At 36.5% G+C, this 143464-nt stretch overlaps 10 protein-coding genes, 1 long non-coding RNA gene, 1 other non-coding gene and 1 pseudogene across 18 annotated transcripts; 5 read left to right on the top strand and 8 right to left on the bottom strand.

The window, feature by feature from the left end:
• Window positions 1-8115: 8115 nt before the first annotated feature.
• LOC142638577 (RING-H2 finger protein ATL66-like) lies at window positions 8116-9186 on the top strand. Its single transcript, XM_075812612.1, has one exon. The coding sequence runs from the start codon at window positions 8505-8507 to the stop codon at window positions 9021-9023; it is 519 nt and encodes a 172-aa protein (XP_075668727.1). The 5' UTR covers window positions 8116-8504; the 3' UTR covers window positions 9024-9186.
• Window positions 9187-14260: 5074 nt separating this feature from the next.
• LOC142640780 (uncharacterized) lies at window positions 14261-14771 on the top strand. Its single transcript, XR_012845237.1, has 2 exons — window positions 14261-14386; window positions 14515-14771. It is a non-coding gene; the product is annotated as an uncharacterized LOC142640780 (long non-coding RNA).
• Window positions 14772-39697: 24926 nt separating this feature from the next.
• On the bottom strand, window positions 39698-40567 carry LOC142637973 (transcription factor MYB44-like). The gene has a single exon (XM_075811962.1). The coding sequence runs from the start codon at window positions 40534-40536 to the stop codon at window positions 39775-39777; it is 762 nt and encodes a 253-aa protein (XP_075668077.1). The 5' UTR covers window positions 40537-40567; the 3' UTR covers window positions 39698-39774.
• An 851-nt stretch (window positions 40568-41418) lies between these two features.
• LOC142640007 (uncharacterized) lies at window positions 41419-43801 on the bottom strand (annotated as a pseudogene).
• Window positions 43802-50959: 7158 nt separating this feature from the next.
• LOC142640006 (uncharacterized) lies at window positions 50960-51475 on the top strand. Its single transcript, XM_075814122.1, has one exon. The coding sequence runs from the start codon at window positions 50960-50962 to the stop codon at window positions 51473-51475; it is 516 nt and encodes a 171-aa protein (XP_075670237.1).
• Window positions 51476-57109: 5634 nt separating this feature from the next.
• Window positions 57110-58817, bottom strand: LOC142641462 (transcription factor bHLH51). The gene is made up of 2 exons (XM_075815904.1): window positions 58313-58817; window positions 57110-57817 (listed from the first exon to the last, which is right to left on the bottom strand). The coding sequence occupies exons 1-2, from the start codon at window positions 58613-58615 to the stop codon at window positions 57347-57349; spliced, it is 774 nt and encodes a 257-aa protein (XP_075672019.1). The 5' UTR covers window positions 58616-58817; the 3' UTR covers window positions 57110-57346.
• LOC142641863 (U6 spliceosomal RNA) lies at window positions 58007-58109 on the bottom strand. Its single transcript, XR_012845537.1, has one exon. It is a non-coding gene; the product is annotated as a U6 spliceosomal RNA (small nuclear RNA).
• A 3825-nt stretch (window positions 58818-62642) lies between the features above and the next one.
• LOC142641410 (uncharacterized) lies at window positions 62643-65798 on the bottom strand. Of its 2 annotated transcripts, none has more exons than XM_075815845.1 (2): window positions 65631-65798; window positions 62643-63523 (listed from the first exon to the last, which is right to left on the bottom strand). In XM_075815845.1, the coding sequence occupies exons 1-2, from the start codon at window positions 65670-65672 to the stop codon at window positions 62855-62857; spliced, it is 711 nt and encodes a 236-aa protein (XP_075671960.1). In that variant the 5' UTR covers window positions 65673-65798; the 3' UTR covers window positions 62643-62854. The 2 variants fall into 2 exon arrangements, with proteins under 2 accessions (XP_075671960.1, XP_075671959.1); XM_075815844.1 differs by having other exon boundaries at window positions 62643-63526; window positions 65631-65772.
• Window positions 65799-70699: 4901 nt separating this feature from the next.
• On the bottom strand, window positions 70700-84825 carry LOC142640502 (clathrin heavy chain 1). Its single transcript, XM_075814626.1, has 30 exons — window positions 84385-84825; window positions 83793-83997; window positions 83230-83318; window positions 83033-83111; window positions 82744-82871; window positions 80830-80928; window positions 80629-80737; window positions 79763-79842; window positions 79456-79683; window positions 79307-79372; window positions 78713-78829; window positions 77676-77873; window positions 77410-77526; window positions 77229-77288; window positions 76927-77013; window positions 76649-76732; window positions 76417-76551; window positions 76261-76323; window positions 76078-76182; window positions 75884-75996; window positions 75539-75791; window positions 75289-75425; window positions 74924-75202; window positions 73835-74837; window positions 73255-73740; window positions 72975-73145; window positions 72709-72894; window positions 72212-72334; window positions 71520-71630; window positions 70700-71244 (listed from the first exon to the last, which is right to left on the bottom strand). Exons 1-30 carry the CDS (start codon window positions 84427-84429, stop codon window positions 71083-71085), a joined length of 5118 nt encoding a protein of 1705 aa, XP_075670741.1. The 5' UTR covers window positions 84430-84825; the 3' UTR covers window positions 70700-71082.
• A 4770-nt stretch (window positions 84826-89595) lies between these two features.
• On the bottom strand, window positions 89596-92512 carry LOC142638314 (putative protein phosphatase 2C 53). Its single transcript, XM_075812332.1, has 4 exons — window positions 91988-92512; window positions 90580-90918; window positions 90164-90343; window positions 89596-90035 (listed from the first exon to the last, which is right to left on the bottom strand). Exons 1-4 carry the CDS (start codon window positions 92426-92428, stop codon window positions 89871-89873), a joined length of 1125 nt encoding a protein of 374 aa, XP_075668447.1. The 5' UTR covers window positions 92429-92512; the 3' UTR covers window positions 89596-89870.
• A 4288-nt stretch (window positions 92513-96800) lies between these two features.
• On the top strand, window positions 96801-97597 carry LOC142641510 (protein SLE2). The gene is made up of 2 exons (XM_075815944.1): window positions 96801-97014; window positions 97284-97597. The coding sequence occupies exons 1-2, from the start codon at window positions 96900-96902 to the stop codon at window positions 97445-97447; spliced, it is 279 nt and encodes a 92-aa protein (XP_075672059.1). The 5' UTR covers window positions 96801-96899; the 3' UTR covers window positions 97448-97597.
• Window positions 97598-111048: 13451 nt separating this feature from the next.
• LOC142640962 (anaphase-promoting complex subunit 1) lies at window positions 111049-137780 on the top strand. 4 transcript variants are annotated; one of them, XM_075815302.1, is made up of 37 exons: window positions 111049-111437; window positions 111691-111754; window positions 112888-112972; window positions 113782-114068; window positions 114261-114366; window positions 114481-114641; window positions 118147-118334; window positions 118434-118503; window positions 119132-119302; window positions 119553-120034; window positions 120530-120989; window positions 121369-121707; window positions 122434-122517; window positions 123939-124031; window positions 124164-124223; window positions 124672-124770; window positions 125085-125225; window positions 126458-126538; window positions 126629-126700; window positions 127059-127130; window positions 128076-128169; window positions 128254-128336; window positions 128502-128555; window positions 128696-128773; window positions 128907-129028; window positions 129118-129278; window positions 129808-129884; window positions 129970-130083; window positions 130257-130358; window positions 131673-131813; window positions 132174-132347; window positions 132765-132828; window positions 132914-133053; window positions 133133-133290; window positions 135511-135589; window positions 135934-136032; window positions 136905-137780. In XM_075815302.1, the coding sequence occupies exons 1-37, from the start codon at window positions 111211-111213 to the stop codon at window positions 137286-137288; spliced, it is 5466 nt and encodes a 1821-aa protein (XP_075671417.1). In that variant the 5' UTR covers window positions 111049-111210; the 3' UTR covers window positions 137289-137780. The 4 variants fall into 4 exon arrangements, with proteins under 4 accessions (XP_075671417.1, XP_075671418.1, XP_075671419.1 ...); XM_075815303.1 differs by lacking the exons at window positions 123939-124031; window positions 124164-124223; XM_075815304.1 differs by lacking the exons at window positions 126458-126538; window positions 126629-126700; window positions 127059-127130.
• Window positions 137781-139072: 1292 nt separating this feature from the next.
• LOC142638597 (xylan O-acetyltransferase 1) lies at window positions 139073-143228 on the bottom strand. Of its 3 annotated transcripts, none has more exons than XM_075812635.1 (6): window positions 142849-142983; window positions 142075-142650; window positions 141768-141939; window positions 140910-141109; window positions 140651-140809; window positions 139073-139814 (listed from the first exon to the last, which is right to left on the bottom strand). In XM_075812635.1, the coding sequence occupies exons 2-6, from the start codon at window positions 142626-142628 to the stop codon at window positions 139466-139468; spliced, it is 1434 nt and encodes a 477-aa protein (XP_075668750.1). In that variant the 5' UTR covers window positions 142629-142650; window positions 142849-142983; the 3' UTR covers window positions 139073-139465. The 3 variants fall into 3 exon arrangements, with proteins under 3 accessions (XP_075668750.1, XP_075668751.1, XP_075668749.1); XM_075812636.1 differs by having other exon boundaries at window positions 142075-142647; window positions 142849-142971; XM_075812634.1 differs by having other exon boundaries at window positions 142075-143228.
• Between the last annotated feature and the right edge of the window lie 236 nt (window positions 143229-143464).

The following is a 143464-nucleotide window of genomic DNA, read 5'->3' as shown; positions in this document are numbered from 1 at the left end:
ACTAGTGTCTTGGTAATTCAGAATCTCAGATTGATCTTTTTGTTTGATTATGGTTTCAAGGAAAAGGTTTTACAAGATTGAGTTGAAAGTTGAAACTATACCCTTGCTTTGGTTAGTGTTGTGGGACTACAATTCGGGTTTGAGATTAATGTTGAAGATGGAGTGTAATAAGACTTGCAAAAGTGGTTGTTGAGGTCAGAATCATATAAGAGATAGCTGGACCGCGACCAAGTGATTGAGGAGCCAATTATCATAGTCTATGTTGCTTGTGTTTTTCTTTGTGAGGAAGGAAGCGAACTAAAGGTATGGTTGCTTGTACCAGGTAAGGAAGATTTTATAATTTGGTGGAGTTTCTGGGTGAGAATTCTTCGTTCTCATTAAAGTTACAAGGCTACTCGGCATGAACTTTGTTGTTGAAGAAAAAGCATATTATTCAGTAAAATTATATCTATGTTAGTCAATATATTGCTAGAAGAAATTAAATTAAATTAGCACATCCTTTTATATCTAAAGTTTGCATGATGTGATTTTTTTTTTTTTTTTTTTCTGTGTGTAGAAAGCTTCCAGTGGAGGCATTTCAGTTTTAGATCTGTCATTGCTTTTTTTTTTTTTTTTTTCTGATTGCTTATTTTGAAGTGGAATTCAATTTTACCTACCAACAAAAGTATTTATATATTTTTCTTTTTATTTTGAGAAGGTTGTTCATCATATAGTTTCTAATGTATCATTAGGCATTTTTTGAATTTGACTTCAGAAATAAAGGTCGTGGGCAACATCAATTTAACAAAGTTTAAAATGCTTAAACCTGCCGTATTTGGTCACAGCTTTCCTAACAGGAACTTAAACGTTAAATATGATTTTTTTTTTTTACATTTTCCAGACAGAACGGAAATTAAATCATCGATCCTTTTATGTTTGGATGATGTTTGGATGGAGGGAGATGAGGGGAGAATAGAGGAAGAGAATGGAAAATGACTCAATTTTAGTACATTCTAATCATCTCCCCCCTTCTTTCCTCCACTCCAAACATATATACCACCTGAGTTTTCCATCTTGGGTTGGGAGGGTTTGGGGGCTACTAAGGATTGCACTTCAAAATGCCTTATGGAAAATTTTTATATTGTTGAATATGCTGGAGAAAGGGAAGCATTTTGGATATTGTGGGCCTTGTCTTGTTTTTCAATTTAGCCCTGCAATGGAATTGAATTTAAGATCTCTCACCAACATTTGCAGTTATATATTTGCTAGCTAATGACAAGTCTACTATATATAGCCCTGTTATATTTGTTTAAGAAATTTTATAAGAGGAAATTTGAGTAAACACCCATTGATTTTATTTGTAATAATGATTACCACAAAAGGTGGGCAATGAGAAGCATTTTTTAGGCTCTCAGGCCATTTGAAAAATGTTACTTCTCCTTTTCTGAACAACTTTGAAGTTACATAGGAATGATTTGACTGAGTATATGAATAAATTTTCAGAATTGAAGAAGTAGATATTTTGGATAGGATTTTTGAAACATAGGAATCCCCATAACTTTATATAAAACTTTCTGGTGCATATCTGATCATGATTAGGCTGAAGTTTAATGTCATGGAGACATGGACTTTTAAAAAAAATCCTAGAATTCTATCTTGTTTATAATGGCTATGTCTAGGGGTGGTAAAATTGGACATAATCCACGAATCCAATATGAAATTAGCAGATTATTGGTTGAGACTTAAGGGATTCATGTCATATTCGGATTGACACGACTGACCTGTTTAATATACAGGTTGACCCATGGAACCTGTTTAACCCGTTTAATTAGATAACATTTTACCAATATACCTTTCAAACTTTAGATATGTAGGTTTATTACTGTTTAATTAGATAATATTTTACCAATATACCTTTCAAACCTTAGATATATAAGTTTACTAATTGTTGTGGTTTATTCTCTTTAACATTTTATGATTGATTATTTTTAACATTTTATGATTGATTATTTGTGATATTGAGATATACTTTAGTTTTAAATGATTATTTGTGATATAGTTACTTGTTAGTTCTAAATTTTATATTAAAAATATTTATATATTTGTTTTTTCATAAATATTTTTTTTTTGTTTTGATAAAATCTGATAAACAAATCGACATAACTAACTCGTTTAATAAATGGGTCGTGTTGGAGTTGAAAAATCTTGATCCGTTTAATAAAAAATGTCGGGTTAGTGTTGACTCATATAATCAGATACGCATGAGTTAACACGACATGAACCCGACACGCGAACACAAATTGTCAGCCCTAGTTATTTGAATATTTCCTATCTTGATTTTTTGAGAAGCAATAAGAATGTGTTTAATGATGAGCCTCACTTATCTCCATAATCAGAAATGCATGTTTGTTGTTTCATGTTAGAGCCTTCCATTCCATTTGATATCTCATGCATGAACGCTTGTGGCTTGTGCATGATCATTTTATCAAAAATCCAGTATGGTAACTAATGAATATTGACAAATAGTTGGCCAGAATGGCCTTTCATGAAATTTGTTTAGATCCACTTTATTAAGTATGTCGCTTTATTAATATGTCAAAACGAAAAGGAATTTATGCTATTCATTAATGAAATAATTCATTTGAATTTTGTTACGCTTGTAAATTTAAGCAACACACCTTAACTGAACAAAGCCCTAAATTAGTAAAAGAAGATTGCATTAGAGTGACAATTAATGTATATAGAAAACATGAACCGTGTCCTGGTATTTAAATTAAGATTTTGTGGAGTTTTTTTTTTTTAACCAAATGAAATGTTACGTCTACGATTTTTTTATAACAAATTGTTATTGGTTGTTATGTGTGAGAAATTATTAATTGTATATTCAAATTAGAACCAATAATAACTTATTATCTATGATTTGTTTTGAAAATTTGTTTTGAAAATATTACGTACATATAACACTTATCTTTAACCAATATCAGGCTTAATTAGCCGGTTCCATCTTTGAGACTTTTCGTCTTTCTTCTTGTTGTTAAAGCCTAAGTTTGAATTATACTAGTTTACACTTTACAAGGAACTGGTAATGATGTGTAATGTTCCATTATCTTTGATGTTGTGTCTTGGAATATTGTATAACCTGTCGTAAATTGAGGTCTAGAAAGTGATATGCTTTCGATACCATGGATGAGTTTCAAGAACAAATTTATCTACGCAAATAATTAATATTGTTTCCTTTCAAGGCTATGGATGAAGCCTCTTGCTCAAGTGAACCTTTCGGCTCTCACTCAAGGATCGAAGAGAGCTTGGATTGGATAGAGGCTTGTCCCCATACTTAACTTCTAGCAAATAAGAGTCTTTAAGAAGTTTTTGATGTCATCCATGCTATTAGAAAAAAAGAAAAGGTGATTCCCAACTTTTTGTGGTCATCTCTAGATGTTGTTTTGAAACTTTAGCCATCTTCATAGCATTCACAATATTTTGATCTTTTTGTTGCAATACCTTTGACAACTCATTACTCATTCTAAATACATGTTTCATTCAATGTAAATGTAAATTAAACATGAATTCAGGTGTCTAGAATAGGGTAATTATAGTAATTATATAATACTCTCGGTATCTAGCTATAAAGAATTAATTAAGATATATGCTTCTATTCTCTAAATGGATTATAAATCATTTTCTCAATGGTTTTAATCACATTAATAACTATATATATATATATATATATGTGTGTGTGTGTGTGTGTGTGTGTGTGACTAGTGCTACCAAGTGCACCATAGTGCGAAAGAAGTCCAACTTGTATCTCTCTCTCTTCTAGATTCATTTCTTGATTCAAGCTATAATTTGTTGAAATTTCCTTATTTTGTAGTGCCTCTACAATTTTAACAGTACATTTTGTAATGAAAGCTTAATGATGTTTACACGATGCTCCAAAAAAATACAAATTGGGTGATATTTTTTGCAGCTATAAATAATGTTAATTGAAGCTAAGCAAAATAATGAACACAATAACTATATGGATTATCTCAAAATAAATGTTTCCTGCCATTTAACTCATTGTTTCTGCAATCTATTAATTCTTAAACATGCTTTTTAAGTTCGTTAAATGTTGCTTAAATCTACTAATTAGGGGTAACACTTCATGTTCACGTGTCGGGTTCGTGTCGTGTCAACTCATGAATATCCAACTATATAGGTCAACACTAACCCGACATGTTTATTAAACGGGTTAAGATTTCTCGACCCTAACACAACCTATTTATTAAACGGGTTAGTCGTGTCAACCTATTTATCATATTTTATCAAAAAGAAAAAAAAATTATGAAAAAATAAGCAAATAAATATTTTTAATATAAAATCTAGATCTAACAAGTAACTGCATCATAAATAATCATTCAAAATTAATGCATATCTTAGTATCACAAATAACCAATTACAATATGTCAAAGAAAATAAACCACAACAATTAATAAGTTTATATACTTAGAGTTTGAAGGATATATTAATAAAATATCATTTAATTAGACAGGTCAAACAGGTTACACAGGTTTCATATGTTGAACACTAACCCAACTCGTTTATTAAACAAGTTAGTTGTGTCAATCTGAATATGAAATGAATCCATTAAGATTCAACTCATAACCTGCTAATTTCGTGTCGTGTCATGTTAGATTCGCGGGTCATGTCCAATTTTGTTATCCTTACTACTAATCCACTAGTGCTCAATCACTCGCCACATTTATCTATATAACATAGCATTTGCCAATGTTATTTTGTAGATATATATCATATGCTTCATCAACTACAATATAGAGTCTCAAATATATATATATATATATAGCCAAAACTTAGAGAAAATTTAATTAGATTCTCAATTATGTGTCACATGTCTCATTTAATTCTTAATTTTGTGCCAAGTGAATTATTGAATGTAAAAATCGAAGAGTCCAAATTTAATTAGATTCTAAATTGGATTTCAATTGGAGTCCAATTTTTCGCCATATGTCTATCTAAGTTTTTAATTTTTGTAGCAAGTGAACTAGTGGGTGCAAAATTTGAATAGTCTAAAACCAATTAAATTATTTATATATATAATGAAAAACCATTACATATCTTCAAAATGTATGATGTTTAAAAGTGTATGCTAATACAATGTATAATTTGAACCGTATGATTGTGATTATTTTTTATTGTACCTGTGCATATACACGAGACTACACACTAAGATCTTTAATATTCGCATTTTTATAGTCTTAAATTCTTTATAGTAGCAATATTTGCTATTTGTTTGTAGATATGGATATCAAGTATGATTATTCATTATTCAACTTTAAATAGCATGTTTAGGATTACTGTTTCAATTTCCTTGTTGTATCAAGAAAAATTTATTGGTTTTTGGAGTCTTGAAATTCATTGCAGGCACAAAACGCTAATCCTTGTTGATCTAAAAATCGAATACAATCACGTTAGGCATTTCAAACAAGTTCAATATTCCATTTTCGCACAATCTTATTACTTGTCTGTAATCGTTTGAATGCTCTATTTTTTGTTTAACTATTTTTCTTTTCTTTTTTTTGGCTCGATTATGTGCACTATTATAACCCCACGCAATTTTGTAACTTCTCATTCTTATTGTCACTTACGAACATACTACTCTTTGTCTGGAAAAAAAAAAGAAAAAGAAAGAGCACATCTACTAGCATATATATCTATTTTATTTATTGGTTATGGATAACTAATTTTTAAAGCTTTGTGATTTCTTTTTTACCTTATCAAATTAATAAATCTATTGGTACAAAATATTTCACAATTATTAATGTGATGTGTTGTAATTAGTGGATTATAAAGTGATGATTTAAGAATAGATCAAGTGGTATTACTTCAATAACAATCACTCATTTTAGTACTTTAAAAAAATTATCATTTAATATGTTGTGAAATTTATATCTCTAACATAATTCTTTTTCTAGGACAATTATTGCATAAACCCGTGCACATGGCAATAATGCAACACTATATAGTATTAGTGGTATCAAGCTAGGCAATAGAATTGATGATTGGAAAGTTCACGGACTTGCATCAAGCCGCGCATCACTCACTCTTATCATCTTTGCTAAATTTTAACTATCACTATAAGAGATGTGAGTCTTTAAATGGACACCCAGGCCTGTTTTATTTCTTTTTTTTCCTTTTTCAATGCGAAAGATGTCGATAGATGCAAAAGTTCCATCAACCTCTGCCTAACTCCTGCAACGTGTTTCACTTTTAATCATGATTTGTGGTGAATGGGATAGAGTATTTTCTTCTTCTTCTTCTTCTTTTGGAGATAATAGACTGCTAATTCTACCGCTGGGTTTATTTCTCTCTAGACCTTTAAGCATTTTGTATATGAAGAAATGTTAATTTAGTTACAATGCTCTTGATAAAAATAAAAAAAATACTTAAATACTCTCAGAGTATAGCGAAATAATATTTTCTCTTCTCACATTTATAGTGATCACAACCATGAATTTAATGAATAAACTCCATTATAAATGTGAGATGAGAGAGTATCATTTCTTCATGCTTCAAAAATACTTAAAACTTTGTTGCCACAAGAGTAAAGTTACTCTTTTGCAAGACAAAGTATATATATCCTTTATTTTTATTTTTTTTTCCTGTTCTTGATAAGTACATAAAGACAGATATCATGTATTCTACCCAGGACATTTCTCAAAATAAGATTAAATTAAACCAGATAGGTCTTCCTAAAATAAAAATAGAATACTCCTATAGCTTTTTAACTCCACAATTAAGAGTCATGTAAATATATGGTTTGTCGGTAACGTGACATACAAATCCAGTAACGCAATGAATCCCACCCAATCTACTACTCGTATGGGCCGTATCTTTCTTCTTCTTCTTTTTTTTGATGGGAACGGGGAATCTTTCTTAGATAAACACAACATTCTAATTAAAATGGTTATAACTTGAAATTATTAGTAATAATTATTCCTCACTCCTAAACACATTCAGCATATCTAATCTTCACTCACTTCCAAGTAGATCGGACAAGGGTGGTTAAAGAAAAATAAAGTTCAAACCACCACGCCATATAAACCTTAAAATTATCTACTTATTATTACATGGTGAAATACTTATGAAAGAAGAGAATATTTATCATCATTTACATAAATAATAAAAAATTCTTAACGTGTTGTGACCAAATGAAGACACTTTACATAAAATGAAGACATTTTACATAAGAGTTTGATTAACTGCTAATGGAAAATTTTAGAAAAATTTTTAAATCATTTTTATGAAAAAAAAAAATAGTTACTTTTTTTTTTATATAATGTTTAAAAAAATATTTACTAAACCAATGTTGTTCAGATATTTGTTAACTTATCTATTTACATAATTGTTGACTTAACCTATTGTGAGGTAAGAAAGCGAGATCATCACATGGCCTAAGAAGTAAAGGAAGAATCAATGTTGACAGAGCTTGAAGCTGAAAGCAGTCGAAGCTTTCTACTTCTCTGTTCTTCTACAAACTAGCTTCCAATGTGGGGGCACATGCTGGATGTTATCATAGATCTTAGACTCTTGGATTATATGGCGAGTTGATGAAATCAATGTTAATAATATATTACATAAAAGTAATGTTGTTCCCAAAAAATAATGATGTGTCAAATTTTGAACAAAAAATTTAAAAAAAAAATATTTAAAATATTTATTTATGAATTAGGATGTTGTTGGTGTGGTACTAATTACAATCACTACTAAATCGGGTTTTATTAACAATTTAGAATTTTCCTTCGAATAAATTTAAATATATAAATAATAAAATAGTATTAGCCATGGATAGTAAGAAAATCAACGAAGGCTTGCCCCTTGTATAGGTTGTGACCCTTGTGAGGAAGTTATGAACATTATTAACATGATTTTCACTTGCTTATGCTAGAGTAGACGTCAATTTTGGTTTTAGCATGCACAGATTACAATAGATAATGTAAGATGTGAAAAATATTGTGTCGTGAGCTTATTGTATAGAAACTGGTGTGAAAAAACTGTATTTTATTTGCATTACTCTTATATATTACATAAATGCAGCATTTATAAATTACCCCCTCTGTGATTGTGATTTGTGATCCAGCTTCTTTTGCGAAAAACCAAAAAAAGTATCTGATCTGTCTCTCGCTAAGACACGCGCTCTATCTGGGAGTTGGAGTCACTACAGCTTTTTCTCTTGCAAATTACAATAAAATACTCCTAGTACTATATGCTACTGGACCAAGTCAATTATATATATCCACAACTATACAATCAACTCAAAGCACTGAACTCTCTAATTATCAATCTACCCTCTTAACACAGTAACTACCAGTTCATGCAGCTCTAAGCTCTTCACAATGTCAACATCGCCGCCACCAACTCAACCCTAAAAAAAAAACACAAAAAGCAGAAAACAAAACCCATTTGAGCTTAGGATTTTTGTGTTTTTTTTTTTTTTTTTTTACATATATATTCTTGTGTATGCACTAATGGCATCGTCTCAGGAACCTCAGCCATTTCGGTGGAGACTCACGGACCTTGACGACCGGAGCTTCGAGATCCGTGGCCGTACACTCTTTCTCATTGTGGTTCTTTTCTCTGTGATGCTCCTTTTCACGCTTCTCTTCCTCTACGCGCGCTGGGTCTGTCGCTACCATCACCCTTCTGGCCACGCGCCCCACGCGCCACCGCCTCCGGCGACACGGTCAGCTGGGCTTGACCCCTTGACCATTCGAAGCTTGCCCATGATCTTGTTTCGGTCTTTGGAGGCTCCGAAGTCAGGGGACCTAGAAGAACAAGAAGAGCAAGATGTAGAGTGTTGTATATGTCTCGGTGTTTTTGAGGATGGTGATAAAGTTAAGGTTTTGCCTTTGTGTAAGCATTGCTTTCACGCTGAGTGTGTGGATAAGTGGCTTTGTAGCCACTCGAGTTGTCCTTTGTGTAGAGCTTCTCTCCGAGATGAGTCTCAGGTTGATTCGGAAATTCCACAAATTGTAGTAGTACAATGAATGGATTGAACATGAACACCACCCATGAGTAAAATATAGCTTCCAAAAGTAGATGCTTTTTGTGGAGTAAATTACTTTTTGTAAATCGTGTTGTCAAGCTAGCATTGGCCTGTTTTTGTAGTTTATTTAATGTCAGTATTAAATCTTTCTTTCATGGGGTTTATCTTGTTCTTATATTGTTGTTTATGTGGATTATAGTTAGTTAAAAATTGAAAGGTAAAGACGAAGATATAGGAGAGAGATTTGATCATGCTTTTGTTCTAGAAAAATGGGTCTCGTTTTGTTAATGAGATAGGGGTTTGCTAATTAATTGGTAGTCACTCTCTGAGTCCACTCTGTTTGATCAATTTCCCAGAAGAACTTTTTGTTACTAGCCCATGCTTGCAGATCAGCTTGATTCTCAAAAAAATAAAATTTTAAGCTTGCAGATCAGCCTAGTGGTTACTTGAGCCATGTAGATCAGTTATGTCTGTTGAAGAGTGGTCGTTGTGGAGAACATTAAATAATTAGAGCATTTGTTATCGATTTGATCACGGACCTTATAGATTTGTATAACTGCTGGTGTCGGCGATGCAAAAAGTTAAAGAACGCTGCAAGGTTATCCAATTAGTTCCATTAAATTTTCTGAATCATACAGATCCCTGATGTGAATCTCAGTTGGCAATTAACAATATGTCGTAGCCAATATTTGTGCTTCATTTTTATGAACGAAAGGGGTAGTTGTGTATGTATATAATATATCTATCGGTGTACTGCATCAATTAATGTGTTGCTGGAGTTGTCATTGCAAGTAAGTTCTTGCTCAAGAATCAAAATTTGGTGAGAATCAGTGGGTGGTGGAGACTGGAGTAAATACAATGTCTAGATCCGAGAGTGATGCTCTTCTGATTCTAGAGCATGTGGTAGGTTGTCTTTTGTGAGGCAATACTTTGTGGCTTTACTTGATGCACGGATTGAGAAGGAATTTTTTTTTTTTTTTGGGTTGAATTGAGAAGGAAGATGGTGACACACTTTTTATCCATAGTATATAAATATGAACTGGAGCTTTCTGTGTCTCTTTTGTTCGATTCAGTTTCTCAATAATGTCCAAATTATAGGCATTTGACAATTGAAGTGCAGTGAAAGAGATTTTAGATTTGTTTAGTTTATTGTCTTACCCCTGGTTTTACTCTGGCAAGTCTTGGTTTGATGTTGAGCAAAGTAAGATCCTCCACTAAGTTTACCTTTGTTAACTGGTGAAAATATTTCAAGTGAATATGGTCTTCATTGCAAAATATTTCAAGTAAATAGAATTTTTGGCCACCTCTTTTTTTTGTTTGAGAAGGAATTTTTGGCCACCTAGATGGAGTATATTCACTACGAATATCCACTAACCAGAGTTTCCTCCAAATAATTATGTAATTAACTTATAAAATTATCAAATATTATTTAAATAAGTTATATGAGTCATCAAATAGATTACATGACTAAAAAGTATACCAGGATAATTTTAGCAATTGTCATGTAATTGGTTGGAAAAAATTTCCGTCAAACTAAGTTGGACTCAAATATGTATTTATTTTTATAATTGTTCATGATGTCAAACATAAAATATTAAATATACATTACATATAAAGAAAAGAAGCAACAAAGAAGTGTATGATACATAAATTACAATAATTTAAATCATTATCGTTAAGTATATTTTCCAACTTTTTTAGTACTTTATTGAGTTGCTATTGGAAAGTATAAAAGGACACTAGTTTGTGTTTTTCCGTATGCCAATCCACATAAGTGTAATTGTCTTTGTCTTCAATTGGATAAAATTGTCAATAAAAATATAAATTGCAGATAAGGTCATGACAAGGAAGTTACGCGTTACATACAATGGATGACTAATTTAAGTCATTCTCTTCTGTTATTATTTGTTCTTTTTATCTGTTTAGACTCAAAGTAATCTATAAACTTTGATAATTTTTTGCCCCTAATAGTATAGATACATAAATCATGGTCAAAAATAAAGACACGAAGTAGTCTGAGTGTTAGGAATATGTTTTAAAAAAAAGCTTACAAACATGAAATATCCCCACCTACGTCAGAAAAAGATTGAGGATCATATTGTTTTTTTAGCAAGCTTAGATTAATGGCATATATAAAGGTAACGTTTGCACCATATGTCATCAATATGCTTTATAGAGAATGCTAGGGACATAATAAGTATGTCGTGTACTAGATGTACGCTCTCTCATGGCCATGGGATAAAGCTTTTGTTTTGGTTCAATGAAATTCCACTTTTTCCCAAGCGATCTATTGGAAATACCAATTTAGCGAGAGGAGTGCAGGTGATATTAGAGATGGGCAAGGGGTGGATCTAATGTCACTGGAATTGTCGAGACGTCGACACTTGACAATTATTTAACACAAATCTAAATTGTAAGAGTATCACCATCAAGTATTGTATCTCAAATGTCATTTTCAAACATAAAAACTTACTTTTCCTATTTTAACACATTATTTTACAATACATCATTCATCAGATATTCTATTCTTCCCTTCAACATATTAAAATGATCTGTACAACATATTAAAATAATCTAAAATAACTGCTGCACATTAAAACCCCATTGCCCACAAATCACCCCACCACAGCCCACAACCAACAACCACTCCACAAAATCAACCACCGACCACCAATATCAACCACTACTATAACAACAACAACAAAAAACACCACAACAATAACCACCACAACCAATATCAGCCACCCCACAAGATCAACCAACCACTAATAGTAGCCACTGCTACAACAACAACAACAACAACAAAAAACACCACAACAACAATCACCACAATCAATATCAGCCACCCCACAAGATCAACCACCAATATTAGCCACTGCTACAACAACAACAAAATTTTAAAAAAAAAAAAAAAACACCACAATCACCACGACCAAGATCTTAAGGAGAGGAGGTTGGGCAGATCGATGGCTGCTAGAGGCAAGTTCAGAGGAGAGATTGGCGGTGAGATTGGAGGCGACATCGGACGTCGGTGGCAGCACAAGGCAAACTTTAGGGGACGCATAAGGAGGACAGTGGCAGAGAGACGAGCAAGAATGAGTCACGGGTGAATGATCTGGGTTGAGAGGCTAAGAGAGTGAATGAGCAAGATTGGCGAAGAGGAAGAGAGGCTGAGATGTCTGATTGGGAGGATCGGTGAAGAGGAAGAAAGGCTGAGAGAGGGACTGATATGGGTCGTAGGTGAAAGAAGAGAGAGAAAAGTAGAATAAACAAATATTAAAAAGTTTTAGCATTTTGATCTGTACAAGTGTATATTTAAAAGTGTATTGTTCATTCATGCCAAATTTTTAAGCATTTAAAACACCTTAGATGTTTTTTGGTGTTTGATATGTCAAATACCAAATATTTGGCATTTGACACACCTGATGGTGATGCTCTAATGGGTCTATTACTCTTGTGCATTGGGACCTATGCCCATTCTATTAGAGATTGTTATGGAAAATGGGTAAAAGGGGAATTGAGATCAGGTGCAATACCTAAGGTATTGCACCTGACGCAATTACTATATATAATTGAGATTGATAATTGTAAAAAATAACTTTCAATCTCAACCATTGATTAAAAAAAGTTATGAAAAGTAAAGAGTGAAAGTTAAAAATGTGAAAAGTGAAAAAATTTTATGAGAGAAAGGAGGGTGAACAATAATCCATAAAAGGGATACACGAATCACTAGAAATTGTGAGTAGCTAAATAGTATTTGCTTTAATAAACTCTTACAAAAAAAAAAAAAAATATATATATATATATATATATATATATATATATATATATATATATATATATATAGATAATTTCTTTAATCAAGGTAATAAATATATAAAAAGGCATTTAAAAAATGGATAAAAAGTATGCTGTACAAACCATTAGGAATTGTGAGTAGCCTAATAGTAATTGCTTTAATAAAATCTTGGCCAAAATGCAAAATTGACCTTCTAAGTTTCACATTTTGTATTTTCAGTCCTTTAAGTTTCAAGTATTGTCAATTCAATTCTCTATTAGTCTTTTGCTAGGTGTTGTAGTTAACTTACCAAAACTCTGTTTAGGATTTTTTTTTTTAATTTCAAAAAATTGAAAAGCGTTATTTAAATAAAAAAAAATAAAGGGCTTAGGGATCGACGTTCCCCTAGCCCACTGAATATGAAAAATCGTCTCCACCCCCACCATGCCCTAGCGGCACTTGACCTAAGAAACTTGAGGGAAAGGGGGAAAGAGAGAAAGAGAGAGATTGAGAGAGAGAAGAGAGCACGATTGTGCAGGCCATCCAAGCCATAGGAAACAGACGAGAAAATCTAGTCTCCAAAAAATAAAACTCAGTCAACATTCCACCGACTCTTTTTTCATCTGTATTGCTTTTTTTTTTTTTGATAATCTTCTATATTGCTTTTTTTTTTTGCTAAATCTTCTGTATTGCTTTGTTGTTCCTTCTTTTAGTTAGCATTATTATCAATGTATCAATTGAAGATGCTAGTTGTCTCTAGAAGCACTATGCTGCAAATTAATTTTCATGGGAAAGGATATTGCTGCTATATTTTAGGGCCTAGAAATAGATCAATATTGAAATTTGTGAAAACTATAGGGGGGGGGGGGGATGATTTTTATATTCAGTGGGCTAAGGGAATGACGGCGTTCCCATGAGCCATTTAGTTTTTTTTTTTAAATTAAAAATAACGTTTTTCAGTTTTTTGAAATTACAAAAAAAAAAAAAACCAAAATAGCGTCGTTTTGGTAAGTTAATAACAGCATTTAACAAAAAACTAACAAAAGACAGAATTGACTATACATGAAACTTAGATGATTGAAATGACAAAATATGAAGTTTAGATGGTCAATATATAATATTTTTTTAAATCTAGGTAATAAATATATAAAAAAAAATGTATTTGAAGTGAAAAAGAAAAAAGAAGAAGTTGAAATCCATTAATAAAAAATAATAATAAACAAAAAAAAAAAAAAAACGAATAAGAAACAGCAAAACATGTCCAAAATCCAAACATAACCCTATCTCATAAGCTCAAAATCTAAAGCCCAAATACTTTTCTAATGGGTATTATAATTGCGAGGCCTAGTTTATCAGTTACAAATTTGGGCCTGCATATCTGAAAGATCAGAAGACCAATACAGTTCTTAGGCCCAAATTCTCGCCGACCATACATTAGGGTTTCTTCTATACTCCCTATAAATACTCTCAACGCCTCTCACTTCTACTAACCTCTCTAGAAAATTGGTTTCTCGGCAGCCTTGTTTGGAAAACTAGGGTTTTGAAGCGAACTTAGCCACCGCATCACCATCACCATGAGAGCCAAGGTATGCTCGATCTCACTGAAACACACGCCCTTTCTTTTTTTTCAGAATGTGAAATTTAGCGATTAATTCTTCAAACATCGTTTTGATTTCATTGTTTTTGTTTTTGTTTTTGTTTTTTTTTTTTTCAGTGGAAGAAGAAGCGTATGAGGAGGTTGAAGAGGAAGCGCCGAAAGATGAGACAGAGATCCAAGTAGATTTATTATTATTATCATTATTACTATTAAGTCGGTGTCGTTTTGTTTTTCTAATCGGATGTTGATTAGAGCCGTTAGTGTCTTTTCCTTTCCTATGTTTGGATAAATTTCTAAGAAATGGATTTTTGTACTGTTTAATGAGATTTTCGTATTTTAACTTTAATGTTTTTATGGTTATAGTTATGTGGAAATTCGTGCTTTTATCTTTGAATGTCGTTTTGATTAGATGTTCCAAGTTTATTTATTTCCTTGAAAATTGCAAATTGGTTAATTCCAGTTATACCGGTTGTTAATTATGTGTTCAAAATGTGTTGATTGTGTTATTGAAAGGGATGTATGTTGGAGTTTGCCTATGTATTTTGGGTTAGGGTCTGTTTATAAAGTGCCTTGGGCAGCTCTCAGTTCTCCTCATGGGCATATAATAAGCTAGTTGTATATATAAACAATTGTATTATACATTCAATTTCTAGTTATAGTCAATCTAAGGAATAGATAGACTGATGTGTGTTATCCCCGACATTTAGATAATGGTTTGGCATGTGATCTAGAAAGATAGTCGATAGTTGGGATGTGTTAAGGTCATTGGATGGAACTCGCGACTTATTACTTGTTTGGCGTTAGATATACAGAGCTTGTCATGTACTTGAATGATTGAATTTTTTTTTTTCCAATAGTGAATGCCTAGGTACGGCTCTATTTAGTTTAGTTAATGAACATTGATTTTTCTTTCTCTTGCTTAAGATATCTCATAAGAATATAATCTTTCATCTCATCAAGAGCCTTGTAACTCAATTGAGTTGGCACATTCTGATTGTACTTTAGGTTTCTCAATTAAAATAAAAAATTAGTATGCAAGTTTTATCCTTAGTATTATTTATCTCTTTATTGATATATATATATATATATAAACTTAATTAGACAATTGGTATCTTATCACACTGCAGCTTTTTGAATGGGGTGGACATGGTTGGTCTTATATAAAGGTGTAATATACAGATGAATGTAGTTCATTCCTTAGTCCACTTTGACCTTTGAATATAGGTAATGGATTGTACGCACTTAGATTTTGAGAATTTTGCTCCCACGTTGGACTTTTCATAAATATTGATTTCCTAATTTTTCAAACACTTTGAATTCAATTTGTTTACATAATTCCCTTCTCGCTTTAGGATAGGATTCTGTATCCGAATTATAGTTATGAGATCAATTCGTTTGCATAATGCCATTGTGGCCGGTCTTGTATCGTGGCCTATGGCTGGTTTTGTATCGTGGCCTATTACGTTTCATAGGTTTCCAAACAACATCGTCATTAATTTGCAAATTCTTGTGTGTAAACAATCTCGTTAATCTTCAAATTCTTGTGTGAGCGCAGAGTTAATCAACAATTGTTGCGTTTCGTGCTTCAAATAAAAATGTTATTCCTTAAACGAGAATTTGCTATGTAACAACAAAACTGGGGTATTACTATTTAGCCAAAAGGAAGTTCATTACCAATTGGATTTCTTTTAGAATAAAATAGATGAAAACTAAAGTATGTTGATGCCCATTTTTTGAATCCTTTTCCAAAAGCCCATACGAAGGAAAGCCCATTAAAAAGTAAGGTCTAAAGACCCACGAAGAAGACCTAAGAGCAAGAAATATCCAAAGAAAGAAATACAAGGGAAAACGATCTATAGCAAAATGCAAATTTGCTACAGAATACAATTCTTTAGCAGAATGACTTTGACAAATTAAGGCGAATTAGGCCAAAGACCTTTTTGATCTAGTTAACATTATTTGGCATACAAATGCTCAAATCCTTTTGTATAAAAGGATAGGTGTAAAAACTAATATGAAGAAGCATGATGAAAAAAAAACAAGAAATAGTAGGAAGTGTCAATATTAGGACTTGTCAATAGCAGGAATTGCGTGAAGGAAAGAAAAGTCAAACTAAAGCAAATGACAAACACAACGGGAAATGCATGAAGAAATAAAACAGAGACACGCAACAGAACAAAACAAAGCTAATCTGCTACATCAGAAACAACGTGCGAACGAAAGAAGACAAAAACAGAAGATAGTGAAGTAAGCACACAAGGGCCAGAACACCACCAACATGTACCCAGTCAATACAAGGGAGGTAAACTCACAATCAAAAGGATTTAGAGGGTGTGGTTTGGTGGTAGGGAGAATATGGAGTCTATATTTGGTTTCTAATCGTGATTTCTTTTGGGAATATACCTTGCTGGAATGGTATCTTACCCAAAAGAAGTAATAGATGGTTGGAACCATCTGAAGCATGCCATAAAGCTAGGTAGTAAGGTAGCCCAATCCTTATCCATTTGAACCTAAAGGTAGAGGTATACAGCAAGAACAAACAAAAGGTAATTTTGTCGTGAAATGACAAATGAGTAGTGGTGCAGCAAACATGTACTGAGCAATGACAGTGGTCGAGGCAACCAATGGGTTGATGGGTAGTCCTAAAGGGATACCCACAACAAACCAAAAACAGTTGATAAAGCCCTAAGGGTAAAATGGAGAAATCTCATTGAATTAGCTCACTATAAAAGGAGGAGGTAGCCATGGATAAAAGGGGAGAGACCTAAGGGGAAAGCACTTGTAGGGGAACTCATGGTAAGAGAATAGTAAGCACCTAAGGGAGACACTTAGAGAGAAAGGGGCACCTAGAGAGAGGGACCTAAGAAAAGGAAAGACCAAAAAGGGGGAACAATCCACGGCAAGAGAGTAGTAAGAAACTAAGAGTAAAAAGAACGGAAAGAAAGGAAGAAAGAAAGTGGTAAAAAGAAGAAAGAAAACATGGCAAGAATAGGGGCATGCATAAATAGACCATCTTTTCCCTCCTTCTTGGCAAATCCACTCTTTGAAGTCCCCTAAAAGTAGTTGTCAATGGCCATTTAAGCCTATTCTCCAAAATGTACAATTTTGATGGCAAAAGCCTATAACAGAGTTGTTCAAGTTGGGGTTTGAGCTCCTTCTTGGTTTACTTATTCTATGGGAAGATTCAATATTTGATTTCACTCGTTAGAACTTATATTTGCTGTATTTAGTCATTCTAATGTGACACATTTTTATCATGTTTGCTGCATCAGTTGTCCTGCTGTGGTATCTTTACTTGCTGTACTAGTTATTCTGCTGTAGCACATTTTTATTATATTTACCATGTTAGCTATTATACTAGCTAAACCTTTTCTGGTGAAGCTTTCTTATTTCTTTGTTATTACGTGTTTTACTTTTAACACAAACTAATTATTATCCTGCCATAAGTACATACACATATACCTTGTCTCTCATGTTCTGTAAAATATATGTATGTATATATTTGAGAATATGCTAACCCATGCAAACTAACATTTTCTTGATTGATATTTTCTTTGGGTTTTGAATTTGTATATGTGTAGAAAGTAGAAAAGTATTCCTACAGTAAAAAATAAAAAAGTAGTCATTTAGTGGCCATTTAAGCCTATTCTCCAAAATGCACAACTTTGTTGGCAAAAACCTATGACAAGGTTGTTCAAGTTGGGGTTTGGGCTCCTTCTTGGTTTACTTATTCTATGGGAAGATTCAATATTTGATTTCAATTGAAAATATATTTGATTTCACTCATTAGAACTTATATCTGTTGTATTTAATTATTCTAATGTAGCACGTTTTTATCACGTTTGTTGTATCAGTTGTCCTGCTGTGGTATCTTTACTTGCTATACTAGTTATTCTACTGTAGCACATTTTTATTATATTTACCGTGTTAGCTATTATACTAGCTAAACCTTTTCTGGTAAAGCTTTCTTATTTCCTTGTTATTACGTGTTTTACTTTTGACTCAAACTAATTATTATCCTGCCATAAGTACATACACATATACCTTGTCTCTCATGTTCTGTAAAATATATTTTATATACGTACATATGTATACGTATAAGTACATATACAAATATATGTATGTATATATTTGAGAATATGCTAACCCATACAAACTAACATTTTCTTGATTGATATTTTCTTTGGGTTTTGAATTTGTATATGTGTAGAAAGTAGAAAAGTATTTCTACAGTAAAAAATGAAAAGTAGTCATTCACGTTGCAGAAACGTGCAGAAGGCTTTACTGCACAGCAGAATGTGTTACTACACAGTAGAAAGCTTTACTGCACAACACAAGGTTTTGCTGCACAGCAGAAAGTTTTGCTGCACAGCAGAAAAGTCAGACCTGTGGCAGAAACTGCAGAAAAGATCCTTCTGCAGCTGAAATAGAGGATAAGCCCACTTTGCAATGTCTTTCCTTGGACTTTGAACTCAATGTTTGTGCACAAACCGACAGCGGCAGAATGGTACTTTAGAGTCCATTCTGCGAAGCGCCAAACCCAACTTCCTTCTTAGAAAAAGCATAAACTAAGTGTTGTCAAATAATATCAAGACGCATGTCTAAGGTACAAGAAACGTAAAAAAAACACCTTGACATTTTTTGGCGACTTCACTAGGGGGTTGGGATCAAGATGGGGAGAATGAGATATTTCTCATCTACAAACATGTTTTCAAGTTCATACCAAAGTGATACGCGGATGTTCTTAAATTATCCAAGCTATACCCTTAGGAAAGTTTCCAAAACGTCACAACAGTACCATAGTGGAATTTTATGGTGGAGTATCACGACAACATTACAGCAAAACGGTGTTGTGGAATTTTATGGTAGAATATTACAGCAATGTTACAACAGGATAGTATTGTAGCAGAATTCCATGGCAGAATATTGCAGTAAGGTTACAATAGGACAGTATCGTAGCAGAAATCTGTAGCAGAACACAGCAACGTTAAAACAGAGCAGTATCATGAGCAAAATGCTATGGTAGAATATTGCAGCAAAATGTTGTGGCAGAATACCTCAATACCATAGTAGAGTTCAATGGCATTGCCTCAAAACGCAATAGCAAAATATCACTACAACACCATAGCGTTCTACAACAGAAATATCATGAGAACTCTATAATAGAAGGCCTTTACAATACTTGGTCCTAACCTTTAAATGCCACTTGTTCTCCTTGTCATGCATGTAAGACATGTGGCAAGAAACTTATTCAAACATGCAACTCTCCTAAAAGCTTTCTAAGCCACTTATCACCTTCTTGCTCTCATTTCTTTAAAGGAAACACTAAAAGCTTTCTAAACTCTTTCCATCTCCACCTTCGGGTCCAACACTTAGAGGAGAAAAATCTTTTCATTCCCTCACAAGGTTTCAATAATTTTTTTCATCATTACTAGAAACCAAAAGCTAGAAACAAAAAATGAAGCTATAGCAGCCAAAGGAAAATTTTCATCATTACTATACTGTTGCGAATAACTATTTCCTCCGTGAAGTATCCTTCAATAGACTTTTCCAGAAGTGCAAATGTCCCTCCGCAGAAATTTCGTAGCAGAAAGTATAGATCCTTCGGCAGACTGTTCACAGCAAAACCTGCTGAATTTCAAAGGTGTAGAATGTTCATCCGCAGAATATTTTATAGCAGAAAATTTCAGAAGCTAGAATGTAGATCTCTCTGCAGATTATTTACTGTAGAACTTGTTGAGTTCCAAAATGTTTATCGGCAAAATATTTTGCAATAGAATCCCCAGAATGCATAATGTTCATCGGCAGAGTATTTCATAGCAGAATCCTAGAAATGCAGAATGTTCATCGCTAGAATATTTCATAATGGAAAGTTTAAGAAGAAAAAGTGCTGATCCTTTGGCAAACTATTCACAGTAGAACCTACTAAGTTTCAAAAATGTAGAATGCTCACCTATTGAATATTTCGTAGCTGAAAATTTCAGAAGCCAAAATGCAAATATCTCAGCAAACTGTTCACAGCAGAATATTTTGTAGCAGAATTTTCTATTAAATTCGAGTAGGTCTTTTCACAAAATATCCTACCACAAAATTCAGTATTGAATTCTTGAACTTTCTAAGTGCAATCACAAATCCAACGTGATTTTCTTCTACAACAAAAGTGACCACTGCCCCATAAAGAATTCATGGAAACACCAACAGTGTGAGGATGTGTAAAAGGATAGTGGACGATTCTGCTATAGCAAGAAATTGAAGTTTAGATCTTATTCAACAAATTTGAAACTTGTTCTCAAAGCAAGAGAGATGCATACAAAGCCTTTCATGTTCAATTTTGCTGAATCAATCTTTTGCTACTACATTAGGAAATATATCAGTATCAATGAAGGGAGGAGGGACAAGTAATCGATTCGGTGATATCAAAACATCCGCTTTCAACCAAAGAATACATTGAAGGCATGTGATAGGGTGGTGAAGTGTCCAAATTAAATCCAGACCTTGGAATGAAGCCAACCACTCAGTTATTGCGTACTCTCCATAAAGAAGCCCAAATCTACAAGCTGCTTGCAAACTGTTCTTTGTCCATTATTGGGTCTAGCAAATTGATTCAACAACCTTGAAGAGTTGAGAAGTTTTCTTTGAAGCACCTCAGAGGATTTATGCCTAGAGTGGCATTAATGATCATAATCTTTATGATATTTCTGAGAAAGAATGTATCAGATTACTTGTTCTACAAACTAGGCAACTCCACCATCACTCTTCAAGTCATGAAGCTCATTGATGCCCATGTCTCATCCTAGAAGAACTTTGCAACAGTGACAACCTCAAAGCTCTTTCTTTTAGCTTGTGTACAAGAGGAAAATAGTAGAAACAATTGCTCACACACATTCTGCCGTGAATAGAGTTGCTTATCTTATTGCTGCAGAAAACTATTACGTGGTTTTTTTTGAAGGCGTTCTGCTGCAAGGGCATTCTACCACAGGAATAAAGAAGCATGCTGTCCAGGAAGATGTTGGTACGTCATGGGAAAATTCTACATTAAAAGCCTCTGCTCTTGGCTATTACTAGCCAACCATGAAGCAAGAGACGTAGCAAGCTCCATCTAAATATGCCCATACTCAAAGCAAACGAAGAAAAAATCCAAGGAATATGGGTATTAGTTGAAAAAGCCAACAAAAGGGTGGTGGTCATGAATTCTTGGCTAGAAGCCAGCAAAGGAAACATGGTTGTGAGTTCTTGGCAAAAGCCCATAATGGGGGCTACACTCAATCAAACCCGCAAATGAGTCATGATCACAAGTCTTTGGAAAGAATCTATAGAAAAGCTATAGCCACAATCATATGTAGCAGAAAATACATGGGAAGCAATCGTGCTTGCAGTGGAACGAAGCCAAAACATGCTTGGGAAGTAACTCTTTCCCAAATTCTCTAGCAACGAATAATTTCTACAATATGACAACTTGTAGATCCATGACATCTAATTTTTTTAACGAAGAATGTATGAACCACATGATGGAGCATCAACAGCAAGAGAAGGTGATATCAAGCTCACCCAGTTGTCTCACATGCTGGGGGCTAAAGCTCATTCTGCAGCAAAATTGGGAAGCCTTCTGCTGAAAGCTAAGGGCTTATTCTCATATAATAGGGACTGTCTCATTCTACAACAAAATTTGAAAAGCCTTCTACAGAAAGTTAAGGACTCATCCAGTTGTCTCACATGTTGGGGGCTAAAGCCCATTCTGCAGCAAATTCAGATAGGCTTCCACAAAGTGCTTAGAGTATCAATATGTAGCAGCAACATTACCCACTACGAAATGAGCATTGATTGTGGCATTTCAACAAGTATACATTCATCCGCCACTTGATCTACAGCAACTTCAAACTTTATGATATGGCATAGTGCAACATCCATGCAATTTGTTGCAACCTACCATGTGAATCCATGAGAAGAAATTATACCACCCTTGTTGCGGCAAATGTCAAAGAAGCAAAGAAAGGAAGCAAGAAGAGAAGGCCTACAAGCACTCTAGCAAAAACATATGTAAAGGTGAACCAACAAGCACTACAGCAGAAAATAAATGCTCTTTGAGAGACTTTAAGGCTTCAAGAGTGCTTTGCAAAAAAACTGAGTGACAAAGCAACTCATAGCAGAAACAAAAGGTGGAAATAAATGATGAAGTCCAAACATCCCTCTAGCAACGCATCTAGTGGCAGACCACCTTCCACAAGAATTGGAAAGAAATTGCCGAGCTTAGCAACATGAGAAAGAAGAATTGGGAGAAATAAGATCTGCAGAAGACTACAACAAAGTTAAGAGATTTAGTTCACAACAACATCTATGCCTTTTCATCAAAAAGGCAGTGATATCCTCACCAACAACGACTGTGACAGAATGACAAGAACAATATGTTAAAGAGAAAAAGGCAAACACGAAGGAATTGATAGTTGTTGTTGTAGAATGACAAAGAAAATGTTTAAAATGAAAAGAAAGTGAAGATTTCTCGTGAAAGCATCCTCATTGCCCCTTGAAAAAAAGAACATCTAAAGTGGCACCACTTGTAGGCGCCTTAAAATAAGTGGCAGACTCATTCACTTCTGCAGAAAGATCAATTTTGCAGCAAAACCAGAATTTATGGCAGAATCAGAAACAACCCGCAGTAGCCCAGCATCCTTCTCCATAAAAACTTCATCTCGGCAAAGAATATATGTGTTCTTCAACACAGCAGAAAGTATTTTCAGCAAATGAAAGAGTACTCTACTATGATGAAGGGCTTGCAATGTTAGCTCTACGCTTTATTTTGAGCAAAAGAAATAAAGATACATGAATGCAAAGAGAAGAAGAAGGCACAAGAAAAAGGAGCGAAGCCACCCTTTGATATACACACTTAGAGGAAGCTTTCCTCTTGTGAAAGAACTCTACTTAAAGAAAGTGATGTGGCAGAACTATTTTGATGAAACTCTTTTCAGTCGTCGACTTAGATGTGAAGGTAGTAGAAGACAACACGTTCTCCATTTTTAGAGAATGAATGAAGCCCAAAGTGAAGCAACCTTAGGTGGCTAAAAGAAAAGAAAAATGAAGATCGTAAGAAGGATCCTTGCTCCACAAAGTGCTATTCGCGAAGTTGGTAAGAGAAAGAAGAGTCAAAGAATCCAAAGAGCCAATTTTGAGCATTCTACAGAGATGTAGAACATCATAATGAAGAAGAACCCAACAAGGAAGGATTCCACAACATCTGTGTCTTCTAACCATTCTTAGAGATCAACTACACTTATGGAAGAATGAAGAGATGATACTAAGTGATATGGGATGAAAACACTCAAACCACTCAAACCGTCCATGGACGGTCATCACCTCGGCAGCCGTCCAGAAGTTATCCTCAGGATGAGGGTAACGAACAAGGGCGTCGAGAGGGTGATAGCGAACCTACATCCCTCGTCCGTGGGATGCGCACAGCCTACCCTGAAAGGACTCGTCCACGTGAAGATCCATGGACTAGGATTTCACACTTGGAATCAGCAGGTGCACTCGACGAAGGAAATTCAGGACGAGGGCACCATACTTGGGAGAATCTCCGAATATAATGTGACAATCCCTTATCCCACGCATAACGGTCATGTTTCCGTTGTGAAATAGAAGTGTAACTCCTGGACGGTTATGGCAGTTACGTTTAAGCCTCGAATCCAGGAGAGGTTCCTATTTCGATAACCGTCTATGAAGGCACTATATAAAGACTGATTCAGACAAGGCCAAGGTATGTTCAGTTTTTACTCAAAAAAGTTGGAACTCAGATTACTTAGAGGGAAAACTAACTTTACCATCGGAGGATTTTTGGCCGGCAGCCCCGGTCGCCTTTGATATGCTTTTCTTTCTTTTTCAGGCCGTAGAAAGAACCAGTAGTCCTTTCAAGTCCGAAGCATCCAACCTACTGATTTTCTTGGCATCATCATTTGGCGCCGTCTGTAGGAAACGGTAAACTTGTTATTCTATCCCAGACAAAAGGTTGAATGGTTCGAACAAGATCAAGGGCTACCAGCCCAGGCCACCAGGAGAGTAGGGATGCTTCCAGCAATCCCCTTCGTGATCGCAGATCAGCACCTGTAATGCAACCGCCTTCTATGCAGCACATACAATCCATGGCTGCCGCTATGGCAGAACTGACGCGTCAGAACCAGGAATTGAATAAGGAGATCAACTTCAGGAGGCAGCGTCAAGGACACATGGAGGGAAGGGCCCCAAGTCAGGAAGGAGGAGAGAATGTAGAGTCCGAAGATCAAACAAGGGGTACCGCTTCAAGAAGGGTGCCGCACTTGGAAAAAGAAATGGACCAGATGAGAAAAGCCATGGATGAAATGAGGGAAAACATGAGGCGAGCAAACCCAGTAGATGATATGGTCCACCGAACGGACTCCCTTTTCACAGCCTCCATCAACAGTCACCCTCTACCCCCGAAGTTCAAAATGCCTTCTCTAGACTCGTACGATGGAAATCGCGACCCCTGCGATCACATTGCAACTTTCAAGACGACCATGCATCTGCAGGGGTCCCGTACGAGATCATGTGCAGAGCTTTTCCCACCACACTCAAGGGACCAGCGCGAGTGTGGTTCAGCAAGATTCCCCCAAACTCAGTGGGATCATTTGAAGAACTGAGTAAGCTGTTTGTCAACAACTTCATTGGAGGACAGCGTCACAAGCGTTCCTCCTCTAGCCTGCTGACCATAGAGCAAGGGGACAATGAGAGTTTGCGATCTTTTATCACCCGGTTTAAAAGAGAAGCCCTAATGGTGGACGAGATGGATGACAAGCTATTGCTGGCCGCTTTCCACAATGGGGTCAATTCTGACTTGTTCATTCATAAGCTCTACGAGCAGGAACCACAGACTATGGCCGAGCTTGTCCATTCGGCCCAGAATTTTATGAATGCAGAAGATGCCATCATAGCCAAGAAAAGAAAAAGGGCAGAGCGCTCGGAAGTGGGCCACCATCGCTACACGGACCAGGGACCTCGTCCGAAGAAAGTTCGGGTAGACGAGAGAAAAGATAAGGATGGTAAGAAGGCCAGTTCCTCTACAAGGAATCAGCAATACACGCCCCTGACTATGCCGTTAGAGCAGGTCCTTATGCAGATCAAGGATGATCCGTCCTTGAAGTGGCCAGACAAAATGAAGGGATACCCCAACAAGCGTAATAGGAGCAAGTACTGCCGTTTTCATAGGGACCATGGGCATGATACAGACGAGTGCTTTGACTTGAAGCAACAGATAGAAAATCTCATTAGACAGGGGAAATTGAGGAACTTCCTTGGACGAGACCAGAGAGATGAGAAAATGAAGGCCAAGGTGGAAGAATCATCACGCCCCCCACTAGGAGAAATAAGGGTAATTATAGGAGGAAGCTCGACGGTGCAGTCGTCCAAATCAAAGAAGACGTACCTGAGGGTGGTGCAGAACATCCAACAGTCTGGACGACCTACTAGGACGAGGGAGGTGGACCAACAGGCTGTTACTTTCACGGACGAGGAGGCAGGACGAATTCACCATCCACACGATGACGCGATAGTCATCACCCTACTCATCTCTGCCTACATGACCAGGAGGGTATTGATAGACAATGGCAGCTCTGCAGACATTCTCTACTACCCCGCGTTCCAACAAATGAAGCTAGGACGAGATCGGCTTCGACCAGTGAACTCGTCGTTGGTGGGATTCGGAGGAATGAAGGTGCAACCTGTGGGCACCATCATGTTGCCAGTAGTCGTCGGGACGTATTCGCAGCAGATAACCAAAGAGGTGAATTTCCTTGTTGTTGATTGTGCATCGTCATACAATGCAATAATTGGAAGGCCAACTTTGAACAGCTGGAAAGCGGTAACCTCTACCTACCACCTGTCCATTAAATTCCCGACCGAGCATGGAGTAGGCCAGGTACAAGGAGACCAGCTGGCTGCCAGAGAATGCTACCTAGCCATGCTGGCCATGGACGAGCATATGCAGACGATGAGCACAGACGGAAAAAGGGTTGTGGCTGAGCCCACTGAAGCATTAGAGGACGTCCCTTTGGACGATGACCAGCCCAAGAAGTCTACCAGAGTTGGGGCGAGCATGGAAGAGGGGGCGAAGCATGCTTTGGTCCGGTTTCTGAGGAAAAACCTCGATGTCTTCGCATGGAGTCATGAGGACATGCCTGGAATTGATCCAAACGTCATTACCCACAGCCTGAATGTGTGTCCCTATTCGAAACCAGTGCGTCAGAAGAGAAGAGTTTTTGCTCCCGAGCGAGATAATGCCATTAAGGAAGAGGTGCAGAAGTTGGTCGCCGCGAAGTTTATCCGAGAAGTTCATTACCCAGACTGGTTGGCGAACGTAGTCATGGTCAGAAAAGCCAATGGCAAGTGGCGGATGTGCGTGGACTTCACTGATCTCAACAAAGCTTGCCCCAAGGATAGCTACCCATTGCCACGCATTGACCAGTTAGTGGACTCGACGGCAGGTCACAGGATACTTAGCTTCATGGACGCTTTCTCAGGGTACAACCAGATTCAGATGAATGAAGCGGATCAGGAGAAGACCTCATTCGTCACAAGCCAAGGGTTGTATTGCTACAAGGTTATGCCCTTCGGTTTGAAGAACGCAGGGGCGACCTACCAAAGGCTGGTTAACCATATGTTCCGTCCTCAAATCGGGCGAAATGTGGAGGTTTATGTGGACGACATGCTGGTGAAGAGCCAGGACGAGGATAAACATCTTGAAGACCTTCAAGAGACTTTTGACACATTGCGACGGTACCACATGAAGTTAAATCTGAGCAAGTGTGCTTTCGGAGTTTTGTCGGGTAAGTTCTTGGGGTTTATGGTGTCGCACAGGGGAATTGAGGCGAATCCGGATAAAATCCAGGCGATACTGAACATGGAGCCACCGAGAAATATCAAGGAAGTCCAGTCTCTTACTGGACGAGTCGCCACCCTCAACAGGTTTGTATCGAAAGCTACTGACAAATGTTTACCTTTCTTTAAAGTCCTTAGGAAGGCTTTTGAATGGACGGACGAGTGTCAAAAGGCCTTCCAAGACCTGAAGGCGTATCTAATGACGGCCCCATTGTTGAGTCCGTCTATACCTGGGGAAGAGTTGTACTTGTACTTGGCAGTGTCCCCACACGCAAGAAGCTCGCCGTTGATCGCAGAAGAGGGAAGAGTCCAGAGGCCGGTCTATTACACAAGCCACGCGATGAGAGGGGCGAAGGACGGTACCCGATGATGGAGAAACTAGCCTTCGCGTTAGTCACGGCTTCCGGGAAGCCGAGACATTATTTTCGTGCACACGTCATCAACCTCCTGACAGACCATCCCATAAAAAAGGCGATGAGCAGGTTGGAAGCTGCTGGACGGCTGGTACAGTGGGCCGTTGAGCTCAGCGAGTTCGATGTCAGGTACCTCCCGAGGAGCACAATAAAAGCGCAAGCGTTGGTAGATTTCATTGCAGAATTTACCCCCAGTCAGGACGACCTGAACAAGGACGAAGGAAATGAAACGTGGGTGGTAAATGTAGACGGATCGTCCACAATGTATGCAGGAGGGATTGGAATTGTACTGAAGTCCCCTGAGGGTGACAAGCTGGAGTATGCGACCCGTCTGCAGTATCCAACTACCAACAACGAGGCTGAGTATGAGGCTCTACTCAAGGGGTTGGAATTGGCCAAGTCCTTAGGGGTGGAGTCGTTAACAATCAAAGGAGACTCTCAACTGGTCATCAACCAAGTAAATGGGATGTGTGATGTCAAGGAGGATCGAATGAAGAAGTACCTTAACAAAGTGAAACGCCTTGCCCGAAAATTTTCAGCCATAAGTTTTATTCAACTTCCCAGGGAGGAGAATGCAGAAGCAGACGCCTTGGCAAAAGCCGCCTCGGTAGGGGTCATAGACGAGTTCGACGACATCCAGTACATGCCGAGTATAGACATCCCTGACATACAGCAGATAGGAGGAGGAGAGAATTGGATGAGTCCGATAATAATTTACCTCAAGGATGGGAGGCTTCCAGAGGACAAGGATGAGGCGAGAAAGTTGAGGGTCAGGTCGGCCAAGTATGTCCTCATTAATGAAGTGTTGTACAAGCGAGGCTTTTCCCAACCCTACTTAAGATGCTTGGCTCCTGACGAGTCAAACTATGTTCTAAGGGAAGTTCATGAAGGATCGTGTGGAAATCATTCAGGGGCAAGGTCCCTTGTCCATAAGGTCATCCGTGCCGGCTACTATTGGCCAACAATGCAGGCAGACGCTAAAGCCTATGTCAAGGTATGTGACCAATGCCAGCGTTATAGCAACGTGCCTAGACAGCCGTCAGAGTACCAGACCCCAATGACGGCCCCATGGCCCTTTGCACAGTGGGGCCTGGATATCCTGGGTCCTTTCCCCGTAGGAATCCGGCAGATGAAATTTCTGGTGGTTGGAATAGATTACTTTACCAAGTGGGTAGAAGCCGAGCCTCTTGCAGCAATCACTCAGCAGAACGTGAAAAATTTCGTATGGAAGAACATCCTATGCAGGTTCGAAGTACCCAGGGTATTAGTATCTGACAACAGGCGTCAATTTGACAACGCACCCTTCAGGGATTTCTGCAATCATTTTGGAATTAAGAATCACTACTCTTCAACCTCCCATCCACAAGCAAATGGGCAAGCAGAAGTAGCAAACCGATCCCTGCTGAAAATCATCAAGACTCGGCTTGAGGGGGCAAAAGGGATATGGCCAGACGAGCTACCGGGTGTTCTTTGGGCCTATAGGACGACCGCACGAACTCCAACAGGAGAGACCCCGTTCAAACTAGCCTATGGGAGTGAAGCTGTCATACCAGCAGAGGTCCACATAGCGAGTCACCGAGTGATGGAGTACCAGGAGAAAGACAACGGGGAACAACTTCACCTCGACCTCGATCTTATCGATGAGGTAAGAATGGATGCGGAACAACGGACGGCAAGGTACAAAAATCTCATGGCCAGACAGCATGACGCCATGGTGAAACCCAGACGGTTCGGTGTGGGGGACCTTGTCCTTAAAAGGGTCTCCTTGGCGACCAGGAACCCAGCTCATGGAAAACTGGGACCCAATTGGGAAGGACCCTACAGGGTGATCAACTGCAAAAGGCAAGGGTCCTACTACCTGGAAGCCCTAGACGGGCGGAAGTTAGAGCATCCTTGGAACGTGGAACATCTGCGAAGGTACTATCAGTGATGAGCGGGGACAAGGGAAGTCAGTGGCAAAATTACAGTTGTGATTTGCGTGTTTGCTTATGTTTACTTGTGCTTTTACTACTATTATGGTGTGTTATGAATAAAAGTGCACTAGTTCTTAAACTTTTGCACTACTTACAGACTAGCTTATGAAAGACGATGCTATGTACTTGATATCTTAATAAGGCACTAGCTTGTAAGCGTGTGCCAAGTTTGTGAACAATGTTCATGTAATAATATGGTTTGGATTTCTTATGTACTTGAATTCCAGTTTCCTTGATAATATCCACGGACGAGGCAAAAGCCTTAGACAAATAAAATCTCGGGACGAAGGCAAACTCGTCTAAGATTTCCTTTAAATGAGGATAAAGCAAAGAAAAAATGCAAAGGCATGCTCGTCCAAGATTCTTCTCGTCCAAAGCTTTCCTTGAAAAAAAAAAAGAGGATAAAGCAAGAGAAAGAAGCCAAGGACTGCTCGTCCAAAGCTTTCCTTCAAAAAAGGCAAGAGAAAGAAGCCAAGGACTGCTCGTCCAAAGCTTTCCTTCAAAAAAGGCAAGAGAAAGAAGCCAAGGACTGCTTGTCCAAAGCTTTCCTTCAAAAAAGAATAAAGCAAAAGAAAGGCCAAGGCCCACTCGTCAAGACAAGAAAGCATAAACATTATAAACTACTTTCGAGAAGGCGAATAATAATTGCCTAAGGGACAGGCTAAAGTAATGCAGTCATCATCAGTCCTAAGTGGGTCGTCCATAAAAAAAATGTAGACGGTCATTCAACACCTAGAGCATAGTTTAAAGGACAATGACATAAATGATAAACAAACACAGAAGATATTCTTTAACTTGAAAAGGGTAGACGGCCACCGTCCAAAAACCCTTATAAAATAAACAGTAAAAGACATTGTTCATAAGCTCGCCTAGAACACTCTAGACGAGGAAATTGTACTTAAATAATATTTCAAATTCTCAAATACATTTTAAATAAAAAAGAGAAAAGAAGAAAGCTAAAAAAAAACTACTTCTTCAAGAGGAAGGGGCATCAACGTTAGGGCCGTCCTGAGCTGGTTTGGTGGAAGCGTCGTCCTCGATGTTGACATCGTCTGAGCCTGTGTGGACGAGGGAACTTATAGCAGCAGCAAGGTTGAGTTTAATGGTGCTAAAGTCAACTTCAGGAAAGTTGTCCATAGCATCCATTCCAAAGTCCTCAAACCCTACTGCGTAGTTTGTATCCATCAGGTCAGTGAACTCTTTAGACGCTTTGAATTCTTCCACTGCCTCGTCTTTAGCCTTCTTCAAAAGTAGATTCAGCTCGTCGTTCTCCTTTTGAAGAAGTTCAAGACGCTCGTCTTTCTTGGCAGCGTCAGACTTCAGCTCCCCCACCAAAGCCTTGAATTCCTCAGCCTCGTCCTTGGGCTTGTTCGCCACCTCTGCCCACGTCCTACAGTCGTTCTTGACCTCTTCTATTCATTTCTCCAGGAGGACCCTCGTCCTGTCCATCTCTGTGGCCTGCTTGGACGCAGCTATGAACTTGGACATTGCCTACATAGAAGAATAAGAAGTTCAGATGATAGAAGTAATATTGGGAAAACATGGACAAATCAAGACGAGGCAAAGATGGTTACCTTGAAGAGATCGTGGATGCCAGAGTGCTCAAACTCTTTCAAGGACATGTTGTAGCACGCAGCTACGTCCTCGCCCTTCACAACCTCTTGGAATTGTTCCCAAGCCAGATCCTCGTTCTCCAATAAATTAGTAGAAGTCCTTTGAGGAGGCTGGGACGAGTCAGGAGCAGGGGACTTGGACGGAGTGGCACTGAGGGGAGTGGACGAATCTACGTCAACGACCAGGACGGGTGGCTGAGGAGGAAGTTCAGTCCTAACGGTTTCAGTCCTGGACGGCCCGGACTTAGCTTTTTTGCCCCGACGACTTGGCAAGCTAGCCAAGTCCACATGCTTGGACAGGCTCTTCCTCTTTTCTCCAGAAGCAGGACGAGGCTCAGGTCTAGCTACCTCGTCGACAACTTCCTTCCCCCTGTTTCCCTTCATGGTTGCCATTCCTAAAAAAAAAATAAAAAAAAATAAATAAATAAATAATAATAAATAAATATGCAAGTAATCATGAACAAAAATGAAAAGTGCATATCTTAAGAGGAGCACTCACGTCTACGGGTGGTTAACTCGTGTGCTAAAGCTTCGACGGACGGTTCAGGGCCGAGTCCCCACTTGTGTAGACGCTTGAGGGTCACTAACGAGTGGAAGTCTCATTCAGGATGTAGACGGGCCCTGTGGACGCGGTCACGATGGAACTTGCTCAAAGAGGGTCGTCCAACGGCTGGAAAGGGAAGAAAGAAATTAAGGTCAAACCATCGTCCAAACAGAAAGTATAATATAAAAAATAAAAAAAAAAGAAGAACGTGACATACCTTCTGGACGAAGGTTCCCTATGTCTCCAGTATAAGGAGCAAATGAGTCTTTACCAATCTCAACGGGATGCCCTGCCCAGAAACCAGAGACGAAGAAAAACTCCGTCTTCCAGTTTCTGTCAGACGAGGGCAAAGACTTAATCAGTCTACAGTCATTGCCCCTGGCTGTGAACTGATGGAAGCCTCGAGATTAATTTATCTCGGAGGGTTTATAGCAGTACAAGAACTCGTCCACGGTAATAGGACGGTCCCCGTCAAACACCTCCATCCATAAGACTTGCATGGAGACAACTAGTCTCCATGCGTTGGGGTTAAGCTGACACACTCCCAAGCCCAGCCTAGTGAGTAATTCCCTAGCAAAGGCATTTAAAGGAAGTCTAAGCCCCCCTAACAAATAGGCTTCATAAACACCTATTCCAAAACGAGGCTGGCAACACCACTCACCTCGGACAGCTAGCCTAGGGTTTAGATCATCAGGAATCTGAAACCAAGTCCTAAGGGAATCTAACCTTCTCTCGTCCGTCCTGGAAGGAACCTCTAGAGCACAACTATATACGGTTTCCTGTTCGTCTAAAGGGGAGGACGGCGGGGAGCTCGTCGAGGTGTCAGCCCCAGAGGCTGTCCTCGTCCTAATACTTTCTTGAAGAGTTTCTACAGGGATTCCAGGAACACCAGATGTATATTCCTCAGTTGTGTGACCACTACTACTACTGACGTTACTAGAGGTGTCATAGCTAGAGTCGTCGCGATACTCGTCTATGGCCCTGACCACACTGTCGCTAGACGAGCAGGAGGCCATTTAAAACGCCCTAACACTTAACAAGGAAAGCTAAAGTAAGTATAGAAAGATTACCTGGCTCTAGACGAGGGACACTAAGGACGCTGAGGATATTCTTAGACGAAGCGACGGACGAGAGTGTCAAAGCGGAAAATTTGAAAAAGTGAGAGGGGCATGAGAGAGAAACCACTATTTATAAGCAGAAAAGTCTCGGTAACCGCAACGACGGACCTAATTATAGGGTGACACGTGGCGCATGCCTCGGAGGAGTAAACCAGTTGACTAACCTCCTATGGATGTGTGACACGTGGTGCGTTTTAAAATCTATTGGTACATCGTATAACTCCTGGACGAGGGGCAACTGATATGGGATGAAAACACTCAAACCACCCAAACCGACCATGGACGGTCATCACCTCGTCAGCCATCCAGAAGTTATCCTCAGGACGAGGGTAACGAACAAGGGGGTCCAGAGGGTGATAGCGAACCTACATCCCTCGTTCGTGGGATGCGCACAGCCTACCTTGAAAAGACTCGTCCACGCGAAGATCCATGGACTAGGATTTTAAACTTGGAATCAGCAGGTGCACTCGACGAAGGAAATTCAGGACGAGGGCACCATACTTGGGAGAATCTCCGAATATAATGTGACAATCCCTTATCCCATGCATAACGGTCATGTATCCGTTGTGAAATAGAAGTGTAACTCCTGGACGGTTATGGCAGTTACGTTTAAGCCTCGAATCCAGGAGAGGTTCCTATTTCGATAACCGTCTCTGAAGGCACTATATAAAGACTGATTCAGACAAGGCCAAGGTATGTTCAGTTTTTACTCAAAAAAGTTGGAACTCAGATTACTTAGAGGGAAAACTAACTTTACCATCAGAGGATTTTTGGCCGGCAGCCCCGGTCGCCTTTGATACGCTTTTCTTTCTTTTTCAGGCCGTAGAAAGAACCAGTAGTCCTTTCAAGTCCGAAGCATCCAACCTACTGATTTTCTTGGCATCATCACTAAGAAATACGTGAGAAAAAGTAAGTTAGCTGAAGCAGTCAAGCCTAATTCTTCTACCGCAGAATCTACTACAACCTTCACTTCCTACAGTATAGATGCTACTCTAGCAGAAGCAGAGTAAGATGTGCATTAACGCAGAGAAATAAGTGCATGTATTGCAGCAAAAAGTGTCTACATATTCTGCATAAGTAGAAAAATGAGTATTTATCCCTACAAAAGCAAAGAAATGAGTACCATTGTAGAAGTCCAAGATCACAAGGAATTTCCAAGAAGCAAACCAAGAAACAAGTAAAAGAATGATGAAGAAGAGAAGGATGCACACATCATCATCAACAACAATTCCTTTGAATGAGGGTAATGTTGATGCCCACTTTGGCAAGGAGCCCCAATAGCAGGAAAAAGCCCAACAATATGGGAAGAAAAGAGTTAGTAAATTGAGAAGAAAACCATTAAACTCGAATGGCAGGAATAATGGATCATAAGCCTAGAAAATAGTAAATGGGCCTCAAAGAAAGCAAGGGGGCCTAAAGGAGCCCAGAGAAAGAAGTAGCAAACTCATGGGCATTATGAGAAATAAAAAGCAAGCAAGAATGGGCCCAAGAGGCCTGAAGTAATGAATTGAGTGAGGGGTTGATGGAAAGCCCATGGACCCCAAAAGAAAATAATGTAGCCATTTGGGCCGAGGAATCCCAAAAGACTTAGCAAAAGCCAATGGGAGTCAAGAATTGGAATGGGCCGAGGATGCTCAAAAGAATAAAATGAGACAAAGGAGCCCGAAATGAAATGAGCCAAAGAAGCCCAAAATAGCATGAGTACAAGCCCAATGATAGTACTGGGCTACTTGAATGTAGCAGAAGGAAAGCATACACCAGGTCCAAAAAAGGCCTAGCAAGCACGAGTCAAATAATAACATGCAGGCAATCAGCAGAAACAATCAAGCTAAAGAGAGGCAAAGTTTTCAACAAACTCGCTTTGGGGTGACAGTAACAAAGCCACCACCCTCATGAACAGCAACTTTTTGGCTACCTTTGGAGGGTCATAAATTTACAAAAAGAAAAAGAACGACTTGCCTAAGGAGAGTAAAGATTGAAACAACAAGCCCGCGAAGAAAAGAAGAGAAGCATTCGCATGTGAGTTGTGAAACAACCGGCGAAAGAAAATTGCATAATTTTTCACATATGAATTGCAAGAGCAATCCATATGCTCAAGGGGTTGAATGTTGATGCCCATTTTCTGAATTCGTACCCAAAAGCCAATATGGAGGAAAGCCCAATGAAAAGCAAGACCCAAAGACCCACCAAGAAGATTGAAGAGTAAGAAAGGTCCAAAGAAAGAAGTGCAAGGGAAAGCGATCAACAGCAAAACACAAATGTACAGCAGATTACAAATCTGTAGCAGAATACAAATCTGCCACAGAATACAGTTCTTCAATAGAATGACTTTGACAGATCAAGGCAAATTGGGCCCAAGACCCTTTTGATCCAGTTAACATTATTTGGCCCACAAATGCCCAAATCCTTTTGTATAAAACGATAGGTGTGAAAATTAATATGAACAAGCACGATGAAAAGAAACAAAGAACATTAGGAAATGTCAGTTGCAGGAATTGCGTGAAGGAAAGAAAAGCCAAACTAAAGCAAATGACAAACACAGCAAGAAAAGCATGAAGAAATAAGATAGAGACACACAGTAGAACAAAACAAAGCTAATCTGCTACAGCAGAAACGGTGTGCGAATGAAAGAAGACAAAAACATAAGATAGTGGAGCAAGCATACAAGGGCCAAAGCACCACCAACCTGTACCCAGCCAATACAAGGGAGGTGGGCCGACGGTCAAAGGGATTCAGAGGGTGTGGTTTAATGGTAGGGTGAAAAGGAGGTCTATATTTGGTTTCCAGCCATGACTTCTTTTGGGAATATACCTTGTTGGGATGGCATCTTACCCAAAAGAAGTAATAGATGGTTGAGACCATCTGATGCAAGCCATTGAACTAGGTAGTGAGGTAGCCCAATCCTTATCCATTTGAACCTAGAGGTAGAAGTATACAGCAAGAACAAACAAAAGGGAATTTTGTCGTGAAATGAGTAATGGTGCGGCAAACATGTACTGAGCAATGGCAGTGGTCGGGGCATCCAATGAGTTGGTGGGTAGTCCTAAAGGGATGCCCACAACAAACCAAAAACAGTTGGTGAAGCCCTAAGGGTAAAAGGGAGAAATTCTATTGAATTAGCTCACTATAAAATGAGGAGGTAGCCATAGATGAAACAGAGGATAAGCCCACTTTGCAGCGTCTTTCCTTGGACTTTGGACTTAATGTTTGTCCACAAACTGACAGCAGCAGAATGGTACTTTAGAGCTCATTCCGTGGAGCGCCAGGCCCAACTTCCTTCTTAGAAAAAGTCTAGACTAAGCATTGTCCAATAACATTAAGACGCATGTCTAAGGCACAAGAAAAGTAAAAAAAAAAAAAAACCCTCGACAAAGTACTAAACAAAAAAGGTGCATTTCTAGAGATTTTTTTAAGAGAGTTTCAACTTATGGCATCTGCTACAGTTTTTTATCAGCAAATCAAGACACCAATCGGTTTTTGGTGTAGGCGAAGATTGAACTTTGGAACTTTATTAGTTTAGTCGAAATTTATGTTTCTATGGTTTGAAATTTGGCACTTTATCCGCTTGAGCTTAGCTTCGTTAAGCTTACATGGGTACCAACTTTTAACACCCAAACATAATATAAAACAGAGAAAAAAGGTTAGGGTTTGAAGATACATTTCTCTCTCTCCTCAATCTTATCCAAGGTATTCATGGTTGAACTTCTTACACCTCCACTATTGTTGTTTGCTGCTACTCTGTTCACCATTACCATAGGTTTTCTCAGGCCTTCGCTACAACTCCATGGCAGATCTGAGAAGGTTGGGGTTTGTGTTCGATTTGTTTCTTGGGGTTCGTTAATGGTGGGTTTGGGGCCATGAATTTGTCGAGTTTAGGTGTAATAGTGTAGTTTGGTTTTGTGATGGAGGAGGACTTAGTGGAGCAATTATTTTTCTTATTTTAGAATCTAGTGTGGAGTAATTCTCTTTGGCCTTTTACATTTCTTCAGTCTTGGTTTAGACTCAATTAGAGTTAAACTACTGTCCTCTCCATGGATCCTTGCAAGTTGGTCCTCTCCACCAATAGAGTTAAACTACTCCACAAGCAAGCATTGTCTTCCTTGGTCAAGTTCTTCTTGTAAACATCTTCCTTGGTGCCGCATTTTCTTCTAATTGTGTTTCTACAGCGAGATTTGGAAAAAAAAAATAGTGGGGGAAATCCTTGGCTTGTCAAAGAAAGAAACTCCTATGGAAGCTTTGTGGGCTAAAGTTAAGGAATTGTTGCTTGCAATGAAGAAGCTCATGTTTGATGACACACTAACTTTTTGATCCGTTTTATGTTATTTTTTTATGTTAAAAGTTGTTTTCTAACGAAAAAGTCACAGTAGGTTTCGAAAGCTTAACAAAACTAACCTCAAGTGAGTAAAATGCCAAATTTCATACCACAGGTATGTAACCTTTTTTTTTTTTTTTTGTTGAGAAATCACAGGTATACAACTTTAATTTCGAACAAACCACAAGTGGTAAATTGTAATTTGCCATTTTCTTTATTTAAGTTTTTCCATTTCAACAAAGTTTGCATTTATATCAAAGTATTAGTTCATTGGATTAGCAAATAAAGTAAATGCATATATGTTATTAATTATTTATAGTTATGCATTAATTATTTATATTAGATGAATTTATATGATTATTTATATAAAATTTATATAAGAAATTATTTTAATATGGGATCCTAATAGAATAAATACATTTATTTTGTTATATTAAGTGGTGCATTAATTGTTTAAATGTAATGAAATTTTAATGTCATTTTTCTATGATTTATATGAGAAATAATTAATTTGAAATATGATATTCTTACTCAAATTCAATTACTTTTGCAAAAGTTGAAACAAGACCAATAAAAAAAAAAATTAGCACACTATCAAGAACATAAAGAAAGCAATTGAAGGATATTTGAATTTTGAATTTATTAAATCAACATTTGCACTCTTTTTTTTGGTCGAAAATGATATATGCATTTTTGAGTAGGCATAAAATATGCCTATCTATATCATGCATAGAACATGGAAGATTATAATTTTTTATAAAGAATTATTAAAATATTGAAGGAAACTAATAACAAAATGCAATGCACTCTGTATAGCCCGTATGCAAACAAATGCTTGGGCACGGCTCTATTCGAGATTTTTTGTGCCAACTTTAATTATTTTTGGTTGGTGGTTAGCTCGGCATTTGGGATTTTCATTAGCTTCATTGAACATATGTTTCTTTCTAACATGTGTAAAGAGAATTTTGCTCAAACAAGAACCCTTACTAGACTTTTCATAAACAAGAAGTATAATTTAAATTGCTCTCCTCAAACAATTACATTTATACAAGTCATAATTTATCAGGATTTCTTAATATTTTAGACTTTGGTATAGGATTCTATACTCCGAATCTAGTTTGAGATAAATTTGATTCTATATCCCGTATCCAGTTTGAGATAAATTTGTTTACATACTGCCACTCTCTTGTTTGTTTTGTACCATGGACAATGAAGTTTCATTCGTTTCCAAATAATAATCTTGTTAATTTGCAAATTCTTGTGTGACCTCTGAGTTAAACATCGATGGATGTGTTTCATCCTTGGAGCTTACTATTTAGACAAAACGAAGATTTTTAGCAATAGCTAGCTAATAGCTAGTTATTTATTGATACTAGCATTAAAGCCAGCACCATCCTCTTCTAGAACACCATCGTACCAAAGACACTTATTCATCTGTTAATGAATAGTGGATGATGTCGTTCTTCACTATTTATAGCTAGCAATGGAGAGAGAAATTACACAGTAATGTGCGTCTAGTTTAGCAAATTTCTAGAGTTTGTTTAACTTAAGTGTCACTTTTTTAACACACAATCTCTCGAAAATGATATTTTGTCGAGTTATAATCCTTTTTGCATGCTTCTCTTGTGTCTAGTTTAGCAAATTTCTAGAGTTTGTTTAACTTGTTTAAGTGTGTCACTATTTTAACAGAGTCTCTTGGAAATAATATTTTTACCTAGTTGTAGTCCCTTTTGCATGCTCCTTAAGTTTGTCATAGCCTGTGGTTTGATAATATTGACTCACTTGCAATGTAACTAGTTTACATTGCATTCAATGTAATAGAATATACCTATAACTAGTAGTGCACTACAAGATCTACTTGTTACTAGAAATGCAAACAAGTTAACCATATTCCTATTTTTAGTAACCAAAAGTCTTATAGTTTAATAAGTTTAAGCTCTCTCTAGTGTCCTAATATAATCATCTAGAATTTAAATCCTTCCACTCAACCTCATCTTAGCGTACGTTAAGTGCTCCTTGCATTGTTTACAAGTCCAACTGATCACTTTATAAAGTGTGTTAGTCTTTTAATTAAGAAATGCAAACTATTAATAATCACTGTGGTCAAAGACAAACCGATTGAGAAGAGCACCACTAGCAAGAAAATCACTTTAATAACAATTATAAATTTTGTACCCAAGCTTTGTTCTTTTATCTAGAAATGGTTATTAAAAGTAAATTAAATCAAAAATATCACAGAAATTCAAGATACTTTTGAGGCCATAAGACCCCACCTCTGGGAATTCTGATCCATTTTATCTTCAGTATTAAACAAAAATAAAGGAAATCTGAAAACAAACATGATCTTAACTAATAAAAGTAAAATACTAAAAGACATGAATGAAAGAGACATTTGAAATTACTCAATTCACGCTTTGAAGTTCTCATTTCATTTCCTAGGTTCCGATTCAAACTCCAGCCAAACTGAAAATTCTTCGCAGAAAAAAAGAAAAAGAAAAAAAGAGAGCCATAGATTCTTACTATAACTAAGAACCCTTTTGGGCCGGTGGCCCACAATCAGGACCGGGTCCATTCTTTGACCGTAAAGTATCCATGTAATTCCTGACCTCCGCCGCAATCATCTTCTGCATGATCGTCACCAAACACGTCTCTTCCTCTTCCTCTTCCTCATTCTCTTCCTCAACCGTCACTTTCATTTTCTCATCAACCGGGGGTAACGTTATCACACTCTCACCACCACCCCCACCCGGCAGTGACAGCGTCAGCGAAGTCTGTGGCCCCACCACCAAATTACTATTCTCCTCTGGCCACCCACCAGTACCACCACCCATTAAACGCTGCCGTTTAAGCCCCGAGTCCGAGTCAGACGAGCCAGCATCCGAGCGCTTCACCACCGAGTTAGACTCAGACGAAGCGGACTCCAACTCGGACCCATTACCGCCGCGACGACGTCGTAGAGTGGAGTTCCAGTGATTCTTGATCGCGTTGTCGGTACGGCCAGGCAAGAGTCTCGCTATGGTAGCCCACCTGTTACCGTGGACTGCGTGGGCCTGGAATATGATAGCGTCCTCCGCAGGCGTAAAAGGACGATGCTGCACCGTGGGACTCAGCTGATTACACCACCTTAAACGACACGACTTCCCCGACCGACCAGGAATTCCTTGACTTATCAGAGACCAGTTACGTGGGCCATGTTGTTCCACTAGCTTCATTAACGTTGCATCCTCTTGTGGGGTCCACGATCCTTTGATCCTATCACCACCACCGTTCTCCATTTTCATCACCATAATCTGATCGAAGAGAGAGGGGTTGTGGGTGTGAACCGCAAAACCGCTACTTGATATAAGGATTTTCTTTTTTATATATGAAGTTAAAGTCTGTTTACTTTGCTCGCATTACAACCGCGTTTGTTTCAGTTGTTTAATTTCATTCATTTTTTTTTATTTTATATATATATATAATGTGCATGGGGTTTGAGACTTTTAGAAAGAGAAAGAGAGAGGTGAAGTGGTTAGAGAGAGAAGTGGGAGTTATAACTTCCTCCACTTTTTTTTTAACTGATTAAGATAACGGACTTTCCTAAGAAATCTATAAGTTTTTTTTTTTGGGCAGTTAGGTTAGGTCTCTCCCTTGTAGTGTTTATCTTACTTTTTCTCTTTTTTGGGGTTTTGAATATGTGGTTTTGAAATTATTAAGGTGACGTAACGCGTAACGGGTATCCGTTTTTTCTTGGAGGTGAGAAAACGGAAGTGTATAGAGAGGGAGGGAGGAGTAGTGTCAAACAACTGAATACGGAGATTACGGGGGGGGATTAGGTAAGAGGGGGAGTGAGAGTGTGATAGTGTGATATTATATTGTAACGGCAATGCATATGATGATGATGATGTTGTTGCAGTTAGAAAAGGAAGCAGAATTAGATGAGGTTTCCGGGTAGTGCGACATTGGAGATGTATACGGGCCAATAAATCTAGAGACACGCCTAATTTGTAAATCTAATTTTGTAACTTACTTTTTTTTTTTTTTATAGTTAATTTTATAACCTCCTGACAGTGGAGGCTCCAGAAATTTTTCTCAGAGTGTTCCTTAATAAGTATAAATTACACGATCTAATAAAAAGAAAATTTTATATATTGACAACAACAATCAAAAAACATGTAAATACATAAAATTTACAATTGCCTTCTACGATTTTTCATATTTTGAAATCGTTGCATGATAGTCTCGTTATCAATGCTACAAGCTATATCTTTTTCAATATATACAACCAAGCAATCATTCATCCACTGATCTCCCATTCGATTGCGCAGTTCATTCTTTATATATTTCATTGCTGAAAAACTTCTTTCTACTGTTGCAGTAGCAACAGGAAGGGTCAAAGCTAACTTCACAAGCAAATAGACTAATGGATAAGTCTCATGCTTCCTCGTGCTCACTAACTTTTCAGCAAGTTCACTAACTCCTTGAAGCTCTAAAAACAAGTCATTGTTGCGCATATCAAAAATGAAATTCTTAAGCTGAGAGTCAAGTGCCAAGATATCTGTCCCAGGAAAATCATATGGATAGAACATTGCTAGATGTATTAACTTTTCCTTATCAAAAGCCACAAATGAATTACTTGGATTCAAGCAAGCCATACAAATTAGCAAATCGGTATTCACCTCTGAAAAACGATTGTTTAGCTCTTGAAGTTGCATATCTATGACTGTGTAGAATAGCTCAACACGATAATGATGTAAATTTGTATTTTGTTGGGTGTTGCGTCGCGGCCTCCCACTAACTACAAATATTTCATCCATGTTCAAGATAGGAATTTCATGTGTGGCACAAAATGAAGACACTTCAGTCAATAAAGATGTCCATTCATCATCTCTCATCACTTGCAATCGTTGCTTAGACACTTTAACAAGATCCATAGCATTTACTATATCTTGATTTTTTTTTTGCAATGCTATTGACAACTCATTTGTAATCCCTAAAATGTTTTTCATCAAGTGTAGAGCAAAAACAAATTCAAAAGATAGAATTGACCTCATAATAGATCGAGCTTCAACTTTTTGGTCGGAGAGCCCATCTTCTTCAATAATCTCAAGTACATCAGCAACAGCAGAGAACATCAAAATCAAGTTGAGAATAGTCCCATAATATGATCCCCAACGTGTATCACCAGGATGTTTAAGATTTGTCTCTTGATTCAAACCTTGTCCACTTCTTCGTACACCATTCTCTAAATCTTCTTTAATTTTGGCAAATTGAGCATCTCGAAGAGCATCTCGAAGAGCATCTCGAAGAGCATCTCGAAGAGCATCTCGTCTCTTACAAGAGCCTCCAACAACAGTTACTAAATTACTAACCACATAAAAAAAAATCAGCAATGTTAACGTGATTTTTAGCAACGGCAACAAGTGTCAATTGAAGTTGATGAGCAAAACAATGGACATAAAATGCTGACTTATTCTCTTTCAAAATTAAAGTTTTGAGACCATTGATATCACCTTGCATATTACTAGCTCCGTCATAACCTTGCCCACGTAGTCTCGATAAACTCAAATTATGTTCACAAAGTAAACATTCAATAGCACATTTGAGTGACAAAGCGGTGGTACTTGCTACATGTACAATACCAAGGAACCGCTCTATAATAATTCCTTGTTTGTTCACATAACGAAGAACGAGTGCCATTTGTTCTTTCACTGAGATATCACGTGACTCATCAACTAATATTGAAAAGAACCCATTGCCAAGATCCTCGATGATGGCTTTAGATGTTTCACGTGCAATTGCATTCACCATGTCTTTTTGAATATCATGATGGGTAATCTTGCAATTTTTCCAAGTATTTTGCATCACTTCATTGATAGATTCATTGTGATCCCCCAAAAATTGTAGAAGCTCAAGGAAATTTCCTTTATCACTTGAACCTTGAGATTCATCATGACCACGAAAAGCTAATCCTCGGAATAAAAGGAATCTTACGCAATCAACTATTGCGTTTAATTGAATCCGATAATTAGCTTTATCTTGATTTGATTGCTTAACCAAGACACTTTGAATGTGTTGCTTTTCCTTCTGTAAATCTTCACTCTTCTTGACAGCTTGGTTATGAGCACTATTAACTCCTCCAACATGGGAATCTAACTTCCCAACTTGATTCCAAAGTCTGAATCCCTTCGTTACAAAAGTGTCACCTCCTCCTTGCTTACCAACATCTTTCCCAAATAGGTAGCAATAAAAACAAAATGCTGCATCTTTGGCTATACTATATTCCAACCAATTTCTATTTTCATACCATTCGACTCTAAATCGACGGGGCTTTCCAGAAAAATATGATACCGGGTAATCATGAGGAGGTCGACAAGGGCCTTTTCCTAAATAATATCTTCTTATTTCATCATGATTATTAGGATGATAAGATGATATCTTTTGTCGTAGCCCAGGATCTGAAGGAAGATTTTCTAAGTTAAAGTCAACACGACTTCGCTTAGAAGATGGAGATGAATCTTGCACAGGAGATGAATCTTGGGTACGCGGTTTTTTTATCAAGTATTTGTCCATAATTCTAGCAAAAGAATAAAAAATAAATTATAAGTTTATTTGAAATATCAATAAATTATTAATTATTATTTAGTTGTTTCATTAATTTGTTTGTCTTTTATGAATTATAATTTGTTATATTATTGTTTCATTAATTATAAGATTATTAATTGTTGTTTAGTCTAACATAATTTAATTTTTTTTGTCTTTTATAATGTATTGATTAATTAAATTATAACGCTAAAAGAAAATCAGAAAATTTCACAAAATCTAGCTACCAATCAGAAAATTTCACAATCACAATTTTATAAATCACAATAACGCTAAAAGACAATTAATGTCTTTGAGTTGAGTCCAATATCAATACACATCAATAGTCCAACACGGCAACACCAACACATTTCAATTTACACACCAATCAACGGATAAGATTCAATCATAAGATAAAGCCAAAAGTAAAATGTCAAATTTAAAAAGTAAAAAAAAATAATAATAAACTGAGTGCTGCTGGAATCAGCAACCAATCACGGATCACCAGTTGGTCCAGTTCAACAACGAGACAAAGTGACAAACAGACAAATAAAATGACAAACAAACAAAGTCATAAATTTAATAATGACTAAAGAGAGAGAGAGTCATAAATAAAGATTAAAGGCATTTCATTCATTTATTCCTATTTCATTTCAGATTTGAGACTTGAGAGAGTATAGAGAGAGTGAGAGACCGAGAGGCGAGAGAGAGACAGAGAGTCAGAGAGAAAAAGAGAGAGAAATACCTGGGATGGCAACGGCGACGGCGATGGCGATGGCAACGGCGACGGCGATGGCGATGGCGATGGCGACGATGAGCGCGGCGACGATGAGCACTGCGACTGGATGTTGCGGAGTTGCGGACCGATCTCCGTCTCCGATGCGACGAGGCCGATCTCCGATGAGCGACTGGAGCTGGACCGATCTGGCGATCTCCGATGTCCGATGAGCGGCTAGAACCGTGGACGGTGGATCGATCTAGCTTCGAAGGGGAGCGTCGTTGCTCTGTTTCTCCTTTTTTTAGGTTTGTTTAGCTTTACTAATTTTTTTAATTTTTTTGAGAAGAGCTTTAGTGATGATGTACTGAACTCTGAACTGATTTGAGGTTTCTGATGGGTCTGTAATTTTTTTTTTTTTTTTTTTGGTTGAGAAACCGTGGGTTTGCTTCCTCTGTCTCTATTGGGCTTGCCGTGGGCAGTGGGCTTGATGTTGGGCTTGCTGTGATCTGTTCGCTTTCTTTTCTCTTACATTTTGTTGTGATCTGTCTCTGTTGGGCTTGCTGTGATCCGTTTGCAATTTGCTCTTACATTTTTTTTTTTTCTCTGTTACAAATTTTTTTTTTTTTTTTCAGATTTTAGTTGAAATTTTTTTTTGGGTTTTTTTTTTTGGCTTGGAAGTAGAACAAATATATATATTTTTTTAATGTGAGGGTGTTCCTAATTTTAATTGAGGGTGTTCCTATTTTATTTTTTAAGGGTAAAAAAAAAAATTTATATATATAAATTTCAAGTCAGGGTGTTCCTGGGAACACCTTGACCATAATGTGGCGCCGCCACTGCCTCCTGAATTGTGTGACTATTAGAGATGAACACTTTTTACTTACTACTGATTATATAAACTAACTATTTTTTATCGAGTTTAAATTTTCTAACTCATTTTGTTTGCTTCATTTTATACTATACCAATAAATTTTTGCCACATATCCACCTAATTAATTAAATTTTACCATCATGAATTTTTTATTTTACCTACCTAAAATAAAATAAAAAAACCAAATACATCCCTACCACCTCCACCAACCTTCACCTCACTAAACTTGGTTGGTGCCGGTAGCCACCATCCTTGAAGTCGCCAATCATGGCAACCACCGTCACCTGATCTCCACCACGACACTGGCAAAGGCTAGTGGTGGAGCACCGGTGGCGACAGTGGTGGTAGGTGATGGGGTGGTTTAGGTTTTATTTATTTATTTATTTTGGAAACTAAAATAAGAAAATACTGAAAATTAGATTCAAATTTAATAGGTGTACATATGACAAGTTTTTATTAGTAGAGTATAAAGTGAATCAAACAAAATGAGAAATTATGAGAATAGATACGTAGCAGTATTGGTTTGATAGGGGCCAATCGAATACAATTAAGCCTATTCTCTATCTATTACTACAAAATAACAAACCAATAAATTATGAAAATATATAGATGTGTAGTAATATTGTTTTGATAGAGGACAATAGAGTACTACTAAGTCTATTCTCTATCTAGACCTACAAAATAACAAATCATCAGATTCGATGTGTAGTAATATTGTTTTGATAGGAGCCAATAGAACATGTGTAATTATTGGGTAGTCCGGAGCATTGCTCCTCCCACTCATATGAGGGGTGGGCCTCATGGTGGGTCCCATGGATAGGGCCCACCCCTCACGTGAGAGGAGAGAGCAATGTTACGAGACTACCCAATAAATTTCAATAGTGTATATTATTAATCCTATTCTTTATCTACAACTTCAAAATAATTGTCGACATTATTTGTTAAGCACACATAAAAAAATAATGTTATTGAAATTACAACTTATAATTTTAACATTGAGCTAGGACAAATAAACTTGTAGATGTATGTTGATGCCCACTTTTGACAAAAGGCCCAATAGCAAAAGAAGCCCAACAATATAAAGAAAATGGGAAGAGAAAATAGTATAGTAAAGCAAAGCCCAGCAAGCTGTAATGACAGGAATAATGGTCAGCAAGCCCACAATAATAATAATAATAATAAGTGGTAAAGAAGAAGCAAATGAGCTGAGAAAGCCCAAGGAATGAAGTAGTAAACTCATAGGAACAATAAGAGGTAAAGAGGAGGTGAATGGGCTGGAGAAGCCCAAGAAATGAATTAGTAAATTCATTAGGTTGGCTTAAAAGCCTATAAGCCTGAAAAGTAATAAGAGGTAAAGATGTGATAATTGGGTCGAGGAAGAAGCAAATGGATCGAGGAAGAAGCAAATGGACTGAGGAAGCCCGAGAAATGAAATGGGTTGACACAACAAGAATGTTGGCCAATAAAGCCCCAAAGAAGTAAGGATGTGGGAAATGGGTTGGCTCAGTAGGAATGTTGGCCAATAAAGACCAAAAGAGGTAAGGATGTGGAAAGTGGGCTGGCACGGCAGGAATGTTGGCCAAAAAAACCCAAAGGAGGTAAGGATGTGGAAAGTGGACTAGCAAGAGCATCAACCCAAAAGCCCATGAGTAATAAATGAAGAAAAGAGAGGTAATGATATGGCAAGAACAATGCAGCGTCATGGTCGAATCCCCAGCCAAGAGGCCCACAAACACAGGAAGGAAGCTGGGTTAGGTAGGAAGGAGAGGGCCTGCACCCAAGCAATACCCAATCCAAAGAAGAGATAGAAGGCAGAAAACATTAACCTAAAGTCTCATATGCCTTTCACGCCTCAAGAGTTAAATGTTTACCAGAATGTACAACAAAATCAGACAAACATGAAGGTAATAGCAAAGGCGTGAAGGCCAGAAAAGTAAAGGATTCAAACGGAAGTGGAGCATACACAGGGCCCAAGCACCACATACTTGTACCCAACCAATACATGGGAGGTGAGCCATGGGTTAAAGGGGGGTCTATTTTGGGGTTCTCGCTCAAACTTCTTTGGGGAGAAATTTCCTGCTAACATGAAGGTGATAGCAAAGGCGTGAAGGCCAAAAAAGTAAAGGATTCAGACGAAGTGGAACATATACAGGGCCCAAGCACCACCTACTTATACCCAACCAATACATGGGAGGTAAGTGATGGGTCAAAGGTATGAAAGGATGTGGTCTAGCGGTAAGGAGAAAAGGGAGGTCTATTTTAGGGTTCTCGCTCAAACTTCTTTAGGGAGAAATGTCCTGCTGGAATGGCATCTCACCCAAAAGAAGTAAGTATGAGCTTGAATTGTTGGATGAGAATAGTAAGAGATAGGTGAGGGAGAGGTTTATCCCTTATTCAGATGAGAATAGTAAGAGACAAAACAAGTCATTTTTTGTCTGGAAATGAGGCGTGGCACAACCAGCACAGTGTAAGGGTAGTGGCTGGGCAGCTAGCAGGCCAGTGGACAACCTTAGAAGAACACCCACAACGAGCCATAAGCAGTTGAGGGGTGAAAATGGTAAATCCTGTCATGACAGACTGTATAAAAGGCTATAATGGTGACAATGAATAGTGGAGGAAAAAACGATGATAAGAAATAGAGATAGAGCAAGGAAATAGAAAGAGAGAAGAAAAACACAGAAATTAGAGAAAAGTACGAGTGATAGGAGTAGAGGCATGCATCAATAGGCTACCAATTTCTCTCACTCTTAACAGACCCACTCTCTGAGAAGTTAAGAATTTGAGTTTAAGCCATCTATGTTCTTTTTCCAAAGTGCGTAATCTCTATGGCAAGAGCCTTCTCTAAGGTTACCCACGTTGAAGATCGGCTCCCTTTTTGGACTTGTGTTTGCTAAAAAACTAAACCCATTTCTTTGGGAAAACAAGCTCTACTTTTTGGTTGATGAATGATTAATTTATTACCTTATTGTTGAATTGTTTGTCGTAATCTTGTGATTCGTGGTTGTATTATTCTGCCACGACCTTGTTATTTTCCTTGGTTGTGTTATTTAGGCGTTAGTGATATTCATAAAATGTTTTAGTTATCTTGCCGTATTGTGTTCCTACTGTACTATCTATAACAGTTATTTCTGCCGTGAGCACACTGTACATCCAAGACTTCTACCAAGGCACGTCTATACTGGGATGGCCTAACTCGTGCACACGCTGGCCTAAGGTGTGCTTCACTTAGGTTAGTCTCAACTTTCCTACCCCAGAATCACGAGCCGTGGTACAGCAAAGAGAAATCCAAGCCCAACAACACAAAAGGCCCACCACAATGTATTAAAAAAACAAGGGAATTTGTTAAGTTTTGGTCCAACAGAGGCTTGATAATGTTTTATACACATTGCTTTAGGCTATAGCAAATAATTTGCTTTTGAAGATCAGAAATTCAGGCTGTCTTAGCAAATAGACTGAGTACTTTTTAGTGGACCAGTCCACGATCCATCAAACTACCATAGATGTTGAGATAGCAAGATTAGCATTAGGCCTATTATAAAAGGAACTGTCGCCGGGGCCTTGGAAATTTCTCAAGCTAGCCCACTCAAAACCATATTCATTTCTTTCTTTCTAACCGTTTCTTGTCAATAGACTGCTAAGTAAAATTGATAGGAGTCAACATATCTGTCATGGAGGAAGAGTAGGACTGCATGCATTGATTCGTTCGATTATTTTTTTAATACATACAGATTTATAACTTATGGATACCACTTTATGTTTTTTTTTTTTTTTTTTTTTTTTGAGAATCAAGACATCAATTGTTCGTTATGATTTTTTTATTGTTATTTATCATTAAGTCAAGACATCAATTAACTTTTAACATAGGTGGGGTTTGAATTTCAAATATCTTTTTTGAGAATAAAAAACTTTATCAATTGAATAGACTAACACCCAATAATTATTTTAGCAAATACAAGTATGGAGGGTTGCAAAATGACTTCGCATACATGTTAATGTTAATGTTTGATTAACTTTTTTTTTGTTTTAAATTAAAATCTTATTTATTTATTGAAAGTAGACAAAAGGACAATTATTTTTTAAAAACATAAGGAATGTTTAGTAGGGGTGTTTAAACAAAAGTTTTTAGCGTGTAAACTCTACAACACGTATTTGCACAACACTTTTTAACTCACACATATTTTCAAAACACTTAAATAACAATACTAGAAATCTCTAATCAAACAGGCCCTAAAATTTTAAAAAGTTGTACCTAAGCAAATAAACCAATAAGTGTGTGTTTGCCTTGTGTTTCAACTGTGTTTGGCCTTTTTTTGGGGTCCCACAGCACTATTCATGGAACCACCAAACTCAACAAAACACGCATACCCATGCATTTTTGGGTCCCACAGTACTATTTACACATTTAAAAATTATTTTACTATAGTGTTTTCTGCAATTTGTTTTCAATTTTCAGCAAATAAACAATATCCAAACAAACCCTAAATTAAAAAGAGTTAACTGCCCTCTTCACAAGTGTGTTTGGCAGCACATATTTGCTTAAAAATGAGACAAAAAATGATTTTAAGCAAATAAAATATTTTTTTTTTCAAATAAATCAATTTATTTCATACTCATCAGTCATCACTCGTCAGTGAGCTCCTGGTCTACTGAAAACATAATGCTTGATGTTAAGATTGTGTTAGATATCAAATTTGGGCCTTTTGTCCATTTCCCTATGTGAGCAAATTCCTTTGGCCCACAATTTAGCATTTTGGGCTTATCAGTGTAATAATGGAGGCCTGTTACAATCTCTTCTCTTTTGAGTTTTCTGTTTTGGGTAAAAAAAGGGATGGGGAGGCTCCTTAGTCCTCACTCACCCAACTAAAAAAATTTGTAATTTTGTTTGAAAATTTGACAAGTTTAATAAGGAATGTGAGACCCTACAAAAGATCTTACAGGTTTATGAGCAAGCTTCGAGGCAACAGCTTAACAAAACAAAAACCTCCCTATTTTTTTCAGCAGCAACACCACTAAGGAAGTCCAGGATGAGATCAAGTCTAAATTCGAGGCACAAGTGATCAAACAACATGAGAAGTACCTGGGATTGCCATCTTTGGTGGGAAGAAATAAAAAGAATACCTTCAAGGAGATTAAAGAAAAGTTGTCCAAAAAACTATCTGGTTGGAAGGAGAAATTACTGTCAAAGGCGGGTAAGGAAATCTTAATAAAAGCAGTAGCACAAGCAATTCCAATGTATACCATGAGCTATTTTAAAATCCCTGACTCTCTATGTGATGAAATGACAAGTTTAATAAGGAATTTTTCATGGGGTCAATGTAAGGATGAAAGGAAGATGGCTTGGATGAGTTGGGACAAGCTATGTGCTCCAAAAGCTAAAGGTGGCACGGGGTTTAAGCAACTAAAGCAGTTTAACCTTGCTCTCTTGGCAAAACAAGGATAGAGATTACAAAGGGATGGTGAGTCTTTAGTGTATAAGGTGTTCAATGCAAAATACTTCCCTAAATGTGACTTTGTAGAAGCAGGTTTAGGCAACAACCCCTCTTATGCATAGAGGAGTAGCATGGCTACACAGGATGTGGTTCAGAAGGGTCTTCGATGGCAAGTGGGGAATGGAAGGAGCATCGGGATTTGGAAGGACAAATGGCTGCCTACTCCTTTCTCATACAAAGTCACCTCTCTTTTGTCTACCTTCCATGAGGATGCACAGGTAGTGGAGTTGATTGATTCCAACAGTGGGACGTGGAAGCATGATATATTGAATCAAGTCTTCTTACCCCATGAAGCTGAGATCATAGACGGAATTGCTCTTAGCTCCAATCCACAAGAAGATAAGCAAATATGGGCTCCAACAATTTCGGGTTTATTCAATGTTAGGAGTGACTATTGGTTTGCAATGGAGGAGGTGCCCAAGGGTGGAACAGCCAGTGCTTCAAATGATAGTAATCAAAGGAAATTTTGGAAATACCTGTGCAGTATGAATATCCCTCACAAAAGTGCGTCATTTTGCGTGGAGAGCATGCAAAGACATACGGCCTACAAAAGAAAAACTCAAAAGGAGGAAGGTTATGTTGGATAGCTACTGGGAGGCATGTCAAACGGAAGCAAAGTCTTCGGGCCACTTGTTCTAGCACTATTCTAATGCGAAGGAGGTATGGAGGGTGTCCAAACTGTTTTCTGGGCAGATGAATCTACCTTTTTCTTCTCTCATAGATCTTATATGGCACGTGACTATGGTGGTGAAATGGGAGAATGATTATGTAGAGAAGATACTTATGATAGCATGGGCAATGTGGACGAATAGGAATCTGATCAGAGACGCCAAAGGAAGGGAGGTTAGGGCGTGTTAGAAATACTGAATTCAATAGTATTGTATTTCTCACTGAAAGAATATACATGAATGCCTTTATATAGTAGGCATATGAGTGCAGTACAAGTAAATATGAATGTAGTACAAGTAAGAGTGATATACAAGTAAACTAGTTGGGCCTAAAGCCCACAATATTATACATGTTAACAGCCCCCCTCAAACTCAAGGTGGATGTGAGACCAACTTGAGGTTGTCAACCAAAGTACGAAGGCGTCCCGTAGGATGTGACTTGGTGAAGATATCTGCAAGTTGATCTGTAGAGGAGACTGATATTAGCTTGAGAGCACCATGGATAAGATGATAACAGATAAAATGACAATCAATCTCGATGTGTTTAGTCCGTTCATGGAAGACATCATTGTGAGCAATATGAATGGCACTCTTGTTGTCACAATAAAGAGGAGTAGCAGAGGATGTAGACACACCTAAGTCTTTGAGAAGCCATCGTAGCCAAAGAAGCTCAGATGTGGTATCAACAAGGGCATGATATTCTACTTCAGTATTGGAACGGGCCACATGAGTTTGTTTCTTGCTTCGCCAAGAAATCAGAGAAGAACCAAGAAGAAAGCAATAACTAGTGGTGGATCTGCGATCAGTGGGATCTCCTGCCCAATCAGCATCAGAAAATGCACGGAGAAAAAGTGGAGACTGAGCAGAGTAGAAAAGACCATGGAAGAGAGTGCCCTTTAGGTACCGAAGAATGCGCAGAATAGCAACATAGTAAGTCGATCGTGGAGCAGACAGATATTGGCTCACCTGGTGAATAGCATAGGAAATGTCTGGACGAGTAACAGTGAGATAAACTAGGCTACCAACTAAGCGTCTGTAAAGAGAGGGATTAGACAATGGTTTCCCCCTGAGGGAGTCAGATGCGCATTAAACTCAACTGGAGTGTCAACAGTCTTGCTATCAGTGAGTCCAGCTCTAGACAAGAGTTCAGAGGCATACTTGGCTTGAGTAATGTAAAGTCCATCTGTAAAATGAGTGATTTCAAGACCCAAGAAGTAGCTGAGATGTCCAAGATCTTTCATCTCAAACTGCTGACTGAGAAAATCCTTAAGTTCTTGAATGCCACTAAGATCATCACCAGTGATGATCATATCATCCACATACAGGAGAAGTAAAATAGTGCCTTTGTCAGTGCGACGAAGAAATAAGGCAGAATCATAATGACTGGCCATGTAACCCAAGCGAGAGATGGTAGAGCTGAATTTGGCAAACCAAGCTCGTGGAGCTTGTTTAAGGCCATAAAGTGCACGTCGAAGATGACAAACCTTGTTTGATTCAACAAAGAGACTAGGAGGAGGTTGCATATAAACTTCTTCACTTAAATTCCCATTAAGGAATGCATTTTTGACATCCATCTGGAAAAGATCCCATTTACTGGCAGCAATAACAGCTAAGAGGGCATGAACAGATGAGATACGAGCAATCAGAGCAAAGGTCTCTTCATAATCAATCCCATACTCCTGTGTAAAACAGTTTGCAACAAGACGAGCTTTGTAGCGCTCAATGGACCCATCAGAGCGAGTCTTAATCTTGTAGATCCACTTACAACCAACCGCAGATTTCTCAGGGGGGAGAGTGACCAAGTCCCAAGTATGGTTTTTAGATAATGCATCACGTTTCTCTTTCATTGCAATCTGCCATAAAGGGTAAGTGGACGCCTCACGATAGGTGTGAGGCTCGTGCAGTGTAGCAAGGGCAGTGTAACAATGATAGTCAAGTAAATGTGCAAGAATGGACCTTACCCGAGTTGAGTGACGAGGTGGAATGTCTTATGCATGATCTTCAGGCGGAGCAAGAGCAGGGGACCCAAGATCAGGGTTGGGTAGTTTGTCTTCAACCTGTTCATCTTCCACCTGTTCATTAAAGGGGGAACTAGGAAAGGGATCAAGGATATCTGGTGGTTGGACAGAGAAGTCAATAGGAGAATCAGAAGCAGCTACAGGAGGATCAGGATCAGCTATAGGAGGGTCAGGAGCAGCTACAGAAGGAATATGTGTCTCATCTGGAAATAGATCTAAGATAGAAGAGGAAGATAGAGAAGCACGGAAGTGAGAGAGCTCGACAAAGAGGCGATGTTCCCAAAAGACAACATTGCAGGAGATACGAAGACGATGAGAAATAGGATCATAAGACCGATACCCCTTTTAATTTTCGCCATAGCCAAGAAAATAACAAAGTCTTGACCTAGGCTCAAGTTTGTTATGCTCATGTGGCTGAAGAAGAACGAAACAAGCAGAGCCGAATGAGCGGAGGTGGTGATAGTCTGTAGGTGATCCAAAAAGGCGCTCATATGGAGTTTGATTTTGGATGACAGGACTGGGAATGCGATTAATAGCATGAACAGCATGAAGAGCAGCTTCGCCCCAAAAAGGAGCAGGAACTTTGGCAAAGAGAAGAAGAACACGAACAGTGTCAAGAATATGACGAAGTTTTCGTTCGGCTCTACCATTTTGCTGAGAGGTACCTAGACAAGTTAGTTGATGAACAGTGTCATAGGAATGCAAAACAGCTTGGAAAACATATTGAGTGTACTCAAGAGCATTATCAGATCGAAAAATTTTGATACGTTTGGAAAATTGAGTTTCAACCATTTTTGCAAAATTAGAATATACTTGCAATAATTCAGAACTATGTTTCATATTAAAAATCCAACTATAGCGAGAGTAATCATCAACAAAGATAACAAAATATCGAGATCCACTAATACTAGAGACAGAGGAAGGTCCCCAAATATCAGAATGAATAAGGTCAAAGATATCAGTGGATATTGATCCACTAGTATTGAAAGACAAAGCTGGTTGTTTTCCTAACTGACATGAAACACAATCAAAATTTTCTGTAGACACTGAACCTAACAAACCTCTAGAAGCCAATTGTTGTACACGAGAAGAAGATGTGTGACCAAGACGAGTATGCCAAAGTGCAAGGGAAAGAATAGAAGAAATTGCAGCAGCTGGGGCAATAGAAACAGAAGCAATAAGTGGAAGACGAAGGTTGTCTACGGAAAACATACGCCCAACTCTGGGACCGGTCTCTAGCTCTTGTCCCGTCCTTGGATCCTGCACAATACACCCAGAATAATCAAATATAATTCGATAACCCAACTCAGCTAATTGTCCCACAGAAAACAAATTGTAAGAAAGGTCAGGAACATTAAAGACCCCATAAACTGAGAGGTTGGAGGTTGAAACGGAACCTATATTATGACCAGACATTCTGGAACCATTTGCTGTGCGAATAGTAAGAGGGTGTGGTGCAGGTTTAAGTTCAGAAAATAAGAACGAGTGAGGTGTCATGTGATTGCAACAAGCAGAATCCATAAGCCAAGAGGAATGAGACATACCGGATAAAGCTAAGAGAGAAAAGGAATAAGATGCATTACCAACCATACGAATGACATTGGCGATGATATTTTTAAGGTCATCAGTGGACATGGTGAAAATGCGACCTGAAGACTTAGACTGTGCAGAGACGGGAGCCATTGGTTGGACACTCTCAATGTTAGCAATAGTGGCAGCAGAAATTGAAATAGCTGATTTATTGCGCTGATAGTAAGTCTCAATATTATGGCCAAAACATTTGCAAAAATTGCAAAAACGTTTGCTGGATTATCGGCGACGATTGTTGCAAAAGGAAGAAGACATGTCCTTATTCTTCATTTAGAAGCAAAATATGCAAAAATGGATTACAAAAATGAAATCTATGCGAAAAACTGGGTAAGGAGCACTTGGACTGCAAAAAAGTCAACCCTGGAGAAAAGGCAACGGTCAAAGTCAAAGTCAAAGTCAACGCGGGTCAACGCAGGTCAACGTCAGTCAACACGGGTCAACGATGACATGGCAGGTGACGTCAGCAGCGCAGATGGACGATGATGTCAGGGCTGACGTAGCAGTGATGACGTCACTTAGGGCTGACGTCAGCAGGTGCAAGTCTAGTGCGTGCAGCGCGTGGCGGCACGTGAGGAAGAATTTCGGCACGTGGCGGCGCGTGGGCACGTGAGCTTCAGTGCAGAAGATTTGGATGACGCGTGAGGGCGCATGCAGGGTCTGATTACTGCGAGGTTTCCACGATTGAGTAGATCGAGAAGAGGCGATCACTGTGGTACTTGAAAAATATTTATTGGAGCAAGATGCACGGTGGAGATAGTAAGTGCAGTGGTTTGTGTGGTGCGGTACTCCTCAATGACGACGGCTGCAAGTCCGGAACCCAAGGACAACGACTGGAAGATGTCGGAGGTTCTACGGCGAAAAACTACGTCGGCTGCTGTGATGGCGGAAGCGATGTTGAGAATAGAGTACCACCAATAAAGACAAGACTGCTAAAAAAATGTTAGAGCAGTGGCTCTGATACCATGTTAGAAATACTGAATTCAATAGTATTGTATTTGTCACTGAAAGAATATACATGAGTGCCTTTATATAGTAAGCATATGAGTGCATTACAAGTAAATATGAGTGTAGTACAAGTAAGAGTGCTATACAAGTAAACTAGTTGGGCCTAAAGCCCACAATATTATACATGTTAACTGGGCGTGCAGTAAGAAGATTATGGCACCGCTAGGAGTTGTGGAGACAGAGGCAAAGGCTTTTGAGTTTGGTCTTCAGTTTGCAAGGGACATGCTTATTCGCGACTTTGTGCTCGAAGGTGACTCGTTGGTGATAGTGAATGCCCTTAGGGAAGCTTCTCCACCTCCAGCATTAGAACTTGTTGTGATGTACAATGTGATGTCAGTTTCCCATGAGTTCCGAAGTATGGAGTTCTCTCATATTTTTCCACAAGGCAATATGCGAACCCATTTATTAGCTAAGCATGCTTGTGGCGTTGCTGATCTCTCCGTTTGGACTGAAGAAAATCCTTATTTTCTAGAACAAGCTTTTCTCCATGATGTTAATGTTGCATTTCATAATCAATAAAAGTATTCAGTCTTCCCATCAAATATATATATATATATATATATATATATATATATATATATATATATATATATATATATATATATTATAATCTAGCTATAAAAATAGCATTAGCAGGACACAAGTATTTATTTATTTTAAATGAATTATTATTTTTTTATAGTTCAAAAAAAAATTATGTCACTCACGTAGTAAATGAAACAACTTGTCAGTGGTGGACCTTAGTGACTCCCATGCTCAATAATTAAACTATTTTTCTTTCAATTATGGCTGAATAATAAATTATTCTTCTGCCCTTGACTATTCTAGCACTGTGTTATGCTTACTGCTACTGATTTGATAAAATATAAATGGAGCTAATCTTTTTTATTTTTAAGAGAGAGAGAGAGAGAGAGGGAGGGAGGTAAAGACTAAAGAAGCAAAACCAAAACAGTGGTCATACTCATACAATGAGGTCCACTTCTTTTTATATGGCAGCAAATCCACATAATAATTCGCGTGCCTAGCTTGTGCCACCACCCCGATAGAACGTGTGCAAAGCATATCTCAATGGGGAAAATGGTAAAAAAAGATACAAGTGTGATGTGACAAAAAATGTTCATCTACGTGTCACTTTTGTGTCCCGTCCAGTGCACAGGCCCAAACCCCACCACCGAGATTATTGTGAACAAGGCAAGAAGAACCTCTGCCTTTTGCTTCTAATGCGATAGTTAGATTGCACAGAAGACGAAGCAATTTTATTCAAAACTAGTTTAAGTGACTGTCTCAGTGTGCTGACGCAAACGCCCACTTCAGTTTCTTTGGTGCAAAGCACCAAAATGCTTCTAATTCTGCCCCCAACACTTGCTATGTCAGCTTTTACTGCTGTGAGTCTTAAGGTTTTGAGGACATGGATGAGCTCTGTAAACAGCTCAGGCCGATCATCACAGCAAAAAGAAGCCCTTATAAAAACATTGTCCTTGCTGTTGTTATCAACGTTGGTGAGTTTGACATCTTGAGCAAGATCATAGTCAATTGTTACTTCATCTACTTCTGTTGGAAGTGTGCAGGCTTTGCTGACTTCATTTGCTTTTCTCTTGAGATCCTTCACATGGTCAATTACAGTTCCTAATAGAGCTGCCTTGTCCATCTGCACATAACAAAATATTGATCATTTGAGATCGGAACATATGTATAGCATATGTGTGCATAAGAATTAAGTCAAGCACTCTAGTTGCAGAAACATTTTCTAAGTACTAAACCAGTTTTTTGTCAAAAGGGCTAATGATCTCAACATGTTAAGGCATGCTCTATATGGTTATCTACAATTTTGATCATTAAAAATTTGGACCACTCCTCAATTTATGCAGGTCATCCTTGTGCACAGACTATGCTAATCTTCTCTGTATCGTTCCAATCATAATGGATGTCCCTATATGGACTTTACAAGAATTATACAAGTTAATATCTCTTTTTGGACATTATATGACATTCATATATGATCGAATTGATGCACCAAACCATGTAAAATACTCATTTATTTGAGTGACAAGCTGAATCTACCAACTGAAAATGAAAGTTGACTTGACTAAGTGTGCATCTTTGTGTGATGTGTGTGTTTTTGTGAAAGAGAATTTTTGTTCACCTTATCAGACTTGGGAATCAGTTTCCTAAGAGTTGCAAGCTGTGCATTAATCCTGTCTCGACGCCGCTTCTCTGCTTGGCTATGGCTCTTGGAACTGGAAGCAGTGGCACCTCCTCCATCATCTGCAACTCCTTCAATTGGCATAGACCAAGAAGGTAACCCATGAAATTGGAATCTGGTAGAGGCTGATACATGAGGTGGTGCTGGCCATGGGACTAGATAGGAAGACTCATTGTTTAGTGGAGCATGACACTGAGCCCAATTTTCCTCTTCAGGCCAACCACCATGATAGCAATTTTCCATGGCCAATAAATCAACAAAGACTTGCTAATAAAATTCCAACTCCAACTCTCTCTGATTTTTATGGCACATTATACAGCTACTACTGTTTCTTGCGCTTACAATGTGTGTGCTGTGACCTCCTTATCTTGAATGTGATTGGTGTGTAATCCAGTGACCTTTAATTGGTCAAAATGAAAATCATGTTTGGCCTTATCTCCCTGTCACGTCAATATGAAAACTTTGTTGATAAATATAACAAGCAACTATAGTACTATGCTCAAACGGATCTTGTGGATTTTAGAAAGAGAAAAAGATGTTTGTCCTGCCAAGTATTAAGACTCACACACCTAAACTTAGGCCCGACCCCCCCCCCCCCCCCAAAATGAAACAGTAGCATGGAAATAGAAATGGATGAATCCTGAAAAAAAAAAAAAAAAAAAAAAAAGTGTTTCTTCCGTGTGAGTGCAACCATAGATTTACTTACTGACTGAGGTAGATTTAAGGGGTCTTCAATTTTGTTGTGATGCACTGAAAGTATTTTAATTTGGATTTTATTACCGTGTATCCTACGTACACACAATAATATATCATTTAAAAAAGAAAAGTTTGAAATTGAAAAAATCTTACCATTTTTTTAATTTTTCATAAAATATTTTAAAAAATAAATAACTTAATATTTGCCTTATTTCGGTTGGTTGGTTCTATTTCTAGGACTTGTTGTCCCGTTTTCCTACTTTTTCGGGGAAAGGGTAAAAAGTGCGATTGAACTACAACCTACTCTACTACTTCATGGTGCTACTAGCTAGGTCTTCGTTTTATCATGACGAGTAGACTACCATACTTATTAGATTTTAGGCTAAATAAAAAATCACGTCTTAAATTTTATTTATTTATTTCATTTCAATATTTAAGTTCTATTCATTTTCAATGTAATCCTTCCATCAAATTTGTACAGTTAAATCCACCAAAACAATGTTATTAAATTTTATTTATTTATTTTATTTCTATTTTTAACTTCCGTTCATTTTCAATGTAATCCTTTCGTCAAATCTGTACAGTTAAATCCACCAAAACGATGGTATTTTGAAAACTGAAATATACTAAAACTAACGGCAAAATGACGAAACTAGATGTCAGGGTGTTCAACATTTCTTGATAATTGACTCGTTTTTATCTTCTTTTTTTTTTTTTTTTGGGGTTATCCTTTAACCTTATCTATGTTGTGGAGGACAGGGTGTTTAGCAACTGGAACTAATATAGGAACTATGCAAATTATATCAAGGTGGAGCTTTCAGGCTTAACCCTTTACAGCTCGAGGGTTTGTGGGGCTTGAAATTTTTCTATCACTTTGATGAAAAAGAACCCTTAAGGGAGGTCACTTGATTATAGCGGCTCGGTTTGTCCATTTCCATATGTTCTCTATGATTAAGGTTGTCCTACACAAGCAAACAAGAGAGCTTCAATTACAATCAACCTCCGTCTCACAATGTAGGTCCCCATTCTCAATGAAACATTGTAACTCACCGTAAAGAAAGACCTTTAAGATTGATACGACCTCTGATCAACCTCTCAAATTGCAAAGTACTCTCTCTCAAAATTGTGTGGTGTTTATGATTTTCGTATCTTCTTCCTGTATACTTTAATCCATTTGGGACATATGAATGTAGGCTTTTTGGGTCCCTTTGCTTCAACTAGCAAGATTTTCTGTCGGCAAGATCCATGATAAAAATATGTGCTATATCTTAGGTACATAATGTATTTCGCTAGAGTTTCACTTCTTGGAGCACGAAGTTAGTTTTCATATCATATCTGGTCTCCCGTATGTAAATCTCGCATTCGGGTGATCTCACGAGATATTCTATTCCAATTTAAGCCCCCTTAGGCATTGGTTTTATCAGTGGTAGGTACCGGTATGAACACGCCCAAGCAAGCAAGATTCTCCAACAATTGAGCATTTTCACTAGTTTTTCAAGGGGAAAAAAAATTGAAACATGATTTGTCAAACACTTTAACGGCTTAATTTGGAGAATTTGGCAATGTAGAAGAACCTGAAAGATGCGATAAACGTGAAGGGTCGTGGAAGAGATCACACAATAGATAAGCTAAGATCTTGGGTTGGTTGATCCATATTCATTGTTCACACTGATGTTGGCATTATATAGCATCAGATTGGTATTGCAACGTGCAATTAACCATAGTGAATGAAAGTGAAGCAAAAAATAAAGTGTAAAAATGAAATAGTAAAAAGTTATGAGTAAAAAAAAAAATTATTTTAGAGCTGAGATTAAAAGTGATTTTTATAACTTTTAACCTCAACTGTTGATTTCTTATTAAATGAGCTGCATTGAATTTCAATCATAGAACGTGTCTAAATGGGTATTAAAAGAGTAAGTACACATGTCCTTTGGCCTCTTATGTTTAAATGGGTATTAAAAGAGTGAGAACACATATACGTTGGCTACAACTTTCCCTCCTATATTAAATAAAAAATTCGGTTAAAAAATTCAAGTGTGCCTAAGAGTACACGTTAAACCATTCAGACAAATATTTGACTTTGTGTATAAATATCCATGCCAGACAAATCTACGGAGAAACCAAGAAACTACATATGATACATATTATGGTTAACCACCACGTGCAGTAAAAATCCCATAAGGACAAAGGCCATGTTCAATACAACTTATTTTACAGGTGAAATAATTGACTTCTACTTTCAAGTACTTGAGCTAAGGGCATTAAGCATTCACACCAGCACTTCTATCTCGGGAATGTTGAGATATTTTACCATTAAAGAGCAAAAGATATGCTTTATCCCCACGGCTAATTGCAAAAAAATTTGCAATAGTGCGAGGGTGCTATCTTACGTGTACTATAGCAAATTGTAAAACTTAAATTTTATATTTTATTAATTTTTTCTCTCTTTTTTCGAATCACTTTTTTCTCTCTCAATCACTTTTGGGTTATATTTTATTGAGTAGACATATTATTTTAATGTATTATATAGAAAAATAAAAGTTGAGATATTATGTGTATTATAAATAATAAAGTAACTTTTAAAAATGGAATTTTTTGTAAAAACCGGATGCGAATGCTCTTGGAGCTTGTAAATGGTATACGTTAGATGATTTTAGCATCAAAACCATAAAAGTGTGTAAAAGTGTGCATTATTCGGTATTATAATTGAAAAAAAAAATTACAATTGTACTATAGTAACATCTTATTTATATGATGCTACTGTAGCACAATGGTATTCTTAAAAATTATTTTTTAATTGTCTCTCTCCTATTTTTTATTAATAATTCTAACAAAATTTCTCTCTCCTACTTTTTGGGTTATATATTTTATTATGTAGATATATTATTTTAATGCGTTATATAGTAAAATAAAAATTGGGATGTTAGATGTGCTATAAAATAGTATGGTATAATTGATAAAGTAAGTTTTGAGATGGTAAAATAAATTTTTTTTGAAGAGACCAGATGAGAATGCTCTAGAATTCTAGAAGGGAGTGAGCTCAAGGAATTTATTAAGCTATGCTATCATGACCAAAATGGCCAAATACCACTATTTGGCAAAATATATAGAAATCTAACACTATTTTGTGTGTGTGTATATATATATATATATATATTTACCACTCTTTTGGTATTCAAGTTTGTGAAACTCGAGTTTGTCGTGTAACTCGAGTTCTTCGAAAAAATAGTCGTCAAATTAGTCGTGCTATATTTTATGGAACTTGAGTTCCTGAAACTCGAGTTACATAAAATATTGGTGCTATTTTTCATAATACTCGAGTTTGCCGTGTAACTCGAGTCTTAAAAAAATGGTAGATCTCTAATTATTTCGCAATCAATGATAGAACTCTACATATTTCACCAAATAATGGTACTTGGCCATTTAGGCCATGCTATCATAATAATAATTTCACTTATAAGAAGCTACAATAGCTGTCCAAGCTCAGTAGCATTGTCCGAATTTCCCAATGAGAACTTGTGTTCAAATCCCCTCTCTGCTTGTAGTAATTTGAAAAAAAAAAAAAAGCACTCCAAGCAGTAAATGTTGATCACTGATGTATAACTGTTGACTCAGCAAATCTTTCTTACATTCAAGTATATGTATCTTTCCTGAAAAAAAAGATTCATCCTACCCTTATACAAGATGAGCTTCTAATTAAAGTACCTGAAATTCAGCTAACTTGTGATTTACACATACTTTAAAAATGTAATTTGTCCATAACGCAGTACCTTACTGCTCTCCACCTTAGTACTCATTAAAATGGATGGCACCAACTTTCCACACAATGAATGTCGTAGCAAACATCACTGTACTTATTAAAACAAATGAGACGACAATAGCAAGCAGCTCAACACCTCCTGGAAACTGAAAAGTTAAGCCCTGCTTTGGCATTCCTCGCTTGCTGTCGTCAAATAAGTTTGTAGGGGCCTCTGGAAGCCCGGATCTTTTCTTCCCACGATCACTTTCTCTTAGAGCGTCCAATACTTTGCTGCCCATTTCTGACTTAGTAGCCTTTGATTCTGAGTAACGGTTGAGAACCCGGGCAGCCCTTAGTCTCTCTTTTGCTGTTAGTGGCGACCTTTTCAGCGTGGATTGAAGGTTTGGAGATGATGATGGTGTCTTTGGCTTCAAATCTGAAGAAACTGTTGATCCATTAGAGGCTTCAGAGGCTTGAGACCCAGAGTCATTATTACTACTATCTTGCAACTGACTATTTTCTGCATTGCCAGAACCCTCATCACTGGTTTTTGTGGTAAGACTATCACTATTGGCAACTGAAAAACAAAGGCTCAATCTTTTTTCCTTCAGAAGACTACTGGACCCCAACTTTCCTGAGAAGGATGCAAATTTGGAGGCTTTTGATACTGAAGCTCCAACAGAAGATCTTGACACATTTTGGTAATTGGCTTGCAGCTGCTAATGGAGAAAAAAACAACCAAGGAAATAGCAGTCACCCAGATATATCTAGATCACATTAAATTATAAAATCATAAATGTGAATATTATGAAACTCAGTTCCCAAATGATAATAAATAATGCATCAAATAGTTTCTGATTTTTTTACTCCTAATACCTTTTTTTCCTGCTTACAACAAGGGTGAGAGGATTTGAATCCAAATTCTCCTCTATGGGATAACCGGGTAATGTTACTGAGCTACAACGCTCTTACAATTCTGTTACTAATACCTACTACCGCATTTAGGTGTATCTTATTATAATGATGAAATAGGAAATAAAAGGCATTTATATCAAGAATTCTCTCTGATCAAGTCTAATTGAAGTTTCAACAATGTTGATGAAAAAAGGAAATAGAAGCCTTAACCTGAAAGAAGACCTGAAAAGTTACATACAAAATACCGCCATAGATGGCATTTTATAGGAAGAGGCATAATTGTGGTATCAAAAGGAAAAAGAAAGGCACATATCATCAAAAAAAATGAAGAACATTAAAACAAAGATTAAGACTAGCAGTTCATAATCAATCTAGTTGTTAAAAGATACTACAATCTAACCGAGATAATCTTAATAACTGATATTGATTTTATACATCGCTTTGGAGTTGAAATGCATTCATCATGGAAGGTTTTTCAATGCATTTTGGTTTGAGTTGAACCAATTTAAGGACTGCTAGTATCTGAGCAACAAAGAATAAAAAAAATTTGGATTGATTGTATATATAGCATTTTAATAGGCAAAGAGCTACATGTTATATTGAGAAACCACGGATGCAACAATTTTTGGCTGAATTTTGGCTAATCACAATGTTCAAGCAGCACCTTATTGCAGGCCAAGAAGTGAATCACAGATTTTTTTTTAAGGCACCCTTTATAAAGAAATTACAAGTATTAAGTTGACAATTCCACCTATCTTTGAAAGCATTTCAAAGATAGGTCAAAAAAAAAAAAAAAAAGCATTTCTTTTTCATTCCAAAGGATATTGCTTGAAAGCTCATTTTCCAGGAAAATGGAACTTCATCTGTGGACTATTGTGCCTATGATTTCTTATACCCCAGATCCAATTTCCATATTTTAACAGATACATTGAACATATTTACAGTAAGTGTTTAATATTTCATCTGGTAACACCCAGAATCACATTCAATGCCATTTTCCCTATGAGGGTAAATAACAGACACTCATTTTGATTATCATACATAATTTTTGGAGCAAGATATTGTGCAGGACATACGAGGATGCCCAACCATTGCATTTGACACAAATCATGCTACAAATATTTAAACTTCGGGTTAACTTTTAGGTACAATTTTTTAGGTGTCACACCTTAGATTTTCGAATTAAATTAAAACACATGGCTGCATAGAATTTAAGTGTCCTAAGGAAAGATAACATTGCGCATGCTACATTGGTCAATACAATCATGAATCATGTGTTTGAATTTAATACATGAACCTAAGGTACAATACCTAAGAAACTATACCTAAATTTTACCCTTAAACTTCATACAAGAAGTGCTACAGCCCACCGAACGTTATCAACAACCTCAACCATCCCTTCAAAGTTTATTAAAAGCTTGACTCTAAACCCTATTTCTTTCTTCACTAAAAAAGAAAGTGGAAGAGACTTTACCCTTCTATAATTTAAGAGTCATAATCTAAGGAATCAGTTAAGTCTGGAATCAATATATAGCTACTTGAAACTTTCCAACATGTTTTTTTCTGGAACCACTAGTAATATCTTTAATGATCACAATGAGTCCTCAAACTAAAGTGTAATAAAGCTAAATCCCAACCATTTGAGGCTGGCTACAAATAAAAAGCCTTCTAACCTTATCTTTTTTTCTTTTCCTTTTTTTGTTTCTTTTCTTTGAGCTATTCTACCGTTCAACTCCCACTATAATTCACAACTAATATAAGTTAAACACCCAGTTGAAAAGTTTAAAAAAGATAATGAAATTTAACGAGACTAAAGTCACTGAACTCAACTAATTAAGACATGCATAGAAAGAAGAACAATTTTTTGCAGCTTGAGTTAGAAGAGAGAAATAGGGAGCATAGATTTACCGTTGAGTTGAAACCCACGACTGAATTCAGAGAGATAGCCATATTCTTGTCGTTTAAGGCTCAACCATGAAGAGAGAGAGAGCTCTCCTTGAGTTAGAGCTGTGTTTGTGTGGATGGCTGGTAATCGAATTAAGTAGATCAGAAGTTGTCAGCACCACCTTCATTTTCAGCGCGTAATATCACGATGTCACAGTCTCACTCTGATTTTTTTTTTTTTTTTTTGTAACTTTTTTAAAGCCCAAGCTCAGGCGACTGTAAAAACAAGGATCAGACCCAAGTCAGCTAGAGGACCGGCCCAGGATAAAACAAATAGGCCAGAGACAGCCAGTCCAGCCCATTTTATCACACACATTCATATATTGTTTTGCATGAATTCTTGTTTTAAATTTTTTTTTTCTTTACTTTTTAATGATAAAATAATCATAGTTCAATTGGTCAAGGCTATTAACATTGAACTAAAGCTATGAGTTTAATAATTCACATATCAGACTGCATTTTTTTATACAACTTTCTTTAATAGACATTTTTAAAAAAAAATTGAACCAATTATATCTTTAGTTTTTTTTTTTTTAAATCTCTAAAATGTCTATTCCATAATAATTACTATTTATTATCAAGACAATATACTAATAAGTTTCTTTTTATTTTAGTTGATATTCAATCCAAGTCCCTTATAAAGACTTTAGTTCAATGTTAATATTAATGTCAAAACCTATTTGGATAGCAACTTGTTAAAACCCACAGGTTTTTGCATCGGAATTTTAACAAAAATAAGGATTATTATCAATAAATTCTTAATATTAATGTCAGAATAGAGAAAATATACTACTGGCATAAACCTAATTTTTTTTTTTAAAGGAAAGAAAAAAGAGAGTAAAATGTGGCTAATCCTACCAACCTTGCACCAATAGGTATCATCTTGTTGCAAAGAAAATATAAATGATAACTTGTTTAATTAAAAAATTAACAACAATAAACGATGACTTATATTCAAGAACATAAATAACAATGTTGCATCATAAAAACAAATGGAAGGAAAAATTTGGACTAACAGGAGAAAAAAAAAAGGGGCGCACACACACATAAGTCTTTTAAACCCACAATCCTTAGATCAAAGAAACAGGAAATTACAAACCAGAAGCCTGAAGTATTACAAGGAGGATACACTCACTTAATTGAGTGAGGAATTCTCCAAAGCTTTTCAATATGAGACTGAGTTCATGAAGAGATGACCATAGCAAGGTGTGCACAAGAGCTACAAATCTATACATCCAGGCTATTCAGCTAATTATTGTGTAATAGAGGATTTTGCACTGGGATAGCCAAATGCTGCCACAAACATAAGAAAATTCTACACTATAACATAAGAGGAGAACAGGTAATATGAAGTTGTCTACATCTAATACAAATGCATGCAGGAGCTTTATGCAATGTAAAAGATCTCAACTTAGGCCATCAGTGACAGCTCAAAAAAAGAAATGTTAGATACAGGACCTCATAGTCATAAGACTATTAGGTTGCTCACACACCAAAGTTAAATATTATTAATCTGTATGGGCATGTGACCATATACTTGCCTGTATCTTTCTTTTTTCTTTTTTCTTTTTTGTTGATAGGTATATACTTGTCTGTATATGGTAAGAGGAAGAAGGGAAAAATTGCCTGTGGAATTTTTCTTCTTTTTTTTCGTTTCTCTTGGGCGGTATGTGGTATATGCATTTGGTTTGCAAGAGAAGTACCTAACAAAAATGTTTGGTTTGCCACTACCAAGTTTTTTTTTTTTTTTTGGTTGAAAAGGAAATGTTTATAAACTAAGAAACAGGAACAGATACAATACAACGCTCATACAAAACTCCAGTAGCATCTAGATTTAACAACAGAGCAATGTCTGCTGGAGGGGAATCAAAAACAAACAAACAAAAATCAGAAGAAAGCAGCGCTCCCCTCCTAGCTAGTGCATCCGCACATTTATTCGCTTCTCTAAAGCAGTGTTTAACTTGAACTCTTGGGATTCTAGACATACCTTCCCTGCAATCTGCTACTATGTTGTTATTTCCATTTGGGTTGTGATTCGTATTTTTTATCATATCAACAACAATCATAGCATCCAACTCTATTATCACCGCGAGAAGATTCAGCTCTAAGCATAATTGGATGTCATCTCTCAACGCCCACAATTCAGCAGCAACACTAGTCGTGTATCCATTGGCTCTCGCATACCCCTTTACCCAGCCGCCCTCAGCATTCTTGATGATGCCTCCTCCACCCGCATGCCCCGGATTGCCCATTGAAGACCCATCTGAGTTGAGTTTGAACCATTGAGCCGGGGGTGGTATCCATTTCACCTTAATAGTGGTTTTCACCCTAGCAGCCTTGCCATTCACACCCAGACAAGCAAATTATGCTGCCTTGGAGATCACTCCATCTTTATTTAGCTTTGGGGGGTTATTATCTCTGAAAATGACCTCGTTTCTGTGCAGCCAAATACTCCAAACTCCAAAAGGAAAAATAACATTCCACGAAATTCCCAAGTGGGAGCAAATATGAGATTTGCAATTGCTACTCAGCCAATCCATCAGGTCTGAAACATAGAAAAATCCTATAGCAGCTAGAGGAATAAGGGAATCCCAAACTTGTCGGATCATAGGGCAATCTCACAGCATGTGAATGATTGATTCAAAACCACTATTGCAAAGGGGGCAAAGGTGAGAGACATTCATCCCTCTGTAAGCAAGAATTTCTCGAACTGGAATACTGAGGTGACAACATTGCCAGAGAAAACACCTAATTTTTGGAAGGGTGGGAATCTTCCAAACCCAATTACTAGTGTCAACTTCGAAAGTATTGCTTTCATCTTCAAGACAAACAAGCTTGTAGGCATCCTTTAAAACAAATTTCCCACTTGGGGACAAAAACCAAGAGATGCGGTCTGCACTAGAATTCAAAAAAGGCATTGGGTTAGCTTTAATCTCCTGAACAAGAGTAGGAGGAAAATCAAAGGATATGCACCCCAAATCCCATAGGCCCTGTTTGAACACATCTTTGAGCTGGAGGTGTTCTTCCTCTCTATTAAAGGGACCAGCAATGAGCTCACTCAAAGTCCCTTTAATGAGCCACTTATCGCGCAAGAAGGACGGTTTGCTCTCTTTGCCGGCAATCCATTTTGTGCCTTTTTTTAAAACAGTTTCCCCTTCCTCAATACCTTTCCAAACAGTGGAGCATCCTTTAATTCTTCCCCAACTGACCCAGTTTCCACCATGCCCCCTACGATTGATGTATTTATGAGTCAACACCCGAGCCTATAAGGAATCTTTTTCATAGTGCATTCGCCAGTTCAGCTTAGCAAGCGAGGCAATATTTTCCTCCTTGGCTGCCTGCAATCCAAGACCTCCATCCTTCTTAGGCTTTGTCACCTTCTTCCAGCTTACCATATGGATTTTCTTTTTATTTTCAGACGAACCCCATAAGAAATCTCAATTAAGCTTATCTACACACTTAATGACTTTTGGGGGGAGGACTGAACATTACATGGTGTAACTAGGAATGGCCGTGGTAACAGCTTGTGTGAGAACAAGCCTTCCAGCAAAGGAGAGCAAATGGGCTTTCCAGCCAGCTAGACGGCTTTGAATTCGCTCAATGACGAAACCATAATCATGAGGGTCCGAGGTATGCTTAACAGGAAAGCCTAAATACTTCCCTAGAGCTAGGGTAGATCGGAACCCAAGTGTGTTGCATAAGTCCTCTCGAGTTTCTCTAGAGATATTAGGGGAAAAGAAAACTCGGGATTTTTCTTCACCCACCTTCTGCCCAGAAAGCATACAAAAGGTCTCTAGGGCATATTTGATTGCAATACAGTTTTTTTAATCAGCCTTAGCAGGTTCATGACTTAGATAAATCCACGCATTAAATTATCAATCAACATTAATTCCAGAATCATGTGGATTCTATCTAACACACTGGAGGGGCATAAAGAGCAATAATAACCTCCCTGCCAAGCTCCCCCCTCCTTTTGTTTATGCAAATGACTTTAAGTATCTGATTGAATACCACTCATTGCTGAAAACTGAAAACTTATTGTTAAAAACACTGTAGTAAGATAATTTTTAAATGTGAATAGTGCCGTGTGGAACCCAGATCTACCGTATGCATAGTTGCCATGGGTCCCACTATTTAAAACGCCGAATGCCAAATGCAAGCCATTATCAGTGCTATTCAATCTAAAATCACTTAAAAATTATAATTATAATTATAATTATCACAAAAGGAAATGAAAAACAGAAGTTTTTGATATATGAACAAACTTCAAGGAAACCATCACAAAGCATGGATACAAAATGTGCGATCTAAAGATTTAAGAAACAAACCTTTGAGCAATCAAGGCATCATTGTTATACATAAGAGTATCATTCACGAACACGGGATATCATGTCTAAACTGTTAGTAGGGTAATGGGTATGACAGATGACTTTGCATACAAACATCTGAGCAAGTGGATACGTAAAAGCATATCCAATAGTGTCAAAAATATAGAAGTAAAATTGCACAAAGCTTCCCACGAGAGAGACCGAACCCAGAATTTGACCAAAAACTAAGATAATATATATGACAATGGATACAATGCAACAACAAAAAAAATTCAAATATTGACTAATATTCACAATGATGTGTATTGTAAAAGCGACTAACATACACAATCCCAGCACATTTCAACATTCAGATATCACCCTTATTGCAACTAAATACAAAATCCAAATGAATAAGGTATCACCACTAAGACAGAAATAGAGAATCAATCAAAGCACTGCTACTAAAGTACACAATCCCAGCACATTTCAACATTCAGTTATCACCTTGATTGCAACTAAAATACAAAATCCAAATGAATAAGACTAGGACTGAAAAAGAGAATCAATCAAAGCACTGCTACTAAAGTACACAATCCCAGCACATTTCAACATTCAGATATCTGAATGTTTCTCCAAAAAAAAAAAAAACATTCAGATATCACCTTGATTGCAACTAAATACAAAATCCAAATGAATAAGGAATTACCACTACCACAGAAAAAAAGAATCAATCAAAGCACGGCCATAACATATCAAACTGGTAGATGATGATCAGTATCAAGTGTTCTGTACTATAATGGGTCAATTCCTAGACCACAATAAGTAAAATACAGAAAATCCACAGCTTGCCCTCCACAGGCAGCCAAAAAAATGCCTCGCTACCAAAAGAATATTACAATACATATATCCACACCCTTATGACACAAAATAATTGACATTATTTCAACTACACCTTCACCCCCATCAGAACAACGGGAAAAAATGAGGCACCAAAACCCCACTCAATAACACAAGAAGACAAAAATGCCATAACCGCTAGGTCGTCCTTGCCCCTACACTCAACTTGCATCCTTAACTTCAGCTTGAACAATTTGCCTGCCCCCATATCAGTAGCTGCTCCCCATTGGAGGCATACCAAAAGGTGGCATAGGAGGCATCCCCATTCCACCCATAGGCGGTGGAACAAACCCTCCCATTCCTGGTGCACCTCCCATACCGGGCATTGGAGGTGCAGGCAAAGCAAGAGGCAGCAACTGTGCATACATGTTCTGCAACAGAAGACACACATCAATTAGAGCCAACATGATAATTGAACCACAAAGAAGAGAATGACAAAAGAGAAGGGGATACAGGTATGGTAGATAAAAGACCTAAATAAGAAAATATTTGGCTTAGATATTTAAAATATGGCTTAGCAATATCAACACCCAGAAATTTTAACAAATCTATATAGCACAAGCAAAAATAATAAAAATACTCTCCACAAAGCCCAGAACAACGAGCAAACTTTAAGCCAACAAAATAACAGCCCTGAAATGATTACCTGTTGTTGAATCACATCCTTCTCTTCCTTCTCTTTAATCTTAACCTCATTCAGAGCCTCAATTTTGTCCTTCACAAGTTCATCAACTTTGCCTGTGTATTCACGGATGAACTACAAAAGGAAAGGAAAGACGGTGAGAGAATTTGTAAATGAGATTCCAAAAGGGTGTCCATGTTTCTATGATTTCCAACTGCAGAACCATTGATAGTAAAAGCACAATGATTTTTTTTTTTTTTTTTTAAACCTCTTGAGCTATAGTCTATAGATTGCAGTGCTCGCCCCATCTCCCCCCCTGCCCCCTTCTTCCCAAATGGGGTATATTAATGTCCACAATACAACAATAAAACTCTTGCCAGCAGAGGTGGCACCATTGAATGATCAAAAAAGGTCAATCAACAGAAGCAGGATCTACGTTAAGAAACATAATCTATCAAAACCAAATCCAAGATCCAAGAACACTTAGCACCAAGCATGAGCTTGATGCCTCACATTTGACAAGACAGACTAGGGTCTATGCTAAGAAACATAGTCTATCAAAACCAAACCCATGATCCATGAACACTCTGTGCCGAGCATGAGCTCAATGCCTCACATTTAACAAGACAGACTTAGCACCTAAAACGCAAGCTTATTTTTGCCCCAAAAAAAAAAAAAAAGATATATTTCAAAGTACAAATGATATAGTAAATCACCTGCAACAGATATGGTAAAGCAAAGTCGATCATATTGTTCATCCAGGCAAGTTCAAGAGCAATGTCTGCCCGAATCAAATCATAACAAACAAAGAGGCATGATGCGAAGCATTCCTTCTTTCCCTGCAAGATCAAATTAAAACCAAAATTAAATTATAATAATAGATAAACATATATTATACAAACCCAACTTCGAAAAATAAAAAATTGCCACCATGCTTGAAAAACAAAAGCAAAAGATAGGGAGCATGGAATTGTTTTTTCCAAATCTGAGAAGTTGATTGATTGACATCCTTCACATGGAAACATCCCTCTACTGACACAACTACCATTGCAAACTAACATTACTATTGAGTGAGAAACCTTTGGTTTACAAAATTGAAAATACCTAATAATTCCATGCAATAGGCAACGTCTATGAAATTGCATACCCAAGTAAAACCTATTTAAATCTCAGTGAGTAGAGCAGTGAACATGTTCTAAGCTTAACTAGGTACCTTTTCAATGAAGTAAACTAGCAATTCCTCTGCAAGTTCACGGTCACCAGATTGTGAGGCTGTCTCCATGGCATCTTTGTAAAGGTTGTCTTTCTTTGACAATGCAATGGACTGCTTCCACCTTCCAGCTTTCTTGTAGATATAAGCAGCAACACGTCTCATTTCAAGAAGCTCATGTTTCTCAATCTGCTCAAACACAAATCAATGAGGCCTGTGCAATTGGACTTGTTCACAGAGAACCACAAAGTAAAATAATTGCATCTAACCTTCTGTGCAAGACCAATTTGATCGAAGTTATCATGCAGATCAATTGATTCACGCAATCTATCATAGTCTTCCTCCTCAACATATATTCCATTCAACGCCTCATTCACAGCAGCCACATTGTTACTCTGAACTGCAACCATATATGGCTTCACAAGATGCAGGTGACCAGCCTGATGTCAAATGATAAGAAAAAACTCCAGAGTTAGAGCCATGCAAAGAAAGTCATAATCATAGATTCCAATAAGATCATAAACCCTCATAAACCCGCAGAAGTAATACCTTCCGCATAATGTCAACAACACGTGTATGGTCCACACGAAGTGCAAGCACATTGAGAAGGTCATTAATAAGATCTGGATGTTCTTGCAAATAGAAGTGCACAGCCTTGTAATACAGCTCCACATTAGCAACTTTAACTGCTACATCTTTAAACTGCATGTGATCCCATGCCTCAGGGGAATGGTTCATTATAGTAGTTGCAGCATTGTCAAATTCATCATATTGGATATACAGATAGGTGAGTTCCTTCCAATGCTGTTGTTCATCACAAGCTCGTATAAGCTTTGGAATATTGAGACGGGTTGAGAACAGCTTGATGTGCTCCATAAGCTTCTCAGGACGGTATCTAGCATACAGAACTCCCAACTCAGTAAAGATGCCCATATGTGCACGTTCCAGACCTAAACCGCTCTCCATAAGAGAGATTAGCTCATTGAAGCATCCTCTATTCTGGTAATATTCACTGACCTCTTCCAAGTCATCCACCTATAAGATTCATAACACAGACCAACATCAAGTAAAGGTTAAACAAATGTATGAATTATCAGGATAGAAGAGTATAAAGAATGCAACATTTCACCTGTATAATAATGTTGAGCCCACATATCTGAGCTAAGCGGAACTCCTCCGCATCAACACAAGCAAAGCAGACTTCCTTCCATGTTTTTGAACTGTTAGCTTTCCTTGCTGCATCCACAGCACCTTGGAACTGTCTTAGTTTCACAAGTGTGATAGCCAACTTGGCCCAATTAGATATAAAGGCAAATATTATCTTTGCAGCCTCATATAAGGCTTCATCATATAAGCGATCACCAACATTTTGGAGATTAGCCACATTTGGCATGAGAATAAACTCTTCAATGTCACTCAGCCTATCTATTTTTGCATATGCATAGATGAGCTCACTGTCAACCTTGGGCTCTTTCACCTTCTGCCTAACCATCAGAAGGTACCTCACCAAGTCATGGTAAACATCAGCATCCTCAGAAGCACGAATAACATCCAAAAATTGAGTTGCGTCATCTGCACGAATAAATGACTCAATGGCATCGCTCACCAGGCCCTCCCTGAGTTGAGCCTTGCCCACTTGGCTCCAAACTGCATCTTCTTCAACACGGAATGCAAACTCCACAGCCCGTTCAATGCTTCGGATATTATCCAATAAGACATTGACAGCCTGAACATTCAAGTTAAACTTCTTGAAAATTGCAAATGCTTCCTCATAAAGTTGGGCTTCCACGGCCACTTCCCCAACTGCAGGTCCATCAAAGTTGTCTAGTCTATTAATGTAATCCATAACTCTAGATGGATCTGCTTTAATGGCTGTCAGAATAAGCAGGTTCTGCAGATTAAAGTTCCCACTGAATGCAGAGTTCTGCAGCACAATCTTTTCAAGGAGCTCAATTAATTCGTGAGGTAGATCAGCAGTCATGAAAGCCTTAACAGCAGCAGAAACTTGTTCTGGGCTCTTGCTTTCAGGCAAAGCAGTAGACACAACTTGATCAATAAGCTGTCTTCTATAGACATTTTCAGGGTTAAGAACTTTCTCCCAAAGATCACCATCCATCCTTTCTACCACATATCTGAAATCAAAGTATGAGTTAATAAACTGCCAAGCACCACAATACAATGTAGATAATCAAACAAAAATACTGAACAAATCACAAACCTTGCTTGCAGTTTGAACAAAGAATTTTTATTTGTGACATTGATGAGCTCATCATCACATTGTCCTCGCCGGTAAGCCACAACTGCCAGGGTAGGATCTCGTTTCTCGCAATATTTACCCACAACACGGGAATCATAATAGGGGTTCGTGGTGAGGAAGTGCTCTGGATTGTTGTTGCTATCAATGATGATTTTACCCAAAGCATTATGAACATGTACATCTTGGCTTCCCTCACTCACAAGATGCTCCAAGAACTGAGTGAGTAAACGAAGTCGGTTCCTAATTACCACAGAGAAAACATGAGAAAAAATATCAAGAATTGAGAAAAAGAACCATGAAGCGATGAAATAGAGTTGGGACACTACCTCTTCTCACATTCCTCCACAAGGGGCTCCACTGGAAGCAAAGAACGGACAGAAAGAATCAAGCCTTTGATAAAATCTTCAGGACACTCATCATCTAGCAGCTGCCCCACAACTAAAGGAGCATTCCCTGGGTTCACCTATTAAAAGAGAGACATAAAGTATCAAGTAAAAGAAACAAGTAAAATTCACATAACAGGAAAGGCATTTGCAAAAGCTCAGGGTGCCACAAGTAACATTTAAAACCTCATACCTTTTGAACATAACCTTCAATGTAACGAAGCATGTTATTTGAGTACAGATAGTGTGTGAGATCGGGAACAAACCCAAAACGGTCACAAACATTAATTAGTGGGCGTGCATCTGGAAGCTTAGCTTCCATTAAAAAGTTCTTTGTTTTCTCCGGGTCATAGAAATTTGACTCTCTGGTCACACGCTCAACCTCTTTGATTTGTCCAGTTTTAGCAGCTGCCTCAATGTACTTAAAGTGAATGTCAGGGTCCTCACTGTCTCATATGAGAAAATGAGTTAGCAAAAAACAAAATGGACATACCAATAACTCACTAAAGTTTAAGTTTTTCTTTATTGAACAGATTACCTGGAGCTCAAAAATGACCCAAGGAAAAAGTACAGTCCTTCATATGACTTAAATTGCTCAAAAAGCTTTATGCATGAATCAATACCCAACTGTTCACAATATTCCTTGGCAGCCTGCATAGATGCATATAAGTAAGCTTCAGTTAAATACTAATTAAGATACTCCATAACATAACACAAGACAATGACATTCACCTGCACAATTATCTGAAGATTGCCTCTTAGGTTGACCAATAAAAGGTCCTTCATACACTCCAAAGCCCATTCTCGTGACAGAGTGCCGAAAAACTCTACAAGTGACTGTGATGAACCACAAAATCAGTATCAAATTTAACAGCTATCATGTACTGAAAGATATAAGCATTGAAGTACATAAACCTGTGGCTCAATTGCATGTGTATTCACAATGACACGTTTAATATCGGGCAACTCTGTGTAATGCTGCATCAAAAGTGAAATGTTTTAACACAAGAACATTTAACTAAATGCAAGAAAAAAATTAATGAATACAAAAGAACTGCAAGAAGACATTACTTGCAGAGCACGAATATAAAGACCAGCTTTTTCACAAAGTTGGCCAATTCGAGGACGGTCATAGTGGCTGAACATTCCATTGGCTAATATAGCATCAGCTACATTTGGAAAAGTTACCAGATTGATTTCCAGGACCTATATATAAGAAAGAGTTACAGAGCTCAAAATGGGTACAATTATACAAACCAAAATCACATCAACTTAATAAAGAAAGTGAGAGTTAAGGAAAAACCTTTGTTTGAAGGAAACCATGTTCAGGAAGATTTGGCTTCAAAACATCTAATAGGAAGGCCGTCGCCTCACGAATCAAGTTCCTCTGAAAAAGACAGAATAAAAAGCAAAAAACTATTAACTATAATCACTTAAACCTTCTGCAAAATTTGCGACAATGAGAATTAATTTATGCTTTATGAAGCATGTTGACAAGAAGCAATAACAATGGAAAAGCACAAATCATTGTCGTTATTAAAAATCAATATAACAACTTAAGCACCACAAGAATCAACAAACCTGAAGAAAGAGATCTGTTATGGTATTGTAATCAACTGGACAACCTCCCTCCATTTGAGACATCATTAATGCAAAATTGACAGCTCCCTACATTCGAAAAATAAGTATTAGCTCTATAGTTTCAAAAAGAAGAAGTCTATCCTAGACTACAGCAATGTTGATTAATATATGGTTTCAAAACAATGGTACACCAAAACAGACAGTTATCAAGAAAAAGGACATTGGCAACATATGAAAAGATTTGACCTTCAAGTACTAAAAGTTACAAAACAAACAGGCATGCAAGGAATACTATGCAATACCTGAGGATCTGAACGAAGAATGGTTTGCAGAAGAAATAGATAGTCTGGAGTGTACCCAACCTAAATCAACAAAGAAATAATGATATGCTCAGGCTGCAGAATAACTTGACAAAATATCAGAAAAATATAGTAGTAACAATAATCACAATAATAACAATAGTAATAATAAGCATCCCTTCACCTGCTTTGAATAGATCAGAATTTTGTCAAACTCCCTCCGCTCAGCAAAAGCAGCAACGACTTTCGGAGTTGCTCTGGCTTTAATATATATTTTCAATGCTAGATCATTATCCACAGTCTACAATAAAACGTAATTACCAATAAGAACACAACAGGAAAAATAATTACAGATCCAGCAGCTTTGGGATTAAGTATACAAGAAACCCAATAAATTTTATTCAGGAGAAAAATATTTGATATGATTAAATCCCAAGTTGCACATCAAACCTTCACAAGATCACCTAGTTCCTCGCTGCATTCCAGCTTATCCTCCGCCAACCAATTTTCCAAAAGATTCTTTTTGTTTTGGTTCACAACTAGGCGTGATAATTCCAATGACTCAAATGCATTAAGCTTTCCTCTCGTCAATAGTGTCCCAAAATATTGCAACAGCGGTGGCGTTTGCCCAGCTTGAACGGGAACACTCTGCAACAGAGCAAAATGTTAACTTAATACGACAAGTCTATTTCAGGGAATATTCCATTCAGGCAAGGAAACAACCAAGACTTCATACAATCTCAACTCATCAAGTACATTTTACGTTAATTGGCCGATTACAGGTCCTTTACTATACCCATTCCTTAACATATATATATATATATCAAGGAATATGTGAAAAATGTTGTTTGTTTCCTCTCCAAACAAATGCAAGCCTACTATTATATGTTTTATTCAGTAACTACCAAAAATGCATAAACAAATGCCAGTAGAAGTAGGAACAAAATTCTGCAGCTACATCCAATTCCAGCAAAAAAGATGCATAAAACATAAAGGTCAAATTGGAAATGAGAGAAGAGAGGAGGGAATGATTTGGTCATGATAAATTACCGCTTGTCCCAAGATCTTAAGTTGATAGGAAAGGGTGAATCTCATTGAACCATTATCCCCCCCCCCCTTTTTTTTTTTTCATGCACATATGAACCCAAAATCCCCCACAATAAGTGGAGGCCAACAAGTGAAATTTATAATTTTTATACAGGAGGAGTGCAGGCAAGGCTTGAACTCAAGACCACCTACTTTGATACCATGATAAATTACCCCTTTTCACAATGCTTCAACTGATAATAAAGGGTTAAGTTTATCATTTAACCATTATTATAACATTTCAATACAATAAACTGTTAAAAAGTGAGATCTTAATTGGCAAGAAATCAAATGAAGACAAAATGACATATGCACAACATACACTAGGATGAACAGTGTTGAAACTATGAGCATATTAGCAACAGATTAAACATGAAGATTGGAAAAGCAAAATTTTAAACCTGAAATTTTGCAACTGTGTCAGGTGTACGGAGGATTCCTTGTGGAGACTCAGCAGCAAGCTCCGCAGCTTCTTTGTATTTTGTTTGGGCAAACAGTTCTTGGAAACGTTGCACAACCTGAGATCCAAGAAAGCACATTCCCAGATTTTCAGCATTATAGAGAACACAGAAATAGAAAATGAGGACCAGTTGAACATTAAGAACATTTCATTTCATTAGAACAAAATACATGGCAAGTCCTCAAGTGCAGCATGAAACATCATTGTTTTCATCACTATGAGAGAACACGCCTAACCGCAACAGAATAACGAGATAAAAGAAGCATAACAATAAGTTGAACACATCCCATGTCCACATCCATGGTGGATACTTAAGAGGGATATACAATATTGAGGACAAGAAGATGTATAGAGTGCTTTAATAATTACAAAAACCAAACTATCAAAACATTAGCATAATAAAAAACTATAGCATATCTGCATCACTAAATTAAATACATTACCAAGTTTTGACTTTGATACTTACTTTTATCTGACAGAACCATCCTATTTAACAAAATCATTACTATATTTAGATAGAAAAAGAATCACTTACCAGCTGCTCAGCACCAGGAAGATTCCCTCTTTTGGCAAGATTGACAGCTAGCTCCAAATTGTTCAACTGTAAAAATATCCAGGTAATAATTGTAAAGCAAAAAGTCATTTTCCTATAAAACCTCGAAGAAAATGCAAGACTGAACATACCTGGCCGCTGACAAATGGCACAATCGTTTGTTCGTTGACAGTAGCCAGTAGCACCTGTCCACGCCTATTGACAGCATAAAAACCTCCCAACGATGAAGCTTCTGCTGTCAAAAATATTGGATCTGGACTAATTCTATTTCTATATACCGCAGTAGCGGTCTCCATGTCATAAACAAATAATAGTCCAAGCTTGGTGATCACATAGATCAAATTGTATTTCTGGGATATCTGCAATTAACAAATTCATGAATAAAACAAGGATGCTGCTATTTACTACAATGAATAAAAGGAGGAGCGACTTTGATACCTGCATTGCAACTGGAAAGTCATCGGCAAAATCTGGTGGGAAGAAAAGATCTGCTTGTTTCTTTGTAAAAGACGGCTTCCCTACCAACAAAAATGCAAAGTTAGATATTTATTGACCCCAGAAAATCACAGAAGCAGGAATGGTATGCTATAAGTTATAAGTTATAACCACCAACAACAAATCGTCAAATTCTTTAAACTAATTCAGCCTGCCTTGAGGGTTCCCACTTGATACCAAACCACATTAAAAATTCTCAACTTCCTACTTCCCCTATTCATAAACTCCAGGATACATCTTGACAAGCCCAAACATAGCAAAATTTTAAATTACTTAGGACCTATTTGGATTGAGGGGGGAGGGAGGGGGAGAGGAGGAGAGTAGAGTTATTGGAAAATAGGCTAATTTTAGGTCAATTCTACTCTACTCTACTCTACTCTACTCCCCCTCCCTTCCCCTCAATCCAAACGAACCATTAGTAAAAATACAACATCTCCAAAATCACAAGTCAAGAGTCCAAAGATAGAACCATGCAAATACTGGTATACAATTATATTTTCCTTCTTCTTTTTTTTTTTTAGAATCTCGCCTTTTCTCTGTAGAAATTTCAATAACTTACAACACAACACCACCCTTGCTTATGCATGTTATTATCAAAATTCCAATCCAGGCAACATTGGCCAATCCATCAGATTCTCATGATTTTAAATAAATTTAGGGGCCAAGCTACCTAATTCCATTTACCATGCCAGCAGTCACAACCAATTACTGATTAACATCAAAAGTAATTTGGTACTTTCATCCTTAACAATCTCTTCTTGATTTCATTTCAGGGATGTAAAAAAGGTAATTAGAAATAGTAAGTTCACCTGGCTGGGCACCAAGCTCAATAATATGTAACTTCGATGTAATCTGTCCAGCATTGAGGGTCTTTGTTGCAAAGGAAATAAGAACAGAAGGATAATCATTTCCTGGAACCTGTAAAAACACACGAATTCATAGAATTCTGTAAGCATGTGTGTGTGAGTATGCAATGTTGGAAAGGGACTTGGAAAGGGAAACCATGGCACCTTAAATTGGGCAAATGATGCAGCATGTGCTTCAAGCGCTTGACTGCGCTGCTGATCAATGGAGAAAAGTTGCATATTCCCTTTAACCAATTGCGGCCTCTATAAACAAAATCAGATGAGGAAATCAAAAACAGAATACCACCAAATTGTCCAAAACAATTCATCACATAAATACACATGGAGTAGCATCTGACAAATTACAACATTAAAAAATACAAAAGTAATCTGAAACTCAAATTATTTTTTATGAGTAGAATAAGGACAAGATTATGCTATATGTTAAAGCATCCAATCCAATAGTTTAAGGCTTTAAGATACTGAAACTCAAATTATTAATGGCCAGATCTAACAGATTGTACCGCAGGGGACAGGACAACTCCGTCTTTCCAAAAGTTATATATATGATCAGCTAGACATGGTAAATTAACCAAGCCCAAGGACTGCAAATCATCCAATTACATGCTAGGATGCACAGACGCGGCAAATCGGCCACTGCACCCACATCCGACGCAGTGACGCGCAAGAGATGCCGCTGCCTGAGCGTCGGTGCCGCATCCTGTTTTTTTTTTTTTTTTCCGTTTCACGTATCGCACCGACGCACGCCGACGCAGCACGGACTCGGGCCGACTCAGCGCCGACTCGGGCTGAATCGCGACGACTTGGGCCATTTCGGCCCGTATCGGGCGAAATCGCCAAAACACTGTGTTCTCTCCGATTCATGCCTAAATTAAAAATAAAATAAAAAAGGTGCAAAACGCACCATTTCAACTTAATATAACAAACCCTAACTCTTTCAGCTCTCTCTCACGAACTCTTCAGTCTCTTTCAGCTCTCTCTCACGAACTCTTCAGTCTCTTTCAGCTCTCTCTCACGAACTCTTCAGTCTTCAGTTCACTCGTCTCTGTGCTCTCTGCCTCTCGCCTCTCTGTCGCTGCTCTCCGTCTCCCCCAAACTCAAGTCTCAACTCAGCCACTCAAACCTCACCGACCCACTCACAACTCACAACATCACAGCTCAACTCACAACTCTCAAGAGTCTCAACTCAGGTATCATCAATCTTCACCAATCTTCACTTGATCTGATTTTTTTAACTGTGATGTTGTGATCTGATTTTTTTTAACTGTGATGTTGTGATGTTAATAGTTATTATTAATTTATATAGTTATTATGAATCTGTGAACTCTGATGTTAATAGTTAATAGTTATTATTAATTTTTTAGTTATTATCTACTATTACTCTTAAATTTGGTATATGTTTATATAATGTGAAAAAATATGCTTAGCAATATATTAAAAATATAAATAAAAATATTTTTAATAATTTTTTAATCGCCGCACCCCGCCGCACACGGACCCTACTTTTTCAAAAATTGCCGAGTCCCGCACCCGCACCCGAATCCCAAAACGCGCCCATGCTTCATAGATTACATGTAGGAAAACTTCTCAAGCCCAGTTTGCTTGAAGCAGCATGTGTTAGCAACTTAAGCCAGACCCTGCTCGGCCACCACAGTAACATTTTTTTTTTTTGATAGGTAAAAAAAAAAAAATGTTACATGTATACTTTGTTTTGATAGGTAGACATTGATTACATGTATACTACCATTTATATCCTCTCTTTTTTTTGGGAAAACAGGTTTTCACTTGGGTAGCATTTCTATATTTCCCTTGTGAGAAAGAATCACGCCCTCTATACATGAGATGCAATCGACTTCTTTTCTTCTTCTTTTTTTGGTTAAGTAACAATGTAACCGACTCTTTTTTTATCCATAAGTTACATGCACAGTGGATTTTGAAACCATGATCTCACCCTCCACCTCATTCTAAAAAATGAGGGAAAATGTCAGCTGGGATAGAGCTCATTCAAGAAATAATGCAACCAACTTTGTACAAGCATTAACAGAAATAGTAACACACCTCAGGTGCACCAGGAGCAATTCCAATCAAAACCAACCACTTTTCAGAAGGGTCACATCGATAGTTTATAATCTGATTGTTTGCCAAATTAGCTGTTCTATCAAACATCTTTACAGGTTCAGAATCACCTACATAACGAATTGCAGTGAAGACCATTAATAGCAAACAATGTCAACTTAACAAGAAAGCCAATAGCATAAATATGAACATATCCATGAAACAATAACCTTATAAGCTGAAAAACTATGGCAGCATGATAATGAAATAGGTTAAATAAAACCAAATTTACCTTCAATTGACCAATGATATACTGAGGTCTGTGTCACCAGGCCCAGCATCTTTGGCGTAATCCACTTCCAAAAGACAATCTATAAAGGAAGCAAGGAGACTTGGTTTAGCTAAATGATTTTGATCTCAATGGAACAAAGTGGACCATCAAAATATTTCATAAACTTTAAGGAGGATGCCTAAAAGTAAAGTCCTCACCTGCTCAGGCATCTGATAAGATTTCATTTTTGCTTTCATCTCAATGTTAAAAATTTGCAAGTGATCCTGATTAGTTCCTTGGATTTGGGCTGCAGAAGAATGTCACAGACACAGTTAATGAGAAAACAATGTAAGAACAAAGAACAACAGAAGCATGCACAAACCCAAAACATATAGATATATACTTCAAAAAAGGACACCCTTCATTTTTTTTTTTAAACCAGAAGAACATAAATCTAAGCTACATTACAGAGTATCACAATTAGCATCTCGACAGTAATATTCTTTCTTGACCCAGGAAGCGACGATACTCAGGCAGTATCAACAGTTATACAAGCAAGTAACACAGTGCATGACACCACTGGTTCAACCAGTTGCATACATAAACAAAATCGATCACACACTTATGATCATACAACATCAACATGAGCAGAAAAAAGAGACTATTCCAAATATGCATCTGCAACGCTGAATTCAAAACTACATCAACATGAGCAGAAAAAAGAGACTATTCCAAATATGCATCTGCAATGCTGAATTCAAAACTGATAACAATGTCCTACCTTTCAAAGCAAGGATTCTGGAATTTGGATTCATGAGCGCAGAGTCTGCAGTAATAGGCCTCCTCAAAGGCTGCATTGGCATACTCATATCAATAATAACAACGCTATTCTGCGGCGATGTTTCCCGAACACATATATACTTATCGGATTCCATAGTAACATGAGTGAACGTGATGAATTGTGGATTGATCCCAATACTCGGTAACTGCAATTCACATCAGAATTCAGATCACACAAGCTCATCACTCAGCCTCTAAGTATGGCAAAATTACATCCTTTGCAATAAATTATCAACAAAAATTTAGAAATAATGTTAAATTTTACAGATCTAAGTATAAACCATACATTTCCAATCCAAATAAACCTCGAAACATAATAAGCATTAAAAAGCACTGTTCAAAATAGCAAATCGAGGAGAGCATAGCACAGTATTTGACCTAGAATCGAAATTGAATGAACAGGAATTAATAAATTAATGCAATTAACGTATAAAATGCCGTTTCAGCTCAAAACAAAGTTACGATTCAAAATTTAAGCATAAAGTTGAAAGAGGAAAGCTTCGAATCGAAGTGGAGAATGAGAGAGTACTGACAGTTAGGGCCTCTTTCATGGTGATCGGAGCGTTGGCGGCCGCCATGGTGGCTGAGATCGACGGAGGCTCCGCAGATCTGTGGCTGCGATTGAATCACCAATTGAGAGTCGGAGATGGAAAGCTCGCACAGGATTCGAATCGCTGCAAGATCTGGAAGCAGCGACCAAATCCACAGACTCAGAGAGAGAGAGAGAGATCTACAGCAAGAGAGAGAGAGAGAGAGAGAGAGGGTGTGATGTGTTTGAGCTGTGATTTGGGAATTCAGAAATGAAGGGAAAGGCAAAGAGAGAAATGTGATTTGCAAACGGAATAACGAGAAGCAGAAATCGAACAGGGTCTTTATGGGAAAGTAAAAGGGGAACACTATATAGAAAAATCTCGTCGATTTGGAATAGACGTGTTAAGATGCGCTGTGCCTGTGCAGCCTGGGTGCGCAAATGTGGAAGCGGAATTTACTTTCTTTTGGTTTTTATAGCCACTGGGTCGAGTCCGGCCCAACATGACAGCTCGGACTTCGGACATGTTGTTATTGTGTCAAACTGTGGTTGGGAGAAGGGAATTGAGGTCCGGTCCAAACTGTAGAGATTCGTGTTTGGCAAAATGGAGGGTGGGAGAAAAAAAAAATTTAATAAGTAAAAATAAATAAATAAATAAGAAAACTATTACATTTACAAACATTTTTATAATACTTCGGAACAAATTTTAGATTGTAAATTATTATTGATTCTAAATTGAACTTACTCATTGAAATTACTTTTTTTATCCACCGGCAACAACCAATAACAATTTACCATTTAAGATTAGTTTGTTTCGGCAATAATGTTTTCTAAAAAATAAGTTATATTTCAAAAATTATTTTTTATAAAACTATCTAATTTTCCTATTTTGGTAGTATCCTTAAATAAGTTGAAGAATAATTTTTTAACTTCTCTTATTTAGCTTGTTGTAAGATAAAGTTGTTTTCTAAAAAAAATTAGTTGAAAACAATCTCTAAAATTAACTCATACTTATTTTGTTGACCAAAGATAGTTTCCCTTCAACTCATTTTTTCTAATACTACCAAACACTAGGGATGGCCATGGGTAGGGAATGGATCGGGTATACCCATACCCTATCCGAAAATTTTATCCATAGATACCCGAATATCAATACCCATTAGTATCCATACCCGAATCTTACCCGTATATATTATTCATGGATATCCATACCCTACCCGAAACCCGTTTAATTTTTTTTTTTTAAATCCAATAGCTTTATCACCCTCCACGTGTATTTTTTTTCCCCACTATTTGGTCTATTACCATGTGTATATAAAATATCAGAACACAAACAGAAACTTAGCTCCACCTCAGTCCTTAAAACAAAATCCAAAAGTAAAATCAGAACAAAAAATTTTCTGAGCAAGCAAACAAAGACTATAAGAGAGAGAGAGAGAGAGAGAGAGAGATTCCGTGGAGAAGGTCGTCAACGTGATCGGAGATGAGAAAGAGATCAGCTGCTCTGACGAAGGTGGAGTAGCGAAAGATGATCCGCCTCCGATGCCGTTGCTGGAGCCGGCAAATCTTTCCGATATCGGGAAGAATCCTCTTCGTCGAAAAAAGGCGATTTCATTCCTTTGCAATCACATCCGACGGAATCACCATCTTCACCGCTTTTGACAAAGAAGACGACGGCTTCTTTTCCATGAACTTCTTCACCATTGTGGCTAAGTTGGGATTTGAAGGTTTGGATTTGGTGTGGGGAAGACAGATCGGACAGCTTGGAGGACTTGACATAGTGGGTTTTTTTTTTTGTAATTGTTTTTCATTTTTCATTTTTGGATTTGGTCTGGGGAAGTCAGAGTGCTTTTGAGGACATAGTGAGTATTTTTTTTTTTTTTTAAATACAGGTCGGGTTTGGATAATATCCATACCCTACCCAAACAATTCGGGTAATATCCATACCCTACCCGGTTAAGCTCTACCCATGAAAAATTGGGTATTACCCAGAACATTTGGATCGGGTAGGGTTGGATATCCATTACCCAATGGGTATGGCCATCCCTACCAAACACTAAAAACCATGAAAAATTATCTTTATACAAGGTTTTCTATCAAAACAAACAAAATGTTATTGTGAAACATAACGTTTCTTAATAAATAAATGAATAACATGCTTCATGTGTGTTTGGTTAATGAGGAAATGATTTCCTTGAAAATTAAAATTTTAAACTTTTCATTGCACATTTTGTCCATTTTTTACTAATTTGGAGGGAATGAAAATCCTTCAATTTCCTTTCCCTCCCTTTCACTTCCACCGATCCAAACAAGGGAAGAGTTCCCCTTCCCAGTTTTCCCTCACCATCATTCCCTTCCACCTTTTTTTTCCCTTTAACCAAGCATGTAGTGTATTTAATTTGTGGATGGTGAAAATGTCTTAGTCACACTTTGATCATGCAGATTTTTTCCATACTAAATAGAGAATAGGATGGAAATGAATTTTATTTGCCCCACCTCATCTCGAGTATATACATATATAATGTATCTTTAAGTCATTTATACATAATTTAAATTTTGTATACATATTGTATTACCGTTGCAAAACTCTTGTCTCTCCATCACCCAACACTCAAAGTTGCCCCTCCCAATTCTCTCTCATAATTATCTCGTTAATATTGGAGCCACCTTATTAAGGATGATTCCAAAGTCCAACCCCCTCCACCTCTGACTTAGTCCATTCTCACCCATACAAGTTTTTCTTGTCTTAAATAAGAGAAAGAACACCAATGATCCAACCTCGTCTCACCCGTTGTTATCCCTAATCTAACTTATATGTAAATTCTCCATTTACTTAAAAATGCAAATGATATAATTTGTAGTATATATCATATTAATATCATATATCATTAAAAATTTATGGCTAATCTTTTTGAAACATTTCATAAGAATCTTTTTATGGCAACAGTGTGAAGCTTATGACTTAACGCCATTGTTTTAACTTTTATGCATGTGAGAAGAACAGAGAATGCTACCTATGCTTTGGCTCTTCTTGCTAACGGCTACACAGGTGGTCAAATTTGGATGAGTGGCGTGCCTTGTAGACTGTAGCTGTAAGATTCAAATTTCAAAATGTATTGTTGTCAAACTTTTCACAAATAAATAAATAATATTCCAATGCTTTATTCACCCCCAAAAAAAATTTAGAAATTTTAAGTTTTTTCTTTTTCTTTTTTTGGGTTACCCATGATGGCTCTGGCATCCCAAAATCTCATTACATTTTATAATTTTTCAATCAATTTAAATGTTAATATAAAATAAAAACATTGTTTTCTTGTGACCCCTTAATCAAAAAGTAAAATACATCAACCTTTTTTCTTTTATTTCATGTCACTTTTGTAAGTTGTGATTAGTAATGAAGGCTCATCACATATCTTTCATATCACGGTAACTACTACTCTTTAATAATAGGCCATAACAAGATGAGATAGCGAAGGCACTACTAGCCCTTTGTAATTTGATGCTAGCATAATCACTTTAACACAAACAAAATATCCACATATAAGACACAATGCCATGCCTAAATCCATATGAAACTAGACAGAAAAATTATTATCAACAATATCGATTACAATAAGCCTTAATTAACCAAAACTGATAAATAAATTAACAAACTCTCACAAAAAATACATGCACGCGTTTTTCACAAATACAAACTAATTCAAACTACGATACTTTTTTTTTTTTTTATAAGTAATACCAATTTTTATTGTTAGCAATAAATAAACTTTCTCTTCATTATAATAATATCCAAACCAAGTTAAATTAGGAAATTGAGGTAGTTTCTATTAAATTTACACATCAATTCAAATTTTCAAACCAAATGCAAAAAGGTACCCAAAAAATAGAAATAAAAACTTTTCTCAAACCACAACAAGATGAACTTTGAACTTTCAAATTAGTTGTTGTGACAATGAAAAGCTCAATGGCAGTATATTGTATTATGACGCTAGCTAGCAAATGCACATCAACACAAACAAAATAATACAAAAATTTTGGGAGGAATGCTTAGGTGGAAATGGAATGGAATAAGCATTTCCTTCACGGCTTCACCATTTAACTTGTTTTTATTGAACTCCTAAACAAGAAAATATACGAAATGTCTTTAAAAAATCAATTTCAATTCATTCTATATGGATTGATAGGCATAATCAAGTTAAGAATTATATATTGATACATTCTTTAAAGTAAAAGTTGTTTACAATTTAGAAAGTAATACACTTTTTTATTCTTATTAAAACTTCATTTCCCAAAGAGTGTTCATTAAACATGAATACTTTTGCATATAACTGGATTTTCTATAATGAAGGAAAAATTTGTAAGAACTTTAGTCAAATTTTGTTTTTGATGATTCTTGTTTCTTGAAAAATTGTAACCTACAATTTTTTACAACACTGCAAAAACCCTCTCTTTTTTTCAAGTAATTACTTAGTACCACCATGCATGATAACTAATAAGAGATAGGTAAAAGGTATCCAATTCTTCAATAATTTTGTTTGTATTAGCACATATTTATTTAAGTTTAGTGGATATTTTTTGTTATAGATCTTTTGGTTTAAGAAAAATTTTCATTTACATCATGAATTATGTTTATAAATTTATACTACCAGCATAACATAATATATAATTTTTTATGATTTTCATAGTTTTTTTTTTTTTTTGGGTATCTGTAGTTCCATTACTAATGATGAAATGCAATCTTTTTAAGAACCTACAGATTTTTGGCTTGTAAGTCATGCCCTTAAAATAGCTAAGCTATCTCATAATTTGATGGAATTGTTCGTATCTCCAGTAAATATGAGAGAGGCCGGGTTTAATAACGCAAACTTGTAACCTATGTATGGGGGCATTAAAGTGGTGGAAAGTTGGATGGTTAATTTATTGTTAGTTGTAAAATTGTCAGTTTATTGTTAATTAGTTGATAGTTGTTGTTAGCAGTATATATATGAGAGAGAGAGAGAGAGAGAGAGAGAGAGAGATTTCGGTAAGCTATAAATACATTTCACTAGAATAAAGTGATAAAAGCTATTAACTTCTAAAAGCAAGACTTAGGAATAATACTAAGGTATTGTTCCTTGTGTTCTTCTTTTAAAATTCTGCCATGTGAATATTTTTTCATGGAATGGAAGTGTATTTTATAGTTGAATATCCATATGGTTAAATCTTAAAAGGAGAATTTAAAGAACAGCACCTAAGGTATTATATTTAAGTTTTGTCCAACTTCTAAATGGAGTTACATGCAAAATGCGATATATATGTTTTATAACTCTTCTACTAGGGCAATCCTAGGAAAGGCTTTCTATCTCTGAAATGTTTAATAACATTCCATAAACATAATGGTCTTGCTTTCTAGCTTTCTTAAAGCTGCAAGTTTCTCCAAAAAACACACTTGCACGACAACTATAATTCTCCCATATACGTCAGAATTCTTCTATCTTCTTGTGGTTAAAATTATGAAAGGAAATTGCCTAATTGAACTATCATCACACTTATATCATCTGTAGAGCCTCGTGTTACTGCTAAGTCGACGAGCTTTTTGCAAGCCAAAAATGGTTTTGGTTTTTCTATTCCGGTGCACAAAGGACGAACCATATCTGCTGCTTCTTGATTATTAACCTAAAAGAAGGAAGGGAAAAAAATATTTATCAGCAAAATTCAGTGAGTAGTGAAATGATTTTAATTTCATCATATATATACTATGTTCCAATTTAAGGGGTCACAGCAATGACTTGTTTTGAAGTTACCTTGTCCCAAAGACCATCAGAGGCTAGAATTACGAACTCGCAGTCATGCTCAATCTTTAAGACTTTGGTCTCCGGTTCTGCTATAATCCATTGTTTAAGATGTCGATCTCCAATTCCTCTCGATACAGCTAGGGACCCTTGTACTCTCCATACATTGTGATGACAATCCACATAACCACCCTACAAAATAATGATTATTGCAAAATTGATTAGATAAATACTAAAATTATTATACCACAAAAATCTTACAAATTGATTTAACAACTAATGTGATAGTGTTGCTTCAACAACATAAAAATATAAACTTATGAATTAATTAATTTTTTTTTAAAATAATTGGTGACACATCAACTCACAAGACTTATGTAGTAAAATTTGTAGTCTTCTTAATATTAGAGAATTAAATAGCTACTTACCATGATTTCAATTCGTTGTTTTTCATCTTCCCTGCAAGGCCGGTGATCAGATGTGAGGGCCTCAGCTATTCCTCCTCGGCTCATCACAGCACGACAATCACCAGCATTTGAGACCACAAGATTACCTTCTTGTACCAGTGCAGTCACACAGCAAGTACCACCTTCAACACCCTCCTTCAAAAATTCGGCATCTGTGGTCAAGTAACCATCTCTAACTGCTTCCACAATTTCATCTTCACATCTCTTCCTGGATTGGTCCATTATATGCCTATCCAAATGGTTGGCTGCAAATTCAGCAGCTTTTGCACCCCCATGCCCATCAAAAACACCAAAGAAAGCCTGCAATCATAGAATGATATATCGTCAGGTTCTAAAAGGCAAAGAAAAAAGCTGACCACGTTAATTTTAAGCAAACTTTTATTCTTCCTTTTTCCCATCAAAACACAATGTTGTTGCTAGAGCCAAAAAAAAAAATTTGTATATTAATTGTCCTTTGAAGTTTCCAAATGTTGTTGCTAGAGCCAAAAAAAATTGTATATTAATTGTCGTCCTTTGAAGTTTCCAAATAAAAAGAGAGGTATTTTAGAATACCTCAATTTAGTTTCTCTATCTCTCTCTCACCAGTTCTCGAACCCATGGACCTTATACTTGGTATAAGTATCAAACCCAATGAGCTACTAAGAGAACCGGTGCCACGTTTTTCTTACTCAATTTTATTAGCTTTGGCCAACTCACATTAAAGTGTGTCACAGAGGATAATGTCAAAATTAACAATAATAATCTTAAGTACAACAATAGTAATTAATTGTAAATATCCATCATATATTATGAAGTTATTAGCCAAATTCTCAAACTATCAATTTTTGATGTCAATACCCTAATTCCAAAATAATTGGCACTGAGCACATTACTGACTAAAATATTAATGTTTATGGACTTTGATATAATTCAAATTACAAATTAATTATAGATAAAATTAATTTACACAGAAGAAAAAACCCATTTTTCATGCATGATACTTTATTTTATTTTGGATTTGAGGATTTAATTCAAGGAACTTAAAAAAAAATTAATATTGATATATATTACAAATTGTTTGATATGAATATAACAAAATATAGAATAAATTTGAGTTATGAACATTTTTGTTAAAAAGAAATTACACATATATCAACCTTAATCGTTTAAAATCCACGTATTAGTATCCATCTACAAATTACATCAAAAACATTATTAAAAAAAAAAAAAAAAAGTCATCTAACACTATAATCCTGAAATCAAAAATCATTCTCTTCCTATATATAGTTCTATCAAAACACTTAAAAGAAATATTTTCTTTTCCTCTATTTTCTTCACTATATAACCGAAACACAAAATCTTAATTAATTAACATGTACATAGTACATACCTGTCTAGAATCTCCATGAACATCAACGACAGCTGAGTACCGGTCCTCCATTGGACCTCTCCTTCCTCTCTTACAATAAAGCGCATATCCATCCCCTTCAACCTCCACCACGTCCACTACTCTCTCCACAGCTTTAGGTGTATCAACGCCGAAACTCAGTGACATCACCGGAATATCAATCCTCGCCGGCCTCTTCCTCTTCAAAACCGTACCGTTAAGCGAACACGAAACCTCCTTGATAGTACTTAGCTGTTTACTAAACCTAACCGTTGATGGTGTCGATGGAGAAGGCGGTAGTGGCGGCGATGATGATGATCGTGATGGGGTTGGTGGCAAGCCATGAAGAACTCTAGGAGAATTAGAAATAGAAGCCGAGGATTTACACAAGTTTGACGAAACTCTAGGAGAAAATATTGGAGAGTTTAAGATTGCCACAGACATGTTGTTTAACTTTGTTTGTTATTGGTTGTGTGTTTCTTAATGTTTCTCTTCTTTGAAATGCAAAGCAAGACACAGCTCATGAATGAGTTCTGAGAGGATACGTGCGAATATATATTGTCATGGAAGAATTGGTAAACGACGTCGTATAATGGAATTGACTGGTGATTGACTAAGTCTGAGTTTTGGAACTTTTCCATTCCTCAGTAATTCAAATTCAATTTTTTCTTCCTTTCTTTCTTTTTTGTGGTTCTAAATTCAGAAAATTTGAACGCTCTTTTTTAGGAGCGTGGAAGGTCAGCCCAGTTTACTTGGGTGCGTTGACTGGTCTAAAAGCTAAAAATGCCCTGACGGCCTTTACTTTGTACTCGTAGTATATTAAACGCGCTCTAAATGTGAGTGTGTAATTAAAATTCAACGTACCAAAAAGGAGAGAGAAGAAAATAACAGTAGTGGCCCAGTGGGTGGTGTGTTATTTATGACTAAAATGTTTCAACGGTCAAACACGTTATTCTTCTGGATTTTAGTTGTGAGACTGAGTCTATCTTCATCCATTCCTAGCTTGGCTTTTTTATTTTGTTCTTATACACTGTGTGTGTGTCTCTCTCTCTCTCTCTAATTGGATATTCTGCCCCTACTTCGGATATTATATTTTGTTTCTTTCATTGTGCCTGGTTCAAAATGTTGCCCTGGACATGAAGCAAATTGGGGTTGGTCTAGCTAGGGTCGGTGGTCAGAGTTTATAAATTTGGCATTGATTTGCCGGTTTCCAGTTACATGAATTAGCCATTTGTTTGATAAGACTAGATTCGGTGGCATGTGATAATGGATGAGAAAAATTCATATACACTCTTTTAGCATCTCATTAAACAAAAAAGTCTCTCCTTTTGTGTTATTTTAATGTGTATTTGGTAACCGAATTGCATGGAACAGGCCCCTCGAAAATAAAAAAAAACTACAATAACATAACAGAGATAATTCAACATTTCAATGCAGACTGTAATGACCAATCAAATTTGAAAAGTAAAGTTTGCAAACTACCTGAAAGAAGAGAAGTAATAGTTTGAATTGAAGTCTTTTATTTTTTAACCATTAAAATTTAGAAGAAGAAGATATGACAATATGGAGAATAATATATAAATGGGTTGTGTTAATGAGTATCGTAAGTTGCCTGTTAACAATAATTTTTTTGACAATCTTTTTTGCAACTTTTTGCCTGTACAGCATACAGTTATGGGCCCGTTTCTGTCGGTCCCAAGATTGTACAATGAGTTATCATAGGCCCATTGCTTGGGTGCCCAGTGTGTACGAAGTTCCCGACAGATAGGCCGAGAATCCTTTGGGGTCTTGACACTATCATTGTTTGGGTGTACTTTGAGGTACTTAGTAGTGCATTGAGGAACATCGTTACCGAGTAACACGCAACGTCTAGCACAAGTTCCAACGATCACTTCCTAGTTCCCAACCCACTAAGGGGAGACTATAAATAGAGAAAAGAAGGAGGAAAATGGGTTAGACACTGGAAAGTAAGGACTAGGAAAGTAACCGAGCATAAACAGGAAGGTGTTCAATTAGAAAGACTAACTACTTTAACAGACCCTTAATCAATCTACTAAGGAGCTACTCATTGTAGGATACCCAAAAGTCCACAAAAAATAAGTAAATTGTGAGCCAAATTATCAGGTTGGCCCATTAGCCGAGAGTTGGGCACCCACCTTACCATTTTTTTAAAACTTTATAAGTACTTTAAACATTTTTGTCATTTTTGTGCGTTGCTTGTTAACATTTTTCACTATAAACTTTGCATTTCTTTATCCTCCGGAGCTAAAGTAACACTTTACAAATTGATTTAAGTGAAAGGTGAGAGCAAGCTGTACGCAATTGGTGTTGGTCACATTCAATTTTTGCATGGCAGCTTCGAGAACAATTTGAAACAATCAGGCTTTGTATGAGTAAATGCTTCAATACCGATTCTTTGACTTAATAATTAATGTGTTCCACACTTATTATTAATTAGCATCATGAAATGTCCACTAGCACTCCGTTTACAATTTCCATAGCTAGCTATAGCTTGTAGACCCCGCTCCCTCCACGTCACCACAGATATACAAATAACGGAGAGGATTTTGCTGTAACTTTGTTTGTGGCAATTATTGCATATAAAATAAGGTGGCATAGGTCAAACTGATTACATATATTGTACATGATCCTTAGACACTTATTATCTCTTTTTAATTGCCACCTATGTATGCAGTAATTGCTGCAAACAAGATTATAGCAAATCCTCTCCCTTCAAATAATACAATCACAAAGGATCCTACAGAGATGGGTCTTTATTGTTGAATCAAGTTCGATAATATAAAATCTGTTTAGATGATTAACAAAAATAAAATATGTATAGAAAAATTGATTTATCATATTATAATAAATTCATAATTTGTTTTCCTGGAAAAATGTTATCTGTGATTACTTAACAATTTTGGCGTAAATGCACTTTTAATCCCTACATTTTGGCTTTTTCCATTTTGGTCTATACATTTTAATTTCACCACTTTTAGTCCCTAAATCAATTAGCGCGTGTTATTTTGGTCGTTTCCGTCAGTTAACAACTAGAAATATCTGATGTGGCAAACAGAGGACTTAAATATTATTAAAAATCCGCATCACCCATGACACATCAGCATATAAATTTAAAAAATTAACTTATTAATTTTAACTAAAAAATAAAAACGACGACTATGGGTTTAGAGAGAGAGAGTGATATGGGAGAGTAATCTGGGAGAGAGAGAGTGATCTGGGACCAAATTTGACGACTATCATTTTATCAATAGCTTCAGCCAACTTCTGAGAATTGCAGTGGATGAGGGAATCGCCTGGGGGCTGACCAGAAAGGAGAGAAGAGAGAATAAACGATGATCTGGGTTTAGAGAGAGAGAGAGAGAGAGAGGCTGAGATGTGGCTGGCGGTGGTTCAATTTCTCCCTCGTTGACCAACGGCAAGCAGATCTGCTTATCCCTCTTCTGGGTTTTGATCATGGAGGCTTCGGTGCTTGGTGGGCAGCATGGATCGGAGAAAACGATGGGCAACATGGCATCTCCCCCTTGTGCGTGTTGTGAAACTCTGATCAATGGTGGCGGTTGTGGTTTCCTTCCTCACCATTCACCGCCACCAGCCACCATCAAGGTAGCCTCCTTGATCTCTCCCTCTATCTCTTATTTTCTTGGACTCACCCATTTAGTGCCTCTTTCTTTGTTTCGTGATGGTGTAGGGAGTTTGGGTTGTTTAATGGTTCAAAATATGTTTGAGTTGTGGTTGAAATTTGATTTAGGATTTGGTGGTGATGGATCTGGTAGTGGTGGTGCTGGAGGTCATTTGGGTTTGGTGTTGGAGGATATGGGTTAGTGTGGCGGATTATGGTGGTGGTCATTGGGTTTGATGGTTTAGGTTTTGATTTTTGTGGAAGAACATAGCACCCATTTTTTATTTAATTTACAATTGATTTTTGGTGGAAGAATGTATACAAATTTTGGAATAGAAATTCTTTGAGTACTATTCTTGTTATATGGATCTGTGTTCTTGTGTTCTTATGATCTGGGGAAGTTTTTATTCTGATTGTGTAAATTTTTTATGGGTTGGTGATAAACTTTAAGTCTTATTGATCTAAGAATATGATTCATGTTCAGGGGATGAACACAAGGAACATGAACATGTTCTTCAAAAAAAATAATGAAAGAAATAAATTTTTTTAAAATTTAATTATCTTATTTTATTTTAAAAGAATTTAGAAAAAAACATGAAAATATCTTTTTTAATTATTATTTTATGTTGACTTAGCATTTATTAAATAATAAATAAAAATTTGATTATTATTTTATTCGTTATGTCAGTATTTACTGTGTTAACATTACACTCCGTCTGTCATGTCATATATTTTCGGTTGTTGACTGACAGAAATGACCAAAATAACTTGCGCTAATTAATTTAAGGACTAAAAATGGTATAAAAAAAAATCAAAATGTAAAAACTAAAAGTGTATTTACGCCAACAAATTATTTTTTTTTGGCTCGGATATCCGATCAGAACATTTCGGATAGTGAAATTAATTAAGCATCGACTAATGATGTTTGAGATAGCACTCTCCTATCTCCAAACGAAGAAAGATACGTGCATACGTGTCACAGAAACGGGGCTGTCTCACACGGTGTTGTCACAAAGGCATGACTCGCGTCATTCTATTTGTTCCGTGTCCTATGGTCTTTTTCCTCAATTTGCCGAATCACTACCCACGTGTCTTCCACTTGAACATGCTTTTCCCTCACAACTTTTCGTATAAATTCACTTATCCTAATCCCAAGCGCCGAATTGAGACCAGTACTATCAGTCTATCACAAAGATTTCATTGAATTTTATACTTTAATTGCACGTAATCAGCTTCACGTAGCAAAAGGTTCCAGCAAAATAGAGATCGAGACATATGTCTTCTCAGCAGAAAAGACAGGAACTTGACGCCAGGGCTAGGCAAGGAGAGACTGTAGTCCCTGGTGGAACCGGTGGCAAAAGCCTTGAAGCCCAGGAACACCGCGCTGAAGGTTAATTAACTAGCAATTTAGCTCTTTATACGTACATGTAAGCAATGTATGTGCCTATTTCATTGCTGGTTTGATATATAAGGAGGTGGCGTCTCAAATTTTTAGTCAACTATATATTTAACTCTCTATTCATAAAAACTCCTAGAAATTTTATAACCGATAGTGTGGTGGATTGAACTCAAAACCTTCTTAGATAGTGATGTTTTGATAATTAATATTAATATTAATTAATTCTGCTAATTTTGTTGGTTTTGCGTACGTAATGAAAGGGAGGAGCCGAGGAGGGCAGACTAGGAGGGAGCAGCTGGGTACAGAAGGGTACCAGGAGATGGGTCGCAAGGGTGGTCTAAGCACTGGAGATAGGTCCGGAGAAGAACGTGCAAAGGAAGAGGGTATCTCCATTGACAAGTCCAAGTTCAGGACCAGGAGCTAGTGTGTCGTTTCCAAGCTTTTGTTATATATGTTGATGAAGTTGGATCTGATATGACTGTAGCCGTGTGGGATTAGACTTTTTAGTTGAATGCTAGTAGACTAGTAGTATTAATATTACTTGTTAGTTTTGTTTCTGGTGTTTGTGGTTGGCCGATAGGCTTGGTGCTTGTTGTGACTTTGTCTTATGTAGCTAGCATTTCGTTTTGCGTATACGTAGAAGTTGGTGCTAGCTTCTCATGTATGGAGGAGGTATAGTGTTTATGTAGTTGAAGGTATTATGCCATTTTTTTAATTTGCGAACTTTTTTTGATAATGGCATATGGAAGACTCGGCTTGAATACATCTTGTTCTTCTCCCTCTCTTTTTTCAGTGAACAATATTTTATAATTTTGAAAATGTTATATGGATGCCTTGGCTTAAATACTTGTTCTTCTTCTCCCCCTCTTTTTTCAGTAAACAATATTTTAAAAGTACGAATATAATAATCATGCTGCAGTCGTCAGAGTTGATGACAACGCTGGCTGCGGATAATCCAAACTCCAAAGAACTCGAGCAAACTCCCTTCTGATCAACCCATCCCTAAAATATATTCGAGCTCTGTCTGATCAAGGAATGCAAATATCTCTTTTTCTTTTTTCTTCTCTTTTGATTGGAAATGCGGTAACTTTTGTTGGAATCGTAATTTGACTCTTTACAACTACTCTAAAAACAGGCCTGCATGGCATGATGTCGAATGTCATAAAAAATTTGAGTGTCTTCCTCATTACCAATTGGTTTTGAGGTAGAATGACACAATTCACGGTCCGACAACTTTATTAAGAAGAAGATAAATATATAGTATCTTAAATCACTAGTGTTAAGGACATATTTTATATAATTGATTAATCTTTGACAAAATACACTTTACTTGTACCTTGGTAGATCTATGATAGATTTAGTATTTTAAGAAACATATTGTTCAAGCCAAGTAATGAAGATTGGACCAATAACAAGTGAAGAAAAGTTGTTCATTAAAGCTCGAAAGATACCTCAACAGAAACAATATCTATCGAGACCTAATGAAGAAAGATCGACAGAAACTCGATAGAAGCTGCATCTGTCGAGATCTACGAAGTCAAAATTTTAAGATCTGATTTTCGGCCCATGCTGAAATATTTGTATAGGATTTTTTTTTTCACAACCCTAAACATATATAAGGCTTATTTTAAAGGCCGTCATGGTGGGTATGCACATAGAGAACATATAAAAAAGTGACCGAGTGCCTTATTCTCTCTATAAGAAGTTACTACGTCTTTTGCTCCTTAGGGTTTTGTAACCAAGTACTTCTTGATCTTCATTGTTGATGAAGTGAAGAACTTTGCAACCAACAACATCTTCTTTAAGTTATTGGAGTTAGTCACGTACTAGGATCCGTGCATCATTGGTTAGTCACGTACTGAGATCCGTGCAAAAAGGGTGGCATTTATATATTGAAGAGTTCAGAAGTTCCGAAGCAATAGAAAGTTTTTGCTGTAAGTTCATCTACGAGGATTGTAGAGTTTAGGGACAAAGATTTTGTACTAGATCTGAAACTTCTCTTTATTATAGTGGATTACTTTTCGAGAAGGTTTTCCCTTAGGTTTTTATTGTGAAACTAATTTGTTTCATTAATTTTCTTGGGTCATCAAATCTTGTCTTATTTACTTTTCCACTGTGCATGATTTTGACATGATATTGATATTTGTTTGTTCTTAACTAGGTTTATTCATAATAAATCTAATTAACAACTTGGGTTTATAACTTGTTAATTCTATCAACCGGGGTCTAAATTTCCTAACAACTATGGATTCAATTATGGATGGATTTTCTTCTGTCCAAATTACAAAAGAATCAATTCTTTTAGCATATTTTGCCAAAGTATGTGCCGGTTTATTTCCTAAGCGTTTCATATGCCCTATCTAAAGAGATTTACTCCTGCATTTTATGGTAAGTGTTTGAGATGATGATGGCAACAGAGATCGGTGGGGAGGCAGAGCCAAAGAGAGCATGGGACACAATGCATGAATCACCTTTGAAGATAACATCACAGACCACTATATCCCATGCAAAAATACGGCTTCATCCATAGCTTTTGCCTTAGCCTCTAATGGACCCAGGGGCAACGATAGGTGTTTACTCATAGCTGCTATCACTGAGCCTTCATGATCACATATCACTACACCAACACCCACCGATTTTGATTGGGAGAAAACAACGACATCAATGTTCACCTTGTACCACGAGGAGGTTGGGGGGACCTAGCGGTTGTCCAATGCATTGTTACATTGGGATGGTCTAAGGTGTGTGAGCTGGAATTCCTCGTGAATGAATTAGGCCTTTGTTATGATGTCACGAGCTTGCGAGCTAGAATTCCTCTTTGTTTTCTTTTGTTGTTGATGGGAGATTATTTAGCTTAAAAAAAGGAAAAGAAGAAGAATATTGACATTCTACTCATTTCCATTTTAGTAAATACTTTTTTATTTTTTCGCTTTTAGTCCCTAAAATTGAAAAAAAAAAAAACATTATGGTTTCTACCGTTATCTCACTAATTGAAATAGCTTATATGACACACAGAGTGCAGTTGGCATGTTAGATGCAAATGTGGCTAATAAAATAAGAATATAAAATTTCATGTCAGCATTTTATTTAAAAAAATTAATTTATCAATTTTAACCACAAAAAAAAACATAATTAATAACCAAAACACATTAGAATTACAATGTACCAAACGTGACCTAAGATCTGAATACATCTTAAACATGAACACATAAGAGCACAAACCCACAAAATTCAAACATAAGAACACACAAATCAGATTAATTAGTTGTTTGCATTATCAATATTCAAACCAATACACAATTATCTTTTCATTTTAGTTAAACCATAAAGTAAAACAGCAAACCCAAGAACTAATGACTGCTTAAGTTCTTAAAATCTAATAGTTTCCTCCCATAAACTTAAGAGAAATAAGATGAAAAGATTGGGTGAAGGCCATTGCTGGAGATTGGGTCAAGGCTACGAGGTCCAACTTTTAACGTATGGATAAGTATAGTAATGGTAGTTATAAGTATAGTATTGATAGTTAAGGGGTAATTTTGAAAAAAGAAAAAGAAAATGTATAAATAAATATCGTATTGATATTTTTTTTATTATTTTAAGAATGAAGTATTTGTTGATATTTGTTCATCAATGAGGAAAATTAGATAACACAAAAGACATAATGTCCGATGGAACAACCTCCATCCACACAAGTAAAGGAAAAGAATGTCTAGCTCTCTAAGCTAAAGCACGTGCAACTGCATTGCCTTGCCGAACAACATGAGAGAAAGAAATACTTTGAAAAGAGTTTACAGTAAATACAATATCCTTAATGAGATGGCCACCTTGTGAATTTTCAAATCCTCCATACCTTAAAGATTTGATCACTAACTCCAAGTCCCTTTCAATAACAGATTTGTTAAAGCTCGTTTCGAGGGAGAATCGCACAGCCCTCTTAGCAGCGAGTAATTCCAGAATTTCAACAATAGGTGGTTTCTTAATCTTCTTGGATAGTGTAGCCATGACTTCGCCCTTGGGGTTGTAGATAATCACTCCAATACTAGCCTCATCCCGCTCATTAAACATTGCCCCATTGAAGTTGATCTTCACTAAATCCAATTTAGGAGGGCACCATTTCTTAAGAGCCTTGCGTCGGATGCTGGGAGGGCAACTGATTTGTTTCGTGAAATCTCAAACATAATCTGGAACGAAACTAGGGATTTTTACCAATGGCAGTGAAGATTCTTGAAGCCGAATTTTGTTGCGATGATACCATATGGACCACGTTGTGGCTGCAAATAGAGCTACTGATTGAGGTCGTTCTTGAATCAACTTCAAAACCTCAGAGAATGCATTCGAGGTAACTCTAGACCTGTCCATCCAACCAAAGTCTGAAGCCCAAACTGAATGTAGTTTCTCATAGCCCCATAGTGCATGAAAGACATCCTCGGACTCCCTGGCACAAAGATGGCACACAGAAACTTGGAGATTTTTTGCTTCTGCAGATTTTCCTTGGTTGACAACAAGTTTGAGCAAGCCTTCCAAAGGAAGTGCTTTATCTTCCCAGGCACTTTAATCCTCTAAATGCTCTTCCAAAAACTTTTATGCTGGTCTGAAACTTGAGCTTGATTATAGTCTAGGTCCTGCCATTCACGCAGAAGTCTGTAACTTGACTTAACTAAATAATTTTCGAATTTTTCCTTTGGCCAAATCAAAAGGTCAGCTTGTGGGGTAGAGCAGAGAATAAGCTTAGCCTCGAGAAGGTAAAAACAATGATCGATCAGATGGGTGTTCCACCAACCTGAGTCTTGGTTGATCAAGGAGTTTACTGTGGCTTTAGGAAATAGGACAAATTTATGAGTTGTAATTTTACCATCTGTTGTGTTCACCAGCCAAGCGTCATGGAAGATTCGATTGGTCTTACCATCACTCACCCTCCACCCGCCCCTCTGTTAACCAAATTCCTTGATCGAAGAATGTTTTTCCAAGCAAAAGATCCAGAGGAAGATTTTGATTCAAATATAGAGCAATTAGGGAAATACTTCTTCTTGAACACCCTATAAATAGAGACTTCGTATTATGAATCAACCGTTAAACCTGTTTTGCCAACATAATTTCATTGAACTTGCAAAGATCTTTGAAGCCTAAACCACCTTCTACTTTGGATTGGCACAAAACCTCTCACTTATTCCAATGAATTTTCTCCTATCACCCCTTTGGCCCCACCAAAACTTATGAATAAGCATTTCGATATCTTGACAAAGGCCAATAGGTAACCGAAAACAACTCATGGCAAATATGGGAATTTCTTGAACCACTGCCTTCAATAAAACGTCTTTACCTGCTTGAGAAAGCATTTTTTCCTTCCATCCTTGCAACTTCCCCCACACTCTATCCTCAATATAATTTAGACTCGCCTTTTTATTTCTTCTGACCTTTGCTAGCAAGACCAAATATTTCTCATACTCTTTGATTTTCGAGACTCCCAACAAATTTTTTATAGTCTCCTTAGCTGATCCAAAAACATTTTGACTGAAAAAAAGGGTGGTCTTGTTAGAATTTATATTTTGACCTGAAGCTTGTTCATATTTGCCCAAGACCTCCTGAATTTTCCTGACATCTTCTACTCGCGCATGATAAAATAACAAGCTATCATCTTCACCAAAAAAAAAAGGTGAGATATTTTAGGGCCATTTCTACAAAGAGTGACCCCTCAATATCATTACCTGCCACTGCTTGCTCAATCAACCCATTCAAACATTCCAAGCATAGAAGAAATAAGTAGGGGAAAGGGGTCTCCCTGATGAATCCCTCTCGTCAGGACTCTGTGTCATTTAGGCTCTCCATTAACCAAAATGGAATAGGAAACTGACCGAATGCATTCCATAATCCAATCCACCCATGTAGGATGAAAGCCCATTTTTCCCATAATCCGTTGGAGAAAAATCTACTCCAATCTATCATAGGCCTTGCTCATGTCCAATTTCAGGGCTACATGCCCCACCTTCCCTGTTTTTTTCATCTTCATATGGTGGAGATGTTAGGATATTAGGATGTATACCCTTAAATCCTATTGTATGATACTATGTATGACATTATATTTTGATTAATAAAGTTGTTTTATTATTATCTAAAATAATGATAATATGAATATTTGGACATTATCATATAGTCTATGAGATGCATAGTATGTGGTTTATGTGATTTAGTCACAGAAGATATAGATCACAAGTTCTTTGTAAACTCAGAATTTTAGTTCGTAGTTGATGATAAAATTGGGCATTTCATTGGCGAAGACTATAGCATATCAACTAAGATAATTTGTCTTGATCATGAAAGTGGAAACTTCTAATTGATATGTTGATATGTTTTAAGAGTTAATACATATTGAACTAGACTACTGTGAGATTTATTATTCTCCTAACGACTGTCAAATAAATAATAAATCTCATGACTTCTATTTGCATGAACTCTTAATCTTGAGAGAATAATGGACTTGATCATAAGATGTAGGTTGCTTTGATATATCAGGAGTGAGATCTAAAGTCACAATCAAAACCTCAGAATGCTGGGCAGTCATATTTAGTGTTGATGGAGCATATATTTTCAAGATGGAATTCATAATCTCTTAATGGAAATAGAAAATATTCTCTTAAGATAAGTTTAATGGATTTGGTTATTTAGAGTGTTAGGCCTAATTACTTTAGTAAGGAGTTATTAAAGTATATATTTATGAAATTAGATTTCATAAATATATGATGAATAACGTAAAGGATTAAACCGAGTACTCAAAGATTAAGATGTATTAATCTTCAAAGTGGCAATCTACATTCATGATTTTGTATTACTACGAATATTTTATGAAGGGGTTGCATGTATAATAAAGTCTTGGGATATAATTTATTAATAAGGCCTAGAGTACAATTATATTTATATAGTGGTATTAAATATAATTAATGGTAACTTCGAACTTATCAAGAGTTGACAAAAAAGCTCAAAGCCCATTGGAGCTAGAATCTTATTTATTCCTTTTTGGTCCCACTCCAAACCACACACTAAAACTCAATTGGATTGACCCAAAAGACTAGCTCAATTAGATGATCAGTTGGATATAGGGAGAGAAACATATAGAATTTCATATGTTTTTTGAACAAGAGATGAAATGGTGTGTATGTAAGTGTAAGCCACACTCTTATTTTTCCTTGGAAATTGATTGAGAGACTACACTTCTTGGACGTAAAGTGGAATTGAAATAAAGATTAAAAGTGTCCCCAAGTACTTCTAATATTTGGTTTTTGAATTTCACCACACCAAGATACTCTATCTTGTTCTTGAATTCTAAAATTTACATAGTACATGTTATCAATCATGAATGAAGTAGATCCGTTCATATTCCGCTGCGTGTATTTGTATGAGATACAAATCTTTTATTCCATGTGTTTATCCAACAGGAGAGTCTCAAAAGCCACAAGGATATTGTCTAATATTGCTTTATCCGATTGGAAGGCGCTTTGAGATTCAGAAATAATGTGAGGCAACACATTCTTTAACCTGTTTGCTAACACTTTTGACACAAGCTTATACAAAATATTACAAAGAGCAATAGGGTGGAATTCAGAGACAAGTTCAGGACTCTTAACTTTTGGAATAAGACTAATGAAAGTGTGATTCAAACCTGGAACAAGTTTACAATAATTTTTGGCAGGAAAGAACAGCAGTAGCTACACTGTATCCTATGCTTTCCCAATAATGTTGGAAAAAAATAGGAGGCATGCTGTCAGGTCCGGGGGCTTTTAAAGGAGCCATCTGTTTGAGAGCTATCGTTACCTCATCCTTTGAAAAATTCCCAATCAAACTTGTGTTCATTTCGTCTGTCACAACCTTCCTTGTAAATTGCACAACTTCTTCAATATTACACGGCTCAGATGTAGTAAAAAGTTTTGAATAATAATCTATCACCATGGTAGAAACATTACTATCCCCTAACACTAACACCCCATATGGATTCCGAAGCTCAGAATTCTTGTTCTTATAAAACCACTATGTTGCCCAATTGTGAAAAAAACTTAGAGTTACTGTCCCTCAAAACCATCTAGTGATCATGGCTTCTTTGCTGCCACAACTTCACTTCCAACCGAAGCAAATCATGTATTTCGGATTTTAACTTAAGAAAAGCATCAACATCTTTACCTCTTACAGCTGTTGCTTCGGCTTGCTTCAACCAATTTTTCTTCTCATCCAAAGTCTTGGACATGTTGTAGATGGATAGTTTACTCCATTGCATTAGCTGCTTTTTGCATGCTTCAATCTTTGTCATTACACTTGTCATAGGAATGACCGAGGAGAACATATGCCAAGCCCTCTCCACTATATCGTGGTTGCCACTATTCTCAAGCCACAATTGCTTGAAACGCCATGGTCTCTGAGCCTTTCCATAGAAACCTTCGGGTAAAATAACAATGGGATTTTGATTTGAGGAAACACAAATTTGAGTTTTAACCTTTGTGATAGGGAATAAATCGAACCACCCTGTCGAACTCACGCCCCTGTCTAACCGTTCCCAGACCATTCCTTTATTAGGATAACTTTTAGACTAAGTGAATTTATTGCCCGCAACCTAAGTCAAACATACCACATTCATCTAGAGCTTCCCAAAACTTCTTCATCTGACCATAAGGGCGTAGACGACCTCCCATATTTTCATGTGATTTTAGAAGCTCATTAAAATCACCTACACAAATCCATGGCACTACGAATTGTTTTTGCAAACTGCGTAATAAGTCCCACAACTTAGTTCAAAGATGAGTTTCAGGGGCACCGTAGAAACCCATAAAGCGCTAGACATTTTCCTTACCCTTGTTTATCAAAGCATCAATGTGATTTAAAGAAGAAGATTCAATGTGTAAGTCAAAGTTCTTCTTCCAAAAGAGAGCCAAACCATCACCACGAGTAATTTTTGAAGCCCCATCTTGATGACCAAATTGTAAAGAATCACGAATACTAACTAGCTTAGCTTCATCCAGCCATGTTTCGGCTAAAAACACCACTGCAAGATCTTGTGCCCAAACTAAATCTCCAAGCTCTTGAACTGTCTGCTGGTTCCCAAGCCCCCGACAGTTCCAACATAATAGATTCATAATCCCTGGTGGGGCTGAAAACCAGCCTCCGCCAATCCCTTATCATTTTCCTTTTCAATAGAAGAAACAAATTTTGATTTTGTTTGTATCCCACAGTGATCAAGAGAAGGTGAAAGAATCCTTTTGTTTCCCGTGTGCATATCTTGCTTACTCAGTTCCCTATACCAGTTCGTGGCAAACGTGTCCATTTTAGGCCACTTGGATGAAAAACCTGGGAAAGAGCTTCAATCTGATTAGTGACATTCTCTAAAGGGATTTTTGTTGACCTGGCATTATCTGCAGTGAATGACAAGCCACGGGGAGCTGGGAAATTGGGAGCACCAAATGTTGTACTTTCCGAGATTATAGGAATTTTTGGAAAGTTAGACTCCTTAGAAGGCAACAACTCTGGAGCAATATCAATTCCTTCCATAATGTCATATTTTGTCCACTCAGTATCAATCTCGTTTAATTGCTGTGCAAAAATTCCTTTTGGAGATTGTTAACCCTAAAAACCCGAAGGAATATCTTCAGCATCCCTGTAATCTTCCACCAATATGGAATTAGTAATAAAAGCATTTGAAGATTCGAGAGTTACCTTATGCAGAGGGACAGTTGGAGAGTGTTGTTTTTCTGGTGATGGTCTGGACGGAGTACCACCACCACCAGGGGGTAGCTTCAATCAGTCCATTTTCTTTATGCATAAAAACCAGGAACAACCATTGTAGCTTTCTTAGATGGGCTAAATGTAGGGGCTCGCATCCATGCCCCGTGTTGATGTGCTTCGAAAGGTAGAGTACCCTCACTCGCAAGCCAAATATCACAATCTTTATCACCATGAGTTAGGCAGCCACACCAGTAGCAAACATTAGGCAATCTCTCATATTTGAAAGACACCCAACCCACTGAGCCATCGTCTAAAGTAATTTTATGACCACGACTGAAAGGTTTTGAAATATCAACTATAACTCGAACGCTCAAAAAACTCCACCCTCTATCTCAGAGAAATCTGACAAACCTCACCAATACCTGAACAAATGTCTTCCGCAACCCCTTTGTTGATAAACCGTATAGGAATATCATACACTTGCACCCAAAAAGGAACCCTATCGAAGCAAAAATCTCGTGCATGTGTCTTTATCTGGTAGCGTTGAATAGCCACCAGGTATTATTGAAGCTCCAAGGTTGGCTAGCCAAAACTCTATTAGTATTCAGTTTGTTATAAAAAATGAAGAGGATAATATGATTTCCCAAATCCTTATCTTGAAACCATTTCGAGATCGCTAGAGTTGGGAGAAATTTCTAGCAATAGCATCGGTATTCAGAACACGCATAGTGAAGAATTTAGCAGCCAAGATAAACTCCTCCGACCCCATTTCAGACCTGAGTCTGAAACCGTCTCCCTCTGGACCTTGCAAGGATAATCGGCTCCATCATTTTGTGATTTCCTCCATAAAAGAAGCGTGAACAGTAACTGTGTTTCCCAAACCCGACAAAAAACCCTACAAGCCTATAGCAAACAAGAGTTTTCTATAGGGATAGACTAGCCTTCAAGAAGAAGGGACAAAAAATTCTACAGCCTAGGAGAAGTTAGGAACCCTAACTTTCACTAGCGACAAAGAAACTTGGCCTACCTAATACAATATATAGTATTGATAGTTAAGCGATAATTTCAAAAAAAAAAAAAAAACGTATAGATAAGTATAGTATAATTTTGTTCTACTTTTTTTTTTTTCTCTCTTTTGTAATTTGTTCCATTTTTTTTTCTTTTTTTGTAATTTGTTCCACTTGTGTAATAACATTGTTTTTATCTTATTTAGCCAATATTGCATTTGGTCTCACTTGGTCACGTTTTGGCATCTTGCAACAAGTGTGACTTTTTTTTTTTTTTTTACTCCTACGGTTTTCTCTTTTTTGTATTTCAATTTATGAATATCATGTAATCTGTGTATCCACTTTATTATTTACTATTTTTCTTAAATTAAAATATGTTTGCTGTTAATTAATAAACGTATCCTGCCAAACTCGTATCTTACTTTTTCAAAAATTGTCATGTCCTTACACCCAAGCCCAAATTCACACCCGTGCTTCCTAGCTATTGCTAGTAATAGGGCTGCTTGTATTCTTTCGTGTGAGCAGGTTATCACCATTGAAGCCATTAATGAAATTGCTATTGTGGTATACGTGAGAAACAACAATAATTGGTATGGGGTTGTACGAGTTATTAGGGGGGGGGGGATAGGGTTATGGTTAGGGAGATGGTGTTAGAAATTGGATTTAATGTTGTGTAGGTGTAGTTGGGTTGGGTTTGATGGAGATTGGGTTGGGTTGGGTTTGATTTCATTTCATTTTAAATATTGTTTTATGGTTTTCATGCGAGCTCCTATTTATCCTTTATGCAATTAATGAAATGCTATGTTACCGTTTATTTTATTTTATTTTGTCTTCCTTTTTTATTTTTGCTATATATTTGGATCGTATATATATCAACCGAGTTGGCTTGGTGAAAATGGTGACTGAGTTGGCTCGGTGAATGGGTCTCTTTGTCTCCCTATATCTCTTTCTATTTCTCTCTCAACTTATAATTTGACATAAAGAAAGTTTTTAGAGGCCATATTTGAATGAACTAAAGAGAAATTGATATAAAAATATGTCAATACCTAGGAAGCATGGTGCGGATTTGGATTCGGGTGTGGCACGACGACATGAAACTTTTTGAAAATGTATGATACATGTACGGTATAATACGTTTATTAATTAATTATCAGATATATTTTTATATGAATATTCTATATATTGCTAATCATTTTTTTTTTATATAATAGTAAACATATTTTAATATAAGAAAAATAGTAAATGATAAAGTGAATATATGATTACATGATATTTAAAATTAAAATACAAAACTTTTTGAAAAAGTATGATACAGGTGTACAAGATACATTTATTAATTAATTATCAAATATATTTTTATTTATTTAATTATCAAAAGAGAGCCGTAGAAGTAAAAAAAAAAGCATTTAAATGTAGAAATAGATTTAATGTAATTTAAATTTTGATTCTCAAAAAAAAAAAAGATTTAATGTAATAAAAAAAAAAATTAAAAAAAAAATTTGTGGTGGTGGCCGGCAACTGTTGCAGACTTGCAGTGTCTCAAACCTTTGTGTATATATTGTTTATTTATGGTTCCCAAAGGCTGATATCCCTTGCATTTTTTTAAAAATTTTAGTGGGTGCCAACTCATACCCCATTATCTCACTAAAAGACAAAATTGAGATGTAAACCACAGCCATAACTCAGTTTATTTTTAACGATACCATCACTTTGTTATCATTGGAACCAAGTATTAACACAGCAAAAAAAAAAAAAAAAAATTGAAAGGGGTGGAGGAGAGAGAGAGCAATGTATCGTGCCGCATTAGAGATGGAGAGAGAACAATGTATCAGATCGTATCATAAAAAAATAAATTTGTTTGGGACGCACGTGCAGCTGCATCCGATGTTTGACACTGGTGTGGTGACCAAAATGCTGCACCCGTGCTTCCTTTGTCAATACCATCGAAGTTGCTTGCACAACCTTCTAAACGCTAAACTTAGTTTACAACTCTATCCTAATTCAAAATCCATTAATGTGAACAAATTACAATCTCCTCCAATGTTAACCCATTTCAAAAAATAATTTGTTCAAGTGCCACAACATTCTTCATGAAGTACTTGGCAAGCTCATAATCAGTAATGTGGGTATTTGATAGGCTTCCTTCATTTTCTCTTATATGATTAGTAGTCTATTCATACTGAGTACTGAAAATTGGCAGTTATTAACTTACTAGTAGAAATGAGATTTGTGCAAATAAAATTGACACATCATAGAGACATGTCAGCAATCCTTGTAAGACCACTTTCTCCAAATTTTTTTACTCTTTTCTCTTCACCGGTTCACCCTTCAGCTTCCCCAAATTTCAAAAAACTCTCTCTCTCCTTTATCAAATCTTTCTCTATAACACAATTGTTGAATCTTTGTTGGCTATAGCTAGCAAACACCATGCCCCACACCACCACTGCCAGCGATGGTTTCAGTGAGGTTGCTATGTCCCTCTCTTTGAGTTTTTGTTCTTTAAGGTTGTGTTTGGATAGTTTATTTTTTACTAATTTATTTTTGTTACTATTCATGAGCTCCACTACACTTTTTGTATTATTCATGGGTCTGGGGAAGGTCACTGTGATGAAGAAAAAGCTTTCCTCAAAATAAACAGATTCCAAACAGACCTTAAAGCGTACATTTGGCTGAGTTTCTTCTTGCACCCACAGTACCATTGCCGGTGTCGCCACCATTGGTGGCCGCCGGGTCTCCCTCTATTTCCCTTCTCTCGTTTTATCTCAGTTTTGATTTGATTAGTGACTGAGTTTCCTTGTTGACTATGAAGCTTGATGATTTGTTTTGGTTTTCTTTTTTGTTTCTTGCTAAAAATAATTTATTGTGTAATGTTTTGAATATGAGGTAGGAGGAATTCAGTGCAATGGAGAGATGGTTTGATCAAAGATGACCTTGGCAGTTTGTGGTGGTGAAGAGGTGGTGAGAGGAAGAAGAGAGAGAGGAGCACGTGAAAGAGAAAGAGAGAGAAAATAATTAAATAATAGTAGCAACTACTAGCATACCACTGTAGCATGTTGTTAAATTTGTTTGATATAGCATATATCTTGGTTGTTTTGTTTTTTTATTTATTTTTAATTTAAGTATAAGTGTATATGTGTGTGAAGCTCCCTCTTAAAGACTTGAATCCTAATCCTAATCTCTACACTTCACAAATATTTGTATTTGTAGGGTGACCATGACCCTAAGAGTGTGCAATAATCTTGTATCTTGGTTATAGAGTTGGTAAAAATAGCTTTTTGTCGGATTTAGAGCACAACTTTAGGGTTTAATAGTTAAAACTTTAAATCCATTATCCCAAATCCCCTGCCCAGCTAATTCCACAAACACAAAAGAGAACATAGAAAAAAAAGAGCGGGAGAAACTCTCTCACTCTCACTCTCACACAAACTTCCACTCCACTTTGCTACATTTCTCTCACTCAATCTTTCCAGCTCCCACAATGTCCGTCAGGGTTCGCCGCCTCACAGTGCTCGGCGAGTTCAAGCCCTTCGGCTTAATCGCCGAAGCCCTGGACGGAAAGCCCGCCGATAATGTCACTGACAAGTACGATTACTTTCTCTTCGACCCCGAAGTCGCTCGGGAAAGAGACGAATCCGGCGAACAACACGCTTCGGGCTCCGCGTTTAGCGATCGGAGCGATCACGAGCTTTTCATCAGAGGGAGCCGGTAAATTCTGTGTAGTTTCACTGAGAAAACGAAGTTTAGATTATGATTTCTAGGGTTTTGAGTTTAAAACATTACGCAGAAATTTGAATTTTGTCTTTGCATTTTCTCGATAACCAAATATTTTTTCAAATTAATTCCTAGCTCAGTTAATTTGTAATAATCACATTGTGCCATGAACAATTTAACAACTTGCTTATTTGATTTTTAAGAGATTGAATTGTACTGTGTTCCACTTTTTTTTTTTTTGTAACAGGATAATATGGACAATAGGTTCAAGAGTATTTAAGAGATTCACCTTACCCTCCCCAATTATCAAGGTACTTATTTTCTACGGTGCACAGTATATAAATTGATGATATATATAATGGGAAAAACTTAGGTACAGTCATTGCTGCATTGAATATAATTGTCTTAGGAATAGATTACACTGTTTGTAATTCATTAATTAACGCAACCATGTGTTCGTATATAATCGGGGAACATTATGTATTGCATCTAACGGATTGTGCATAAGTTTTTCCCATGTGTATATACACAAGTATATACCTTTTTTTGTAATGGTAAAGTTTTGTGGTAAATCCTTCTCTAAAATGATATTCTTTTCTTCGTTTTCGTGTAAATCATATTATTAAGCTAAGTTAGACACCTCGGAGTAAATGCCATGTGCATTGTTGTTCTTTAGACTCTGCAGAGATATTTTGTTGCTGTTATTTTAACATGGGTTTTCTTATGGTTGCTTAGAGAATATGTTTTTTTGGCACATTTCTTCATGCACATTGTAAGCCTGAGTCAATTTATTTGTTTGTTTGTTTGTTTGTTTTTTTTTTTCTTCCGTTGATATCTATTTTGATTTGATCTTTCATCTATCTGTCCAGAATTGAGGTTTATGTCATAGTGCAGGCTGTTTAGACCCGCCTTCCCTTTTTGAATTCATTTTATGCTTTGCTTTCTTTATATTACCTTGCTTTTCTATTCCGTATATGGAAAAATCTGCCTCAAAAATTCGATACAGGGCATAAAATAATATTTACATTCTCATAGATTGGCTAGTGGCATTCAATGTTCCCCTAGTGGCTTAAATATGATTGCTAGCATGTCTCCACGCAGATGCTAAATATTATATTGTTAGAAAATGATTGGAAATCCTTTGCCGTAAATATCGCTTGAGTTGTTTTGAGGCAGATGCCATTAGAGCTAATATATTCAGGCATTTGTTTTTGTTTTTTATCCTATGATTTTTATATTTGCCTTTAACGTTCGGTTAAAGCAGTAATGCTATGGTTCTTTTGCCTATTTGTTCATTAGAGCTTCTTCTTAGTACTGTATAAAAACTAAACATACTTTGTTATATCTGTCATTTTGTTGGTCTTTTAGATAGCATGGTATTTGTTTAATTTTGATTCACTTCACTGAATTTTTAGTCTTGGCTATAATTTTATCAAAATTCTAGGTGTGCTGGTGTCGTCTGGGTAATATGGCTGAAGCTCTTCTCTGTGTCTTACAAATTGAGTCTTTAACAATCTACAACACATCAGGTGAGCAGGCAGGATCTGTTCGGTGGTAATTGAATTACTTGATAATATTCTCAGGACATTGCTCTTCTGCAGTAAAAAGAAAAACTTTCTTATAAATATATATTTTTTTGATAAGCAAAATAATTTATTAATGAAAAAGGTTATGACCAGGTCACGATGAGTAGCTCTCTGTAGCCTAAAAGAATTACAAAGTTTCTTTTAAATATTACCAGCACTCTTTCTTAAAAAGAAAAAGGAAATGAAAAATTACTAGCACTCTTGCCACTTCAGTATCAATTACAAGATAGGAACTCAGTGATGTTCTACCAGATAGGCAAGGAAAAAATAGAGATGCATGGATGGACTATTTCATGATTCCTGTTTAATAGTCCCAGTGTGCTAAAAAAAATCCACTACCGTTCTTTGAAATTCAAATCAGAATTTGAAATGATTAATGATGATTTGTGAGAAGAATAAATTAGACTGGATTTATGAAATTTTTTTAATCAGGCTTATGACTGTCTGGTTGGTGCTATTGCTAAAACCCATCAAATGGTGGGTCGCAGTTCATTCTTTTTCTTGTTGATGTGTCAGGACTAGAGTCAGTGTGTGAAAGTTCTGAACTCCTTGCCAAAATCATTCTATCATACTAACAATTTGCCACAACAATGGGAAATGTTACTGATTTGTTTTATTTGTAAATCATAATGTGTGATTATTTCAAGCTTTTTTTTTGGGTATTTAATAATAAGAATAATTTTTATTAATATTAGTAAGCACCTTATTCATTTCATAGTATGTTGAAACTGAGTTCTTATTCTGTTGGATAGGTGAGGTAGTATCTATTACACTTCCTCGTACCATTGCATCGATATGGCCTCTTCCATTTGGCTTATTACTTCAGCAGGCAGCTGAAGTGCATTCCCCAACACATTCTCCTTTTTCATGTTCAAGTCCTTTATTAGGTGTACGTGATGTACACCGTCGTAGGAGAGAGACCAGTCATAGTCCACAACATAATCTCAATTTTCTGAGTGGATCTGATTATAATTGTAAGGGAGACACTGGTTCAATATCTTCACATCTAATTCTGAAAGATCCATTGGAGGAACCACAGGTATGTGATTTCTGTTTTACTCTTGTTACTCAGATATTTGCTTTGATAAGTCTTATATATATACATATATTATGTGCTAAGTCCCATGTTCATAACTTGTGCCTGTGGTCCCTTGTTTTTGCTAATTTACACTTGGCTTTTCCAGTTCTATGTTTCTTCTTGATAAATTAGTTTTGTTATTGAAAATGTCAGTTGACTTTTATTGAAGAGAGAGGAAAATTGAACATAATGAAGGAATTTGATGAAAGAACAATATGGACTAGTGATCAGATTCCTCTTATGGCATCATACAACAAAGGTTTCTTATGCCTCTCTTGTAGTCAAATTTTAAATTGGGAACTCCCTTTGTACAAAGAAAAACTTTTAATGGCGTCCCACATGCATCATTTCTGATATAGTCATGTTTATGCAGGAAAGATGCAACACTCGGTCTGGGTTGCAGAAGCAGTTAATTCAAACATTGAATTGGCAGATAGTAGTTCAACTGATGTAGTTCCTGCTGGTGTATTACCAAAACAATTCTCTTTCCGTAGAATATGGCAGGGGAAGGGTGCCCAGACAGCTGCTTGTAAGGTGTCAATGTACTTACTGATCTTTGTGTCTTTTGAATGAATATTTCATCAGGCAATTCTTATTTATATTTAATTATTGTTTTGCTTCATCTTGTTTTCTAAGTTAATTATATACCTATAGAGCAGTGTAAAACTGGATGAAGGCTTAAAGAGAAATTTTTTCATTAAGCAATTGCACTAAATACTAAAAGGGAGAAGCTGAATTGGCATCTTTGACCATGCAGTGGATTAAAGGCCAAACATGAAACTTGCTTCCAAATGGTTCAAGGTCCAATGAGGCAATGACTATTTGGGTCTGTTGGATTAGATCAACATAAGTGTCGTTGCTGACATGGGTTTGGTACTTAGCTTCTTCTCAAATAGAGTTAAGAATATAGCCACTGCCACTAGTATCTTGACCTTTTTGATATTCATTATGGCTTTTATTTCATTGTAACATTTATTTACCCGATTTCTGGAAAGAGTAGTACACAAAATGGATTTCAAATTTGAAGAAACTTTTAAATATTTCCATGGATTTGGATCAACTTAGCTGATAGGCTCTTGACATTTTTGGTGCATGCTGTTTCAATAACAAATTACAAAATTTGCAGATTTTTGTGGCAGTTCCTCACCTCAGACATCTTTTTGAGTATTGTTTTGATGTTATCCCGTGTCCTAAGATCATAATTGCCCTTGCCAATCTGCTGCTTTATTTGTTGTTTTTCTCTTCCTTTCTTTGATTTTAATTTCTTTCAAGATTCCTTGCTCATTAGGGGTTGGGAACACTCCTGTTTTTATAGATAGTAAATTATCTTATTAAAGAAGGCAAATGCAGATGAGGTTTACATGAAGCTTACAGTGTCAAATATAAGATGCTTAGGAATTCTAAGAAAGTACAAGAAGGAATATCTAAAACAGTCATCCGATCATACAAAAATCTTGACATTCTTTGCTTGCCGATGAGGATTGTATTTTCTACACCATCAAAAGTTTTGACTTTTATGTCACCCCAAATTGTCCACAAAACACATAGTGGTACGACATTCCAAGCTTAGAACTTCAATGATGATGAAATCTCCCTTTCCAACAGCTTAGCGGCTGAGTCATTGTCTTTGGCAACTCCAAATAAAGTAAAGACAAATCACCAAATATCCGGTGCTACCATACAATGAAGTAAAGATGATCAATTGATTCCTCACTACTCTTGAACTTACAACACCAATCAATGAGTATTAATTTATGATTCCCAAGATTATCTACTTTTGGAAACCCACTTGGTGCATGTGTAAATGCACCAATAGAAAAAAGGATACTGGTTGAATTGAGTATTCCAACTGTGTTTTCCATTCAAAGACAACACAATTGATGCATTTTTATCAACTGCAATTCAATTCAGTTCTGGAAATGATAATGTTTTTTTTTTTGATAGGCAAAAAAGATATATATTCGAGAACACTGCCTTATGCAGAAAAACATAAAGCAGAGAGAAAAATACAAAGGGAAAAAAGAGAGTAAAGAGATAAAAAAAGAAAAAGAAACTAAGTACACAAGAGAGAGCTAAGCAACATAGGGAGAGAATCACTACAAGTGAGTCCCCAAGCCCTAGATCAGTCAAACAGAGTGCCACTGAAAGAGGCCAATAGCTGGTCATCTGAACTTTCTATGTTCTCGAGCGTCCTCCTATTTCGCTCCTTCCAAAGACACCACATCAAGCATATGGAGTTAAATTCCAAATGCTAGACAAATGCTTTCTAGGCCAATTCCACTAACCGAAAAGAGTATCCACAATCGAACCAGGCAAGACCCAAGAAAATCCAAAAGATCTAAACACCAAACTCCACAGCCGATAAGCCTTTCCACAATGTAGTAACAAATGATTCGCTGTCTCCCCATTACTGCGGCACATGATACACCAGTCGACAAAATCCAATCCTCTACCCCTCATATTATCACCTGTAAGGATCCTATCCCATACAACAGTCCACACAAAGAAGGATACACACCCTCCTTTTTCCTTCTCCATTCACTTCTACTGTCAAGCTTTTTCTTGCCCAGTAAGAATTTCCCAGTTCACGATTATTTCCAAAACCATGTTCAATCCCATTTGATTTGAAATTCAACGGAGATCTCCTATTAAATCCTACCGGATTTGGCTCTCCAATGTTAAACTCCTTTGTACTGCTCCAAGAACCCACAACTCTACCTTCTAGAGTCGTCGGACCTGGCAAGCTCACCAGCGCTTTGCTCAACATTTTTTGTTTAATTGCTGGGTTTTGCTTCTTTGACTGTTTTCTACCTCTGACCTGCACCTCATGACCACGCACCGTTATCAGCAAAGGATTTAAAAGGTTGAATCCTTGAGTTATCCTTATGAAGCTGAGCCACAAATTTTAACTGCCCAGTCCCACCATTCGCATAGTTTTCAGGTTCCAACATCATCCTTAACTCTAACCCAAAAACCCTCCATCCATTCTTTGCTTTGCCAACAGGAATAATAATGGACCTCCTAGATCTGCCAACTTTAAGTTCAGTTAACAGTAGGAACAAGCCAAAAGAATTGGAGCTTTGTTGGAGGGTGTAGGCGAAATCACCTTCCCTAAATGAAAAAAAATACTTCGGACTGATCCCAACGACTATCTGTTCTATATTCTTCATCAGCCATTGTGCCACTGTCTTACCCATGAAGACCGGCTTCATGAAGTACCTACTCTGCTCAAAAATCCTTTAACGAAAAATACCGTCCCCCTTCCTCTACCACCAGCTGAAAAAGTTTGGATTCAATAAAAAAACTACGAACACCGCCCATAATGTAGCAAAGATATTCCTAATGACTATAACAATCTTACTGAAGGAGAAGAATGGAGAGGCCAATCTGGTTACTCCATCATGTTGAAGGACACAATGAATCTGTTGTGCATCTTGTATTAGTTCCCTTCATTAGATTTCTAAAAATTCTTACTCAACCTTTGATTTTCTCTTACGTTAATGTTTGTTGCACACAACTGTACACATAGTCTTGGAAAACACGATTTCAGTTATAATTTTGAAATTGTGTTTTGAAACATGATTTCAACTTATGTGGCTCACACACTCCGCATTCACCAGTGTGTAATAATCAGCACTCTTCCGGAAACATATCATTTAAACGAGTCCCCACACCACCAATCGTTTCATAAATATATTTGAGTACCGGCCCCCATTGGAAATTTTACATATTGCAGAAACTAATCCCAACCTCTAAAAGGGGCCCCTTAGTTGTTGTATGATTTGGCAACATGTTTTTGCGTTATAGTGAAGAAGAATACATGTGGTTGATTCTTATTGGTTTGTTGAGGGTACATAGTTGACCTCAAAATTTTGGGACTAAGGCTTGGTTGTTGTCATTGTTTTTTGGTTGCTTGTGATCTGTATTTAATTCATCTTGATATGCTGCCTTTTCTTTGAGAAATTGCTGCTAACATTTTCATATGTATAAATTGTTCTTCCTTTTCTTTTGATTTTTACTGTTCTGTAATGTTTTCCAGGTTTTTCTGGCAACTGATAATGACGCAGCTCCTGTAATTTGTTTTCTTCACCAAGAGCAAAAGAAGTTGTTGTCTGTACGGCTACAAAGTGTCGAAATTAATAATGAGATTCTCTTTGATATAAAACCTGACATGAGCTGGAGCATACCTGCGGTTGCAGCTGAACCTGTGATTGTCACGCGCCCAAGGTAGAGTTGCATTTCTTTCTCTCTCTTTTTGGTTTTCATCTTGACCAATTGTTTTATAATCTTGGGGACAATCCCCCCCACTCCCTCCTCTTTTTCCAGGGTTAAAGTGGGACAGCTATCGTATGCAGACATCTTTGTCTTGAATCCAGAAAATGCCCTTCTTCTTTATGTAAGCTATACGCATATGATGAGAGCATGGCTTACATTAATTCTGTTAACCTTTTTTCTGTCTAATTTATTTTCTATTTGTGCATTTTGCATGCTATCTTTTTTACTATCATACTGAGAATACATGTCTTTGACAGGAACTGATTATGTTTGAGCATTTTTAGAGAAAGTATGTCTCTTACTGGAATTGTTTCTGTCTTAAAAAGTAATTGTTTTGATATCATAGATGCAGTCAACAAGGTGTGAGCCGCAGTAGGAAGTTTGACTACTTTCTTCCCTTGACCTTTCTAGTTTTGTAATGCATATGCATGACTGCAATAGGATGTCCAGATAATAACTCGTTGCTGAAAAGGGATAAAAATGGCCAATCCCAAGTGATTGGTGTTAGCTTTTTTTTTGAGTTGATTTGGTTTGCCATATGCAGTTTGTCTTATGTTTTGTCCAACCATAAAGAAAAGAGATTATTGTTCACAAAAATTGAAGGCCTATTCTGTAGTACATCTTATATAATTTTGTTATGCAAGAATTTTTTTATGAGACAGAAAGGATTCCTTGCTTAATTTTTGATTTGTCTTTTTCTCTGTATCACTTTGTGATGTGTATAATTGACATATATGTTCCAATTGCAGTCAGGAAAGCAATGCCTGTGTAGGTATATGTTACCTTCGTGTTTGGGTAAAAGTCAACCTTTGCTTAATTTGGATTTTCCGGACACATCATCTGTGTCCCATGACTTAAAGATTATTGGATTGGCTGATGCTGTTGAGGGACGTATCAATGTAATAGTAAATAATGGGCAGGTATGCTTGTTTATCAGACTATCATTGCATTTCCCTTTATACGTATATATAAATAATACATGTACACACACACATATACAGCATTGTCATTTTGTAAATTATTGTGCTTTTTTTTTATAAACAAATTACCTGAGTTTTTCTTGTACTTGTATTCAACCATGGATGTTTCTATGCATTTAAGTGACTTCCTTTGATAGCCCTTGCCATGGCCTTGAAAATTTTCTCTTTCTATTTTGATTCTGTTTTCCAGATGTTTCGATGTGTATTTCGAAGAAGCCCATCATCTTTGTTGGCAGATGACTGCATCACGGCAATGGCTGAAGGGCTCAGTTCCAGTTTCTATAGTCATTTTCTAGGTCTTCTTTGGAAAGATGGCGACTCTGCCTATTTATCAAATGCTGATTCTAGTGTTAATTTAGAATGGGAATCATTCTGTACTATTATTACGCAAATGTGTAAAAGCTCTGTTGACACTCAAGATTTTGTAAATTCAGTGCCACAGTCATCTTGGGAGTTTCTTATTAGCAGCAAATTTCACAAGAACTACGAACTTAACTTGATTACTGGAACTTCTTGTGAGATGTCACTTGATGTGCTGGGATTTTTACCTAGGTCACATTCGGATGCTACACAAAGTTTGCAAAAATCATTTTACTCTGAAGTATTGATGGAGTGTTTGGATTCTTTGCATGCAGTTTATGAGAGTCTTAAACTGGATATTCTTCGCAAAAGGTAGTCTTTGTTTCTTGTGTAGATTTATGTTGGTTCTTATCATTAGGATTTGGAATGGACCTAAGTTATATACTTCAGGCAAGCTGAATGACTTTCAATAACCATTGAACTAAGTTGCATGATAATTGAAAGCATATACAGTCTACTTCTATAATTTTTGGAATTTCACGGTTCTTTGTCTAATTTACAGGCCTAATCAAGACTTAGTAATATGATAAGGGATTCACATAAGTGTTTGCCTTACTTTCTGCTGAAAAATTTACTGGTGGATTCCGTTGGCTGAACTGACTCCTTGGTACTTCTATTACTAATCATTGCAGTTTTACTGCCTGCTCTATGTAATTGGGTTGAGCTGTCCTACATATGAGTTCTTATCTTCATTGGATTGCAACAATGATTTGTGATACATTCTTTTTTGAGTTTTTTTGTTTTTTGTTTTTGTTTTCTGTTTTTTTATTTAAATAATGCAATTTAATACTTAGTTGTTGATTATAGGGACTTGGAGCTTTTGGCGGTTCTATTGTGTAGTATTGCCAATTTCCTGAGTGAGGAAAGCTATTTAGATCATTATGTTCGTGATTTTCCTGGTCTCTCTAAGAAATTTGGGATGGACATGACTTCCTGCTCCTGGAAAATTCCTCCCAGTTTATTCCGATGGCTTGAAAACTGTTTGCAACATGGAAGTAGTGTTGCTAATATTGATGATCTACCATCTTTAATTTGTAAAGATGGGAGTCCTGTTGTAAGTTGGGCCCGGAAGATAGTCTCCTTTTATAGCTTATTATCTGGTGCCAAACGGATTGGGAAAAAGCTTTCAACTGGTGTTTACTGTAACATTGCCATGGGATCACATTGCACACATGAGGAGCTCACAGTTTTGGCAATGGTTGGCGAAAATTTTGGACTGCAACAGCTAGACTCACTGCCATCTGGTGTATCTCTTCCTCTGCGACATGTAAGTTGTGTAACAATAACGCATCAAATATATATGAACTTCGGGTGCGAATTACCTAAAAAAACTGAAACAGTGCATGAAGGTGATTGTTATTATAAAGTTGAAGGTGTCCATAGGTTTATTTTAAGATTATGACAGCATACTGCCAGATGTGATGCTGATCTTGAGTTGTTGATAATTGCCTATTCTATCCCACTATCAATGTGTTGGAAAAATATATTGGATGATGTCACACTCATATTATTTTCTCTGGAAATATGCAATTTATATTGCTGCACCTTTAATGTAGTTTTGTTGACCTTTCTGATGTGTTTTTATGTTTTAGCCGTCATCTATTTCCTCACATTAAGCAATATTTGTTTGTTTCTGCACAAATTAGGCATTGGATAAGTGTCGGGAATCTCCTCCCTCCGACTGGCCTGCAGCTGCATATGTTCTTCTTGGTCGAGAAGATTTGGCTTTGTCTTGTTTGGCATGCTCACGCAAATCAAGGGAACTTGAGACACAAACCAATGTGAATTTGATCTCTATGTCTACGCCTTACATGCTACATTTGCATCCGGTTACAATTCCTTCTGCAGTTTCTGATACAATTGGTTTGGAAAGTACCAAATTTGAAGATACCGATTCTGTTGATGGGTCTATGACTGATGGTATGGAGCATATCTTCAACTCTAGCACACAGTTGAGATATGGTCGTGATCTGCGATTGAATGAGGTCAGTCTTGGGCTTCTACTTTGAACTGATATATTCGAATGGATCCAATTAATGCCTCAGGTACCTACATATTAAAAATATAGAGTTTGCGAGCAGATTAAAACTAAAATGGTACAAATGGTTCACCTTCCTAATGACACCCTTGACAAGGCATGCAGTAGTCCTTTATGTTGTGTAATCTAGTTTTGCTTGTGGTTTAACATTGTCAAGGTGTTCAGCTGTAACCATGTGTTCCCAATAATGCAAAGAATAATCCATATTCTTGTTCCTAGATTCAGTCACCTTCTTCATGTATGTTGGTCCACAGGCTTGTGAATTGTGATGGGTGGGGGTAAATGAAATAGATTGTGGTTATTGCCCTTGATTTTACTTTTCTAAATAAACTTGTTTTATTTTAAGTTTACCATATATGGTGTGAGGAAAGCTCTGTTTATGTTATTAGGCCGGCGACTCCTTGGGCTGTTTGTATGTGTTATTAAGCCTGTTCTATTGTCCTTTAAACTCCAGGATCTTATTTAATTTTTCTTACCCTTGTTGTGATTCCCTTTAGGTGATGATTGTCAATCAACATCTCACCTTCTTATTATTTTATTTTCAGTTCCATTATTGTTTGAAAGTATTTTTTCAAATGGCGTCTCCTTAAATTGTACCTTTTGTGGTGATGGTTGTTAAATTTTAAGTTTAATTGTATTCTTTGTGTTTGATAGCTACTATAATTTTCACTAGGTTCGACGCCTTTTGTGCTCTACAAGACCCGTGGCAATTCAAACAGCTGTTAACCCTAGTGCCTCTGATCAGGACCTCCAACAGGTATGCTTTAACCAATTATTAATTCTTTTCAATGATATATCATAGCTCTCTCTCCCACCATAGTAAATTGAATTCTTGGTTGAAATTGTATGATCTTTAGTGAAGAAGAATAAGTACAATGATAGGAATTTGCTGCATCCTGATATGGTTTAAGGACTGTCATCTTTAGGGGGGAAAATGGAAAAATATCCTTTTTATGTTTGTTACCTAGGCACCAATATAAACTTTCTTATTGCTTAGTTTATTTCAGGCTTCAGCATTAGTTAACATAATGGCATCTAGTTCTTGAATTCAAGTGTCTGATGCTGTGAGGATGAAGAATTATAGAACACAAAATGATCTTTTACTTTTTAATGAATATGAGCCCTTACAACCCAATATGAAGGTTCTTGACATATATGCTGTAAAGAAGGTAATACTATGACAAATCTGTCTGGGCATCACTTATACTTCAGGACACACCATATCAGAATGCCTTGCCACGGGCAACCCAGTAGTTAGAATAAATGCTTAATTAATGCATTTTTAACAGTTTAAGTTTAAAAAAAATGCTTCGTGCTTTTAGTATTCTGCATGTGTCATATCTACTTAAGTATTATTTTGATGTGGGTAACAGAACATTCAATGTTTGCTTTACTTGGAATCTCAGACTTATGATAATCAATCATGGGAATTATAACTACTTTGTTATTGATCAGTTTTGTAATTCTCAAAATTATGAGAGCTTCATAAGCTTATTTATGGAACAGTTGGCAACTCAATGTGTATATGTCCACAGTTTTTTTTTTTTTTTTTGATAATCATATGTCCACAGTTGATATTCTCCACAATAGGTTAGTCTTGAGAACATCAAGATAACACAATATGTAATGTTGTGGTAGTGATCACAAAGTTTTTCCCAATAAGAAACTGTTAGCTGAATTGGTAAAGTTTGTGACTGGAGAATGTGAGACAGGGCCCTAGACTCTAGAACTATTTCCTGATTCCAATTCCAGCACAGGCTAATTCTTGAAAGCAAGACAATGCTATATAGTTTTCACTAATGAAGTTACAGTGTTTGTACTAACTTGTATAACAAGAGGCCCACAGAACAGATTCTCTTTGGTATTGTGTTCTTTGTTTTAAAAATATTTGGTCTTGAATGGAATTGAAACCAAAACTAATTGCAGATTGGAGCTAATTGAATTGGGAAACCCTCCCAGAATGTTGTATAATATTTAAAAAGAGCAGACATTTTACATTTTAATAATTGAATGTTCTTCATTGTGAACATACATGACTTATGTAGCAGCTTAATGAATTGGACAATAATTCTGCTGATTTTCTGTATTTTGTGATTGATGTATTGATGCCCTTCTTGTTTCTCCTTCTTAATGGACATAATAGTTCTCAATGCACATTGCCTCTTTTTGTTTGTAAAGGCTCAGCTATGGAACCTTGCTCAGAGGACCACTGCTCTTCCTTTTGGTCGGGGGGCATTTACCCTTGCAACCATATATACTCTGTTAACAGAGGTACTCCCTTATTAGCAAATCTCTCTCTCTCTCTCACACACACACACATCTTATGGAGAAGCTCTTTTGTGAAATGTGTTTCTTGTTGATAGTCTTTCATTTCTTGATAGATTGTCTTTCAATGTTTTGTAGGCCTTTACAGTTCCGAAGCTTGTTTTAGCAGGTCGGTTGCCTGCCCAACAAAATGCAACTGTATGTTCATATTAAGTTCTGCTATTATTAAACTGGTGTTGTTCTATTGTCTGTCCATGCATGGTTATCTGATGTGCCATGCTTTTTAGAATTCTTTGTTGCCTTGACTGATTTATTACTACATCTATTATCATGAACTGACAATGGAGATCTCTTTCAGTGAGATTTTGATTTATTTTTGATTTAAAAAAAAAACTAATTTATAGTTCCATTCTAATATCATTTCACCCTAGGAATTTTGGTTTGAGAAAAAGGTATTGCCCTTCTTTAATTTGTTTTTAATTCTGTTCCTGGAAAGCATTTGTTGACATGTTCGTGTGTTGATTTGCTGTCTTGACGTATGAATTTTTTTTCCCATATTTACCCTTTATCATCATTTCAAAAGCATTTACCTTCAAAAGCTCTTACCTTTTTTTTTGTTTTTGTTTTTGTTGTTGTTGCTTGATAGGTTAATCTAGACCCGAACTTACGGAATATTCAAGAAATTAAATCTTGGCCTGAGTTTCACAATGCTGTTGCTGCTGGACTAAGGCTGGCCCCCCTTCAGGTTTATTTTTATCTGTTAATTTAGGATAGGTTAATTTATGCTGGTGATATTTGTTTGTTATTTTGTGGAGGATGTTCTTGTAGTTGGTTGTTTCATCCTTACCTTGCAAAATAGTTTAATAGATTTTTTTCTGCGGCACATTGAATTTTTAAAATATTCTAGTGGAGTCTATATTAAGTGCAGTGAAAGGATGAAAGCACGTTTATGTTTCTGTTCATTTTGGCTCCCCACCCAACCTGGTTTTCTTATGTAACCTGTATTATCTTTTAAATTGTATGAATTTTATGTGAAATGTGTGTGCCTTTCATTTGCAGGGGAAAATGTCTAGAACTTGGATAATATATAACAAACCTGAGGAACCAAGTGCTGTTCATGCTGGGCTTCTTCTTGCATTAGGATTACATGGATATCTGCGAGTTTTGAATCTTACTGACATATACCAGTATTATCAGCAGGTTTAGTTTCTATGATCTTTGTTATTTATCATCATTGGCTTTAGTTCCTTGGGTATTATTTTTGAGAGGTTAAATTTTGAAATATCTTATTTTGCTGATATTGATGTTATACATTGTTCTGTTCTGAGGAATTCATATTTGCTTAAATTAGTCTCCATAAATCTGAGGTTTTCCAGTAATATTTGTGTGGCTTCTGCAAGGATCTTTTGGGTTGTTAAAGTACATTTTTCACTCCTGTTTGATGCTTTTAACCAGATGTAGCCTATGGTGCAATTAGATATACTGCATTGCTATTTTAGTGGAGCTATTTAAAGTTCCATTTTAATGCTAATTTACAGTTGCTGCTAGCTAGATGAAATCTAAGTTGGTTTTTCTTTTTTTGGTCAAGAATATTTGAAGCCTGTATTCCAACCTAAACTTGGTTGGATAACACCCAAAAAGTTTAAGCTGAAAGACCACGCCAATAATTTATATCTAGCTTAGCACACAGTAACACTCCCCTTGTTGTGCAGACTTGCTCACAACCTTAAACATGTGGGCCTTGGTATGTAGAATTGAAAAGTTATTAAAACGACCTACAGATAAAATAGGCTCTAATACCTTGTTGGTTGACCGACAGAAACTTAGGTTGATGCGATTGGGTCAGCAATGTATATCAACACCTACTTGATAAGACAGTGTTGTGAAAGTGAAACCAAAGAGTTGGTGTCCATATGCACTTATACTCTAAGAACCTCCACACATGCACTTAAAACACAGCCAAGTTATCACAACTACCTTGGCACTGTGTTCCTCCCTACTTCCTGCCCCAAATAATTGCTGCCACTCCATAGAGAGATGTTGTCATCAATACCAGTTTGTTGCTATCAGTGTCACTCTCCATTCAAGTTCACTTGTTTGTTCCCACAAGCACCATGGTGCAATAGATTGGACATTACTTGTAGAGAGACATTCTCCAAATATGTTTGATCACTGATTTTTCTTTGGAATAATGGTTTGATCGGCATAAATGGATTTTTTCTATAGTTGTTTTGTGGTTTTTGTTAATTTGTGTACTGTTTACATAAAAGGCATGCCATATGTTTTCTATTATTGTGTTATATGTGTTTGATGTCTGGCCTATTTTGTTTTCTTCTTCTGCTCAGTATTTACTGTCAGCATCTTTTTGTATTCTCTTCTATTCTTTCTACAATTAGCTTCTCATTTTGCTTTGTAACACTTTACTTTTGTAGGAACATGAGAGCACAACTGCAGGAATAATGCTTGGCCTGGCAGCTTCTTATAGGGGAACAATGCAACCGGGGATATCAAAAGTAAAAACAGATACTCTTTATCTTCATATACGTTCTTGACATCCATATATGTATAGTTTGAGTTGAACTTATTGCATCATCCTGTTGCAGTCTCTTTATCTTCATATACCTTCTCGACATCCATCTTCCTTTCCAGAGTTGGAGTTACCAACCCTTCTGCAGGTATGCAATATAAGCTGTCATCTTTGTATTACCAACTAAATTTGCCTGTAAGTTATCTTTGCAGATGTTTTTTTCTCCTAATTTTGATTTATGTTCATTTCCAGCATATGAAAACCAAAATTTACATTTATGCTAAAACTTACTTTCTATACAGACACATGAATGAATCGGATGTCTATATTATAAATTTCTTTGTCCAATATGTTTCCTCATTTGCTAATATTTTTACCTAAAACTTCCAATCTAGTTTTACATGATGCACTTGGTGCTTTGTTTTAGTTGGTCTTATTTGAAGGGTTATTTGGTTACTCTCCAAATGTTGATTTTTTCTATGCATTCTTTCTTGTTGATGGTCCAGTCAGCAGCATTAATGTCAGTTGGAATTCTTTATGAAGGGTCAGCACATCCACAAACAATGCAGATTTTATTGGTATGTAATTTTATCTCGATGCTTTGTTAGTAGAAATCTTAATTTGTTGGTAACTTCTTCTATATATTTGGTTAAAAGGCATGTTAATTATTCGTTTTTTAGGAGAATAAGTATGACCTCTATTTGATGCTTATGCGTATCTGTTAAAGTAGTGTAAATGAACCTATTTCTTGGTTGAAGCTGGATTTTCTCTCTCAATTCTGCCGGGACTATCTTAAGTTGATATTTTTTGTCCCCCTTTTGTGCGTGTATATGATCTATTCTTATTGGATGTAAACTTATCTTTTTGAAAACTTTCCAGTACATTTAGATAATGTTTTTAAAATCTTTTTATCATTGTGACTTCTGAGTATGTTGTACTTAGTATCACTTTGGTTAAACCATTAAGGGCATTTAACAAGTCTGTATTTTGCATTACAAGAACCTGTATGAGTAGTCATTAAAACCCAATTCTTCTAGGGACACACTTTACCACACACTTTGCCACAACTTACACATTTGCCAGTTTGTGATTGGATTGCATCACTTACACATGGGACCGCTATTGCTATTTGGTGAAAAATAATCCAATCACCATTTGACATGTTCAAGTTGTGGTAAAATTTGTGTCCCTAGAATTTTTGATTAAAACCACAAGGTTTTGTATCAAACAATGCGATTGCCTCCCTCTTTTTTAGATGGTGATATTATATGGACAGTTTATGATCAAAAGATAATTTCAAATGATATCGTTGGCTTGAGTATTTAGTTAATAGTAAATCAAATGCCAAATATGCTTAAACATCATTCCTTTGTATACTATTACATATATGACTGTGTTATGCTCTAGCCAAGTAGACATTTGCAACAAGTGAGTATTGATTATAAAATTTTCCTCTTGAGATTTATTTATTTTTTGTCATCAGTTGCTCTCTAGTTGACCTTATATTATTTCTTATTTTACAGGGTGAAATTGGTCGTAGAAGTGGAGGTGATAACGTACTTGAAAGGGAGGGTTATGCAGTTTCGGCAGGATTTTCATTGGGTCTTGTTGCTTTGGGTATGAATAATAACTATTAAGACACCACTATTAATCAAATCTTGTGAATTTTGGTCTTAGCTAACCATGCTATGTTAACTGAAGGTCGGGGTGGAGACACACTTGGTTGCATAGACTCAATGGTTGATCGATTGTTCCATTATATTGGTGGCAAAGAAGCTCGTAATGTATGCTGTTGAATTAATATATTATTTCTTTTTTGGGGCAGAAATCTGGATTAGTACTCTTGAATCTTGAGTTTTATTTGGTTGCTTTTAGTGTATCTGAAATATCGTACTCATAACTTAGATTATATTTTTTTTCTTCCACTTTTTGGTTTTATTCCTCATCAGGAACGATCTTTCTTGACCCTGTTAACAGAGGAACAAAATCGTGGAACTGCTCAGGTTGTCTGATTTTACATAGCTTCAATTGTTCACTGTCCATAATTTAAAACTTGTGTCCAAAACATATTGTGGATTTTTTTTCTCCTTTTTCCCGAGTAACTGATGTTGACATTTCTTTTAATGATGATTTTGTCTTGTAGATGATGGATGGAACATCAGTAAATGTTGATGTTACTGCACCAGGAGCTACAATTGCTCTTGCTTTAATGTTTTTAAAGGTAACTTCCAGTAAAGGACCTTCTGAGTTGATTTGAGTGAACTTTCATTAACAAGTGCATCAGTCTCTGACCGTTCCAATCACCAAACGCCTTATTACCAAGATTTTCTCACTTTGCCCCTTGTTCCTAACAGACTGAATCAGAGGCAATTATGTCAAAGCTTTCTATACCTAATACGCGTTTTGACTTGCAATATGTGAGGCCTGACTTCATAATGCTTCGTGTCATTGCTCGGAATTTGATAATGTGGAGCAGGTAGTGCTGATATTATGAACTGTTCCAACAACTTAGTTTGTTACTATTAGTTTCTCTTCGGATCTAAGATGATTAGCTGTTTGTTGTAGGATTCATCCTTCTAAAGATTGGATTCAGTCCCAGATTCCTGAAATTATCCAACATGGTGTCAAAGGCCTCAGGGATGATTCCGGTGATATTGATGACATGGACGCAGAAGCGTTTGTCCAGGCCTATGTTAATATAGTGGCTGGAGCATGTATTTCTCTTGGTAAGTTGTTATGTTTCTTTATAACATGATATGTACTCTTTTCGTCACCATGTTGGTACTTGGTTTAGCTTTTGACTTTTTATGGGATTGTCATTCATTGCATTGTCTTTCAAATAAGAAGGTATGGGTTTTCTATACTAACTTTAATTTAAACTCAAATAATGCAAATGAAAAAGGGTAAGTGACTTTTCAAATAAATTAAAGGGTAAGTTTGGTAAGTCGTTAAAATTCGTGTTGATTGACTTTTCAAATTAGGAATATTTTAGGGCATCCCAAAATGGAATTGAGGACCAACAATACAGTGGGGGTACATTTTTTGGCAATCTAAGTAACAATTCCTCCTTAACGACATTGACTTCTGGTTTAAATTGTTTGATTATTGTGATGTTGGTAGATAGTATTATTTAATTTATTTTAACTGTTGTCTTTGGCAAATTTTTTTTAGACTTTATTGCTGCCTTGTGTATTTATTAATTGCAGCAATTAGTAGAAGTTAAAGTTGATATTTGTTATCTTTAATTGTGGGCAGGGTTAAGGTTTGCTGGAGCAAAGAATGGAAATGCACAGGAATTACTCTATGAATATGCTGTCTACTTCCTTAATGAGGTCTGACATTAGGCATGATGCTCCTCAATTTCAGCTTAAATTTATGTGTCTATTTAGAAGTAAATATCAATTTTTATGCGTATAGATCAAGCCTGTTTCTGCTACAAGTGGAAACACCTTCCCAAAGGGATTGTCTCACTACATTGATCGGGGAACATTAGAGATATGCCTTCACCTAATTGTTCTCTCCCTCTCTGTGGTAAATTTGATTACTTTCTTTGGTTTTAAATTTTTACCATTACCATCATCATCATCATCATCATCATCATCATTGTTGTTATTATTATTATTATTATTATTATTATTTGCTTTTCTCTGTCCTGAAAATAATTGTCGTGGCTAAATCCTGGTATGAATGTTTTGAGGGAGCAGATTATGGCTGGTTCTGGGCATCTACAAACCTTTCGATTGTTGAGATTTCTCCGCAGCAGAAATTCTGCTGATGGGCATGCCAATTATGGTATTCAGATGGCAGTAAGTTTTTTTATTTATTTTTTTATTTTAAATTTTTTATTATATATATATATATTTTATTGCATCAGACCTCATATTGCCTCTAGAACTGCTCATAATTCATATTCATTGTTTTTATCATATTATGAGATCTGAAATCCAGTAATGGATTTATTATGGGCTTTTCATGGTTGTTCTGGAGCATTTAGAAAAACCTGCATACTTTTTGGGTTCAAAAATTTGTGTTTGATCTGTTTCATGAACTCAAACACTAAAGTCATATGCTCATAAATGTCTATTACAAGAAAATAGTAAGGATATAATTTAAAAAAAAAAGTAGTAAGAAAACATCAAATGGATATAATTTAAAAAAAAAAGACCTAGAAAACATCTTCATATCCCATTTGTATAACAACATATATATATATATATATATAGAGAGAGAGAGAGAGAGAGAGAGAGAGAGAGAGAGATTATTTTTTGATGATTTTTATTTTTATTTTTATTTTTATAATTGTTATATGCATATAGAAAGTTTGTATTTTCAGAAATATATTAATTTCAAAAGTTGTTACATGCATTAAAGAATAGTTATTATAACAGAGAAGGATAACTATTCCTCAATTTAAGGAATAGTTAATCCTAAAAAAATAACTATCCTTGTAATGAAGATGCAATCGAATAACCGAATAACTATTACATTTGAATAACCATTCCATAATAGGACCTATTACCGCATACCAAACATGCCCTAAGTTTATGAAGCTACCCTCTTTAAATTTAAACCTAAATAAATTAGTGAATTGACTTTTCAAATACAGTAGATGATAAGTTAGGAAAGTTATCAATAGTGTGTTCATTGACATTTAAAAGATGGACCATATTTTGTGTCATTCTAAAATGAAATAGAGGACCTATAATATGGGATGGAGGGAATATTACTTTTAGAGCCTAATGTACTACGAAAATCTTGTCAAATATTTTATCATCTCATGCATGGCTCAGCATTTCTATATGCAACCTTCATTATGCATTAGACACATGTTTGGGTTGTTGTTGACGTAAAGATATGTCTGATTACATTACTTTGGTATTTCATATTGAATTTTGCATTCAGCATGTTCAAATGTTTTCATTTAAGTTGAGAGAGAAACTATGTTGATTGGTACCAATGAGCTCTAGTTTAACTGTCACATCCTCCCCTTATAAGTTCTAGGAGAAGGGCGAGGTTGTGGGTTCAAAATCCATTGGGTGGGTGTGTAATTTATCAATAATAATAAAACAAAAAAAGGAGAAAAACTATGTTGATTGCTATTCTTCTTCTAATTGTACTAGGTAAGCTTAGCAATTGGCTTCTTGTTTCTTGGGGGAGGAATGCGAACATTTTCAACAAGCAACAGTTCTGTTGCTGCTTTACTGATCACTCTTTATCCACGCTTGCCTACTGGACCAAATGACAATCGATGCCACCTTCAGGTATAACTAAGCATGGAACTATTGAGTTACAAATAAGGAATGCATAACTTTCAATTGGTTTTGAACGGTGCATTAAATAGCTCTCATTTTGTATTAATATGCTCATGACCAAGAATCATGAGTTATTTCTTCTATATGTTTCAGAAAATGCAAAAGTTGTTCTACTGATTTTGTAGAAGGAAATGACTACTAGCCTTTAAGATTATAGAACAAGAGCTATTCTTTGAAATTAATCTGATGCTGAGGTCCAAAGTCTTTGAAATTATTATTTATGATGAAAGGCTAGGCACATGCTTCTCCCCTTCCTCCTGTGTCCAATTGTCGCTGCTTTTTGTTTTTCTGAAGGAAGTTTGTTTTCAGGCATTCCGGCATTTGTATGTCCTTGCAACGGAGGCTCGCTGGATCCAGACAGTTGATGTTGATACTGGTCTACCAGTGTATGCTCCTCTTGAAGTTACAACTAGGGAAACTGAACTTTATGCAGAAACAAGTTTTTGTGAGGTTACCCCTTGCCTTCTGCCAGAACGTGCTGTTGTAAGTTTCCTATCCTCGTAATGAAATCTGAGGGATATACATAATTTCTCTTCTTCTTCCATTGCACTCTCTCAAAATAAAATTGAAATCTTATATGGCAAGTCTGTGGGCTTGCATGACTGAGCCACTATATGGAGCACAGTTTCCGTCATAAGGCATTTTTACATTTACCGGAGCTATTATAATGAGCTTTCAATATGATAGTCTCTTCTCATCTGGAAGCCATAAACTTGCTGGTTTCCAAGCACATCTTGTTGCTACTTTAATGCAAGTGCGTGTATCCGTCTTCTAATTTCCTTGCATTACCCGTGGTTAATTGACCTTGGATTTGGATAGAATCTGTCTGCTCAGCTTAGATTCATTGTACTTGAGACATTTAGTTTGTGGATAATAAATTATTTGATATTTTGCTTGCAGCTGAAGACAATACGCGTTTGTGGCCCTCGGTACTGGTCTCAAGTAATAGATCTTTGCCCTGAAGGTACAGATAAAGCACTATTATACTTCCATTTTTTGTTTTAATTCAAGAAGCTTAAGATAAAATTAAAATTTTATTCTTTCAACAGATAAACCTTGGTGGACTTTCAGGGACAAGAATAGCCCATTCAATTCTGGTGTTCTGTATATCAAACGAAAGGTTGGAGCTTGTTCGTATGTTGATGATCCTGTAGGCTGTCAGTCTCTTCTGTCACGAGCAATGCACAAGGTTAGTATTTTATCACATATTGAGACTGTTTTGCTCTATCTAAGATGACTAATTCAATATCAATTTTTCTTTGATCCAGGTATTCGGCTTGACAAGTTCAACAGCATTTGATCCATGCATTAGCAGTGGCAGTGGACCTGGTTCCATTACAGTTGATCAGTTGGTCAGTACCTTCTCATCTGATCCTAGCTTAATTGCTTTTGCACAACTCTGCTGTGATCCTTCCTGGAATAGCAGGCAAGTATCTATGTATTCTTTTTCTTGACTTGCCTTGTTGCTTTTGATTTCTCAGATTTAAGAACCGCATAATTTTGGTGTTGTGTGTAATTCACTCTCGTTCCTGATTTTTAGACTTGTGATCCTGTCATACTTTAGCTGCTTTTAGGGTTAAGGTCGCTTGTATAATTTCCTTTCTCCTTATGTGATGATCAACTATATAAATATAAAGTTGTAAGGATTCCTAGGCAATGGATTTTGTTTTAATACTGTGTTTGAGCATAGCCTTATTTTAAAGAATATTTAATGCTGTACAGTGGTATAGAATTCAAATAAATTTCTTGTGGGGGATGTCAGATGGGGGGTTTAAATACCCTTTGGTGGCATGGGATAAAGTTGTTCACCTATTGAGGTGTGTGGACTGGGGATCAGGGGGATTGTGCATTTCAATCAAGCTTTGTTGGGTAAATGGCTTTGGAGGTTTGGTGACGAAGTCTCTTGCCTTTGGAGGTTATTGCCACCAAATACAGGGAGGATGGGGGGGATGGAGCACTAAAGTTAGTAGGGGAGCTCATGGTCATGTGTGTGATCTATGGCATAGTATTCAAGATGGCTGGGATACTTTTTCTCCTCATGTAGCTTTTGAAGTTTTAGGCAATCATATTCTTTTTTGGCATGATCAGTGGGCAGAGGACACTCCTCTTAGGCTCCTTTACCCTGATCTTTGCGCTTGCTCAGCTGATAAGGAGGCTTTTGTCTCCCACGTCTTAGGCCTTCAGGTGGTTGGGGAGGGTAGAAGTCAGAATTTGAGGTTTCACCAAACCTTTCATGATTGGGAAATAGAGGCGGTAGACTTTTCTTGATTATATTTATACTCAAGATTCCAACAGGTGAGGGGAAAGACAAGCTGCGCTGGTGTCTTAAAGGAAGCGGTAAATTTGATACTTGATCTTTCTATCATGCAATTAGGGTTGCTAACAGCTTCCCATTTCCTTGGAAGGGTATTTGGAGCCCTAAGATTCCTAGGAGGGTTGTGTTCTTTTTGTGGACAGCAGCTTGGAATTGGATTCATACGTTGGATGATCTTGTGCCCAACCTTATGCAGAAGGGATTCTATTAGCAAATCAGTGCTGTATATGCTGAAGGGAGGGAGAATCAGTAGATCATCTCTTTCTGCACTGTGTTGTTGCCCATGTGCTGTTGGGGGGGGGGGGGGGGAGGTGGTTTGGGGTGAGATGTGCTTCAGTCATTTGGGATTCATTGGGTCATGCCAGAGTTGGTTATGAATTCATTATTTTGCTGGAGAAAATGGCTTGGGAAGCATGGTTCGGATACTTGGAACTTAATTCCGGGATGCTTGATGTGGATTGTTTGGGAACGGAATCACCGCTATTTTGATAACTCTGAGAGCTCCTTGGATCAATTAAAATCTGTGTTTCACTGCACTCTCTTTGATTGGTCTAGGTGCTGGGGTCACTGATTGTTCTTCCACTTTTGATTTTCTAATTTCCCTTTGACCTCCCTTTTGATTTCTTTGTATCTTTTGTAATTTTTGATCCTCTGTGTTCATTATCATGAACTCATTGCCTCTTTTTTCTTTTGTCTAATAAAATTGCATCACTTATAAAGTAAAAAAAAAAAAAAGCTATAAAGTGGTTTAAAACTGCATTTTATTGGTAATTGTTTATTCCTAGTGAAAACATTCGAGATAATAACTTATTTGTATCAAATGTAAGCCCCCAAAATAATCAATTCAGCCTGTTTTTCAACCACAAACCTATAAAGCAGATGGATATTGGTGTCCAACAATGCATAAAAACAAACCGAGATTGCTGTTAGTTGTAGTCCTTTGGTAATTATATGAAACATGTCCAGATGTACATAAATATATACATGAAATCTAAAGCTATTGCACAGCAGATGGCTAAATAAAGACTTACTATGAACAACATCAATGTCAATGGACTCAATGGAGTATATTTGCTCTTAATAGAGTGGATTGGTGCAAAAGGGTTTATGTTTGCAACACCACACTTAATTTTTTTTTTTTTTTGATAGACACCACACTTAAATTTGTTCTTGCGTTAGTATGAACAGACCTAATTGAACATGTGAAGAATCATAAGAATAGTGTTAAAACAATTACCTATGATGCTGCTACTTTTGCTTTTTTGTTTCCCTTAGCAGGGGATTCAATTCTTTTATTCTTTATTATACTCTACTCATTAAACATCCCTGCAGATCCGATGTTGATTTCCAGGAATTTTGCTTGCAAGTATTATTTGAGTGTGTGAGTAAGGACAGGCCAGCTCTTCTACAGGTAACTATAAATTTGGCAAGGACTGGCTTTTCTGTGCTTTTCAATGCAGTGTAATATGAACAACCTAAGTTAGTTTTCCTGATAATGGTAGCATTAATACTTTTGTTATCATATAATTATGTGTGTTGAAATGTGTGAAGTTACATGTCTTATACAAGTTTTCCCTGATGGAACACTTGCAACTGTTTTATGATTGCTTCAGTTTACTGAATGCTTATCCTTACTTTTTGGAATCTTCTCATGACAAACTTCAAATATTCAATGCTCCAATGTTGCATTCTTATTTAGTGGGAACTTCTCACTTTTTTTTTTTTTTTGTTGTTGTTGTTGTTGATATTATCCAGGTGTATTTGTCACTTTATACAACAATTGCGTCTATGGCTGATCAGGTTACAAGTGGTACTGTTGTTTTAAGTGACTCAATCTTTATCTCTAGTCTAAAGGTAAGTTACTGAAATTCTAGCTCTTTGATCTATTAATTGTACCAAGTCATTTCTACTGGAATCATGATTTTGTAGATCATTCCACTGATTGTGTGCTGATACAACTGGATTTCTGCTATAAGTTGATGTGCAACTAATTTTGGACTAGCGGTTGGGAGGGTCCAACTAAATTGGATCATCTAAGATTCTATTTATCACATGGAACCTGTTTAGAAGATTCAAATTTTAATCAGATTCTTAAGATTTGATCATAATCAGAGCATCAGACTGGATTCGAATTTAGCATTAGGTGATTAATCCCAATTAATATCCTAATCCAATTGAAAATAATAGATATAGAAAACTTCTGAGTTCTGCTATATATAAGATCTTATATTAATTATCCTTTTAAACTGTAAATTTTTAAGTAACTCTTGCATATACAATTAATACTTGGATTCAAATTGAACCTAAATGTTTGGATCAGTACAGATAATAATACTGTTTATGATTACAATTTGGACTCTACCGTATCTACATATATATATATATATATATATATATATATATATATATATATATATATATATATATATATTATACACACACTTACTTTGTCATGGCATCTCTCCCCCATAATAATAAGGTGGAGGGTTAGGTTGTGGGTTCATAACCCAATGGGTGCTTTGTTTAACTTAACAGTCACAAAAAAAAAGGGTCTCCTTTTCCTCTATTACAGAAGTCACTTACAACTACCCAATAATTAGAAATCAGTCATGACCAGATCCAAAACCTCAATTACTATCCACAATTTGCCCAGTCTTTATTATGTTTAGTTTTATTTGCAATGTTTTTGGGAGAATAATTTTTGTACTACCCATTTTTGCTTGTAGCTTGCACTAACCTACACTGAAGCTCTGTTGAGTGGAAGATTGACCACTTCTAGAGGTGGCATTGTTCAATCTAAATTTATAGGGTCTCTTAGGAAGAGGGTGGATGAGCTCCTAAATTTTTCGCCAGGATTGAAGGATGATTTTTGTAATTATTTGAACTCTGGGAAATGGCCTATTATGGAATCTGAGAGAGAGAAAGGTGCAATACTTCTTTCATGGTACCTTCAGTGGTTTGGAGTACCGGCTCCATTTGTGATTAAGACAGCAGCGGAGAGAATCAAACCTAAGCTCATGTCATCATCTTTAACTCCCTTCTTGCGTTTGTTATTTCCAAGCACTCACATCAATGCTATTGGTGAGATAGATAAATTCTTGTCTTGTTAGTCAGTTGCCTGAGTCTTACATTATGTCTCATCAAAGGAAGGGCATTGCTGTATTTGGACTCTATTGATATCTTGGTGAGTTATAATAGTTCTGTTAAGAATTTTGCAAGTTGGGTTTAACAAAAAGGAAGAAAGGGGAAAAACAGGCAGCATGTCGGTATGTTACCAGCCGATTGTTTCTGCAAGGGATGGTCTGTATGTTTTGATTTTACTCGGATGAAGGATTGGTGAACAAACTACAACCTGCAGGCTCCTGGCGATTTATTTAAAAGCTATGGCAATAGCACCCAAGTGTAGATGTATAGTGTAAAAGGTATATATGTGTTAAGGTCCGGTTAAATTTTGTATTACCATGACAATGAGTACTTAATTTATCTGTTTTATAGATCTGTGTGTGTGTGTGATGGAATGGAATACTTCACATTGAGGAACTACGAAAATTATTATTATTATTTTTTAAAGAAAAGCAGAAATGAACTGTTGAAGAGCTCAAGCAAGCTTTGCAGTGTACGTGAATCATCTTTCTAATCTGATTACATCATAACTCTTAGGTCTTGCTGTGTAATATCTTGCTTAGAAATCGGTTACCCAAGCCTTGCTGTGCGGTGCACGTGAATCATTGTCGTAATCTGATTACATCAGGGCTCTCAAAGTCGTGCTGTAAAATACTAAATCTTTTCTAGAATTCAACTACCCTAGTTAAAAAGAAATGTGGTAGCCAAAATTGGGTGGTTGAAAGCATGATCATGCTACAAGATAGGGGGTGGCAAATTTCATGTGGTTCTGGATGGAATTCCTCGAGTTAGTTTGTAACAATATCATGCTAGTGTGAGTTAATTTGGTTCGGCACTTTTAGCTTTACAGTGATATAGTTGAATTCTATTCCCTAATATTATATTATATAAATAAGTATCATATATGGGACATAATATTATTTCGAGTTTGGCTTACCTTCAATACTTTTTTAACTAGAATTTCTTTTTGTTCTAATGAGAAACTGTCACATCACCCATTAATTAAATAAAATGTGGATATTAAAACCTACTAATACTTGTTATTGTGTATTTATAACAAAAGGCATTTCCAATTAAAAAAGTACTGGAGGTCAATCAAATTCTATTATTTCTTACCATATGTTTCAAAATGCAGTGTATCAAATGGGATCAATTTGTAAATATAAAATTGATATATATATATATATATATATATATATATATATATATATTTTGAGAGAGATAAAATTGATATTGTAATGACAAAATTGATAATTTGAATTTTTTATTATCTCCCTCCAGATTATCCCAAACTCTACTCCCTTCCCCCTAAAAAAAAAAAAAATTCAAACAAATTCAAACTACTCATTAAATCCTCTCAATCCTCAGTGCCCTTTATTCTCCTCTCTTCTTCTTTTAGCTAAACACACTCTTAAGGGACAATTGGTTCGCTGTGATGTACTCTTGATGTGATATATATTATGATGATGTGATATTAAGATTTTTGGTTTTTTTTTTTAACATTGCCATAATTTAAAATTATAAAATATATCAAATCACCGTAATCGCATTACCTTCTTAAATAATGTAATGTTGTGTTCTTGTATTGAGATTATATTAATGTAAAATTATAATAACGTAATATTACGGTGTAATATAACATCACAGCGAAGCAAACACTCTTTTAAATTCAATAAATATTTTTACTAGTTTCATGCTTACTTATAGTGGAGAAGGAAGGCCATAATCTTGGAGAAAAATTACTGATAATCACTTAAAAAGCACGAGGTCATTTGCCAATGAAAAGCAATTGTGTTTTACATACAATTTATAGTTATTTTATTCTCTTTTCAAAGTATCCATTGACAATTCCGATAAATGTATACCTGCCTCCTTTTTTTTTTTTTTTTTTGGCTTAGGCAAGTTTTGCCTACTTGACAGAAATTTGGCATGCTTAAGTCTCACCTCCCTCAAATAGGCAGAACCCAAAAAATTTCAACGGTTCAACCTAGAATAGAAGCTATAAGGAAAAGCTAAAGGAGGAAATTAAAGGAAAATTACATGAAGTTACAAGAGAAACAAATAACTGAGGTGGTAAAGTATACCACCCCCCTCCAAGAAAGAAAAAAAAAGTGATACTAACAAATCATGAATGAAATTGGTAACAATTGTGAACTTCCACTTGTCAAGATTTTGCTATGATACGTGTGTAGAGGAACTCATTCCACGTGTCGGGCAACCCGGGAAGACACCAATGGATACAATCGGCATAGGTGGCCGGATCGGCCTTTTGTTCCGGTGTCAGCATTTTGCCTTGACGGATGGTGTAGACTGAGGTATGTGCATCTTTCCGGAACTCAGAGAGAGTAGTGATGTTTATGAAGTGAACAGGTACTTTCATTGATTTTGTCACATTGCTTGCAATAACAAAAAGCCTTCGGTCTGTGCCTACTTCCAATGGGATGGACATGTTGAGGACTGGGGTGGTTTCCTTAGCACACTTTATACCATCTGGGTTGTTCCAATCCTCACTCCTATAACAATTGCATACGTTAAGGAATATATATAATGGAGGTCCCAAAGACACAATTTCAAACATAATGTGATTGTTTTTTTTTTTTGTGTGGAAAACAAGCATAATGTTAATGTGATTGTTAAGGAATATAGTGGTTAGCCAACCAAAAATTAAAAGAACACCTATGTCACATCATGCCTAGAGGTCAAGGGTCCACAGTATCAACCACTGAGGCTCACCTAATGTTATAATTAATGACAAACACCTAATTGTATAAATAGAAAAGATAAAACAGCTGAGCTTTACTTCGATTTCTATTCCTAAAAAAAAAAAAAAACTTCACTTTCTCTACGTCTACTAGCCCCAGAATTAATCCAAATGGGTTATAATTAATTTTTATATATCTACAAGGTATTCATGATTTCTTAATGTATAATTGTAAAGGCTAAAGTAAAGAACATCTAGGTCAAAATCATGACTAGAGGTCAAGGGCCCACAGTATAAAACTGCCAAAGGTCACCTAATAAGGAAATTAGAAAAGGTAAAACAAGATGAGCTTTGCTTCAAATTCTTCACAAATCTTCCAGGCCTAGAATTAGTCCATATGGGTTATATGTGTGCTTTGAATTTGAAAATTCTAAACGGAAAAGTATCATCTACATGAATTTGAAAATTCTAAATGGAAAAGTATCACCTACATGGTATGAATGTAATGAATTTAAAATTTTTGATAAATAATTAATTTTTATCATCCACATGGTATGACAGTAACGAATTGTTTAATTTAATTGTAAACATTATGTAAGTACTATAAAAACAAGCTCATTAGAAAATATTAAAGGATTGGAATATTACTTGATATGTAGAGGAGACATGCTGCTAAAGAAGATAGTAGTGTGTTTAGGATCTATATTACGATTCACCCACTTAGACCATGTCTTCAAAACTCTCGCGTATGCTATTGGCCGTGAGATCTCCTCGTACTCAGTATCCCCCTTATCGAACGATCCTCGTCTATTACATCAAGTCACAAATAAAAGAAATCAACCTCATGCTTTTATTTAAAATACATCATGTAGAAGAAGAGAAAGCAACTAGTCAATTAAGTACTTACAGAACTTTCATGCTGAAAGTGTTCATCCACCAAATGTAGGTGTTAAAGATAAGGTAGTCTACACTCTTCCAATTTTTTCCATGCTTCTTGATTGATTCAGGCATGATAATACGATTCAATATGCTGTGCATATTTGGATCATCTGAATTTGACTCAACTATAAACGGGGCCCAATAAAACTCCACCGTAGCATTATAATCCTACAAAATACACATAAAATTGAGTTAGGTACTAATTATTCATAGCGGAATTCTAAAGCAAAGTCCAACTCATTTTCATATTTTCTCTCCTACATGAGTAATGAGAGTGAGACCCCCCTCCTAACCTCATAATGATTTGAAAATGCCAGTGTATGTTAACATGGCTAAACCAACAAGGTGGCCCATGCATAAAGTAAGTCTTACGTCAATTAGGAAACAAAAAATAATATTTATCAACTATATAGTATAGACAAAAGGAATAAATGGTTTTTCTCAAGGACGAAGGTGCCTTTATATATGTTCCATCATATATCAGAAATATAATAATAACCAAGTTGTAGCTCTAAAATTTTGGCTGAATTAGGATCCTCTAATATTTATTAGAATAATTTTACAATAAAAGTTCTAAAATTTTATCAATTTATTTTGAAATAAGTAGTTATTGTTTGCCTAAATGTTGACTAGCTAAGAGGCAAAATTGAACTTAAATAGATAGTAAGATTTTTAGGAACTCCTAAGATAAAGTAAAAGTCAGTCAATAAATTTTGTTTGATAAATATTCGAGAAGGTAAAGAAGAAAATGACTAAACATCTTCCCTAGCTTGAGAGAGAGAGAGAGAGAGAGAGAGAGAGAGAGAGAGAGAGAGAGAGAAGGTACCTCAATTCTGAAAACAGAAAGAGAGCCAGTTTTGTTCAAGCTCTTCCTGCCTGGAGGAACAACAGATTGAACCAAACAAACCATGGACTCCCACTGATTCCTATTCAATGAGTCTCCAACAAACATAAGCCTCTTATTTCTGAGCTTCTCAAGCAACAACCTTGCTTTGAATCTTTGAACAAACATACATACAAAAACCATATAAGTACTAACATATAAGTGAATATATGAATTTATATGCCAAAACAAGAAAGAAGATCAAACAACTAAAATGAAAAAAAAAAAAAAAAAAAAATCAAATTCTTACTTTGGCATAGAACAATCTCTGGGCTGCCACTTCCAATTCTGGTACAAAGAATCCTTTCTCCCATTCCTCATGCAAGTCACTTGCGCTGTCAAAAACTCACACTCATCTTCTTTATACAAAGGGTGTGTCTCGTTATCAAAAACCCAGTTCCCTGTGAACAAATCACAGTCTTCTGGCGGCAATTCAACGTCTTCATCATCTTCTTCCTCAACCGGCAATTCGATCTTTGTTTCATCTTCCTTTTCTTGTTTTTCCTCGGAATTGTCTACTTGGGATTCTGCTTCCAATTGAGTTCTTGATTTAACCGAAACCGAAGCTACATTATTCTTATTCTCAACGTCCTTTTCGTTAGTTTCTTGAAGAGGGTTGGTCTTGGTAATAATTGGTGTGGATGATGATTCTTCTTGGATTTCTTGTGCTTTGGACCTTGAGAATGGAAACTCGGCTATAGACTTCACATCTTCATTGTACATGAAGACCCCAAAAAGGAATACCGAAAAAACCACCACGAATATTGAAAGGTTGTTGTTTTTTCGGCCTTTCATTGCTCCCATTTCCGATGAGAATCCTTTCCTTCTTGATGGTTGCATGGGAGAAAGAAAGAAAGAAAGAAAGAAAGAAAGAATTTAAGAGAGAGAGAGAGAGAGAGAGAGAGAGAGAGAGAGAGATTGGTGAGAGACTGAGAGATGAATAGAGAGAGAGAGAGAGAGATGAAAATATAGAGAAAGAAAGAAATAAAGATAATCAAACGTAGGAGACAAAGAGAAAACTTACAGTAGTTGTACTAGGCTTGCTTTGTTTAGTTGGGGTTTGGTGAGATGGTTTTGTCTTCAAGAAACTGGTTTAGCTTTAGGTGGATGGCGAGTTGTCTTTCTCAGTTATTTTTCTTATAATCCTTTACTAACTACTTTCATCTTCTTGGAGAGAGAGAGAGAGAGAGAGAGAGTAGAGTAATTTCCAAGCTTTTGGAAGTTGGTCCCAATCTCAGTCAGATGAAGGGCATGTTGGTGTTATGGCTCAAATGGTAGACAGTGTGTTACTATCTATGAAACTGGAAGTGGAAGATCGAACAGCGATGGATTTTGAGATTTCGATCTGCAGAGCAGATATCTATAAAGACAAACAGTCAAACTCATTTGAGAGTTTCCCTTTAATACCTTATGGTATCTGAATGAATCATCATCATCATATAGGGGATCCAGATGTGTTAGCAGATACCTTTCTTGTGTTTACCAAAAAGGAAATTACAAAAAAAAAAAGTATAAAACCAAAAAAAACACAGATACCTTTCTTGTTTTGTCTGTTTTATGAATTTATGCATCAATTTTTTTTTTCTTTATATGGAGTGATCGAAACACGAAATACATTTTTTTTTTGGAGAAAAAAAATC

This window comes from Castanea sativa, chromosome 6 (assembly GCF_040712315.1).
Source record: "Castanea sativa cultivar Marrone di Chiusa Pesio chromosome 6, ASM4071231v1".
Taxonomy (NCBI): Eukaryota; Viridiplantae; Streptophyta; class Magnoliopsida; order Fagales; family Fagaceae; genus Castanea; species Castanea sativa.
This window is presented reverse-complemented; position numbering and strand designations above follow the sequence as displayed.

Bases quoted from the DNA above. Each gene is read 5' to 3' on its own strand.
- LOC142638577 (XM_075812612.1), top strand. From the start codon at position 8,505: ATGGCATCGTCTCAGGAACCTCAGCCATTTCGGTGGAGACTCACGGAC.
- LOC142637973 (XM_075811962.1), bottom strand. From the start codon at position 40,536: ATGGTGATGAAAATGGAGAACGGTGGTGGTGATAGGATCAAAGGATCG.
- LOC142640006 (XM_075814122.1), top strand. From the start codon at position 50,960: ATGGCTACACAGGATGTGGTTCAGAAGGGTCTTCGATGGCAAGTGGGG.
- LOC142641462 (XM_075815904.1), bottom strand. From the start codon at position 58,615: ATGGAAAATTGCTATCATGGTGGTTGGCCTGAAGAGGAAAATTGGGCT. The intron at 57,818-58,312 runs GTGAACAAAAAT...TGTTATGTGCAG, and splicing joins TGATTCCCAAGTCTGATAAG to ATGGACAAGGCAGCTCTATT.
- LOC142641410 (XM_075815844.1), bottom strand. From the start codon at position 65,672: ATGGCTATCTCTCTGAATTCAGTCGTGGGTTTCAACTCAACG. The intron at 63,527-65,630 runs GTAAATCTATGC...TTTCTCCATTAG, and splicing joins TCGTGGGTTTCAACTCAACG to CAGCTGCAAGCCAATTACCA.
- LOC142640502 (XM_075814626.1), bottom strand. From the start codon at position 84,429: ATGGCGGCCGCCAACGCTCCGATCACCATGAAAGAGGCCCTAACT. The intron at 78,830-79,306 runs GTAAGTGATTCT...CTTGGATCTCAG, and splicing joins TTCCTGGTGCTGAGCAGCTG to GTTGTGCAACGTTTCCAAGA. The intron at 75,203-75,288 runs GTAGTGTCCCAA...TGTGGTAATTAG, and splicing joins GTGGAGGAATGTGAGAAGAG to GAACCGACTTCGTTTACTCA.
- LOC142638314 (XM_075812332.1), bottom strand. From the start codon at position 92,428: ATGTCTGTGGCAATCTTAAACTCTCCAATATTTTCTCCTAGAGTTTCG. The intron at 90,344-90,579 runs GTAAGTAGCTAT...ATTATTTTGTAG, and splicing joins AACAACGAATTGAAATCATG to GGTGGTTATGTGGATTGTCA. The intron at 90,036-90,163 runs GTAACTTCAAAA...TCCTTCTTTTAG, and splicing joins CTGATGGTCTTTGGGACAAG to GTTAATAATCAAGAAGCAGC.
- LOC142641510 (XM_075815944.1), top strand. From the start codon at position 96,900: ATGTCTTCTCAGCAGAAAAGACAGGAACTTGACGCCAGGGCTAGGCAA. The intron at 97,015-97,283 runs GTTAATTAACTA...ACGTAATGAAAG, and splicing joins CCAGGAACACCGCGCTGAAG to GGAGGAGCCGAGGAGGGCAG.
- LOC142640962 (XM_075815302.1), top strand. From the start codon at position 111,211: ATGTCCGTCAGGGTTCGCCGCCTCACAGTGCTCGGCGAGTTCAAGCCC. The intron at 118,335-118,433 runs GTAGAGTTGCAT...CTCTTTTTCCAG, and splicing joins GTGATTGTCACGCGCCCAAG to GGTTAAAGTGGGACAGCTAT. The intron at 124,771-125,084 runs GTTTATTTTTAT...TTTCATTTGCAG, and splicing joins TAAGGCTGGCCCCCCTTCAG to GGGAAAATGTCTAGAACTTG.
- LOC142638597 (XM_075812634.1), bottom strand. From the start codon at position 142,664: ATGCAACCATCAAGAAGGAAAGGATTCTCATCGGAAATGGGAGCAATG. The intron at 141,110-141,767 runs GTACCTTCTCTC...TGTATTTTGTAG, and splicing joins TTTCTGTTTTCAGAATTGAG to GATTATAATGCTACGGTGGA. The intron at 140,810-140,909 runs GTAAGTACTTAA...TTGATGTAATAG, and splicing joins ACTTTCAGCATGAAAGTTCT to ACGAGGATCGTTCGATAAGG.